This window comes from Emys orbicularis, chromosome 5 (assembly GCF_028017835.1).
Source record: "Emys orbicularis isolate rEmyOrb1 chromosome 5, rEmyOrb1.hap1, whole genome shotgun sequence".
Taxonomy (NCBI): domain Eukaryota; kingdom Metazoa; phylum Chordata; order Testudines; family Emydidae; genus Emys; species Emys orbicularis.
In genome coordinates, this window is record NC_088687.1 from 9508427 (window position 1) to 9652605 (window position 144179).

General features: G+C 46.5%; 2 protein-coding genes across 2 annotated transcripts; both read right to left on the bottom strand.

Annotated features, from left to right (window-relative positions):
• Positions 1-841: 841 nt before the first annotated feature.
• Positions 842-57078, bottom strand: LOC135879199 (transmembrane protease serine 11C-like). The gene is made up of 10 exons (XM_065405106.1): positions 56987-57078; positions 51211-51332; positions 49995-50113; positions 29373-29440; positions 26105-26268; positions 10019-10057; positions 5766-5961; positions 4773-5032; positions 3764-3906; positions 842-1003 (listed from the first exon to the last, which is right to left on the bottom strand). The coding sequence occupies exons 1-10, from the start codon at positions 57076-57078 to the stop codon at positions 842-844; spliced, it is 1365 nt and encodes a 454-aa protein (XP_065261178.1).
• A 16638-nt stretch (positions 57079-73716) lies between these two features.
• Positions 73717-95430, bottom strand: LOC135879333 (transmembrane protease serine 11C-like). The gene is made up of 9 exons (XM_065405288.1): positions 95331-95430; positions 94053-94171; positions 92719-92786; positions 91097-91260; positions 86661-86699; positions 78956-79133; positions 78243-78508; positions 76950-77092; positions 73717-73878 (listed from the first exon to the last, which is right to left on the bottom strand). Exons 1-9 carry the CDS (start codon positions 95428-95430, stop codon positions 73717-73719), a joined length of 1239 nt encoding a protein of 412 aa, XP_065261360.1.
• Positions 95431-144179: the final 48749 nt, after the last annotated feature.

The window sequence follows — 144179 nt, forward strand, 5'->3', positions numbered from 1 at the left end:
TCTCTTGGGAGCTCCAAAACTCCCTCTGAAGTTTCTTCACAGCAGCCATGACCCCTCATCGTAGCCCCTGGCTTCGTCAAGAGAGCTGAAGGTGGCGTCACATCCAAGTTATGTACTCACTGGCACAGCGCTACTTACTGTTGCAGGAGAAGGCAGTGCTACCTGCCTTTGGTTCCAACAGAGTTCTGAGGTCAGCAGTGATGTTGCAGTTTAAGATTAAGTGCAGTGCCCTAGCGCCAGGACCCTGCACTGCCATGCTGTATACTCTAGTTTATCTCTAGTCCTCCTCATTCCATGTTCTGGAGCAGTGGGGGAGGCCAGGCTCTCAGCAACTGGAGGGAAATGCCCTGAGCCTTAATTGCAACCAGTGTCCTGTGATTGGTGAACTGTGCTGATAGGCTCTGAAAGGAGAAACTGTCCAGCCTTGCCTGGCTAGAATAAAAGTGGCTAAGCCTTTGGGCCCCAGTGGAGGAGGAGGAGGGTAGCAAGGCTGGGGGAATCATCAGACCTTGGGACAGGTAACTCTCCTTTCCTGGGGAAAGTACATACACTTTTTAACTAGTAAAATAAATAAATCAGCAGCTTTTTTTCATTTTGATGGGGTGCTTTCCTCTCCTCTAATAGGCCAGAGTGATTCGGAGTTTGGAGAGGAGGCAGGTGATCTCACACATTCAGTGTAAATTCACAAGGGGCTATGGCATCTCCAGCAGCGAAGCTAGCACTTGTTTTGGACAGGAATTGATGTAGGGATATATAGATTAAATGACACCTTGTAGAGTTACAGACAAGTATGACCTGCATACAGCCTGTGTAGCTTAGTCCAGTTGTGACTTCTGCTGCATTAGAGGCCAATTTTTGAGGTGATCCAGTCCCGATAGTAAGTCACTCGTGTGTAGACTCCCGGCTTATTTGGTTTAGCACATTCATCTCCCCAGCTCACTATTCCCACGAGGTACCACATTCCTCTAGAATCTGGACTAACCAGTGGGCCACCAGAGTCACCCTATGAGAGGAGGAAAAAAGAGAAAAAAGAAATTGAGTGTACCAGAAAGGAAAATATAGCTATTTTCACAGGCAATAGGGTATGGAAAGGGACAGCTTCCTTTGATGGAAGATGGGAAGAGAGCATTATTTAAAGGAACACCATCAACCTGGAACTTAGTCACTTTCCAAAAACTAAGGGTACATCTATCCCGCAAATGAAGGTATGATTGCAGCACAGGTAGGCATACCCATGTGAGTTTTAATCTAGCTGGCACGGGTAACAACAGTAGTGAAGATGTGGCGACACCAACTTCAGCATGGGCCAGCAACCAGAGTAGGTATCCGGAGTCCCTGGTGGGCTTGTACTGAGATGGCTAGTCCGCGCCGAAGCCCGTGCCACCACGTCTTCACTACTACTGTTATCCACACTAGCTAGACTAAAGCTACCATGGGCATGTCTCCCCATGCTACACTCACACCTTCATTTGCCGTGCAGATGTGCCCTACAGCACTGATTCTCAACCAGAGGTACGCATACCCCGGGGGGTACTCAGAGGTCTTCCGGGGTTACATCAACTCACTAAATATTTGCCTAATTTTACAGCAGGCTACATAAAAAGCGCTAGCAAAGTCAGTACAAACTAAAATTTCATACAGACAAGGACTTGTTTAACCTGCACTATATAAGATACACTGAAACGTAAGTACAATATTTATATTCCATTTGATTTATTTTATAATTATATGGTAAAAATGAGGAAGTCAGCAATTTGTCAGTAACAGTGTGCTGTGACACTTTTGTATTTTTATGTCTGATTTTGTAAGCAAGTAGTTTTTAAGTGGGGTGAAACTTGAGGGTACACAAGACAAATCAGACTGTTGAAAGGGGTACAGTAGTCTGGAAAGGTTGAGAGCCACTGCCCTACATGATAAGCTGTGGTTCTTTGCCAGCCAAGGAGTCCCCCTGCCAGTTTCTGTGGTTTTACAATCCCATTTCCCAATTATAATTTGTTAAGTTTCTCTCTCAACAGGGGAACCTGACTAAGGACTTGATCTGAAGCCCACTGAAATCAGAGGAAACAGTAAAACAGCTGTACACAAAGTGCTGTCAAACGTGCACAGCAAACGGAACAAGAACAATATTTTCCCCGCAATCCTTTTCCTTCTAAACAATCTTAGGTGTTACTTGTAACTATAGTAGGTCAAAACTAAGTTTTCAGTCAGAACTGTGGTTTTTAAGTTGATGACATTTCTTTAAATGTTAAACACATTAGCCTCTCTCAGATTTTAAATTCAGACACTGTGTAAATAGCATCACACATAAATCAGATTGGTCTGGGAAGTTTACGGGATTTCAGGCAAGTTAGTTCTGGTATAACAGGGAATATATTCCCTTCCCCTCCCCAACTTTACTGAAAGATATAAATGACAGCCCTTTTCTATGTGGAGTAGAATGGGAACACAGGAACTAGGTTATCTGGACTGAAGATATTTAGGCCCCAATCCTGCAAAGACTTTTGCATATAATAATTTCATGCACATTGAATTGAATGGGAATACTCATATGCATAAAGTTAAGCACATGCAGAACTCTTTGCAGGATTGGGGCCATAATGGGGAGCTGTTAAGTATTTAGACTCAACGTTTAGATGAACTTTTCAGAACCTCAATAGAAATGTTTAAAATATTGCCATGGAGACAGTTTTTGTTTGGATATGATCCTGGCAGTCTGCACGTCAAACATTGCAGCATCCCATGTACATCTTGTTGTTTTATAACAATCTTTAATTATTGTTTCAACCAGTTTTCCTGGTCCTGAAGCTGTCTCACTGCTCCGTAATGCCAAAGATCAGCCCTAGCACCTTTTAAAAAAGATAGGTACATTTGCTGCTCTCCAGACCAGAAACTGATTTTAATGAGTGATTGCACATTTTAATAAGCGATTGCTCAGCCACTTCATTCCTAAACTCCTTCAGAATTCTTGAACGGTTACTGTCTGGTCCTGGCTGCCTGCTGCTGTTGAATTTTTTAATGTTTGACACTCAGATGATGCCTCATTTTTATTATCTGGAAAAAAGCAGGTCAGGTATCACTCAGCGTCAAAGCTAGCAGAGAGATAGTACAAAGTAATTTATTCCTTATGGGACAGATTCTCATTTATACTAAGGCCACTTTATTGCACTCTAGCAGTGTAAAAGGGCCTTAAAATAGGCATAACTATAATTCATCTTAACTATGCTGTCATGACTAGCTCCAGCATAACAATTTACTCTCACATTAAGGCCCCTTTATAGAGCAGAGCCTGAATGTAAATGAGAATCAGGCCCACTTCCTAGCAGAAAACAAATCACTTGCCAACAAGAAGTCAATAGCTGCAGGGCGGGGATGGAGGAAGGCTGAGGCAGCAACACAGGGAAGCCAGGAGATGGCAATACTTGTGGGAGCTGATGGGGAGTGACAAACTGTACAGGCCATGATGGTAGATAAAGATGGGGCACAAGCCAACTTTGAATTACAGGGCTCCAGTTCCATCTTGCACTTTTGAATTTTACAAGTACTCTCCTAGTTCTGTTAATATGAGTTTTATGTGCTAAATTGCATGTAAAAACTGTTTTATTTTACAAACCTCTTTGCCAGAGTCTTGGTTGAATCAGAACCCATATAAACAAAGAACCCAGGGAAGGAGCATACACAGTATTAGTTAAGATTTGGGGATCACTATATTTAATCATTTAAAGTCATTTTCCCTACTAGTTCTCAGTATTGAGCTTAGACCTACCTGACAGGCATCTACTCCTCCTTCCAAGTATCCAGCACACAACATCCCAGGTGTGATGACCCCATCGTACACTTCTCTCCTATTGCAAGTGTTTGAGTCTATGAGTTTCACTGTTGCTTCCCGGAGAACATTAGGACTCGGGCCTGAAGGGAAAAAATGACTCTACAAATATAAATCCTTTGCACTAGCTAAGATGTGGAAGGAGCATTTAGCATCTGTTCATGGGTGAGAGTGCTGGGCTGGGCTAAGAAGAAATAGAGCTGCTCCAGCGTATACCACTTTTCATAGATTGAAGTAATATACGGGAGGAGTTGTACATACATTATAATCAACATTACTTTGTAGGAAGGGCTTGAAGGGTTCCGTGGTAAAGAGCTGTGAGTCACTGATTAAGATGGCACACTCTCATATGAGGACATAGGAGCGGTATCACTGAGGTGGGAGAGGAGGCCTACCACAGTCGATTTACTCCTGAGTACAGTACCATACAATGGAGCAGAGGCTAATAATTTCAGCAGGTGACACGGCGCCAAGATGGCTAGTTCTATGGCTAGTTTTGTTCTGACTGTGTGAACTTGAGTAAGACACCTATCTCCAGCTACGTTTGCATCTCTGCTCCACGGGTTATAATACATATCTCACAAAGGTTTTGGGAAACCCCAATCAGGGTCAGCACCCTGTTGTCATATTCACTGTACAAACACGTTGCTAGACAGTGCCTGCCACAAAGAGCTTGCAATCTCAAATGTATGGACAGAAACAGAATGTCAGACTCCTCCCCAGTTTCTGTTTCAGTGGCTGGCAGCTTTGTCTTTTTCCAACCCAACATTAGAGAGCAAGTAAATGCGGAATGTGTTTCTTATAGTTACACAAATCTATGCATTTTTAGCAAGGATTAAACAAGATGTGGCCACACCGCTGCTCTCACTTAAACAGTTAGTTGGACTCATCATTAATGTAAAACGTCAGATTTTTTTTTTTTTTTTTTTTTGCAGATGGAGGCACTCACCATCGTCGCTCAGTGCTCCCCAGCCTGTGATGACAGCGTCAGAATTATATGGGAAAATCTGAGATGGATCTGGCAGACAGACGCGATGTATGGTATTTGTAAAATCAACTCCTTTCGAGAGTTTCACGACAGCTATATCATTGTTGTGTGCTGGATAACGGTACTTTTCATGGACAATAATAGCTTTGACAAAGCGTTTCATTCTTGAAGGTCTTAAAAGAGTTCCAAAGGTAACAGTCCATAGATGTGGGTTATTTGCTCTGGAAAAGATGAAAGAACTTTGTAGATATATTTAAGCCATGGAGATAAAGGTCTCTAGACTTGGTCCAGTGTATGTAGCTCAAAACCTCACCCATACTTCCTTACAAAAGCCTTGGAAGATCTTGGTGGAATGGGGAATTGGGCCTGCACCATCCCATCTGTATTACTCACTGGCCAAATCATAAATGTGGCCAGGTAGCTTCCCAATACACAAAGCGAATTCAGCACACTACAGCAGGTAACCAGAGGTGCTTGCCTTGCCGTTTGCTGACCCTTAATCTATTCCAGTTTTTATATTGCCACACCCTTCAGAAGCAATCAGTCTTCACTGTCTCCTTGACTATTCAAAAAAGGAGTGATGGAACCATCAAATTCTAACCTCTGCTCCAGGGAACACCACACACCACTGTCCATAGAAGGAAAGGGGTAAGGTGACCTAATGGCTCAAAAAACATGTATATTTGGGCCAAGCTGTGATAGCACGAAGTCATTCCTCTTGCTCTACCTGACCTTAGGCAGAGCAGCTTCCTTTGGAGCATCTTTCAGAGCCTTTTCCTCAGGAACTATTTTCTCAAGCTTCAAAAAGAATGGTCACCGCTCTCTGCCTGAAACGCTGCAACTTTACTAGGGCCCTTCCGGGGCTTGGCATTGGTTTTGAATGGAGCACCATTTGATGTGCAGGTCAGTACATACCTCATCTTACTGCAGCCTCTTTCAGAGCTGGGAACTTACTTTCTAAAGCAGTGAGCTGCAGACAGAAGCCACGTGTTGCTGATCAGCGTTGCCCCACAACGGTGGATGTTGTTCTGCCGTAAACTCGCTTGCCACGGCCAATCCCCAAGCTCTGCGGAAGCCAACCCTCCGACTACTCTTTCTGACGTTGATGATGATTTTGATTTTGATGATCTATTCTGTCGTAACCCACAGACTGTCAAAATGGGGAGAGAGAACGTAAGTCATTTCTCAATGTACTAATTGTGCCTCTTGATGCCTCTAGGCACATGTACAAAATGTACCGTAAGATAACATGCAATTAGACCCTGTAATGACATAATGTCAAACTCAAAACAGTCCCTGATATGGAGGCTGTCCACACCCACCCCCTCAAGTAAAAGTCTGAGAGAACAGATGAGGCTTGTGGAGAGCCATGAAGTTCAACAGTCTCAGGCTTAATTGCATGACTAAGGGGAGCAAATTCTAGAGTCAAGAGCCCTCCACCCTGCACCCCGCCTCCAAGGATTGTCGGTTTGAATGTCGCAGCTGGTCTCAGTTGCTGGGATAAGGCGCCTCTCTAAGACAGATGGGACCCACACCATGTAGTATTTTACAGAAAAAGCAGCACCTTGAATTTCAGCCAGACATGACTTGGAAGACAGTGCAACATATGGAGCGTGTATGCAATGCTCTCTCAGTGAAACACTGCTATAGAAACTGGCAGCTGCAATTTGCACCAGCTGAAGTTTCCAAATGGTCCTTGAGTGTAGCCCCAAGTAGAGCACGTTGCACTAATCCAAGCCAGAAGTGACAAAGGCATGGATAACCATAGCAAGGTGTGCATCTGACAAGAAAGGTGACAAGCTCTTTGCCAAGAGGAGACAAAGACAAGATTCTTGGCTTCTGCTACTACCTGGAAATTCAGGAGTAGCTGACGGTCTGTCAGGCATAAGGCCCTCAGCTGCACCTGCTCAGTACTCCTGACACCCTAATGAGCCAGCTAGGCTGCCTGATGGACTGCCCGGCCTGATTGGCTGAGAAAGCCAGAAGGCCGGTTCTTAACCCTAGCAGCAGCAGTAGCTTGCTGGCTGCTTAACACACATGTCCACAGACTCTCTGTCTCCCTGCACTCATCTCTCCAAGCCCTCCTGCTCTGCTCTTCCACAGCTCCAGCCCAGACCCTGACCAGCCTTGCTCCTGCCCTTCCCTGACTCCTGGTAATCTGGTTCCGATCCTCGGCTCCGACTCCTGACTCCAACTCTGCCTCAACCTTTGGCTCTGTCATTCGGATTCTGACTTCAGTTTCAATCCCCAGCTCGGACTCTGACCCTGTTTTGACCCCAGACTCTGGAATTCGGCCTCCAACCACTAGGTCTGACTCCAGCTCTGACTGCCTATGACCTGGTCTCCTGACCGTTTGAGCAGCCCAAATTCTAAAACAGGGGAACTAGGCTGACAAGGGGTCCAGACCAGTGGCTAGTACAGATCCCTCCTGGCCAATCTTTCCCTGCTCCTATTTCTGCTGCGCCCGCAGTTGTTCCCCACTGACCAATGCAGAGTGGGGCTCATTATTAGCCGTCTGACTGGGGAAGCTCTGGCCTGGGCATTCCCACTCCTAGAGAAAGCAAGCCCACTCCTGGGCCAGCTTGAAGACTTCATGCATGCCGTGGCCACGATCTTCGAGCGTAAAGCTGAGACCACCCTTCGGGCGTCACAGCAGCGACCTCAGCACATTGCTAAGTATGCCACAGAGTTGCACTGCTTGGTAGCAGAGACTGAATGGAACGAGGCCGTGCAGTATTATCATTTCTGCTTCAGCCTAAATGATGACATCAAAGATGAGCTCACACGAGTGGACTCCCCACCCATTCTGGATGTCCTGATTGACCTCAGCATAAAGATTGACAGCTGCCTGATGGAACGCAGCCAAGAAAGAAGTTCAAATTCCCAGCTCCTGCCAGTCCTCCTGTCTCCAGCCCATCAACCTTCAGTGCTTTCCCCACAGCCCGAACCCATGCAGCTCAACAGAGAAAATGCAGCATCGAGCATTGGGACTATGCCTGTACTGTGGAAGACCAGGACACTTCGCATTGGGCTGCCCTGCTAAGGTCCACTCTGCACCCTGGTCAGGGAATGCCAAGCCGCAGCCCCCAGGAGGGAGTCTGGGTGGGGGTGGCGCTCTCTGCCTCTTATCGGTACCCAGCATCCGTATCTGTCTGCTGATACGCTGACAATGACCAGGTGTGTACTGACACATCTGCAACTCCCTCTGCAAGCCCGCACCCCTCCATCTCCAACGTCCACCTGGAGGCACTGGTGGATTCTGATGCCTCCGGCAACTTCATGGATCAGGACTTCGTATGAGTACATCAGATCCCCACCCAACGCAAGGACACTCCAGACTTGGTGGAATCTATTGATGGCTCGCTCATTTCATCAGGCCCAGTTACCCCCCAGACCACACCCCTGCAGGTGGTGACTCTTCGGGGTCACCAAGAAACCCTTCAGTTTGGACTTATCTGAGCACCACATTTTCCAGTTGTTCTCAGCATGCCCTGGACACTTCTTATGATCCACGCATTCATTGGCGGGCAGGCACAATACTGTTCGGCTCCCCACATTGCCAACAATTCTGTCCCTGGAATCCAAATATGGGGACCGTAGACTGGGAGCCTTCCTCGAGATTCCGAGTCTGAGCAGGTTAATCCCCAGGGAGTCTTGTTATCCACTGCAGTCCAGTCCACTGCCTCCATGTCACCATTTAAATATAAGGATTTTGCCAATATGTTCGAGAAACAGAATGCAGATGCTCTGCCACTCCATTGCAGCTGTAACTGCCCCATCAACTTTCAGCCCACTCCAATCCCCTTTGTCCGCATCTGCTTCCTTTCGGAGCCAGAACTTCAGGCTCTCCATGACTACCTCCAGGAATATCTACAAATGTGGTTTATCCATCCTTCCATGTCTCCAGCTGGGGCTCCAATTTTCTTTGTGAAGAAAAAAGATGGATCAATAAGGCCTTGTATGGACTATCGGGTGTTAAACAGAGTCACAATTCGCAATCAATGTCCTCTCCCTCTCATTAACGTGCTTTTACAAAAGACTCCGCTCTGCAAAGGTTTTTACTAAGCTGGACCTTCATGGGGCCTATAACTTTGTCCCAAATAGAGAGGGAGATGAGTGGAAGATCAACTTCCAAACGTGGTACAGACACTGAGTGCCTGGTCATGCCATTCGGCCTGTGCAATGCCCCAGAAACAATTCAGTACTTCATAAACAATATCTTCAGAGATGCGTTAGACTGCCATGTAGTCATTTATCTGGACGACATATTCATCTTTTCTGACAATCAGGCTTCTCATGATCAGCATGTCCACGGCATCCTAGACTTTGTCAATGCCATCTATATGCAAAGCCCAAAAAATGCAAGTTTGACCAGGATACAATAGAATTCTTTGGTTACATTATCTCCTCTGAGTGAATAACCAGGGACCCATGCAAGATGGCTGTCACCTCCGACTGTGCTGCACCAAAGGACACCAGTGGGGTCCAATGGTTCCTAGGCTGTGCTAACTTCTACCGGTGATTCATTGAGGGATTTTCCAGCCTAGTTGCTCCTCTGAGCACCCTTCTGTGAAAAGGAGTCCGGTTCACCTGGTCCTTGGAAACCCACGTAGTAGAGAGAGGGGAATGGTGTTTCTACTGGAAGTGGCCAGGTTTCCTGTCCAAGTGCTCACAGCCCATAAAAACCTGGAATATCTTTGAGCAACCTGATACTTCAACCAACAACAGATCCACTGGTCCCTCTTCTTCATCCAGTTTGACTTCATAGTTGCCTATTGCCCAGGAGTCAGAAATGGGAAGGCTGACGCTCTGTCCCATAAGGCTGAGTACCTGGAACAGGTGAGAAGACTCCCTCTGCGATTCTAAAGGCATCCAACTTCATCAATGGCACAGCAGACAACAGTGTAATGGAGTCAGATCAGCTCAGATGCGCCAGACTCTGGAGACTGTGGACGCCTCCTTCAGGCAAGCCCCCCGCAGGGTGGGAGGCTCAGGCGAGCCCCAGGTGGTGTCCCGTTTTCCCTTTGGGAAATATGGTCACCCTAGTAAAACCTGAAGGAATTGGGAAGATGCATCCCCCATGACAGTGCCAGGCTCTGTGTAAAGTGTAAGGTCAACTTCATTCAAGAGAAAAAGAGGAAGCTTTTTAAAGGGCCAGAAAAATAAAACACTCAGGGAATTGCCAACCATGCAGTGTTTTCACTTACAGTCACTGAAGAGGCTTTCAGCTCTCTCTCTCCTCATATCTGAAATAAACAAACAAACAGAGTGAGTTCAGCACAGCCAGGGGGTTTTAACCTATGAATGCAGCTCAAATTAGGCCCAGCCCATAGTAAATGGTGGGGTGGAGCTGAACTGCTACAGAGGAATCACTTGGAGGTGGAATATTTCCTGCTGTGCACCATTATTATATCCCCTGATGGGGTACAGCTTGGTCTCTCTCTAAGCAGCCAGCCATCTCCTATGGACCAGAGCATGGCCTGGGCACTGCAGAAGGCTCCGTATGCTCTCCCCCATCACACTCTGCAGCAGCATAAGGGTCAGACACAATCTGGCCCTGAGACTGTGAGCTCTTCATGGCACGGACCATGGCGCAGCTCCCCAGTGGGTGTAGTTTGTCAGCGTTGGCTCCGACTTCAATGGAGCTAAGACAACCTGCACCACCTGAGGAGCTGCTCCCACAGCTTCTTATTTGGACTGGGAGGTGCCTGGTACACTTTTGGAGGCTGAAAAAAATGAATAAAATTAATACTAATAATTTGGTGTGTCACTGTGTGGCATTGATGGCACTGTTGAAATACCCTCCACCCCCAATTCATTACACCATATCTATGGTGTGATTCAGCACTCACAGAAGTCTGTGTAAAGGTTGTCAGTGACGTTAATGGGCACAGGGTCAGGCCCACAAACATCAATATAGTCCCCTGGCTACAACACCCACTTTCTAACCAGAGCCCCGTTTCTGGTTACTTGCAGGCCAGTGGAAAAACTCACCTGTTCAATAACATTTTGAAGTTGTCCAATGACTCTTGAACAGCAACCAACACCTAGGTATCACCTAATACTTATCCTCATCCACTTCGCTCTCCTCTGCTTTCTCTTCCGTCACCTGGGTATCACCCGATACCTATCCTCATCCACGTCCCTCCCCTCTGCCTTCCCTACTGTCACCTGGGTATCACCCAATACCTATCCTCATCCACGTCCCGCTCCTCTGCCTTCTCTACCGTCACCTGGGTATCACGGGATACCTATCCTCATCCACGTCCCTCTCCTCTGCCTTCTTTACCGTCACCTGGGTATCACCCGATACCTATCCTCATCCACGTCCCGCTCCTCTGCCTTCTCTACCGTCACCTGGGTATCACGTGATACCTATCCTCATCCACGTCCCTCTCCTCTGCCTTCTTTACCGTCACCTGGGTATCACCCGATACCTATCCTCATCCACGTCCCGCTCCTCTGCCTTCTCTACCGTCACCTGGGTATCACGTGATACCTATCCTCATCCACGTCCCTCTCCTCCGCCTTCCCTACCGTCACCTGGGTATCACCCGATACCTATCCTCATCCATGTCCCTCTCCTCTGCCTTCTCTACCGTCACCTGGGTATCACCCGATACCTATCCTCATCCACGTCCCTCTCCTCTGCCTTCTTTACTGTCACCTGGGTATCACCCGACACCTATCCTCATCCACGTCCCTCTCCTCTGCCTTCCCTACCGTCACCTGGGTATCACCCGATACCTATCCTCATCCACGTTCCTTTCCTCTGCCTTCTCAACCATCACCTGGGTATCACCGATACCTATCCTCATCCACGTCCCTCTCCTCTGCCTTCTCTACCATCACTTAGGTATCACCCGATACCCAGGGGTGAAAGTAATTTACAGGACTTACCGGTACTGCCGGAGTCCTGAGGGGGCGTGGCCTCAACCGGAAGAGGCGGGGCCTCTCAATATTTAAAGGCCCTGGGGCACCGGCTGTGGCTGGGAGCCCCAGGGCCTTTAAATCAACCTGGGGCTCCCAGCTGCAGAGGTGGCTGGGAGCCTCCGGGGCTCAGGGGCAAATTAAAGGGCCCGGGGCTCCAGCCGCCGCAGAGCTCCGGGCCCTTTAAATCCCCCCCGCAGCTCCGGCTGCCGGAGCTGCGGGGGGGATTTAAAGGGCCCGGAGCTCCCGCGGCTGCGGGGAGCCCCAAGCCTTGCCGGGCTGGGGCCGGGATTTAAAGGGCCCGGAGCTTCCGCCGCTGTGGGGAGCCCCGAGCCCTTTAAATCCTGGCCCCAGCCCAGCCGCCGGAGCTGCGGGGGAGATTTAAAGGGCTCTGGGCTCCCCGCAGCGGCAGGGAGCTCCGAGCCCTTTAAATCCCGGCCCGGGCGCCGAGCTGCAGGCGGGATTTAAAGGGCTCTGGGCTCCCCGCCGGAGCCCTTTAAATCCCCGCCATGGAAACCGGTGCGGTCCGGCACGGCATACTGGCTCTTGCCGGTATGCCGGACCGGACTGGCTTACTTTCACCTCTGCCGATACCTATCCTCATCCACGTCCCACTCCTCTGCCTTGTCTTCCGTCACCTGGGTATCACCTGATACCGATCCTCACCCACGTCCCTCTCCTCTGCGTTCTCTACCATCACCTGGGTATCAGCCGATACCTATCCTCATCCACGTCCCGCTCCTCTGCCTTCTCCACCGTCACCTGGGTATCACCCGATACCTATCCTCATCTACGTCCCACTCCTCTGCCTTCTCCACCATCACTTAGGTATCACCCGATACCTATCCTCATCCACGTCCTGCTCCTCTGCCTTCTCCACCGTCACCTGGGTATCACCCGATACCTATCCTCATCCACATCCCGCTCCTCTGCCTTCTCCACCGTCACCAGGGTATCACCTGATACCTATCCTCATCCACGTCCCACTCCTCTGCCTTCTCTACCGTCACCTGGGTATCACCCAATACCTATCCTCATCCACTTCCCTCTCCTCTGCCTTCTCTACCGTCACTTAGGTATCAGCCGATACTTATCCTCATCCACGTCCCGCTCCTCTGCCTTCTCTACCGTCACCTGGGTATCAACCGATACCTATCCTCATCCACGTCCCTCTCCTCTGCCTTCTCTTTACCTTACTATATCTGGGTCCTGATCTAAAACCAACAGCAATCAGTGGGGAGCTTTCTACTGAATTAAATCGGCTTTGGATCACACTGCTTGTCTGTTGTGTTAATATCAGTGGCATTCTGCTTGTGGGCTTGACACTCCTTTCTATCTGTTCAGTGAATTCAGTTTGTTTGCATTCAGCAATTACTGTACCTGGGCTAATTAATTTCCTTATATTAAGTTAAAAAAAAAAGTATGTTATGATACAAAAACCAAAACCGTCCTGTCCACACACACGTCTTAACTTCCGTGAGCATTAGCAGAGGGAAGGACAATGTTAAAGGAATAGACTGCTGTCGTTGTGCAGCTGCTGTGTTACTTTGTAGGGATGGGGAAATTATTTATGACTGACTTTAAACCATGATTCACTGTTCTTCATTATAATGAAAGATTATTGGCATAATAAAGGTAGATTCATAGATTCATAGATTCTAGGACTGGAAGGGACCTCGAGAGGTCATCGAGTCCAGTCCCCTGCCCGCATGGCAGGACTAAATACTGTCTAGACCATCCCTGATAGACATTTATCTAACCTACTCTTAAATATCTCCAGAGATGGAGATTCCACAACCTCCCTAGGCAATTTATTCCAGTGTTTAACCACCCTGACAGTTAGGAACTTTTTCCTAATGTCCAACCTAGACCTCCCTTGGATGAATTTTGATCAGTGATCAAGTGGCCAGTTGTGGGCTCCAATCACAGTATAAGTGTTCACTTCCACTCTGAAGGATAAGTCCTTAACTAGGCTCGGAAGGGTTTGATTTTAACGTTACGGATTTTGAGGGATAACATTGATGTTTATTTCCAAAGTATAGTCATTCAAAATGTACTGATTTAAAACACTGACGGCCAGATTTTCAGAAGTGTTCAGTGCCCAGCTGCTCCCACTGAAAACGTTTGATGGGTTACCCAATGAGAAGAATTGGAGCATTCATTTCTTACTGATTTCTAGCCAGATGCAGTGAACAGCAAAAAAGTGCACCTCTTCTCTACAAATGCAAGATATAAGATGTTTTCAGCATTCCCTCTTTGTTAATTTCAAATAGTGACACCGACTTCTTTTTCTTTTCGCCACTCTTGGGATGGAGGGACATCTAACTATTAAAAGCTTAAGTATAAAGCCTGCAATTAATTACCATCACTTACATTAGGTTTCAAAACCAATCAGGGAGACAAAAGAATCAGCCAGTTTGTTCCAGCCAGTGCCAGAAGCAATTCAGTTGGTATGTTTTCACTGATCTGTCTCTCTCATCTGTACTGCTAAGCAGCTGTCTCTCTCTCTCTACTTCCCCTTCTAGCACCTGATAGTTGCCTAGGTTATTTATGTCGGAAGTGGCACATACTGTACCTTATACTGGGCCAAATTCAGCTGTGACTTATACTGTTGCCTTCAGTAGGGCTGCATGGATGTAACTGAAAGGAGAATTTGGCCACTTACATTTTGCCTTCCAGGGAAGGTGTAAAGGTCTATAACAGGGGTAGGCAACCTATGGCACGCATGCCGAAGGCGGCACGCGAGCTGATTTTCAGTGGCACTCACACTGCCCGGGTCCTGGCCACCGGTCCGGGGGGCTCTGCATTTTAATTTAATTTTTAATTAAGCTTCTTAAACATTTTTAAAACCTTATTTACTTTACATACATACAATAGTTTAGTTATATATTATAGACTTATAGAAAGAGACCTTCTAAAAACATTAAAATGTGTTACTGGCACGAGAAACCTTAAATCAGAGTGAATAAATGAAGACTCGGCGCACCACTTCTGAAAGGTTGCCAACCCCTGGTCTATAAGGAACCTAATGTATGTCTGTACAGCTTCATTTTTAGCATGTTTTACAGTATTCCATATAATGTAGGTCTGTGCAGATCATGCAAAGTCACGTCCACCCTCCACTGGGGAAGGCAGCATGATGGGAGGTGCCTGCAAAGTACACGAACGGATGCCCTAAGGTAGGAGTATGACTTTTTTGCGGGGGGCAGCCAGGGATCTGCCAGCTGCACAGTGGCCCGGCCCATGCTCCCTACACTGAGGGCTGGGAGTGAAGGGGCATAGGAAACACTGTAGGAGCTCAACCCTACCAAAGGTCCCTTTAGGACTGGTAAAGGGACTCCTCATGTGAGCAGATCAGCTGGCATCAGGACTGCTTTGAGCCACTAGAGTGTCACAAAGCAGGCTTTGCACTGCAGGGAATTGGGGCTCAGGTCAAAATTTAAAAACTTTTGTTTATAAAGTTAGGTGACAAAGGCCAAGACTTTCCAAACTAGGGGCCTAAAATTAGAGCGTCTGTGAGGATTCAGGAGCCTTAAATACATGGCATAATTTTCACAAGCAATGAGCATGAGCAGCACCCATAAAAAAAATAAAAATCAATGGGAGCTGCTGGGTACTCGGCACTTATTGGTGTGCTTCCACATGGATTTAGGTGTCTTGGCTTTATGAATAATGTGAAAAGTTTGGCCTTAGTTTTTTCCCCTTCTTTGTGTTTTTTTTTTTAAATGTATTTTGAGTGAAGTTAGGGCCCTTGTCATAACTATAAAGGGAAGGGTAACAGCTCTCCTGGGTACAGTACTATAAAATCCCTCCTGGCCAGAGACTCCAAAATCCTTTTACCTGTAAAGGGTTAAGAAGCTCGGGTAACCTGGCTGACACCTGACCCAAAGGACCAATAAGGGGACAAGATACTTTCAAATCTTGGGGGGGGGAAAGGCTTTGGTGTGCTCTTTGTTTAAGGGGTTGTTCGCTCTTGGGACGGAGAGGGACCAGACATCAATCCAGGTTCTCCCCATCTTTCTAAACAAGTCTCTCATATTTCAAACTTGTAAGTAAAAAGCCAGGCAAGGCGTCTTAGTTTTACTTTGTTTTCTCAACTTGTAAATGTACCTTTTACTAGAGTGTTTATCTTTGTTTGCTGTACTTTGAACCTAAGACAGAGGGGGGTCCTCTGAGCTCTTTAAGTTTGATTACCCTGTAAAGTTATTTTCCATACTGATTTTACAGAGATGATTTTTACCTTTTTCTTTAATTAAAAGCCTTCTTTTTAAGAACCTGATTGATTTCTCCTTGTTTTAAGATCCAAGGGGGTTTGGATCTGTATTCACCAGGAGTTGGTGAAAGGAAGGAGGGGGGGAAGGGTCAAATTCTCCTTGTTTTAAGATCCAAGGGGGTTTGGATCTGTATTCACCAGGAGTTGGTGAAAGGAAGGAGGGGGGAAGGGTCAATTTCTCCTTGTTTAAGATCCAAGGAGTTTGGATCTGTATTCACCAGGGAATTGGTGAAAAGTTTCTAAAAGCTTCCCAGGGAAGGGAATGGTGGCAGCGGACCAGAACTAAGCTGGTAGTTAAGCTTAGAAGTCCTCATGCAGGCCCCCACACTTGTACCCTAAAGTTCAAAGTGGGGATACAGCCTTGACAGCCCTAAAAGGAACTGGATGGATAGCCTCACAAAGTGAATCCACAGCATCGTCCATAGCGTGCCTCAGCCCTGCCTCTAAGGGGTGCTTATTTATTCCAGAACCTCATTGGTCAGGCTAGCAATTAGTGCCAACTGTGCTGTTCTGTCCTGTCTTCTTGGGCCAAGGCCAAACCACTGTCTCCTAATATCTCGGGATCGACATGGCTACAACAACACTGTGTACAGTAACTCCTCACTTAAAGTCGTCCCGGTTAACGTTCTTACGTTGCTGATCAATTAGAGAACATGGTCGTTTAAAGTTGCGCAATGCTCCCTTCTAACGTCGTTTGGCAGCCTCCTGCTTTGTCCACGGCTTGCAGGAAGAGCAGCCCGTTGGAGGGAGGTGGTGGGGGCTTGGAACCAGGGTGGATTGGCAGCCCCCCTATCAGCTCCCCGCTTCCCTAAGTTCCCTGTGCGGCAGCCGCCCAGCAGGCTATTAATTGCCGGCAGTTCAGCTGTCCCTCCCCCCACTGCCATGTGCTGCTCCTGCCCTCTGCCTTGGAGCTGCTCCCAGGAGCCTCCTGCTTGCTGGGGGCGGGGTGAGAGGGCAGGGGAAGAGGGGTGCTAATGTCAGGGTGTCCCCCTCCCCCCTGCTCCTGCCCCCCCACTTACCCCATCGCCATAGAGCGGGGTGGGGGGGGGGGACATGACAAGGCTCAGGACGAAGGGAACTTGCTGATCTACTTAAAAAGGCAATGTACTTAGAGTGGGGTCAGCGTACTTAAAGGGGCAATGCGCGTGTCTCTCTCACACTCACAGGGTGTGTGTCTCTGTCTGCCATGCTGTCTCCCCTCCCTCCATTTGTGCTGCCTTGTAGAGTGTGAGGCTACATTAACAACAATGTGTTGTTGAGTGCTCAGCCGAGTGCTAGTTCATCATTTAGCAGTAAGGCATTCCCTGGGACATATCCCACCCTCTGACTTCACCACCTCAACCAAGCTTCACAATCATCATTGCTGTGTACAGTATTAAATTGTTTGTTTAAAACTTATACTGTGTGTGTGTGTGTGTGTATATATATATATATATATATATATTTGTCTGGTGAAAAAAATTTCCCTGGAACCTAACCCCCCCCCCCCCCTTTACATTTATTCTTATGGGGAAATTGGATTCGTTTAACATCATTTTGCTTAAAGTCGCATTTTTCAGGAACATAACTACAACGTTAAGTGAGGAGTTACTGTAGTTATAAGCAACCTATTGACCTGATAGACTCTATAACAATGGATTAACCATTTATTGAAATATCTAATAATCATTAAATCACCCATAATAAGTAGTTTATAATTGCATCTGTTCCAGACTGAGATGTTTTTGGAACAAGTTGATAAATTAAATAGTGATAAGTCACCAGGACTAGATGGTATTCATCCAAGAGTTCTGAAGGAACTCAAATTCTGTACCAGATGACTGGAGGATAGCTAATGTGACATCAATTTAAAAAAAAAAACAACTCCAGAAGCAATCCTGGCAATTACAGGCCTGTAAGCCTAACTTCAGTACCAGGAAAATTGGCTGAAATATAGTAAAGAACAGAATTATCAGACACATAGATGAACATGATTTGCAGGGGGTCAAGAGTCAACTTGGCTTTTGTAAAGGGAAATCATGCCTCATCAATCTATTAGAATTCTCTGAGGGGGTCAACAAGCATGTGGACAAGAGTGATCCAGTGAATATAATGTACTTGGATTTTCAGAAAGTCTGTGACATGTGATTTTTCAGAATGGGGATGTATGTTCTACTTTTCTCCTCCAGGTTGTTGTCACTTGTATCCAAGTGGAAATACGAAGGCCGCCAAATACACTATTTGAGACACAACCCAATGAAGCATTCAGCAAAAATCCAGGTCAGATACTCATCTGCATGGCAATGAAGGAGGCTCCGATCAGGACAAGTGAGAACTTCTATCTCCTAGATGCTGGTCTCTGTGCTTGTAAAGTGTCTAGCAAGTTTTGGATGGTAGATAAATAAATAAAAATAATAATAGATGTCTTCTTATATGAAACCAATTTGTGACTCATGTTGTTCATGGTCAAAACCTCTGGCTCGGGGACGGATGAGAATACGTTCTGCTTACTTTGGTGTGGCGCCAACAATCTTGCAGCTAGTTTCTTTTTTCCAGGCAGAAGCAAATAGCCAACTTTGCACTTGGTAAGGCCTGCAAGCTGGCACAGAGGGGGAAATGGATTGGCAATTGCCTTCATTTTTGGTCCCCTTGCTGGAGGGGGGAGGGGATCAGGCTGTGAATTGCTTCCCCTTCTAATCCTGCTGATTGAGAAAGGGTGGGAGGAAGGGAAAGAAATTAGGTCATGTATGCACCTTCTCTTCTGGTACCAGTTCTGTAAAGGAAGACGAAATTGGGCCATGATTCACATCCCTCTCCACACCAAGTGTCAGTAGAAGAATGAATCTATTCTCTAACTCCACCAGGGTGAGAGGCAAAAGCGGAGTCGACGGGGGAGCGGCGGCCGTTGATCCCGTGCCGCGAGGACGCGAAGTAAGTCAATCTAAGTCGATCTAAGATACGTCGACTTCAGCTACGCTATTCTCGTAGCTGAAGTTGCGTATCTTAGATCGATCCCTCCCCAGTGTAGACCAGGCCTTAGGCACCTATCACTGCTATATCTCAGCACCAGAGTTAGGCCACAAGTTGCATCTTCCCTTCCTGCTGCCTTACTTGTTATCTGGTGAAAATGGGACTTAGGTTGCTTTCTCTTCCAGGAGAACTTGTATTATGAGCTACTGAGGCCTACCTGGAGCCCACAAAAGAATATGGGCTTGACTGGCTTCCAGCTGCCTCTGTAGAAAAAGGCATAGTACCGAGAAGAGACAGGAAGCTTTGGAATATCTCCCAGGAGCTCACAGAAGCAGATGAGAGCTTCCAGACAGCTCTGTATTTTCTACTGTGTCTGGTGTATGAAGACACCATTATCTTTCTGCTGCAGAAATATTAAATACAATTACAAATTATTAAGTATAACTGCAGTATCTTCAGTACATTATCCACCAAAACTAATATATTTCTGCAGATTTCTCTGCAAATACTATTTCCTTTCACGTGTGTAATGATGAGACAAAATGTAGACACTTGGTGTATTCATCCCTTTTTTCAGCTTTGCAAAATTCCTACTTCCCAACTTGCTTGGTGCAAGGTGTTTTTGTTTTAAATGGACTAGTAAAATATCATCAGTCTTCCTAACATATCTGTCTCCACCACTCTGGTATGGGTGGGGATCAAAATGTGGTGCCTGAGCTGGTGAATTTTTACACCAGCTTTGCAAAGCTGCCCTTGATCACGGCTGCAAGGTCACAGATGGTGCACCAGACTCCTAGGTAGTTTGTTCCAGCTGCTCCCCAGCATCACTAGTTTTGAACCAAGTACAAGTTGAGACATGGTGTTGAACAACAAGTTGATTAGATACTAGGAGGAAGGTTTACTCATTCTCCCTATCAGAACCTCCTAATCTGCCATGCAAATGAGTACCTGACCTGGATTTTCAATAGGGTTCAACCAGTTAGTGATGCTTTTTTATATATTATGGCACAAACCCACAGGCTTTTGGTATATGACATACAGTGAAAGCGTCTAGGCTGGCTTTAAGAAGCCATTAAGAATATGCTTAGGAATACCCTTATGTTTTGTAAGGACCACAAGAAACAAGATGGAATGAGGCAGAAGTTGGTACAGTTACCTCATAACCTGGACAAAAGCTTGGTGCCCTCAGAATTTACTTGTCCTTTTTGTTCTAAAGGTTGATGCTGGATAGGGCACTTTGTGTTATGTGTTGTTTGGAACAGAGTTAGGCCTGAACTGCAAACCAGAGATTCTCTGCGGGACTCCCAGACACTCCAGAGTTCAGTTGAAGGATTTCACTTCTGCCTGTTGCAGGGATAATGCCAAAACGTGTCATTTTGGATCGGGGTGCGCACGTTCCAGATCACCCAGCTCCCTACAAAGCACAGGGATACTCAGGTCTGGAGGGCTTGGATAAGTCCATCTGTCACTCTAAAGTAATACTATAAATGTGACCACTGTCAGGATTGTTAGAAGTAGAACTGCTTAAAATCAATTTACTTGCCAAGGCGTGGATCCCAAATGGAATCTCTTATTATTCTTTCCCAGAAAGAGCAGGGTATTGTTTTATGTTTAAATTGTCTTTGTACGGAGTACTAGAACTATGCTGTCAAGCTCAGTGTTTTGAGCATTGGCCTGCTAAACCCAGGGTTGTGAGTTTAATCCTTGAGGGGGCCATGTAGGGATCTGGGGCAAAAATCTGTCTGGGGATTGGTCCTGTTTTGAGCAGGGGGTTGGACTAGATGACCTCCTGAGGTCCCTTCCAACCCTGATATTCTATGATCACTGTTTTACACTCAGATCAGGGTAGACAAGAAAAAGCAACTCAAAGATTATCTGCAGTACTTCTCAGTCCTATAAGTAATCAGATAACTTTATAAAACCTATTCTGAGAAGTCATCTTACTGTAATTGAGTATTTAATGAACAATCTGATTCCATATAACTAGTGAGTTACTGTAAGCAATTATAGTATCTTAACAGTCCTGGCCACGATGCATCTGTCAGTTAGAAAAACAAAGCTTTTCCATCATTTTATCTAATTCCCATCAATTACAAGATTCTGATTACACGCAGCTGATCAGGCAACTACTGTGTTTTCCCCTCTGCCGCTCCTGAAGTGTGAGAACTCCCTATCAAAATTCACAAAGCCAGCACCCTGTGCTCATCTAAAATCCCTCCTTAGAACCTACCTCTGCCTTAAACAGGGCTGGCCTTACCATGAGGCAAACTGAGGTGGCTGCCTCAGGTACCAGACCATGGCGGGGAGGGGGGTGCCACTAGGACCCAGAGTGTAGAAAATTGTGTCTGCTGCGGGTGCCTATATATTCTCTGCTCTAGATGCACAGAGATGGTGGAGTGCTGTGCTGGAGGAAGGAGGGCACAAGAGACATAACCGGCAGGCAGGAGAAAAGGTGAGAGGGAATAACAGAAAGCAGCAGGAGCTGCAGGGAGAGAGAGGAGGAGGAGGAGCCTCTTATGTACCTCTCCAGCACCCCCAGGACCCTGGACTGATTAACACCAGCTTCTCAGGGAGCTTCCTGTTTCCTGCTGCTTCCCTGAACCCACTTGAGGAGAACAGGCAGTCAGCTGAAATAGTAGGAGCCAGTTAGGCCCTTAAGACGCTGATATCTTCCCTCACTCAGACTCTGCTACCAGCCTGCTTATTTGTCCCCTTCAATTGAGTGTTGAGAGCCACTCTAGCTGGCACAGAACAGCAGTCCTAGTGAAAGAAGAAAACGCCCCTCTGGGGCAGCATTCAGAAAAAGAAAGAAAGCAAAGGAAGCTTTTCTATCTAAGCAGGAAGGAGCTCTCCTGAGATACAGACACAAATGTTCACGGTGAGCCTTCCGGCCCCAGTGAGGATGTGAGTGGTGAGGAGATGCCTGATCTTCCAGTTAGTCAGAGTGCAGGTGACCTGGCAGCTACTGCAGCATCCATATCTCCATCTCAAATGGGTGTAACCATGCACATTCCTGAAGAAAAGTGTAGATCAGAGAAGAGTGTGGTGGAGGCGCAAGAAACAGCTGCTGCTGAGTTTAGTTCCTTAAGTCTAGATGATCCAGGACTGTGGACCCACTTGAGCAGTAGCCTGAGGGACTTCCTTGTACTGCATGGGCCACAGCAAGTGAAAAACTTCATGTTCCCCAAAGACAATGAAAATAGAAGTTTCCATCCAACACAGTACTGGCGTGAAATCCCCAATGGTGACAAAGTGGAGAGGCCATGGCTTATATATTCAAAAACCCATAACGCTGCATACTGTTTTTGTTGCAAACTCTTCCAGTCTAATGTTCCAGCCACATTGGGTTCTACAGGAACAAAGGACTGGAAAAATCTGGCATGCCATGAGAAGGCAGCAAATCACCAGAGAGCATTCCATAGGTGGAAACTGCTTGAGATGAGACTAAGGTTAAAGGCCACCATAGATGATCAGCATCAAGAGAAGATTACATTAGAGTCTCATTACTGGCAAAATGTTCTGAAAAGGCTCGTTGCCATTGTGAGAATGCTTGCTACCCAAAACCTAGCACTGCGTGGCACTTCAGATCAGCCGTATGCACCAAACAATAGAAACTTCCTTAAAATTATGGAGTTGATGGCTGCGTTTGATGCTGTACTTCAGGAACATCTAAGAAGAGTCACCACCCAAGAAATGTACACACACCACTGCCTGGGAAAAACAATTCAAAGTGAGATCATACAGTTACTGGCAACAAAAGTCAAACAGAAGATTGTGGCAGCTCTGAAGTCAGCAAGATATTACTCCGTTATTCTAGACTGCACACCTGACATCAGCCATACGGAACAAATGACTTTAATGGTGCGTTTTGTAACAACAGCAGAACCTAGTGAAAATGTCCCTGCAATGGTGACTGTCAGAGAGCATTTTCTAGAATTTATTGACATTGATGATACTACAGGAGCTGGTATGACAAATGTGCTTCTTAAAAAGCTGGAAGATACGGGAATTGCGATAGCTGACATGAGAGGTCAGGGCTACGATAATGGTGCCAACATGAGAGGAAAGAACGGAGGAGTGCAGACACAGATCCCAGAGTTAAACCCTTGAGCTTTTTTTGTCCCATGCAGTTCTCATTCATTGAACTTGGTGGTCAGTGATGCAGCATCAGCTTCTAGTGAGGCTGATGAATTTTTTAATGTAATTCAAAGCATCTATGTATTTTTCTCTGCATCAACCATCGATGGCAAATTGTGAAGCAACATCTGGGAACATCCTTTCTGACACTGAAACCACTGAGTGCCACATGATGGGAAAGTCGAGTGGAGGCGATAAAGTCTATCAAACACCAAATTGGGAAGATAGATGATGCCATAGTTGCCATTATGGAGGATAATGCTATGACAGGAACTGTTCATGGGAGAACAGTGGCAGAGGGAAATGGAATCACCAGAATATACATAACTTCAAATTTCTGTGTGGCTTAGTGTTTTGGCATGAAATACTGTTTGAAATAAATGTAAGCAAGAGACTCCAAGGTGTTGACCTTGATATATCTGGCGCAATGGAACAATTGGACAAAGCAAAGTCATACCTACAGTCTTACTGGTCAGATGAGGGATTTCAAAACATTCTGAAGAGTGCACAGAAGTTGGCAGAGGAACTTCACACCGAAGCTATTTTCCCATCCATTCAAGAATACAAGAGTCACCGAAGAAGACATTTTGATTACGAGGCATGGGATAATCCCATAAGAGACCCCAAACAACAATTCGAAGTGGAATTCTTTAACCAGGTGCTAGATTGTGCAATACAGTCAGTTGAAGAACATTTCATGCAGCTCAAGGAACACAGCAGTATATTTGGGATGTTGTATGATATTCCAAAACTCCTCACAATACCTGAAGAAGACCTACACCAGCAATGCAGGGCACTAGAGACAGTGCTGACACATGATGACATGCGCGATATTGATGTGAGTGATTTAGGTAATGAACTGGAAGCCCTTTCAAGATACATTTCAGCAGGATCAACTCCAAAGGCTGTTCTGGAATATATGTGCACAAATAAGATGACCACCCTCTTTCCAAATGCTTTTGTTGCTCTGCGCATACTTCTAACACTTCCTGTAACAGTTGCCAGTGGAGAACGCAGCTTCTCCAAGCTGAAGTTAATAAAAACACATCTACGCTCCACAATGACACAGGAAAGGCTGGTCGGCCTTGCAACCATCTTAATAGAGCATGAGCTGGCTCAGACTGTGGACCTTCAGGAAACAGTTCAAATCTTTGCAACCAAGAAGGCACGGAAAGCATTACTTTGATTATTCAAACAGATAAAAATGCCAGTGTTTACTATGCAGACAAGAAAAGTTACATTTGCTGTTCAGGCATTTGAAAGTTAAGTGTTACTTAACATTTTTGAACAAGGCATTTTAAGTTGTTAGTTCTCCTTTATTGGGGTAGGTAGCAGAGCAGTACCATGAGAGGAGTAGAACAGGAAGAAGGCAAAATTGAGATCTTTCAAAGTTTTGGCCCAAGCGAGGGGGTGTCATTTGAGCTCCCGCCTCAGGTGCCAAAATGTTGTCGACCGGCCCTGGCCTTAAACCTGCAAATGACTCCTCCCCGCCGTCAGCTAGGGTGGCAGCTGCAACTGCGGAGACCATTGTGACTTCTAATTTATGCAAATCTCTCTCTCTCTCCTGTTACCTCATCCCCTTCCCGCACCATCGGTCGCATGGTTCACCTGCTGCATATGGTTGAAATCCCAGATGGTGAGTTTTCTGGGTCAGGGACTTTTTTTTTTTTTTTTTAAATACACGTTCTGGCACAATGTAGCCCTGATCACTGAATGGGATCTGTCGGCATTGCTGGAATATGAACAGTAATAAATAATAATACAAAGCAGAACTTTTGCTACAAAGCTCATTGGCTGGGGGTGATCTGTCTGATTTTTAAACCAGTGGAGTCTTCCACTTCTCCACATCACAGGTTACAAATGGCTCGTTCCTGAGGAAACACTTGGCATGAGCCAGCTCGCATTTGGGTCTTACTCCATTCCTGCAAGGCAGCCCATACAAGAGCTGAGAGAAGGAAGGAGAGGCAGCTTGCAGTCATCTGTGACTGGGAGAAACCCTGGATCTAGCAAACATGGAGTCTGACCAAATGCTCCTGCAGTCAGCACTGAGCTTGAAATTTCAACATATCTGTCTGGCCTGCACTTATCTGCATCAGATAGTCTAAATACACTGTTATGGGAAACCAGGGTAATACAACGCCCAGGTGTGTATTATATCATCTCAGGGGTGGAGCAAGAGGAAAGCCTGCAATGCTGGAAGGTGCAGGTATTTACTTCTTTCTGTCCAGCTATTTACCCTTGGATAGTTTAAGCCAACCCCCGCCTCCAAAGGAAGAGAGAATGAGGGAAGCTCGCCTGATTCATATGCCAAACAAAGGCGCTAAGTCTGCATGAAAGTTCCCTAACTGGGCAGCTGCACACAGAGGGAGCAAGATGAGGTAGGGAATTAATTCTTAAAGTGACAGTTTGTAACATTTACCGTACCAAAATTATAGTGCTGAAACTTTTAAAATAAATGGAAACATTCACTGTGTTTGGTGGGGGAATGATGGTAAACTCACCAAAAAAAAAACCCAGAAAGGAGGTCAGGAAGGATGTTTTAGAGCCTGACACGTACACGGTGACACAGCTGGAATGTGTTTTCAGATGCTCCCACGGTGTCAAGTTTGTAAGGATAAGGGAAGAAGCAAAGAGCCCTGGAAGCCAACGAGCGCGCTTATTTGTGTTGCTGCCTGCTGCAGTTCAGCAGTACCGACTAGGGCTGTCCATTCCCACAGCTCCCAGCATTGCCCAAGGGGTGAAATTCATCCTCCTTGTGCAGAAAAGGCCAGCGCAAACTATATGGCCCACTGAAGGCCCCCTTAAGCACTACTAAGAAGGCTTAAGGGCACACAGGCTTTATGCTAGCCCTAGGCACAGGGATGACTTTCACCCAGAGTTCCACTGAGAACAGATATACAAAGGAAACAACTCGCATCTACAATGCAAAATAATGTGCATTATACAAAGAGAGGCAAAGCACAAAGAACAAACCAAGAGCAAAACAGAACCATGAGACACTTACCTGAGATGGTAGAAGATGCAAGATCTATTCGCACAGGCCCAGAATATTTATTCAGTTTCTTCTGTAGGACACTATCGATTTTCCCCAGAAATGCTGCTTTATCATCAGTGGCGGAGAAAAGGAACATGAGCACAACCTGTGCCACCACTCCGCCAGTGTCAGGGCTGCAAACCAACAAGACAGTGGTAAGTGACTTATCTGCTTCGCTCTTCCTACACTTCCTGGTTTTTCATTCGCTCCTACAGTGATTTCAGATTAATTTAAGGGATTATGTGGATTGCCATAGGTTGTGTAAAGAGAGAGGGAAGTGCTAAAAAATCTGAGCAGGTGCCAGGACATTGTGACTGAGCAGATTTATGCAAGAAAGCGACACCCGGGGAGAAGCGACACTTCCTATGAATGGGCAGCCAGGCCAACAGTCTCAACGCTGGGTGCCTAGAGCTGGGCACCCAAATAACAGAACTCATTCTGTTCTGGGCACCCAAATAACCTGGTCACCTGCAGCTCCCCTTGATGTCAATGCGTGGCGGCTCAGCAATTCTGAAAACATCAGACAATTAGTGTAGGTGCCAGCAGCCTAAATATGGTATTAGGGGCCTAATTTTAGGCTCCCAGCTTTGAAAGTTTGGGCCCCAGTAACTAACAGATAAAGGAATCTACAGGCCTTAGCAAAGGGGAAACCTGGGGGAAAGGGGAGGAGCTAACTAAAACCATTCTGCCACTCCAGACTTGGATGGAGATAAAGCTGAATTCAGTGTCTCTGCATGGGAATCCTGGAGAGCCGTAGGACTGCAGAAACCACATAGTAATCACTGAAACTCTCCAACAAATCAGGGGTCCACTTTAGTTACAACTGAAAAGCTCCCCCAACTCCCCCAAAGGGGCTTTTCACAACATAACAGTATCATTAAGAAGAAGGGGTGGATAACTGCTTCCACATACAGACATCTCTATAACTTGCAATGACTACTTCAGTGGTCTTTTTAAGACTGGGAAAAGGCAAGGGGAATGAGTTAATGCTAAAGAACCACAGGTTTAATCCAGCCAACATTTAGACATGTAATGTAACTTTAATAACGTCAGTGTGCTGCCAGACTAATACTGTGGCTAGATTTTAGACTGAATAGGATAATTTTGAACTGATATGTACATGATCTTGGTAAGTGTGGAAACTAGCTCACGGAGTGAGGTACTCAAAACTTATTCCCCAGGGTATAAACTCATCACTTCAGAGGATTAGGAAGAAACTCCTCCACATATGAACAATGGTGAAGGCTAAATTCACACCAAAGGATCCCATTGAAAGTAGGAAAGTTATACAAGGACTGAATTTGTTCATTATCATTATTTATTTATCACTTTCTCGGCAGCATCAGTTACTAGCCATTGCCAGAGGCAGAGGATTGAACTATCTACCTCATAGATCTAATCCAGTATGCTCTTTGTGTATATACTTTCCCATGACTGCTGACCAATTAAGAGAGGGTGTGTAAAGAGAATCTCTCCTTTCCACTCAGCCGCTTCTGCCTGCCCAATTCATTAATTGATGACACAACTCACAGTTGGTGACATCAGTTACTTCACATTGGATTCTGTGCATGAATTGTGATGTCATAAGCTTTGTGTTTTACTATCACTGGGGACTCAGACTGCAAGGAGAAGCTGATTGGAAAAGAGAGAGCTTCTGATAATTCTATGATATCTTGGCCATCACGGTGCCTAGCACAATGGGGTCCTGATCCAAGACTAGGGCTCCGAGGTGCTACTTTAATATAAATCAATAATGGACAGAAAAGGGAAATACGTTTTTAAAAAAAAAACGGATGCAAACGGCTTATACAGAATTCACCGAATCAGCCTCATGGTGACAATCCGCAGCAAGCAGAACACTTCTCAAAACCCAAATTGGGTTTTCCTGTTATCTGCTGGTGCTGGACAATGGAGAGACCCATTACTTCATACTGCAGTAGCCACTCAAAAAGCACTAGGCATTTTACAGTCACACGGTCCCTGCCCCAATCTAGACCCCATAGCTATAAATGTCCTCTCCAGCAGGCTGTTTTGTTTAGCATCAGCCTCAGGGTTATCATCATCATCATCATCATCAAGTGATTATCTTCTCTTATCACACGTGTCACATTGCATTTTCCCTCTTCCTGCCTCACCCCCACCCCCACTTCCTGTGCTGCACCGTACGGAAACGATGGTCAATTCCTGCAGGCACACCGAGAGAGGTACAATCAGCTCCTGCTCACGCCCCAGGAAATGTACATTAAAAGATCCAGAGCCAAAGACCTTGAGACAGAAGATGTGTCACCTGTCTTGGTCAGTCATTCGCATTGCTATGATTTATCGTGCACCACAGAGAGGCATGTCACTTCCTGGCCAAATTACAAACGACTGCCCTGCCCCAAAGAACCTACAGGCTAAACAGCTACACTAGTACTGGAGTTCAAAGCGCTGATGCAGTCTCCTGGATCGAGGCCTGAGGCAGAATGGTAACAAAGACTGGAGATATAAGGAGGGATCCATCCACAGCAATACGATTATGAAGTAGCTTTGGTTCGTCTTGGGGGTTTAGAACATATGAGTGAGTGTAATATTGTTACTGTGCGGGCGCCTAGACTTTATGGTGCACTTTAAGGAGAGAACTGAAAATGAAAAATAAAATTCTATATTCTAATGAAGGAATAAAGGCTTGACTCTCTTCCTTTCAGTTTTGGACAGCTCAGTGGTCTGCCTGCAGTATGAGCTAGTGCCTACTACAGACCCCAGCACAACAATGCACCTAGTTTTGGTGTGCAGAAGTTTCACCAATCTTCTCCGTCATCTACAGGCCACAACCAACCAATTCAAATGAGGGTTAGTGGTTAGCAGAGTATGTTCCTGTCTTGTTTAACTGAAGATCAAAAGACCATCATGAACTGCACTTTCAGGATCGACTTTCAGAGGTGTAAGCATTATCCCTCCAATTCCTCCAGCAACTCAGACCGTATGCTTGGAAACTCCAGGACATAGTGATGGTGGACTATCAGCTAGACAGACTGTTCTCCATACTGCCTAAGGCCACAGTCCTGCAGTGAGCTCCGTGTGGCCAGACCTCTGCACCAGCAAGGAGTCCCACTGGAGCCCTCAGCAGGCAACAGCAATCACTGTAGGATTTGGGGGCCCCACGACGGGCTATAGTCTGCACTGGAACAGGATGTTGGGGTGGGGTGAACACTTCATTACATCTTCTCCTGGATTTCCTGGCTGTAATCTTACATACCTCAGTCTGATAACACGTGACCTGATATATTTTTTTCTTAACATGGAACTCTGAAATGTCTTGTCTATCTGTTGAAAGAAAGGAAAAGAAAAAAAACCGTTAAAAATACTCAGTGTAAACGGAGTGTGTGTGTTTACAAGGCACTCTGTTAGAACAATAGCCAGCAACAGGGCTGCTGCCTCCTCATATAATAATTCACAAATTCATAGATTAAAAAACCAGAAGCAAGCATTCCGATCATCTAATCTGCCTTCCCATAAAACACAGGCCACAGGACTTCCCGGAACCAATTCCTGCTTGGACTAGAGCAGATCTTCTAGAAAAACATCCAACCTTGATTTAAAAATCCCCAGTGATTGCAATAGCGTCCCACTGCTCTCCCCTTGCTCTTAGGTACATGCAAGTCTCTCCTACATCAAACACAATCCTCGCAGGCCTTGCCTCCTAAGAACAGTTCGCCATGCAGAGTGCCTTTACAAGGACTGAACTGTGCTTACCTGACCCTTAACATGCAAGTGTGGCAAGGCACCTCCTTCGCTTCGCTGGGCTCAATGCTCCCCCTCGGGACAGGGGGCCTGGAATAAATCAGTCCCACTCCGGAGAGTTTTATTCCTTGCTCGGTTTTTATTTTCCAGTGTGTACCAGGGTAGGCCCAAGCTGTACTCTTCAGCCAAACAAAGAAACAAACTTGGAACACAACAAGGGAATATCTTTCCCTGCTCCTTTTCTGGGGTGTCGTCCTATTACGCTGGCCTCTGGGTACCAGTCCTTAGTTCCACTGTTTCCTCTAAAGGGAGGAGAGCAGCCTTCCCCTGCAGGAGAAGCCTCTTCTCCCTGCTGTAGCTTGTCCCTCACCTCTCCTCCTCTCTCACCACAAGACAGATGTTTTAAAGGTAACAGGCAGCCCTTAGTTAGACTCAGGTGTCCCTAGCTGGCCTGAGGTAACCCCTTCTCAGCTCAGAGGGAAAAAGGCCTTCAGCATTCTAGGGCTAATAGACCTGCCTTCTATTACACACACAAGTGACTGCCCTGAAAGAACAGCCTCTCCAGCTCCCACTGAAATCAGTGGCCAAAGTCCCATTGATTTCAGTCAGACGCCCGCCCCACACACAATGTCTCTGCCTTCCACACCAACCTACTACCCCTTCATTTTTATTGTCAAACACTATTTACATCAGAGGTTTATTTACACTAAAGGAATCAATCCCACAAAATGTGATGTTTGCTGCTGTTTGTCACACACTGCATCCTACATTGAAAGGGGCAGTAGTGTAGGACCAGCCCGAGAGAGAGCGAGCGGGCATCTTACGATGTGGCTGGATACACAGTTTGATCAGCATGAGTTCAGGATCACTGCATTACTCAGAAGTGGCACAGCCATCGGTTAGCTGTGCAGTGCTGTCGTAGCCGTGTTGGTCCCAGGATATCAGGGACACAAAGTGCGTGAGGTAATATTTTTTATTGAACCAACTTCGGCTGGTGAGAGAGACAAGCTTTCGAGCCACACAGAGCCCTCCTTCAGGTCTGGGAAAGGTATGCCCAGCATCACAGCAAAATGCAAGGTGGAACAGATTGTTTAGCATAAGCAGTTAACACATATTTCAAGGGCCCATTTAGGTGAAGTGGCCTGTTACTACCCCTCACGTCATACGGGGGGAAAGGATGGGGGGGGGGGGGTTGATAGTGGGTTATAGATGGTTGTATAAGCCATAAATCCATAAATATAAGCCATAAATCCAGCATCTCAATTCACCTATACAGGTCATCACACAAGTGAGTACCAATAAAGCCTTCATACCACTATGTATTCACCCCATGTATTACAGAAAAACTGCTTTACAAATGCTTCACAGAGTTTTAAAACTGTGTATTATTCAAGATTTTTCATATCTTTTCGCCTTTCAAGCCAGGCTGGCTTGGAACCCCATGTCTAACTGTACAGCCCGCCAAGGGAGAGAAAAAGAACAACGAACAAAAAGAACATTTAAAGGGCTGATACCTTGGAACCTTTCAGATCTGGAAACAAGTGCTGTGCGCCCCACGGAAAAGCTGGGGAACTTTCCTACTCAGGGATATAAAGCTCCTGTTCCTAGCTGAATTGCCATGAGCCATCAGACACTAAATCTGACACTGGTGCAGTCCTGAATATTGCCTGTACTCAGCCAGCATAATTTTGAGATGAAAACTGCACATTTGGGGGAAAGACGAAAAACACTTTCTGGCAGGTTTTTTACTTGTTTTATTTTTTTAGTGGGAGCTGTTTGAAGTTGCTCAGGGGGTCGGAATGTTAAAAGTGGTTCTGTGGGAGCCGGATGAGTGCACAGGTCAGGCAATTGAAGGTGTATGCTAAATGCACTTTACCACATAGCTCTGCAGGTCCTCACCTGGTTCTCACCACAGTTTAGATGGAGGATGGATTTGCATATACAAGGTGCTGCATTTCCTGCAATTCTGCAGCCAGAGATTTTTTCCCCTCACAGAGCCATCCCACTGCGGCAGAATTGGGCCCTATAAACTAAACGTTCACTTTTGACTAATTATGTTTCTTGCCCTTATGGTTGGAAAGAAAACCTTTCACGTGTTAACTGTTTCTGCTAACAGGATCAGCAACGAAACATGCAGCTGAGGTGTTGAGCCAGCTTTGTTGGGTGTAATGGCGCTTTGTAAGCGCTCTAGGGCAGGGCCTCTCTTACTCAGTGTTTGTACAGTGCCCTGCACCATGGAGCTTCAGTGTTGGGTGCAATCTCTTGGTGCCTACGCAACACAAATAATACAGTGACTAATAGTAGTGGGTTGGCTGGATGCTGTCAAGTGTTGCTGGGGTAGGCAGCTAGGAATTTAATACCTCCACAGAATGTCAAATCATCTCTTCCCCTGCCAATGAGAAAAGAGAAAAACATCCCCTCCCTGCTGCCAGAGCCCTCAATCTCCTCTGGGCTGTCCAAATCCTAAATCATCCGAGTACCTCCAATGCCACGACTATCTCCTGTGTAACTATCCAGACCTCCTGGTTCCCACCTAGACCCCTTCTACCATGAATTTATGCACCGTCGTTAGCAAAATCTGCCATCCGCTGTAAACTGAAAACCCAGGGTCAGCACAGAATATATCAAATTGGATATAAATATATAGAGAGAGACCTATCTCATAGAACTGGAAGGGACCTTGAAAGGTCATCAAGTCCAGTCCCCTGCCTTCACTGACAGTTTTTTTTGTTTGTTTTTTTACTACCCCAGATCCCTGAATGGCCCCCTCAAGGATTGAACTCATAACCCTAGGTTTAGCAAGCCAATGCTCAAACCACTGAGCTAACCCTCCTCCCCAATACAATAAATGGTGCAGGGAAAATTGCACGGATTGCATTACTTGCTTTCATATCAGATTCCATAAACCCCTGCATCCTCAGTCGGTCTGAGGTTGATGCAGAATTCAGCAGTGATGTGATGCACAGACGCCTGGGAGCCTTGCTGCAGACGTTAGGTCCAGATCCTCAGCTGGTGTAAATCAATACAGCTCCACTGAAGACAAAGAAACTGTGCTGATTCACGCCAGATGAGGATCGGGTTCAAAGACTTTACACACATCCCCACCCGCCTCAGTGTATATGTCTATAACTATAGAGAACTATAGATGTATAGATATTTTCTCTCAGCTTTTGTGCATCTGTTTGCAAGTCATCCGCTCCCAGCTGGCAGAATCACTGCTAACTGTACTGGGAAAGCCTCATCAGCCTTTCAGAGCACTTCTACATGTCGATATAGCCAGATATGGAGCCTCCTCATTATCCTTTGTTTTCTTGCCTCTGTTTCTGACAGCTTGAACAACTCATTTGACTTTGGGTAGTTTGGACTCGTAACATGCTCAGCTCCACCCTCCACAAGTCCCACGCACACCCCATTCTGGAGCACTATCTGAAAACATCAATCAGGAAATCCGTGTCTTGCCAATATAGACAGATTCGATGATAGGGGATGAATCATTGTTTTGCATCTTACAGAAGAGTCAAACTAGCCCGAATATGAGTCAACCATCAGACAAAAGTCTTTGTTTTCAGACTAAAAGAGGTCAGGGGATCCAGCCAGACATAACAAGGATGTCCTAGTTCCTTTCCCAGTTATGATACTGAACATTTCAAACCTGAGCAATCAGTGTAAGCAAGTAAGCCCAGAACTGGATTTCTGTCTCTCGTTTGTGTAATTCCACACTTGAATGTGAAAGGGCATTTTCCCCTCATACTGAATGTTATCACAAATTTCCCTCCTTTAAGAATTACATCAAGACGTCAGTACTAGTTCTTCTTTCTAATAACTCTGTTAATTCCTCATGGAACACTCCAGAGATGTTAAAGGAAATTCCTAAGGAAGCAAGATCTACTAAAGGATGTGGAAAAAGGCTAGGAACTTTGGGGTGTTTGCCAAAACCCACTGAACTATGTGGGTGAGATTTTCAAAAGCACCCAAATGACTCAGGAGCACAAGTCCTGTTGGCTTCCAAACATTGGCTCCTATATCTCCAACCAGTGCCAGATATATTTCTTCCACATTCGGGTTCGGAAAGTGCTCTTCTTTTATACCCTATTGGTTCCTTTGGCTCTAGAGCTTGTTTTGGGACTTTTTTCCTACTATCACTATAAAATGTAACTAGTCATTTGGTTCAATTGCTTTCTTTATAGCTTTTAAATGGAAAATAATACTAAAATATTAATAATTACTAATAACAAATATTACACATAATAGCTTCCATTTCCCTGTGTACTATACAAGAGAATATACCCATGTAACATAATTTAATAAAAACAAGTTTAAGAGGGTGATATTTTACAAACACATACAAACAAATGGATCCAATTTATAAGGGGGAGAGAAAGGGATCAGAAGAGACGGGAATAAAGGCTCCCATAGTGAGAAGGGTATGTGCTGATGTTGTGCAGTCACCATGGGCTATGGACGGGGCAGGGATCTACAGTGTAGCTGGGCATCGTCATACTGATGACAATCTACCCTCTGTTTAGAAATGATTTCCCCAAGGGCGTGTCTATGCTGTAGCTGGGAGCATGCTTCCCAACTGCTGTGTAGACATGCCCCAAGAGGTTTTATGTCTACGGAAACCTGTTCTTCAGGGACATCACATTTTAAATACCTTATTGCTGACACATGGTTGGCCAACCCCATTGATTGGCTTCCATCTCAGAGAGCAGCTCCAGACATCTCAGCAATGCCTCTTATTTGCCCAGGCATCATACCATGGCTGATGTATCAAAACCTGCTGAGAGGTCTCAGCGTGGAACTGCTCAAGAGCTGTAGCCAGGAGCAGATCATTTGAAGTCTGACAAGTGAGGTCTCCACTCCAAAGCAACGTCTTAAGCCAGGATAGAGTTGGTGGCCTTCTCAATCTCTTTCTCTTTGAGAAGATGGAGGCTGGCTGGTAATGGGAAAGCATTTTGGCATCAGCTGATGGATCCCTGAGCGAGGAAGGACCTCTGCATGCTTTCTGGAAGCAGATACACCCCCTTTACTAATTGAGACACTGGTAATGCCAGCCAGTAATGACTCCACAGCAACATCATTTGCCTTAAGCAAACAAAATGGAAGGAAAGAGGGTGACGGCAACAATTTGTGGGCTTCAGGCAGCCCAGGAATAGAGAACATCCTCAGCAGAACGCAAATAAACACAACTAGTGTAGGATGGTCCATCAGCGGCCTGCATCTCTCCTAACTGAAAGGGCAGGAAAGAGTATTCCTCACTCAGTCTATGCACAAAGGAGATCACAAGCACATCAGAAATCAAATGGAAGGGACTCCCAAAGAAACGAGGCAGGCAGGCATAATCCGATTGTACACTGCCATAAAGAGTTCATCTGGATGGTTCCTTGATGTGTCAGCCGTTGAGGACAAATAACTAATCAAGTATGTTAGTTCCTGAAGAGGGAATTTTACTTCAGGATTTAAACAACCACGATGTTTATCCCTAATGCGACCGATTTGACAGACGCTTTGCTGCATTATAGCTTCATGACAGCAGTAGTAATAGTGGCAGCCACAGTTAAGGTCACCTCCTACTCCCTGTTTTCAGTTGTTCATAACTAACTTTCTAAAACTTTCACCCTGCAGATGAAATTTTCCGGGCCAATGAATGTTTTCACAAATTCTGAGAGAAATGGGTCAGACACTTTGGAGAACAAGGAGAGGGGTTTTTTGTTTTGTTTTGTTTTAACTGCACTTTCCCCATTATAACAACATTTTGCGTTTTGTTTTTTGAACAGCCGAAGCTCCAGAGCAGGTGGAGGTGAGAAGCTGAAGTTTGGAGGGAAATAGCCCTCCAGAGAAGAGTGGTTTTCAGTATCCCTGGGAAGATTCATTTTGATGTGGTCTTGTTAAGAGGGTTTGAAAAATCATAATTCACACATGCACGGTGTTTTGTTTTGATTCTTTCCCCCCTAATTGATTGCATATTTTAAACAACTGCCTCTTGGAATATCAACTATGGAGCGCTTAAGGCTTTTATGAGGGCCAAATTCTGATCTCCGTTATACCAGTGTTAATCCAGAGTCATTCCACTGATTTAATTTTCTTTAAATCAGTGGAATGACTCTGGATTTACAGCTGTGTAACCAAGATAAGATTCCATTTCAATCATACACTCCAGATCTGAAATCCCAATTTATTGGTAATTGCTCTTCATGCCATTTAGCTTATTTACTTTTTCTGTCTTCACTTATACCTGGAAAAAGAACCGGAGTCCTTGTGGCACGTTAGAGACTAACACATTTATTTGAGCATAAGCTTTCGTGGGCTACAGCCCACTGCTTCGAAGCTTATGCTCAAATAAATTTGTTAGTCTCTAAGGTGCCACAAGTACTCCTGTTCTTTTTGCGGATACAGACTAACACGGCTGCTACTCTGAAACTTATACCTGGGTTTCTTGTGCATCTTTTCTAGCCATACGTTGGCAGGAGCTCCTGTATCAAGTTTGTCTGTAACAGAGCCTCAAGTCAGTTCCAAAGAGCTTCTTTCTAGTCTTTCCTCTTCTCAGTACTGACTTGGGACCCTGATCCAGTGAACAGCCCAACGGCTGCACGTGGGGCACCCATTAGCCTGCAGGCAAATGACCTGCTTTTGCCCTTTTTTGCAAAAAGATCCTTCCTGGTACCTTTTTTCCAGGCTTTCTTATATGCTGGGGAATGTTTATTACATCTGGCACCCTGATAAACCAAGGGGGGAAATGAAAAAGCAGCTGGTATGGATGTCATCAGGAAAAGTACTTTCCATTAAAACAAAAAGAAATAGCAAAGACCCGTAAACTAAGGCAAACATTGGGTGTATATTTGCAGCTCTGGAGATATATACTGCTCTAGTTAAAGGAACACCGTCAACTTGAAATCATGTCAATGACAAAAATAATGAATAAGTAGTTTCAGATACCACATTGGATCTGCTAACTCTGGGACCTAAATCATATTTCCCTGGGTTTTGTGACTATTTTTCTCTCCCCTGTTGCTAAGTGAAAGACCTATATAAACACAGGTAACTGAGTAAGGCCCTGATTCGGTACAGCATCTCATCTGAGAGAAGCACCTTAACACATGCTTAACTTTAAACATATGTGTATGTTCCATTGACTTCAATGACACTTAAGCATGTACTTAACTTCAAGCACATATTCAAGTATTTTCCCAAATACTGAATGAACTTAAGACACAAATAAAGAAATGATGCCTTTTGTATGTTACTGTCTTTCTTAGGGTACAGTGTGCATCAAGTCTCTGTAAAACCACAACTTGGTTATTTCCTACAGCTTTATACTGAACGTTGAGTATATTATAAACCTCCAACTCAATAGCTAAATAAATCAGTCATCATCATGCCAACTTCCTCCGTTGTTCAGCCCCATTTCCCGGGAGGCTGAGCTGCAGGGAGACATTTGGTTTTGCTGTTTGGGGTTATAATCCCGGTCTAATGCCATGCTTTGTGCAGGAGTCAGCAGGATACTCCTTTGTCACATTTGAGTAACACATGTAGAGTAGCATTTTCACCTGTAGAGGGAGCCCCCATTGTGACAGAATAGATTGGTAGCCATGTTTGTGGAAAAACAAGGACTATTCAGTTAGCTAAAGTTAGGTCTCCTAAGCAGAGCTTGTCAAAAATGATATGTGTATTTCAGGAAAAAAAGCCCCTCCCCCACCGACAAATTTTGTTGTTGCTGTTGAAATTAGGTGCCAAGAAAAAAGTAGAACTTCTATTTGTTTAATGAAAAAATATAAACTAACACTTGTGGTGTTTTTCCAATGGTAAAATGGAAAAGGGCAAAAGGTAAGAAAGGCTGGAGAAGAAGGGGAAAAAATCCTAAATTGAAAAAAAATGAAGAACCTTTATTTAGAAAAGTAGAAAGTTTTTAGTTTTTCATGATATGCACATATTTTTAAACCCCAAATCTTCAGCAAAACAAAACAAAAAAAGATCATCTTAGTAGGAAAAAAAATCTTTGAATAAACCATTTTGACTGGGTCTACTTCTAAGTCCTCATTTAGGTATCTAAGTAACCTGTGCACCCAGCACCTGTCTAAATAAGGACATGGGAGCCTAACTTTAGGGAACTATATTTAAAAATATTGTCCCATGGAGTTTATGAAACTTGATAAAAATAGGAACATCACATTGCTGGAGACTTGCTAGTGCAAGACCCCCTGCCTAGGACTAACCTTGATGGCCCTTTGAAAGCTTTGGCTAGTGCAGAATGTAGCTACAATACTTGCCTTCCGAGTGAGGCAGATGGAGGAAGCATATTTCCCCAGTGGATCATACCCTGCCCTCACTGCAAATCCATTTCCAGGTAAAGTTCAAAATGTTGGCCACCAACTAGAATGGCTGAAATGACTTAAGCCCGAGTTTTAGAAAAGTGGGTCATATTCAGAAGGGAGTTTAGGTCGGGAGAGACTATGTCTAATTCACACCTTTTCCCAGCCCTTTCAACATGTAAATTTAAACTAACCCAGGCTTGCGGAGACTCACGCCCACTTCCCAATGTGTAATTTACTCCCTCTCACACCATAGCTGGTTTTATAATTTGGCCAACTCAGTCTTGGTCTCACAGGTGTACCTCACCCACTACGGGGAGAGAAGCGAGAGCTGTAGCAGGACAAGCGTTAGCAGGAGGGTACAAACAGGCGTATGGTGAAGTAGGCCTCTGCTTTACTCCACACATCCTTAGACCTCCTTCCTCTGTAAATTATTCTAGTTCAGACTCCTTTGGACTCTCATATACCCTCCTCCCAGTACTAGAGAGCCAGGGTGGGTGAGGTCATATCTTTTACTGGATCAACTTCTGTTGGTGAGAGAGACAAGCTTTTGAGCCACAAAGAGCTCTTCTTCAGCTCTGAGTGCTTTTTCCAGACCTGGAGGAGAGCTCTGTGTGGCTTGAAAGCTTGTCTCTCTCACCAACAGAAGTTGGTCCAATAAAATATATTACCTCATCTACCTTGTGTTTCTAATATCCTGGGACTGACAGGGCTACAACTACATGCTTCCCAATATGTAATTCCCACCACCCTGTACATCACTTCTGAGTTTAGCCCTCCCTCTTCTCCTCTTATCCGCCACCACCACAATTACAGTCACTGGGTGTACTCCATCACCCTGTCCCCAAAGGAAAGCTCATGGAAGCTGGTGCTCCAGGAAGATCTCCGTGGCAAGCTCCCACATGTGGGATCTACTCCTGCTGGATGTATGCCTGAGCCAAAACCTGGGCACAATAAGGCCCAGATCCAGCAAAGCACATGCTTCAGTTTAAGCCTGCAAATGGTTCCACTGACGTCAAAAGAACAACTCACATTCTTAAGCGCTTTGCTGGATCCAGGTCCTTAAAGTACCTTACAAGACACACCTGTTCGTACTAGCTTTTCAGCTAGCTGTTGGCCCTGGAATTCCATGCAGTCAAGTTTTTTCCTGTCTTCTGTTCTTGAAAACCATGGGACTATGTCGGTGATGATTTTAATTCATAAGGTCCTAAAAAGCATGAGTTCCATAAAGCAACGGATTCCTTTTTGTTTGTTTGTTTTACTTAGTTCTCATTGTCATTCAGTTGAATTAGACTTTGCCAGAGTAAGGACTATATAACAAAATTAACAACCACTCCACCATAAGGCCCTATATTTGGGATTGTTAATGGCTCATAATCCATACTATGTAAAGTGCACCCCGATACCAGAATGATGGGTGCCTTATAAATGGATCTAATAAATAGAACTAGTTGTTTAGTCATTGCATTAACTCAGGTGTAAAAATATAATTAGGCAGGCCAAAAAAGAATCTAAAGAGCAATTAGCCAAAGACTTAAAAACTAACAGCAACATTTTTTAAGTACATCAGAAGCAGGAAGCCAGCCAAACAGCCAGAGGGGCCACTTGATGATCGAGGTGCTAAAGGAGCACTCAATGAAGATAAGGTCATTATGGAGAAGCTGAATGAATTATTTGCATCAATCTTTACACCTGAGCCATTCTTTTTAGGTGACAAATCTGAGGAACTGTCCCATATTGAGGTGTCAGTGGAGGAGGTTTGGGAACAAATTGATAAATTAAACAATAAGAAGTCACCAGGACTAGGTGGCACCCAAAAGTACTGAAGGAACTCAAATATGAAATTGGAGGACTACTAACTGTGGTATGTAACCTATCATTTAAATCAGCAACTGTAACAGATGACTGGAGGATAGCTAATGTGACACTAATTTTTTAAAAAGGCTCCAGAGGTGATTCTGGTAATTACAGGCGGATAAGCCTGACTTCAGTACCAGGCAAACTGGTTAAATTATAGTATCAGATACATAGAGGAACAGGATTTGTTGCGGAAGAGTCAACATTGCTTTTGTAAAAGGAACTCATGCCTCAGAGATCTACTAGAATTCTTTGAGAGGATCAACAAGCATGTGGACAAGGGTAATCCAGTGGATATAGTGTACTCGGACTTTCCAAAAACCTTTGACAAGGTCTCTCACCAAAGGCTCTGAAACAAATAAGCAGTCATGGGATAAGAGAGAAAGGCCTCTCATGGATCGGTAACTGGTTAAAAGATAGGAAACAAAGGGTAGGAATAAATGGTCAGTTTTCAGAATGGAGAGGGGTAAATAGTGGTGTCCCCCAGGGGTCTTTACTGGGCCAAATCCTATTCAACATATTCATAAATGATCTGGAAAAAGGGGTAAACAGTGAGGGGGCAAAATTTGCAGATGATGCAAAACTACTCAAGATAGTTAAGTCCAAAGCAGACTGCAAAGAGTTACAAAGAGATCTCACAAAACTGGGTGACTGGGTAAAAAATGCAGATGAAATTCAATGTGGATAAATGCAAAGTAATACACATTGGAAAACATAATCCCAACTATACATGTAAAATGGTGGGATCTAAATTAGCTGTTACCACTCAAGAAAGAGATTTTGGTGTCATTGTGGATAGTTCTCTGAAAACATCGGCTCAATATGCAGCGGCAGTCAAAAAAGCTCACAGAATGTTGGGAATCATTAGGAAAAGGATAGATAATAAGACAGAAAATATTGTATTGCCTCTATATAAATCAATTTTGAATACTGCGTGCAGATGTGGTCACTCCATCTCAAAAAAGATACATTGGAATTGGAAAAGGTACAGAAGAGGGCAACAAAAATGATTAGGGGTATGGAACAGCTTCCATATAAGGAGCGATTAATAAAACTAGAACTTTTTAGTTTGGAAAAGAGACAACTAAGGGGGGACATGATAGAGGTCTATAAAATCATGATTGGTGTGGAGAAAGTAAATAAGGAAGTGTTATTTACTCCTTCTCGTAACACAAGAACTAGGGGTCACCAAATGAAATTAATAGCAGGTTTAAAACAAATAAAAAGAAGTATTTCTTCACACAACACACAGTCAACCAGAGGAAATTGTGAAGGCCAAGACTATAACAGGGTTAAAAAAAGAACTAGATAAGTTCATGGAGGTTAGGTCCATCAATGGCTATTAGCCATGATGGGCCGGGATGGTGTCCCTTGCCTCTGTTTGCCAGAAGCTGGGAATGGGCAACAGGAGATGGATTATTTGATGATTACCTGTTCTTTTCATTCCCTCTGGAGCACCTGGCATTGGCCACTGTCGGAAGACAGGATACTGGACTGGATGGACCATTGGTCTGACCCAGTATGGCCGTTCTTATGTTCTTAAGAATTCTTCCACAGACTCTGCCTCAAAGAATTCTTTCACAAAAATGATGACACCACTCACAATTACCACGTCCCCACTAACAATCATAAGAAAAAAAAAATCTGACTGGATACCATATAGCGGATGAAACCACACTCTTGATCATTACATTGATTGCTTCAGGAAAGAAACTGACCGGAGAATCCTTAAACATCACATCCACCACAATCTCTTCACCACCGAGAGGACAGCCATACAGTCCCTGAAATCTCACCACCAGATAGTGATCAAACCAGCAGACAAAGGGGGTGCCATCATAGTCCTCAACTATTAACAAGACCAGCCGACAATTCCCCGACACCAACTTCTACAGTATAAAGAACTCAAAGAAGACCCCACACCACAGTTTACCCAGGAATTTGAGGATATCATCAAATCTTTCCCCAAACAACTCCAAGAGAAACTCTACAACCTCACCCCCCCATGAATGCACCCCAAGGACCTTCTATATACTTCACAAGATACATAAAAAAGGGAACCCAGGCAGAACCATCATATCTGGCCACAGCACTCTTACTAAAGGAATATCAGGACTCATAAGAACCGTCCTCAAACCACTCACCACACAAAGGGCCAGTTTCCTCCAGGACACAACTGACTTCCTCCATAAACTCTGCAACATTAACAACCTCCCTCAGAACACCATCGTTGCCATCATGGATGTCACTTCTCTATACATCAACATCCCTCACAGTGACAGCATAGCTGCCTGACTCTAATATTTACAAGACAATGGACAACCCTCTGAGATCTACCTGTGACGTTGCACTCTATATGATTTTATGAAAATATGCTAATGAATTTGAATATAATTTAACTGAAATATGCTTCATGCAAAAGGTCTCTTGTAAGGTATCATTACAAAGTTTATAATCTACTGAGTGTGGTCATCCTATTTGTATAAATGTATCACTCTTGTACCTGAAACTAGAAATATGAAATATAACTCCGAGGGCCTATTGTAATTATGCAAAGTGTGGGCCATTAATGGTGGTTTGGAATCTTGATCGCTCCCATCAACCAGGACAATTGACTGTAGATGGCTCTGTTTTACTTGTGAGTATTCCTGTATATGTGTGTGCTGGCAAGTGGGTAATGAAGTCTTACAGTGACATGTGATCATATCACCTGAACTGGAATCCATCTTTAACCTGGTGCTTTTCCATTGAGAAGGAGGGGGTGGGAACCCGGAGAGGGACAAAGGATTCCCGCCTTATGCAAAAGATATATAAGTGGGTGGAACAGATCAAAGTGGGGGAGCCATCATGAGAAATCCCCTAGCTACCACCTGAGCTGGAACAAGGGCTGTACCAGGGGAATGGATTGTGCCCAGACTAGGAAGGCATTCAGTCTGTGAAAGAAACTTATTGAAACATCTCTGAGGGTGAGATTTTATCTGTATTCAGTTTTATTACTGTATTAGGCTTAGATTTGCCTGTTTTATTTTATTTTACTTGGTAATTCACTTTGTTCTGTCTGCTACTACTTGGAACCACTTAAATCCTACTTTCTGTATTTAATAAAATCACTTTTTACTTATTAATTAACCCAGAGTATGTATTAATACCTGGGGGGGGGGGGGCAAACAGCTGTGCATATCTCTCTATCGGTGTTATAGAGGGTGAACAATTTATGAGTTTACCCTGTATAAGCTTTATACAGGGTAAAACGGATTTATTTGGGGTTTGGACCCCATTGGGAGTTGGGCATCTGAGTGTTAAAGACAGGAACACTTCTGTAAGCTCCTTTCAGTTAAGTCTGCAGCTTTGGGGCACGTGGTACAGACCCTGGGTCGGTGTTGGAGCAGACTGGCGTGTCTGGCTCAGCAAGACAGGGTGCTGGAGTCCCAGGCTGGCAGGGAAAGCAGGGGCAGAAGTAGTCTTGGCACATCAGTTGGCAGTTCCCAAGGGGGTTTCTGTGATCCAACCCGTCACACACCCCAAACACATTGCCAGATTCATCCATTTCATCTTCACCCACAACAATTTTACATTCAACAACAAACACTTTGTCCAAGCCTTGGGAACAGCCATGGGTACTAGGATGGCTCCCCAGTATGCCAACCTCTTCACGGGCTGCCTTGAAGAAGAATGTCTGGAAAAACGCACCGCAAAACCAATGATATACTTGAGATAAACTGATGATATTTTCATTCTCTGCACGGATGACAAACTCCCTCATAGATTTCCACAACTTCAGGAACCACCACCCGTCCATTAAACTCTGTGGAGCACTCCCACACTAGCATCAACTTCCTGGACACCACAATCAGCTTCAGCAATGGAACCCTACAGACCACTACACACAAGAAACCCATGGATCACCACACCTACCTTCACAGATCCAGTAACCACCCCAAAGACACCAAGAAATCGGTTACCTACAGCCAGGCACTCAGATACCACAGAACCTGCTCCAAGGAGAGAGGCAGGGACACACACCTTAACACACTCAAAACTGTCAGGAATTGGGGCCGGCAGCAGAGCTAGTCTCCAGACAGCCTCGTCCGTACAGCTGGCCTGCAACAGCTGCCAGATAACCACACAACCTGATTGGCTTCTGAGGCCAGCAGGCTGGTTCTTAAGCCAGCAACAGCAGCCGCTCACTAGCTTCTCAACACTCATGCCCACCAGTGTGCCTACTCCTGCGCTAGCTTATTCCTATCTGGCCCTGCCTTGCACCCAGCCTTGCCTCTGTCCCGTCCCTGCCTTGAACCCTTCCTTGCCTGCTACCCTGCTTGCTCAAGTTCCTGACCTCTGGTTTTGAACCTTGCCTCTGGCTCCTGACTGTGGACTCTGGCTCGACCCCCGGCTCTTATATACAGTTCCTGATTTCTGGTCTTGACCCTGGCTCTGGCAACTGACTACAGCTCTGGCTCCGGCCACTTCACCTGCTGCCTGCTCTGGACACTAAGCTAGACCACCCTCCTCCTGGTGGCTGGCAAAAACTGCCTTCACCAAACAAGGACACGCCACCAGAGAAGTAAATCGATTCAAGGAACAGGCCACCCGAATACCCCAAGAGAACTTGCTAAATACAGAAATAACCTCCCTCCCTCCCGACTGCACACCCCTACTTGTCACCTACCACCTCACACTAGAATCCATACAGAGTATCATCAAACAGCTACAACCCATGCTCAGTGGGGACCCCATCCTGAACGAAATCTTTCCTGAACCTCCTCTTCTGGCCTTCAAACAACGTCCCAGCCTCTCCAAGCTCATTATCAGCAGCAAGCTCCACACAAACCAGGCCACACCAACTCAAAGAGGCACTAGACCCAGCCAGAACAACAGATGCAAAACCTGCAGATATATCTCCACTACTTCAGTGATCAACACCCCCCACAACACACCTTTCCAGATCCATGGGTCCTACACATGCCTATCACAACACAAGGTGTACCTCATCCAATGCACTCAATGCCTCAATAACAACTATGTGGGTGAAACCAGACAATCACTACACTCTCAAATGAACTCACACAGGAAAATGATAAAAGACAAAAACACCCTGTCACCTGTGGGTGAACACTTTTCACACAGCGATCACTCTATATCTGACCTCTCAGTCCTCATCCTCAAAGGAAACCTGCACAACACCTTCAAAAGATGAGCCTGGGCACTTAAATTCATAATTCTGCTAGACACTAAAATCATGGACTGAACAGAGACACCAGATGTATGACTTATTACAACAATCTGTAACCCATTAACCAGCACCCCCTTTTTTCCCATATGACTGCAGAAGTGTCAATAGGCCACTCCACCTTGAATGATCCCTTAGATTAGAATATGTATTAACTACCTATGCTAAACAATCTGTTTCACCTTGTATTTAACTATGCTGCTCGAAGTACCTTTTCCGGACTTGAAGAACTCTGTGTAGCTCAAAAGTTTGTCTCTTTCACCGACAGAAGTTGGTCCAATACAAGATATTATCTCACCCACCTTGTCACAGTTAAACACGTCCCTCTAACCAAGTAGCATGGGTATAAATGAGGACAAAATCTGTCCCACATCATCCTGGTAATCTAATCTGGAACTCCTTTCATATACCCAGTTCCAAGACAGCCACTTCAGTGTAGTTCATTTCAAAACTGACCATTTCCCCCACAATCCATTTTGTAATACTTTCCCATTGACAATAAAAGTTATTTGTATAGCATGCTCTACAATACTTTTCTAATAGCATTTCTAAATTTTAACAATAATTTCCCACTGTTTTTAAGTGCCTTTACAATATTTGGTAGAGAAGAAACTAGATTTGATGCTCTGACAATGTATTATCTGCAAACCCACATTATTTGTCCTGAGACATACTCAGGTATTCTATTTCAAGAGTGATATTCACTGAAGTAAGCCTATCCTAAAGTTCTATACTTAAGGATGTGGTGGATTCTCCACCACTTGAAGTCTTTAATTGAAGATTAGTTGTCTTTGTAAAGAAGATGCTCTTGATCAACCTCAAGTTATGGGCTAGGTTCAAGAGTAACTGGGTGAAATCCCATGGTCTGTGTTTTATAGGAGGTCAGAGTAGATGATCATCATAGTCCCTTCTGGCCTTCATATATATGCATATAGCACCTTGCATCTGAAAGGAGACCTAAAAGTTTTATACATGATGCACTGATCCGTACACCCCCTTGCTGACACGCTGTCAGTGCTGGGATGGGAAGTGGGGCGGAGTTTCAGATTATCATGAAGGAAGACGAGGCAGACTTGCAAACCTGTAGAGACTGAAATTTCTTGGGGAAATCCAGTTCCACCCCCCAGCTCTTGGGGCATATGTGTTGAGATCTGGCTCCTCCACACTTCTCCTTTGGCCGCACAGTTTGTTCCGGAGCCGCGCTGCCGCTGGCACCTCCACAACCACTGCCCACCCAGCCAGGAGCTGGCTAAACACCACACCCCAGTAGGAGAGTCATGGGAGAGGGGTTTAAATTTAATGTGGGGGGGGAGGGCAGGGGTTGGAGGGACGGACCTGGCCAGGCCCACGGCAGAGGAAGAGGAATCTGAAAGTGGGGATTTTCAAGCCATCTCAAAAGGAAAGCCCCACTCCTGCAGCCCTCTCCCTACTTGGGGCCCTGCAGTGCCACTGCTGGAGGTGGAGGTCACCCAGCTAAGCCACCGCGTGGAGAGCTGAGGGACCCCGACCAGGGTGAGGCAAGCTAACCACTACAGATGCGCAGCCCTTCGGTAGCTGGATCAGGGCAGAGCTGAGGCCAGCGCTACGGCTGTGCACCCCCGCTGAGGTTATTATTGAGTGGGAAGGGAAGCTGGCCTCTGGGGGGGGCCTGAGGGAAAACAGATGGATTTGGTGGGGGCAAAGGAAACCGAACTAAAATCTGACATGGGGAAAGGCAGGAACTGTGGGGTTTAGGGGGGTGGGGTGGGGATGCAGAAAAGCCAGCGAAGAAGAAATGGTATCTGAGGAGTCTAGGAGGAGATCAGCTGGGTAGTAAGGGGGCCCACTGTAAAATAAGCTTGTGGGGGGGCATCCAGAAACCATGAACCCTGTCCCTGCTCCTTGGCTCCCTAGATACAGGAGGAGAAGATCTGGTTGAGTGTATTTTAGGGTGGGAAGGGAAGATATCTTATTCAGCTAGCCAGAACAGCACAATCTGAGCTGAGATTGGATCAGGCCCCCAGGCTAACATCTTGCTCTCTCAGCAAGTGCTGAGGGAACTCTAAGGTCCACTCGGGTAAGCAAGCCGGGAAGCAGAAACCTTTCATCATCTACTTCCCCATGTCCTCCAGCTCCCAGCATCGCCCCGGGAATACGTATGCCAGACTTTCCAGTCAGTTGTTGGGTGCTGATTGGTGCACCAAGCTCATCAGCACTCTGGCATGATTTCTGACCTTCCCGTCGGCCTTCGAGGAGACAAGGAAGCAGGAAGCGTTATTCATACTTGCTGTGTCGGTACTCAGCACCGAAGCGGCACTGAGTACAAATGTGTACGCAGCTGCTCCCAGGGAAGGTATTGAAGTCACTATCCCCTGTATTCTACCAGCTCTCTAAACGCAACTCGTCTCTGACCTGCTCTGAGGATGGACGAAGGAAGCCTATTCAGACAAGGATCGGAGCAGGGAGAGACTGTCAGGAGTTGCACAACAGGTGGCTTGAGCGTGTCTGATTGTTAGGGATGATTCACCTTTGCTCACCATGTTTATCATTATGAAACATACTGCATTTATCTACAAAGCATCCCTGTGATTAATGGCAATGTGGAGGCTTATGGCTGTTAAAACACCGAACCCAGAGGGATTCGAGTAAATCCAGATGAATTAGGAAGCAGGAACAACGACAACAAAGGGACAGGACGCTGGGTTTTAACAAACGGGTGAAAACCTTTTGGATCGAAATGCTGAGAAAACTGCCAATTAATAAGAATGCTTTGAATTGTCTGGAGCGGATTGGGCTGAATTAGGAGGAATCTCATGAGTAGAGGAAATGTTTCTCCTAGAACTGCCCCAGAGTAGAGGAACTGCTCCAAATACCACAGACAGCCTTTCTTTCTCTCAGTTACGTCAGCTGGACTTTTGCCATTGGTTTCATTAAGGGGCAGGATTAGATCCAGTAAGAGTCTATCATTATTCATTTATATACTGAGTTGTTTTCTAAATTGCCACGGGCAATTTTAAGAAGGTAGTCTGAATACATTCCATTCATTCTTTTTGGATAGAACATAGGAGGTGAAAAGAAAAAGCAGGGAAGGAGAAATGATACCGTTTTTTGGTTGGGTGGGAGCCAGACAGCAGAGTGGTGGATGTTTTACAATGTTTCTGTGGTAATGGGCACATGGTAAAGGTCCAAGGGAGCTGGGGCGCTCAAGCCACCTGCGGAGAAGTTCACCTCTGGGGCAAGGACAGCTCTTGGGAGAGGAGATCGTAGGAGTGGCTCCAGGAAAGCCGGTGTACTCCTCGGTGTCTTTATTAGAGCAGCACAAACACTGTTCATCCGATAATATAGCTAACAACGAATGCACTGCTCCTCAAATAAAATTAATCCAAGAAATAACATTATTCTTTTAAGTTGTGGAGGATTTTTCCCCTCCACCAAATTCTCTGATTCTCACACATTTGAAAGCCCTGTATTTTTAGGTGTTTACGGTAGCATCTGAAGCCCCAACTAAATTCAAGGCCCCTTGTGCAAGGTGCTGTACAAACACAGAGTAAGAGACAGTTCTCACATTGAAACACTTGCAGTCTCAGGTCACAAGACAGACACAGGGTGGAAGAGGAAATAGATGCATGGAGAAGAGAGAGCAGTGACTCAGCCAAGGTCACACAGCTGAGCTGGTCATTGGCAGAGCCAGGAATACAGCCCAGGACTCTGCCTCCTAAGGCAGGATGCTTTCCCTAGTTGACATGTTGTTGTGACTACGTTGCACAGCCCTCAGTTAAATGATTGAGTAGTGCTGGGAGAGCAGGAAGCGCTGATTGCCCTGGAGAGTGAACAGCTAGGCAAGATCACTAAACAGCAGGTGAGAGAGACAAGCGTCATGTCGTGAGGAATAAAAGACACGAGCACAGTTGCTTGCTTATTGCTGCAGAGGGTTGAACTCTGTAATTATCACCGGCAGGGAAGTGTAATTTCCTTTCTTATTTTCGCTTCAAGGTGCAGTACGTATCTATTTCCATAGCTCCTCTATGAAGGACAACCAGTCAACTTATGCCTGCCCCATGCTGTCAATAGAGTCGTTACCCAATGCAGCATACCAAAGGGACCGCAAAGGGCTGGGTGCTGCTGGGGGCTAGGTGCCCTCAGCTCCCAGCAAAGCCATCGTTGACAGCGAGGGCTCTCGGCACCTTGCAGGACCAGACACTGTAATACATTTTTTTCCCTACAGAGAGAATCATAAACCGCAAATGGGATCAAGATTAGCTGGCTTGCCGACCCAACCAGGGGACTTGTTGAATTACTAAAGGGAGCGTGAAGGAGACAGGAACTCAAGTGTATTTTCACCCCGGTTGCACTAGAGGCCCAGTCCCAGCGATCTCATCGAAATAGATGAGAGAGAGTCAGAGTGGCCAGGGGATTGGCCTTTGCCCAGTCACACAGCAGGTCAGTGGCAGAAGCCAGGTCTACCTGCCGAGTCTGTCGAGGTTCTGAGACTGTTACCGCTCCACCCACAAGCTTTAGCTCGGGCTGTGGCAGCTCACGCTTCTAGCTCTGGACGTCCCTGGTTGAATCCCCAGCGTGTTGGCCAAGTTGGCGGCTATCAGAGATAAGCAAACCCTGACACAGGCCAGCCCTGGAGCTCAGGGGACAGGAGTCGGAGGTTTCTGGTATAACAGCGCATCATTCTGATTTGACGTTAATCACCCCCTGCATGTTCAATGGTCGGTTTACAAAGGGAGGGAAGCAGAGAGAAATCCCGACATACCAGTCTCTCGATCCTTCCGCTCTGGTCTCTAAACTCTCCTGAGGATTGTCTGGCCAGGCCATCGCTGTACTGGACACTAGTGACTTTAAAGTTGCCATTGTAATAGAACAGCCTCTGATCTGAAAGGAAAGAAAAGGAATGGGTAATACTTGCATTACAGCCCATCCAGGGCTGGCTCAGACCACTCCGGGGTCTCCTGGGAAAACATCTGAAGGCCCAAGAGTGGGCAGACCTCCACCTATCCTATCCTATCTCCTAGAACTGGAAGGGACCTTGAAAGGTCATCGAGTCCAGCCCCCTGCCTTCACTAGCAGGACCAAGTACTGATTTTGCCCCAGATCCCTAAGTGGCCCCCTCAAGGATTGAACTCACAACCCTGGGTTTAGCAGGCCAATGCTCAAACCACTGAGCTATCCCTCCCCCCATGAATGAATGAATGCCTTTCAGACGGCCGCGGTGCAAGAGCTGGCCGTGGTGGATAAAAGCTTCCTGTTGAACAGAACAGGGGTGGGGGCTGACCCTGCCATGTGGACCGAGCAGAGCTGTAACAATGCGGGGGAAGATCATCCAGGAGGGTGTCCCCATCAACCTCTCTGCCAACAAGCAGCAGTTCATATTCAACCCCACACAGCACCGGAGCATGGGCAAGAAATATCGAACTGGCACACTGCCCTCCCTCCTGCCCTCCCGGGCTTACCCAAAATTGTGTGTGTTGCAGGGGCGCTTAGGAACCACACTCAAGGATCAGGGTCCCATCGGGCCAGGCGCTGTACAGGCACATAGCAAAGAAGAGCTCACAGTCCGAATGAGATGGACAAGACAGAGAGGCCGGGTGAGAGAGGAAGGGAACAACAGAATGGATAGTTTCTCAGAAAGGTCAGCTGGTCCCTTGGCAAACCAGCGCCACACAGCAGTGATGTGCAGGCATCACAGCAGAGGTGGGTTTAGAGGAAGGATCTGAAAAGAGTACAAGACAGTGGCCTTATGACCGAGAGACCATAGCGACGGTGACACTTGCTACCCCGAGTGGCAGGAGGCAGCATTGAGCAGAGATTGCTGAAGGGGGAAAGAAGCGGGAGATGTCGAAGTTGGCGGTAATTCCCCCCAGATGAGTTTTAATTCTGCTGCTGGAAACACTGGCTCCCAGTAACGTGCAAAGCACCTCAACCTGAAGGAGCTGCACCATACCATGTGCCCAAACACACACAATACTTACCATAGGCCAAAAAATACACCAGGAGGCCGATGGTGATTGCCACCGCCATCGCTACGGCCACGGCGATTAGAGCGCTCTTCCAGGGCTTGAAAAATCTCGGTTTGGTGCCCAACTGGTGAACTCTGAAAAGGAAAGGGGGAAAAACATCCCCCGCCTATTAGTAAATGTACCAATAATCCCCCGCGACCTCCCCGGCCCAAACAAAATGCTGCAGGGCACTGCTGCCACCCCAAACAGTCAAAAAGCCTGAGTCGGGCCTTAAAAATCACGAGATTGGCTTTAAAATCATGAGAGTTTAGGAAAAACAAGTGCTGGGTTCTTTCTATTTGCTTTCTGGGTATTGAGTCTTTAGGGTTCGCCTGGGTCACATTTTCAAACTTCTCTTCACGGTCAAGAGTTCTAAAAACCTACTACCTCCTTTAAATGAAAGCCAAGAGGCTCACATAACTCCAGGAGCAGGAGCGCTAATAAAGACACCAAATATCATGAGACTTGCAATAAAATCACAAGAGTTGGCAGTGAGATAGGTCAAACATAATACCTCTCTTTAAAAAGGGGAACAAAGAGGACCCAAGGTATTATAGACCAATCAGCCTACATTCAACACTGGAAAGATACTGGAACAAATTATGAAACAATCAGTTTGTAAGTACCTAGAGGACCATAGGGTTATAAGGAATAGCCAGCATGGAATTGTCAAGAACAAATTATGCCAACCTAATTTCCTTCTTTGACAGGGTTACTGGCCTACCGAATAGGAGGAAAGCAGTTGACATGATAGATCTTGATTTTAGTAGGGCTTTTGACACAGTCTCACATGGCATTCTCACAAGCAAACTAGTGAAATGTGGGTCTAGATAAAATTATTAGAAGGTGGATGCAAACCTGGTTGAAAGATAGCACTCAAAGTATCAATGGTTTACTATCAAAATGAGAGGATATATCTAGTGGGGCCCTATGGGGTCAGTCCTGGGTCTGGTACTATTCAATATTTTTATTAATGACTTAGATAATTGAGTGGAGAGTATAACTGGTAGTACTCCTGAAAAGGATCTGAGGATTATAGTGGATCACAAATTGAATGCGAGTCAACAATGGGATGCAGTTGCAAAAAAGGCTAATATCATTCTGGGGTGTATTAACAGAAGTGTTGTATGTAAGACATGGGAGGTAATTGTCCTGGTCTACTTGACACTGGTAAGGCCTCAGCTGGAGTACTGTGCCCAGTTCTGGGCACCACAATTTAGGAGAGATGTGGACAAATTGGAGAAAGGCCAGAAAAGAGTAACAAAAATGATCAAAGGTTTAGAAAACCTGACCTATGAGAAAAAGTAAAAAAAAAAACAACAGAGCATGTTTAGACTTGAGTAAAGAAGAGTGTGGGGAGATGATAACCTTCAAATCTGTTAAGGGCTGTTATGAAGAGGACAGTGTATATTTGTTCTCGGTGTCCTCTCAAGTTGGGCCAAAAAGTAATGGGCTTAATCTGCAGCAAAGAAGACTTAGGTTAGATATTAGGAAATACTTTCTAGCTATAAGGGTAGTTAAATTCTGGACAGGCTTCCAAGAGAAGTTGTGGAATCCTCATCATTGGAAGGTTAAGAACAGGTTGGACAAACACCTGTCAGGGATGGTCTAGGTTGACTTGGTCCTGCCTTGGCAGGCTGGACTTGATGACCTCTTGAGGTCCCTTCCAGCCCTACATCTCTATGATTCTATAGTGCAGGGCCCCTCTTGGCCACATTTCTAGTTGTTAAAACAATCTGCATTAGGCCTAGGGATGAAGTCACCTCTCACTGAAGAGCTCCTCCTTACGTTTCCCCATAAGCAATGCAGAATTCAAGATACTGCATCCTCTGAAGATCTGGAGATACCGACCCTCGCTCTGCAGCAGCCTACTTGACCGTCTAGGTGATATCTCAGGCATAAACTGGTCAGAAAATGGGTGAAAGTGGCAAAAGAACATAACTTTCACTAACTCCACAAGAATCAAATCATGGTCCCATTGAAATCACAAGGCATTTTACTTCGATTTCAGTGGGATCAGGATCTGGTCCCAGCTGTGCAAAATGAGTGGAACCTGCACTGGCTTGGTGTTGCCTGGGAGCCACGTTTAGCCCCTTTAATAAGCAGTTTCAAGTCTGATTAGAGTCAATGAGACTTGCACCTGCTGACACCAGGGCTGGCACTGGTCTCAGGAGTGTTTTGGGAAGGGGTGGGGTAAGTTAAAATAGGGTGTGGGGGCACATTATATTCTACAGCCTCATGTCTCTGCCTTTCCTGCTATACACGCACCCCTTCCGCCCCCATCGGCCTGCAATTTACATGCATTTTGATCACCTACTGAATGCCAAAGGAATGCAAGTTACAGTACTTCACCACCTACACCCATTTTTCAGTGCAACGTGTGTAACTAACCCTGCTGTTTACATCACCATGGCATTTGGACCACAGTCTCCCATGGGAGCTATGGATGCATCCATTCACACCAGGCTGCATTCAGAATACAGACCACATTCAATCGTCTCCAAATTGCAATATGCCCATCTAAAAATACATTACAGACTCAAAGACTTCAGATTAAGTACGTATCTAAGTGTCCTTTGCTGGATCAGGGACCTAGATTTGAACTTTCCAAAATTTAGGGGGAGATGGATTGAACTGGGACCTTGGCTCAATTATAGAGAAAGGCACCAGCTGCTAAATTTGAATAGGGATCCCAACTTCCCTAAAGTTGGCAGTGTCTGGTTCAGACCCTGCTTTATAAAAAATACAAACAAACCCAGCTGCGCACGTAGAAACAAGAGCCAATGCTGATTCAACCGTCATTGAAATGCTCCCATGCTGCTTTCGAATGAACAACAGAGTCATTAGCTGTTGTTCTCAGCACCACCAACGCCCTGAAGGTTTTGATTTCTATTTCCTGCCCAGGTTTGCCGCAATGTATTTTCAGTAAGGAATAATGTGATTGCTGTATTAGTGAGATATGGCAGGTGCTGCAACTCCAATAGCTCATGGCTGTTCTTGTTCCAAAACTCGCTTGAATTCACACCTAACGAAAGCTCCTCTGAAGTCCGTGCAGTACAGTGAGCCAGGAAGGTGTTCTGTGCGGGGCACTTAGAAATTTCTTTCATGAGATGAGCCTTCTGAGAAGTCAAGCTAGTGTACTCCCTTGCTTCCCAGATCTACAACGATTTAATTCAGAGATTTGCCCTGTATTTGCAGGATAAGTGATGCAATTATTTTACCTGATCTCCAAATGGCAAGCTTCCTTTCCAATCAGAAGGAGGCTACACACTTTACTCAGGCCTGATCTATGCAGTTTTTGTACTGGCATAACTATTTTGGTTAGGGGGTGTGATTTTTTTTCTTATAACAAAATAGTTACATTGTTACAACCCCTATCATGGACGTAGTTTTATCAATATAAAAAGTCCCTTATACCAGTATTATATATTTCCCGTCTCTTAAAGGAATAAGCTACATCAATATAAGCACCTTTATACCAGTATAACTGCAGTCACAATAGGAGGGTTGTACTGCTTTAAATATACCATAAGATACTATTAAAATATAGGTTTCAGAGTAGCAGCCATGTTAGTCTGTATCCGCAAAAAGAACAGGAGTACTTGTGGCACCTTAGAGACTATCACATTTATTTGTCTCTAGGGTGCCACAAGCACTCCTGTTCTTTTTATTAAAATATACTACACTAGCTTGTGTATAGACAAGCCCCTGCAATGCAGTGTCACACCTAGATGCAAAAAAAACCCCTTGAGTTCTCTGCTTCGAGAAATCACAAATGAAAAACGACTGTGATGTTTTTCTATCCGGTTTCATGCTCTGAGAGGCAGCTCCATGGCCCATCTCATCCTGACTCTGCATTAGGGTGACCAGACAGCAAGTGTGAAAAATCGGGACGGGGGTGAAGGGTAATAGGAGCCGATATAAGAAAAAGCCCCAAATATCGGGACTGTCCCTATAAAATCAGGACATCTGGTCACCCTACTCTGCATTTCATCATCACTTACATGCACAAACTCACCACTGTGCAAGATCGCACTGGGGCTTGGTTTCCACATTGAAATGCAAAGTAGCTGAATAGATGCATATCCTATTACAGACAAAAAGTTGAAAAGGGTGCTGCTACGGTTAGGAAGGACATAGGTCGAACTAGTTCCTTTCCTTTGTATTGGTTTGCAAAGACAATGCCATATTTTGTACAATCTTAAAAAAAAAGTTTCAGTGCATTTAAAGACTAAATCTCACCAACCCAGAGCCAAGATATTTTTTTGTTTCTAGTTTCCAGGGAGAGATTATAACCAGCAGTAAATTTAAAATATGTTAAACTTCATCAACAGTAAAATGTCTTACTAAATTAGACCCCCGACCTTGCAATGCAATGGCATTGCAGGATCAGGACCTTATTCTTTTAACGCCATAATAAACTACTCCCTGGAGATAATAGTTTCATTGTCAATTTCAGTGGGACCACGTGTGGAGTACGGAGCTACTCAGGGAAAGGGTATCACAATCCATCCCTGAGTAATTAGAGTCATACAGGCAAAAAACACAGGATTCATGCCACAGAAGCTTTGCCCTTTAAAAAAAGGCACCTTACGTTGTTCAGCTTGGGGGCAGGAGGGGCAGCTAAGATAGGGGAAATATAAGGGAACAGCCTCAGCCACCATACATTTCTAAATGGAAGCCAAAGCTTTAAGGTCTAGGTAAGTCTGGCTAAGGATTTCCACTTGAATTTGCTTTTCCGGCCCATGATCCAACTCCCACATCAAACCCGGCTCTCCGAGTCATCCCGCCCATGAGCCCCACCCACCCATCAAACCCCAGGATCCCCTCGCATCCAGCCCGTGAACCGCCCCAAACCATAACCCCCCTTTTATCCAGACCAGTGGCTCTCAACCTTTCCAGAATACTGTACCCCTTTCAGAAGTCTGATTTGTCTTGCATACCCCCGAGTTTCACCTCATTGAAAAATGACTTGCTTACAAAATCAGACATAAAAACACAAAAGTGTCACAGCACACTAATACTGAAATTTTTGACTTTCATTTTTACCACATAAAATAAATCAATTTAAATATAAATCTTGTATTTACATTTCAGTGTATAGTATATAGAGCAGTATAAAGTCATTGTGTGTATGACATTTTAGTTTGTATTGACTTCGCTAGTGCTTTTTATGTTGTCCGTTGTAAAACTAGGCAAATATCTACGTGAGTTGATGTATCCCCTGGAAGACCTCTGGTTACCCCCAGGGGTATGCGTACCGCTGGTTGAGAACCACTGAGCCAGGCCATTCCACCATCTTGCACTTTCAATCTGTGACCTTCCAGTTAGTTTCCCCTCCTCCTGCTTCCCCTGCAGTGAATCCCTTCTCCTCTGGGGGTCTGTACATTTCAAAATGGTCCATCATGAGTAGGGTGACCGGATGTCCCAATTTTATAGGCACAGTCCGGATATTCGGCGCTTTGTCTGATATAGGTGCCTATTACCCCCACTCCCCTCCCAATTTTTCACACTTGCTATCTTGTCACCCTAATCATGAGCAGCATTCTGCCTAAGCATCCTCACGGGGAGAGATGGGGAGAGGTTAAGCCACTGGGCTTTGGAATGGGGGAAGAGAGGAGATGACTGGGGGCCTTGCTCCAGGTCCTTCAGGCACATCTTAACGTAAACAAAATATCTCCACAAACAGCATCCCTTGCTACCATTAAGCCCCCAAGTCCAGCTCAGAAGGATTAAACACGTCACCTACCTTTGAAGGTCCCATGGCACACCCCGGTAGGTCTGGTAGCCTCTTTGGGATCGACTGAAGTCTCGAAAGCACCGCGAATGCTGCTGGTACATGCAGTCATCGCATGGCTGGGTGTTGCAGGGAGAATAGGATGGTAAGCGAAGAGTCTTCATTGAGCTGCTTGTGGTGCAACGCTCAGCAGCGTGTGGGTTTATTGCAAAACGCGGGAACTGGCACGCAAATAAAACCTCAAGCAGATGGGAGCATGGAGGCAACAAGGAGACTCCAAGCTGCCGATCAGCACTCAGTTGTGCTTGACATTGACGGGCTCACATGGCAGAGCGGCCACACCAGCTAGGTGAGAAGACTTGTTCTTCACCAGACAGGATTCATAACAGGAAGCTCCTCACATTTCCCTTCGGTATTACTCCCTTTTTGGCAAGCTGGTGTCACCAGGCTGTGACCTAAATGCTAGCACCCTCTAGTGCGAACTCCAGGTCAAGTCCCCGTTCTTGAGCCTGCATCATTGGCTCTCCTACAGCACCCCTCCTAGACGACAAGAGAGAGCAAATAAAGGAATACAAAAACAAATGGCTTCCGCCTGTCCAACTCTCCCCAGCTGCTCACTCCTCCCAGACTCGCTTGGCATCAGGGATCACAACTACGTATGCATCTGGCTGGGTAATTATATGTTAGGCACCTTGTGATTAGCATAATCCCTGCCTTTGGGCCTGCGTAGCTCAGGGCTGCAGCCCTCACACGTGATGTGGGGCAACCTAGAAGGTGTACCAAAGAGTTCTGTCTTTCATTTAGAGGGAGTGTCCATCACTCTCCCTTGCAAAGACAACCTTGAGCCCGATAAAAGCAGACAGGAGCTGACTGCTGGGGTTGAAAGCTTGCCACTGATTTTTCCTAACGATCAGGTAATTCGCACTCCCCCAAGACAGACTTTTGGGGTCTTTGGAAATCACAGTGGTGGGTCCCTGTGTTTTTGGTTCAGTTCGCAGCTGGGTGTGGGCGCTGCTACCCAGGGTTATGCTGATAGCATTAGGCCTGCTGTATGCTTCCCCTGCAACCAGCTAACTGGATGAGGTCAAGCCCACTCCTGTGTTGGCACCTAGTGTGACTTGTCCTCCCATGTAGGGGCAGCATAGTCCAGTGGACTAAGAGTGAGATTTTCAAAAATGCTTATTTCCTGAGAGGAACTTTCAATAGGATTTGGGGGTCTCACTCCCATAGGTGTTTCTGAAACCCTCACCCCAAAGACAGGTTGGAAAGACATTCCAAGTTTGGAGCAGCTCCTACCCATCTTATCTGTTCCAAGTCGAAGGTCAAGATGTACAAAACCTAAGCAAAGGGGCTGACTCCCCTTCTGCAGAAGAACACTGGGAGTCAAAGGGAATCTTTACAAACTGGTATATATATATATATATATACACACACACACACACACACACACACACACACAGTGCCAGCCCCCAGCATTCAAAAATCATGAATCTGGTCCCAAAAAATCATGATTATTTTTAAGCCAATGATGTTTTATTTTTAAAATTCAGTAAAATTCCGAATTTTTTAAATTGATTACTTTCAGGTCACATTTTAAAGCTTTTCTCTGCAAAGATGAGGGCTAGTGAAAGATGAGATTCTCACATCATAACACGATACCACCACCACATAATATCACGATCCCATGAGCGGGCGCTTTAAGAAAAACTCCCAATCTCTCGACCACAAGAAATGGCAACATTGCACACTCACTTGGGCTATGCTCCAGTGGCACAGCTGTAGAATTCTTCCATCAACATAATGCTGTCTACACACGGATTTAGGTCATCTTACCTGTCACTCAGGGGTGGGGATTTTTCACACCCATGAGTGATGTAGCTGGTTTGATCTAATTTTCTAGTGTAATCCAGCGCTTAACTTTAAATGAAAATGGGACTAATTAAACTAGGCGTGTCAAGGATCATCTTACTATGAATCTGTCTACACCTAGGCTATGTCTACACTACATAACTTACAGCGGCGAGCTGTACCGCTGTAGCACTTCTGATGAAGATGCTCTAAACCAATGGGGGAGAGCTCTCCCATCAACTTAACTCCTGCCTCCGTGAGAGGCGGTAGCTATATTGGCGGGAGAAGCTCTGTCTACACCAGCACTGAGGTTGGTATAATTCACGTTGCTTACGGATGTGGATTATTCACACCCCTGAGCAACATCAATTATGAGTAATTTGTAGTGTAGATGTAGACTTGAAACGCTCCAGTGACACAGCTGCAGCGCATCACATTTAGGGCTTGGCGACACTTGCAAGTTAGAGCGCATTAAAGCAGCCCCAGGTGCCCTAACTCATGACCCGTCCACACTGGCAAGGCACATAGAGCGCCTGGATTCTGCAGCTGGGGCGTTCCTGGTAATCCACCTCTACGAGAAGCATAACGCTTGCTGCGCCTCGGCTGAAACGCCCCAGTATCAGTGTGAACGAGGTGTTGCATTACTGCGCTCTGATTGGCCTCTGGAAATGTCCCATAATCCCCTTAAGTCAAGTGGCCACTCTTGTCATTGTTTTGAACTTGGCTGTAGGAATGTGACTATGCCCTTTCAAAGCTCCGTTTCTGACAGCCGGCTGCTTATCTGCTCTGGGACAAAGCAAATCATTACTGTGGAATGTTGCTTGCTGTGAGTGAGAGAGAGAGAGAGAGGTGGGGGGAGGGGGATCTGCTGCTGTCTGAACTTACAAGACAGCATGCTGACATGCTCTCATCCCCCCCACTCATCCACTCTCTCTTTGACAGTGCCCCCCATAAGGCTTTATGGAATATGCTTATGAAAGTATATATGACATAACTAGAATATGTTTTATGCTACGTATGCCATGTAACATCTCTATGTAAAGGTTATGATCTACTGAATACATTCCTCCTATTTGTATGCATGTATCATTTTTGTACTTGAAGTTAGGAATATTGGCTGTCTACTTGCTTGATAGCCTTACTAAAGCATTTGGCCAGCAGATTAAGTGCCCAATCAAGAACCACTTAAGCCAACAATTAACTTGGAGATGCCAATCCACATCAGAGCTTTCCCAGGAATGTGGCTTGGCTGGTAAGAAACTCAGTCATGCAAGGACATGTGACTCGCCCATGTGACTCCAAAACTCCATCTTAGAGCTGAACTTTGCATAGGAGAGAGGAGGGGGTCTCCACCCACAAGAGAAAGTCTATTTAAACCCCTGGGAGACCCCTCCATTTTGTCTTCAGTTGGCTAAAGAGAGAGCCTCTCCTCCCCCAAAGATACCTGAAAGAGACTGGCACAAAGGACAGTAACTACAGGGGGTGTAAGTGATTGCTGGACCCAGACTAGAAGGAGACTAGTCTGTGAAAGGAAGCTTACTGGAACTGATGAGGTTTTAACTGTATTCAGTTTTATTACTGTATTAAGCTTAGATTTGCATGTTTTATTTTATTTTACTTGGTAATTCACTTTGTTCTGTCTGTCACTACTTGGAACCACTTAAATCCTACTTTCTGTATTTAATAAAATCACTTTTTACTTATTAATTAACCCAGAGTATGTATTAATACCTGGGGGGAGCAAACACTGTGCATATCTCTCTATCAGTGTTATAGAGGGCGAACAATTTATGAGTTTACCCTCTATAAGCTTTATGCAGGGTAAAACAGATTTATTTGGGGTTTGGACCCTATTGGGAGTTGGGCATCTGAGTGTTAAAGACAGGAACACTTCTGTGAGCTGCTTTCAGTTAAGTCTGCAGCTTTGGGGCATGTGGTTCAGACCCTGCGTCTGTGTTGGAGCAGATGGGCATGTCTGGCTCAACAAGACAGGGTGCTGGATTCCCAGGCTGGCAGGGAAAGCAGGGGCAGAAGTAGTCTTGGCACATCAGTTGGCAGCTCCAAGGGGGTTTCTGTGATCCAACCCGTCACACTCTCTCCCCCCACATACACACAACACACTCCCTGTCACACTCCACCCCACCCCACCCTATTCCCCATTTGAAAAGCACGTTGCAGCCACTTGCATGCTGGGATAGCTACCACAATGCACTGCTCTCTGTGGCGTTGCAAGAGCTGCTAATGTGGCCACGCCAGTGCGCTTGAATCTGACAGCGTGGACACACAGCAGCGCTTTCCCTACTGCGCTCTCTGAGGGCTTGTTTATCTCACGGCCAGTGGCGTAGCCAGGTTCTAAGTGCAAGGGGAGCAAACATAAAAAAGGCACCCCCCCTTGGCTCCTCCTCTGGCCACGCCCCCCTTGGCTCCTCTTCCAGCCGCTCCGCGCCCCCCCCCCCCGGCTGGCTCCTTCGGCCGCGCCGCACCCCCCCAGCTCCTCCAGCCATGCTGCGCTGCAGACATGCTGCGCCCCCCCTCGGAGGCGCTCGGTCCAGGGGGAGGGGGCCGGGCGCAGTGCGTCCCGGCCTGGCTGAGGACGTTTTTAGGGTGCGGTCGGGGGGGGGGGAGAAGAGGCGAGAAAGTTTCACGCGCCCCCGGGCAGGACTCACCAGCTGCCGAGCGACCTCGGAGGAAGCCATGACACCGCGCTGGGCGGCCGCCGCGGGAGGGGGAGGGGAGAGGTGCGCGGGAAGCTCCAGGCGGTTGGAATGTAACCAGCAGCTAGAGTGTCAGCGCGGGGGTGCGGGGCCAAGCAAACAGGCAGGGAGGGGCGTAGTGCAGGGGGGCGGGGTCACGGGGGCGGCCCGAAGGGCGGGGCCGCGCTATAACCGCTTCGCACCGCTGCCCCAGGACGATCCCCGCATGCGGCGGGCTGGAGTCTCGGACGTGACGTGAGCAGGGAGCGGACAGTCGGTCCCTCCCCCATTCCCCTGCCTGTATAATGGGCCGCAAGCCGCTGACGGGAGATGCTGCTACTGCCGCATTAGCAAGGGGCAGGGAGCGCTCGGCCGCCGAGCCCTGAGCCGCCGCAGGAGGCGGCCGCAGCGATGTTGGGGCCGCGCTGAGCGTGGGGCACGATGCCCGAGGAGCCAGCCCCCCTCTCCTCCGGCCGCGCCCCCCCCCATGGCTCCTCCGGCTGTGCTGCCCCCCCTTGCCTGCAGGAGCCCAGCGCCAGCCCGGCAGGCCAAGCTTCAGAGCGGAGCGTGGGCCCTGCCCATTGGCACCATGGTAACCCCTAACTAAGGCGCCGCTTTTGGAAAATGTGCTGAGGGGAAGCGGCTGCTTCCCCTGCACCCCACCTAGCTACACTACTGCTCACAGCGCTCTACATCTGCAAGTGTAGCCCTGCCCTTACTACAGCAATGGATGGTGCTAAGTACCTGAAAGAGAGAGATTATTGCCAGTCCATTTTACATGGAAAGTGCCCAAATCTTATGATAAGCACTAGCACAAATCTCTTAGGCATTTCTGAAAATTGTATCTCTGTCTCTCTACCTAAGTGACTGAGGCACTTTTTGCAAATTGTATCCTATATTCCCACCTAATTACAGTTTACAATCAGAAAAATCTCTCCCAATGTACCCAAATCAATCCCGTGGCCTGGCGCTTTACTTTTGTATACATCTTAATCCTTTAAATACCCAGATTGCATCAATGAAGACGCTGAGCAAATAGAATAAAATGGAAAATGTTCCTTGACATTTGCATTTGGTGGAGCAAGACCTTTTTGCTGCCCCTTCCCCCCATCACCCCCCTTCCCCCGTATGTTAGTGCAAACCTGGCCAATTTCCAAATACTTCATCTTTCCAAGATGTGGAATAATCTCTCTAAACAGCAACCGCTCTTCAACCAGCACTATGGTGCAGCCACCATGGCCCCCCTATAATATTAACAAAGTCCAAAGTCCGAGGAATCTTTTAAGTGAGACTCTTTACCAGGAAATTCCCAGTCCAGGCACGGAAACAGATGGCCGCAGCGCACCTCTCTGCACTATGCACCAGTGCTCCCTGCAAGTGGTCCAGCGAAACAGGCCACGCAGCACTTACCTCCGGGTGCCGGCTGGCGAGGAGATGGAGGAGCCCTTCTGTCCAACCTACACTCTGCTCTGACCTCTCAACCTGACAGGTGACATCTTCAGCATAGATGTAAGGCTTTGATGGGCTGGATTAGGCTAACGAAGGTGTAACCCTTGTGTCCAGTGAGGTCGGCAGCAACAAGGGCTGGGTTCAATGTCTAGGGGGGTTTTCCAGTCAGCTCTATCTTTAAACGATGCAGAGGGGCAGGTCAGACGGTATCTAGGGCTCGTTAGGCGTCTATAGCACCACGTACAAACACCTGGCCTCACCCAATCTCTTCTTCACTGGGATTTGCCATCCCTTTCCCCTGCTTAACAAATGAGCTTCAGTTTAGGGGGAGCCCCTCAATCAGGGCAGGCAAAGCACAGTTCTACTGCCCTTTACTCGTACACTAAGGATAATCACATTTCATTACCCCATGTCACACTGTCTGGAGTGGCTCACAACCAGGAGTGCCTATGGTCAAAAACAGGGCAGACACCCCAAGCTGGCATAGGCGCCAACTTTCTCCGGCGCCGGTGGGTGCCTGTGCCTGCGCCCCCCGCCCCTTTCCCCGCCCTGACTCCACCCCAGCCCCGCCCCTGGCCCCGCCCCAATTCCAACCCCATCCCCAAAGTCCCCGCCCTAACTCCGCCCCCTCACTGCCCCTATTGGATCCCTTCCCCAAATCCCCGCCCTGGCCCTGCCTCTTCCCCCAGCGCGCCGCATTCCCCCTCTTCCCCCCTCCCTCCCCTGCCCCGCGAATCAGCTGTGTCGCGGCGCAAGCGCTGGGAGGGAGGGGGGAGAAGCAGGACACGGCGGCGCGCTCGTGAAGGAGGCGGAGGTGAGAAGCAGGGGGGCGGGGCAGGGCCACGGGGAGCTGCCGGTGGATGCTGAGCACCCACCAATTTTTTTCCATGGGTGCTCCAGCCCCGGAGCACCCACGGAGTCAGCGCCTATGCAAGCTGGTGGTGTGATCTATAATTAGCTTTCACCAAGCCAGTAACAAATGTGAACTCCTGGATCACTAAACCAGTCTTACCATGGAGTCACAGACAGTCCCCTGAGACTTTTTAGTCTATCTTGCCACCCAGACAAACTGGACTTAGTGATAAATGGTCACTTGCACCAAAGATCACACCACATTCAAGTTGCTTCCAGTCCCAAGAGATCAGTCACTGACCCCAGATCAATTGGTACCCTAGATCTTACACCAAAGACAACACCTGTGGCCAATCCTGAAATAAACCATAAAGATTTCTTAACTAGGAAAAAGAAATGAGAGTTATTTACCGATTAAAGCAAGCAAACATATACACACCCATGAGTTACCATCTACATCCTAAGAGTGACAGAGTTGTAGTGATTTGTCAATTCAAAGGGTCTTTCAGGGTGGACCCAGGAAACAGCCCCTGGGGATCTCTGGCTTCAGTTTAGAATCTCTGACCCTTCGGCGTTCAAAGCCAAAAAGATGGAAATTTTTCCTGTGACTGTTTTATTTCCTTCATTCAGCTTCCAAGCCCACAGGACAAGCTTCCTGGCATGTAATATTGCCCAGATGCGGCTAGGGCCATTAACCATTCCTGTGTATTGCGATGAGCCTTGATGGCCCATCTGATTTTGATAGTCCTTCTGGATGGGCGGGGGGTGGGGATGATTCCTGTGCCTGAATTCATAAATTCAGGGCAAACATTTTCAAAGTTATAAAGCGAAAGTTACATATTTTCTTACAGCACGGAATACAGACACTGCCAGTACAATCAATGCAGGCAGCAACTGACAAGCATTTCATAGAGGCTAAACACTGAACACATTCTTATAAGACAAATAATATCTGTTGTGAACAAAACTAACATACAGGTGACCTGGCTCCAGCGCCGAGGATGTCAGTTCTTAGCTAATGCCTGCAGCCTGGGAACAAGCTGACATCTGGCCTGCCAGCACCATATCCTGCTTTCAAACCCCAAAACAACCAAAATCAATCACTTTGGCAAAGCAGTTCCATTTAGGGTGACCAGACGTCCCGATGTTATAGGGACTGTCACGATATTCATGGCTAAGGCTACGTTTTAGTCACAGGTATTTTCAGTAAAAGTCATGGACAGTAAACAAAAATTCACGGCTCCGTGGCCTGTCCATGATCCCAAGCCCCTCTGCAGGCCCTCATACTGACACTTTGGAATCAGACTTGAGACCATGTGACAACATAAAAGGGTCCATGGCATTTTTTTTTTTGCCAAGGTAACAGATTTAACTCTCGTGTCCTGTTGTTGTTTATTTGCATGCTGGCAGCACATCCAAGATCAGGATCCCATTGTGCCAGGTGCTGTACAAACACAGAGCAAAGACAGTCCCTGCCCTGTTCTAAATTGTTGTGGGCCTTTAACCTGCATTTCACCCCAGGAGTGGCAGCATTTCAGGAGTGGTGGCACAATCTCTGTGTATGGGAGCTTGTCAGAAACCAGAATCTCCGCTCCAAGGCAAATTCCAACATTTTAAAAAAAATTGTTCTGAATCGGAATGAAAAGGTCGAGGTTTCTAAATTTCCCATGGGATGGAAAATTCCAAAACTTTAATTCAGGACCATCAAAACATTTTGTTTCAGTAAGATAAAACTGTCACTTTACTAAGGTAAGAAAGTGTCATTTCAACATTATGGTGATTCATTTTGTTTTGATGTTCATATAAATATTATATTTTAATGTTTATATCCAAAGATATTAACATTAATATATGGCGTTTAAAGGGAATTAATCAAAACGATAATGCTGAAAAGAAACACTTTTGACAGATGTTGATGTTATTTAAATGAACCAAGTTGGAATAACTCGTTTAGCCTTTTCCCACCGAAAATGGCCAAATTGACGCCTTCCTGCAAAACATTTCAATTTTGCCAAACTGCAGTTTTCTATGAAAACTGTTCTGGTCCCATTTTCCCAACCAGATCTCTGGTGCAGACCAGGCCAGATGCAGAAGTTGGCACAAGATGATGCAAATTATACTGCTCCGTAACCCCAGGCCTCTGCCTCTCTGGTGAGCTCTCCCGCTCGGGAGGGCAGGTGGTGTACCCTCCGTTGGGGTTTCTGTCATTGAGGGGGCATAGAGGAGGCGTTAGGCTGCAATCGGCGCTCCTGACCAGTCCAAGCAGTTGAGAAGGTGAGCTGAATCATATTGCCCTGCATTTTGGGGAGGGTATTTTGCCCCTACAGGGCTGCCTGGGGAAGGGGAAGTTGAAGCTGTTTTCTGGTACTATCTACTGGCAGATCTGGTGCATTGCAAGCCTCATGCCTGGATACTAGCCTGGATCTGGGCGTTGGTGTAAGTGTAGACGTGCCATTAGCTTCAGCTCTTGTGAGAATCCAAACAGCAAAGAGATGAAAAATCTTCCAGTCAGCAGTTTTTATTGCCCTCCTCCAGCATTCCAATCAATGGGAGGAAGCCTCCTGCATGTACTTCTCCATGGGTGGATGGGGCAATCAACAAAGCTTTTGTCCTACAATGGCCCACTTACTTTTAATAGTCCTTCTGGATGGGCGGGGAAAGCCACTCTTCCTGTCTTGAGTTCACAAGTCAGGACAGGCACTCTTACAATTATAAAACAAACCTATGTTTTACCTTGTAGCCTGGAATACAGAAGTTATATGAGAGATTAATTCAGGCAGCACCTCACAAGCATTTCATATAAGAATGTCTTTAGCAGTTAGATTGTAAGACTAATACCTATTTTGAACAAAGCTAACATGCTGGTGAGCTGGTCTGGTTTCCAGCTATGAATTTTTCTTGGCTAACGCCTATGGCCTTGGCCAGCACTGGCCATTGGGTTACCAAGTACAAATCCCCAGCATGCCGGAATATATTACATAATAGGACAAGACTGAACTTCTTGAAAGTCAGAGCCAGGCCTGTCAGTCTGGGTTACTGCACGAGGAGAGCAGACGCAGCCCATTTTTGAAATAACCAGCTCCTGAGATGCTGATGTTCTTTGTCTGCATAGAAACAGCTTATGAATTGATTAATAACACTTTGAAATCTTTACTCAGTGATTTGCCCCGACTGTATTTTTCAAATGGTTGTGTAATATTTGAGTCTGCTGGCAAGTTGAGGGGAGCCATCAAAATTTCGGGAAAGCTACATTCAACTACCCAAGAGAATCTTTCCTGAGCTCAAGCATTCCAATTCAAACCAGTCAAAAGAAACTCCACCCTCAGAGTTGCCCCAGCAAGGTACAAAGTTACAAGCACAAGAAAAGGAGAGCACCCTCAGTGGTTGATCAGACCTTTAGGTCTTGATATACTTACCTAACTACTGAGCCATAACAAGGGATGCATTAAAACAATCAAACCAAGTGTTTCTTAAGCCGCCGTGTCTCTGACTTATGGCTCTTCATTGCATGTGGTCAATGTGTAGGTACTGAGCTTTGGGAAAAGTGCTCTGTGCACTTTGCCTTTCCATACAGTAATTGGGGGCATTCCTAGAAAAGAATGCAAGATGGGGAATCGGGCGCTGCCTGTAGTGTTTTTGCTGGATCTTGTCTCTGCTGATGCTCTGGGAACTTCTCAAGTGGACATTGGCACTTCAAACTCAGACACCTCCTGTGCTTCCAAACGACTAGTTAGCATGTGATCCATAGGAGTCTTCATACATCCCACCTTTACTTCTAGTGAGACTACGGCTGGACCAGGCGTGCTGTATTGTTCTTGCTGGATCTCTGCGGATGCTCTTTGAATAGGCCAGTTTTTCTCCACCACTGTTAGGTGCTACGGAGCAAATCTGATGAGCTCTAGAACTTTTCATTCACAAAGGGCCCTGTCTTCCCTGTGTGAGACTGGCTTGCGCAAGGGACTGGACACCCAGTACTAATTTTTCCTTCTGCAGAAGTGAGCGGCAGGGTTTGCTCCCCTGCGTAAGCGGCAGCAGCTTCAGCCCTCCAAAATCAACAGATCTGAGAGGGATCTGCCAAAGGTGTAAACTACTCTGCACAGAGACGATATGTCACTGCACTGCCTCCCAGCTGCTCCTCCAATGCTATCACGATGCCGGCGGCTCTCCAAACTGCTGCCTGCACTTGGACCCCACATTGTGGGGGAAGTAAGCCCAGAACACCAACACATGCTGGGCTGCCCCATGGACCTGGGGGAAGAGAGAATCAAGCCGAGCACAAGCCTCATGGGTGTTGGAGCAAAGCTGTACCGATAGACGATGCATAGGCATAAGTGAAGGAAGTAATCACAATGAACCTGCAGGCCTGTATCCTGTAAGATATTGGCTTAAGCAGTTAGCATAAGGCTTTGAGGCCTGTGAATTTTGGCACAGTTAAATGGCCCGCTGGTTTTGGGGAACTGGGAAACGTGTGTTGAAGGGGGAAGTGTAGCTCAGGTACCACGAGAATACTGAACTGATACCAGGTTTTGGCTATTTTAGGACAGGAACATCCACAGCTTTCTGGCCACAAGAGTGCCATGGCAACGAATTGACATATATGGTAAACTGAGCTCATTAATATACTACCCTATGGGATAAGCGCACCCAAACATTAGTAGGGTGAGGCAATACAAATAAGGAAAGGGGATGAAACCCCTACTAAATAGGCGTTAGACCTAATGGTGTCATCAGCATAACACATCATAAAAGCTGTACCCCAGCCTGTGTGTTTGGGGGAAAGACAGAGATGGAGGTACTTGACAGCCACGGGCGATGGTGATGGCTAACGTTCCAGGTTGTTCTGCCAGGGATGGTGAGAGTATATGGCTGTTCAAAGGTACACGCTGCATTAGCTCTGTCTACCTTGCAGGGTTAGAGTGTTGGTGCAGGGTTTTCCTATGTGCGAGTGTTGCATCTTGGGGTTCCCACCTGAATAGTAATTTTAATAATACTGGGCCTGATCTTGGGCCAAGACCTATCAAACCTCAAAGTGTTAACTAGGAATTCTTAAGTAATCAATATAAAGAATACATAATCTGTGGATCAGGCAACACGTTCCCCAACCGAACCACATCACCTGGGGTCAGCTGTCCATCCCTCACATAAGCACGGGAAAATAGAGTTTGGTGCAAACTCTTAGAGCTCCACAGGGGTATAGTGAGGTCTTGTATCCAAAACTAACTGCTGTGGAGACCTGTAAACAGTGGAGCTGGGCAAAATCTTTCAAACAAAACTTTTTTTTGAGGCGGGGGGAGGAGGCACACACAAAAATGCAGATTTGGAGACACCAAAATGTTTCACAACTTTGTGTCAGTTTCACTCTGTCAGTTTAACCCTCTTCCCCCCCACACACCACCCCAAAAAATTCCCCCCAAAAAAACAATCGAAATGTTTCATTTTTCAAAAAGAAATATTTGGGGGGGTTTTGGTCTGAAAGGACTTTGTTTCAAAATTTCTTTTAATTTTATTGTTAAAAAACATTTTTAAAATGTAAAAAAGTTCAAACCCAAAGCAAACTATTTGCTTTATCCCCAAACCACTTTTTCCAACTTTTTGCAATTGCCAGAGAATGTACGGCCCTCGGCCGACCTTTCCAAACCTGGGTGCCTAAAGTGAGTTTCCCGCATCCATATTTTGGCATCAGATCTTTGCAGGTCAGGTCACTTCCAAGTAGCTGGCTAGAAGACCTGAGTTTAGGAGCCTAGCTCTGGACAGCCAGGTTTGAGAAATTTGTGCATCTAAGGCTTGGTCCACACTGGGGCGGGGGATCGATCTAGGAAACGCAACTTCAGCTACGAGAATAGCGTAGCTGAAGTCGACGTTTCCTAGATTGAACTAAGTTTACTTACTGCGGGTCCACGCGGCGCAGGCAAGCTCCCCTGTCGACAGCGTTTCCTCCTCTCGGCGAGCAGGAGTTCCTCAGTCGACGGGGGAGCGCTTCTGGGATCGATTTATCGCGTCCAGATGAGACGCGATAAATCGATCCCAGAAGATCGATCTCTACCCGCTGAATCAGGCGGGTAGTGTGGACCTAGCCTAAGTGAGGGAGTGACTTTGCCCTCTAGTGGCCAGCATGGTAGCTGCAGAAGTTGTCTTTTACTCCTGCTGTCTTTGGAGCTGTTGTTTGTGCACAAAGCTATCAGCTACAGCTTGTCCCGAACAGCTGAATCTAACTAGGGTCTAGGGGCAGGGCCAGCGCAACCCATTAGGCGACCTAGGCGGTCGCCTAGGGCATTCCGATTTGGGGGGCGGTGACCGCGGCAGTATTTCCGCGGCGGGACCTTCCGCCGCCTCTGTGGGGGGGCGGCATTTCGGGGCGGGACCTTCCGCCGCCTAGGGCGGCGGAAAAGCTGGCGGCGCTCCTGTCTAGGGGCACTGTAGGGCTGGCTTTGGCTGCAATTATCAAAGGAGCCTAAGGAAGCTAGCAGCCCATCCTAATTCCCACTGGTGTCAAGGGGGTTGCCCATGTGAGTAAGGCTATCACAGCCTGTCCCCCTGCGAGTTAGAGACGTTTGAAGTCAGAGAAAATTGAAAGGCCTGATGCTCATTTAAATGAGCCTTAAAAGAGAGAGTAGCTGCAACTTACATCCACTCTAAGGCCCCCGTATGCTACCAGAGCAGTGCAGAGCAGCGTTCGCAGGACATTTCTAAAGCACCTAAGGGACTTAGGAGCCTAATTTCCATCTTTGAAAGTGACTTAGGCACTCAGGAGCCCATGTCAATGGGAATGAGGCTCCTAACTCACTTAGGTTCTTTTGAAAATGTTACCTTTAGTGTCAATGAGAGTCAGGCCCAAAGAGCGCAGGCCACAAGACTGGGGAAATAATGATATACAATTAGTATAAACGGTTCTGAAACATATGACAGTCCCTAGGATCCAGTTTCTTCTTATAAACCAGGAAAGACAATCACACTATGACCATTGTTAAAAATCCATTTTAATAACATTACATATGAAATTTACATTGATTTTGACACCACTCCTCTTTTCCACCATGGATCATATCAAAAGCTATTTGCCGTTCCATCTTTAGTTCTGACCTGGATTCCCTTTTTCTGACAATGTGTTCTAGGACAGACACTGACCCTGGCTTCAAAAACAGGCAAGAACTTATCAGCTAGAGAGACATAGGAGGCAAACAATCCAACTGTTAACCCAGCTAGTCAGTAAGGCCCTGAATTTTATGGACATGTTGCCTCCTTGGACTGCTTTGGTTTTCCGCACTTTCTCACAGGGAAAATTTCTGAAAAAACTAAAATGCTTCCTTTCCTCCAAAAACCGGATTGCATACAAGGGCCCTGATCCTGCAAAGACTTACTCACTTGCTCAAAGTTATGCTCTGTGACTAGTCCCATCGACTTCAATAGGGCTACTCACAATCACAGCGTTAAGCATGCGCTTACGAGAGTCTTTACAGGATTGAGCTGATAGAATCTGATCCCGGTAACATTCCATCCAAGGGAGTAGGATTAAACCCACTGCTCTCACTGTAGGATAGGGACCGGTCATTAAGACGACCGATTTTGGGTGCTTCAGTCTTTTGGTGCCCATCTCGAGAGGACTCGGCTTTCGCAGGCCCTACTGACTTCAACTGGAGTCGTGGGTGCACAGCACTAATGAAAATTAGGCCCTAGGGGGTCTCAGCTTGGGCACCCTGTTAGTGGCACCTTTTGCAAATGTTGGCTGTAACCTTTTCAGCCTTGTATCTGACCTTCTAGAATGGTTTCCAATTCAACCTTTTATTAGATATGAAATATTAGGGCCTGGTTTTTAAAGGGTCTCAACCCAGCCTCTGATTTTGCACCAACAATCAACAGCAGGTGCAAAATTATGGAGGTAAATTAGCCCATTTAGACAGCCGGTTACCTGATTTCTGGGCACAATCAGCACTAAGGCCTAAGACAGCCTAAGGGAGTTAGGTATGTCATTGACATTCAGTGGGATTTGGGTGCCCAACTCCTTTAGACCCCTTGGAAATCTCAGCCCAAAGTACTTTGCCAACTAGTTCACACTCACTTGCATGGGGGGGTCTCTACACGTAGATTCACAAATTAGATCGCCTTCCTAGAAAGATGACTTATCACCAGAAGAATCAGATTTGCCCTTTGTATCTCGCAGTCAAGTGCCCTGTATTATGCAGTACGTTTGTGAAGCTACGTTCTGCTACAGTGATTATTATGATCGCTGGGCTGAACATAAGGAGGCTCCCTCAGAGATGCTGGTTTTCATGTACTGCATAAAACAGAGCCCTGAAAAACAGCAGACCCTCTTACTGGGGCTCAAGGGCATGAGACACATCAACCTAGAAATGCATTGAAGTGCCAGTGGTAAGAGCAGGTAGGAGGTTTACTGGTGATGATTGTGCGCGGTGATGGGTTCATTGACCCCAGATCTTCCAAGGATTGGCATGAGGCTGAAGGCGGTGTTTTTTGTCTGGTGTATGAGGTAGCTGTGGCTGGTAGCACTGGACTGGATGCAGCTGTCTGCAACCCGGCATTTCCTCTGTTGATTTCTCTCTCCTCTGGCGTGTATTGGTGACGGCTGGATGTGGGACGTCATTGATCTAGCAACTTGTTGGCGATCTAGCGAGTGACAGGGCTGCTCAGCTCCCCAGGGGGCAGAGTTAAGGTGAGGCACGGGGGAAGCTATGGGGATTCACTGGATGCCCAGTGCAGGGCACGTGTGCTTGACACACCTGCACATGGCTCTGCTCCACAGTAGTGAGAAGTAGAGTATTGGGGTTTTTTTTAAAGGCACAGGAGAAATGGCTATTTGGAATGAGGAGTGGAAGGACTGGCCTGTATCCCGATTGGTGCCCAGCAAAGGGATACAGACTCTACTTGGCTTCCTGATGGGAGGGAGGGAGGAGAGACTAAGGGGTTATTTAGACTGTGAGCGCTTTGGGGCAGGGACTGTCTTCTATTCTTGGCTGGGTCTTAGGCACTACTGTAATGTACATGATCAGTAAGTGCGGTCTCCTGGGTCAAAGCTCCTCCCCCAGGAAGTTCAGCCATGTTGGAGGTGGGTGTTCCTCTCTTTTGGGGTTTCTCATTGCTGGAGGGTAGCTCTAAATGTTAATTACACACTGGCCAAGGATTTCTGTGTGTGGCGTGACCCAGTTCACAAGTGGCCTCCCTGGGCCATCCGTTGAGTACTGCCATCCGTTGAGTACTGCCAGTAGAAAGTACTCAGTGACGTGGCCCCATGTCGTGCTGCAGGAGAAGACAGCGCTACCTGCCTTTGGTTCTGACATGGTTCTGATGCCAGTAGTGATGGTACAGTTTATAGTCAAGTGCCGTGGCCTACTGCTAATGCCCTGTGCTGCCATGGAGTAAACTTTGGTTGATTTCCACCGCTGTGGTGGGGTAATGCAGGAGGCCAGGCACTCGGCAACTGGAGGGAAATGCTGGGGCTCAATTACAGCCTGTCCAGGTGACTGACGAGTTGCGTGGATGGGCTCCAACCAGGGGGACGTTCTGCTCAGCCTGGAAAACGGTGGCCAAGACATCTGATCCCAGCGGGAAGTGAGTAGCACAGAGGGTGGAAAGCAGGGTTATTCTCAGTCCTGGGCTGAGGATGCAGAATAACCTGCCTTTCCTGGAAGCAGTAAATGCACTTTCCTAAGTGGTAAATCAGTCAGTAGTTTGTGCTCCTGGTGCAAATTAGAATGAGTCTGTTCCTCTCCTCTGACAGGCCAGAGCAATTCAGTTCAGAGACGAGTCCCTGAGCGGTAGGAATATCCCCACAAGCTAAGCCGGCGCTTGCTTTGGACAGTAAACAGAGCATAGACTGGTAAAGAGTGTTTTGAAGTTCCTGGCTTGTATACCCAGCCTGTGCAGTTTAACCCACTTGTGACACCTTCAGATGCCAGTTTTTGCGGCGATCCAATCCCGATAGTAAGTCACTCGAGTGTAGACGCCCGGTTTATTTGGTTTAGCACATTCGTCTCCCCAGCTCACTATTCCAACAAGGTACCAGATTCCTCTACGATCTTCAGTGACCAGGGGGCCACCGGAGTCACCCTACAGGGGAGAGAAAGGTGGAATTCAGCAGGCAGGAATTGAGAGCAAAGCAGGGGGATTTATTTCAATATTAAAGCAAATATTAAAGCTAATTGTTCAAATTCGTTTACTATGTAAGTAACATCACACGTGAGAATAAGATCACAGGCTACTGGTAGGTGGGTAAGTTATTTCTGGTATTCCAGAAGGACTTTTTCTACCAACTTCGCTGACAGAAGCTGCATCTTGCCCTCTCAGTATATGCAAGGTGGGCAGAGGAGCTCTATATTCTTCCGTCCTCTGGCGGGAGACTTACCCTAATAGTGTTGTGTGATTTTATCTTTACACAACAATAAATGAAGAAGCTACACAGGCATGCTGGGGCCCGAATAATTATGTATATTGAATTAGGATGACCAGATGTCCCGATTTTATAGGGACAGTCCCGATTTTGGGGTCTTTTTCTTATATAGGCTCCTATTACCCCCCACCTCTGTCCCGATTTTTCACACTTGCTGTCTGGTCATCCTAATATTGAATACACACAACGTGCAAGCCTTGGCTACCTATACACACGGCTGCTCTGGTCGGGCTCTGTGGCTTCTAAATCATGTAATACAGTGAGCACCACTAGAGGGCTCACAAACTATTTTAAGGGATATTACCCGATTCCTAGCCACTAACACGTGCCTTTTAGGAGTCCGTTAAAATCCCAGCTTTGAAATAGACCAACATTTTCAAATCTAGCCACACAGAGTTAGTCTCCTACATTAGGCACCGAAACGGAAGAGACCCGTGTTTCAGAAGTGCTAAGCACCCACAGCTCCTTAATGTAGCAAACCGGATGGTCTCGTGCTCTCTGTGAATCCATCGACTTTTACTTAGATGCCTAAATACAGATTTAGGGCCAATATTTTCAAAACTAGCAGCCTCAATTCAAGCTCCTGTATCCTTACTGAAGTAGTTAAATAGGTGGCGTGATTTTCAGACGTTCCTAGCACGCAGCAGCTGCTCTTGACTTCAGTAGGGGCTGTTAGGTACTCAGCACTTTTGAACATCAAACCAATTACTTAGGTGTCTAAATAAGGCTTTAGGAACCTAAACATAGGCACCGAGGTTTGAAAATCCTGACCTTATGGCCCATCCACTCCTCATTAGTTTCCCCATCTGTAAAACAGGTGCAATAACTCATACGAACCTCGCCTACAGGAGCACTGTGATGCTTCAATGAATGTTTACAAGCCCTTTGACGATTAAACAGGGTAAATATTTTTGTAATTATCATAATTATCCAAAGTGAATCCATTTAGGATAAACGAACTAAGTCATCTCAAACCAGTCAGCTAGCCTGAGGAAATTCACTGCTGCAGAAGGTCTTAGAAGGTCAAATACTGTAGCTGGAATTATCAAAGGACTGGGGAATTCTATACCCAGCAATGACATCTGTTGCCATGCATGCTTTAATAAAGGTAAACTACTCCCACACCCCAAATTGATCACCTGCGGGGGGACAGGAATTAATTAATTGGTTCCCAATATAATAGTGGTCAGATCAGCCAACCTTATATCATGGGCTAGCCCCAGGGTCAGCTAGTGAACGTCGGTATTTATTCATGTACACCTCTACCTCGATATAACGCTGTCCTCGGGAGCCAAAAAATCTTACCGCGTTATAGGTGAAACCGCGTTATATCGAACTTGCTTTGATCCACCGGAGTGCGCAGCCCCCTCCCCTGCCCACCCCCCGAAGCACTGCTTTACCGCGTTATATCCGAATTCGTGTTATATCGGGTCACGTTATATCGAGGTAGAGGTGTAATTACAAACTTAAAGTACGTGTTTTATATCGCAAGTTCTTTATGGTTTGGCCCATATCGTTAAATGTGTTTCTCTAGCGCCTGGCAAAATGGGGCCCCGATCTTAACTGGAACCACTGTCAGCCCAGTACTAAAACCGGAGGGTGGGATTTTCAAATGCACTCAGCCCTGGCTCTGCTCCTGCTGGAGCCAGTGGTGATATTCTCATTGACTCCAGGGGCGCAGAGCTACGCCAGCACTAAATGCATTTGAAAATCCCGCTCTAAGCTGCGTGCCAGGGCAGCCAGTGCTAACAGCTGCAGCCAGCCCAGAGTGCACTGCACTGCAAACTGGAACGGGCAGGGGACGATGATCCGCAATGTTCCTGAGTCCCACCGGACAACAGGGACTCCGTTGTCGATTGTGAGAAAGGCATTAAACAGCCTCCATAGAAATCAACCTTCACTGCGTTTATTGAGAAGATGGTCAACGTCATTGTGTGTCCACCTCAAACATACGTTGGTGAAACCTTTATACCATACCACACCCTCATGTATATACTCTCTCTCCTACACACACATATACACACACACACACACACACACACACGGCCAAAGCCTCACCTGCTGTAAGTCAGCCTAGGACTGCTGAAGTCAACGGAATTATGCTAATTTATACCATCCGAAAATCAGTTCTGTCATTGCAGTTGTTCAGGGTACATGCCCCATGTTCACTATTGCAAACCCCCACCCCAGGGGCGTGCGCAGGAATTTAAATTTGACCCCTTTTGGGGGGGCATAGAAGTTCGCTGCCCACCCCCGGCCTGATCTTCCCTCCCTCCACCCTGCCCTAGCCCCGGCCAGAGCTCGATCTTCCCTACCTCCGCGGCCCCGGGGCTGGAGAAGTTCTATGCCCCCAATGATTACGGGGGGACGTGGGGGGGGGCGTGCCCCTGCTTGTCCCCTCTTGCGCACATCCCCTGCCCCACCCCCTTATAGTCTCCTATTTCTTTCTTAGAGTCATCCCTGGATTTTTACAATCTCCAAAAATAGCAATCTGCTATCATGGGTCTCTTTGGCGCAGCCATAACTAATCTGCTCTGAAGTTATGGATCGTAATAGACTACCCCTTCCCTCCCCAGCTCTCAGTAGAGCTCAAGGCTCTGTAAATCAGAACCCTGAGCCGGACGCAGGTGTAGCCTGTTAAAATGTGTATGGTCAGAGACCACCAGGAGCAGGGAAGTATCTGTCAGCAGTTCTCACGCTGATCAGTTCTTGGCATTGCGATTAGACCTACCTGGCAGGCATCTATTTTCCCCTCCAAGTATCCAGCACACACCATCCCAGGCGTGATGGCCCCATTGTACACTTCTGGTCTATTGCAAATGTCCGTGCCTATGATCTTCACTTCCCCTCGCCGAAGATTATTAATGCTTGGACCTAAAAGGGAAAGAGAGGATTTAGAATTTACAAGGCCTGGGAAGAGCAGGAGGAACCAGACCATCACAAACACTCAGCTTCCATTTCAGCACCTAAAGGAAGTGGCCAGGTTGACACTTTGGGAAGAGAACAGTTTATCCTCCTTCAGCCTCTCACTTGCTCCAAACCCAGCTGCCATTCAGCCTCGTCCTTCCCAAAGTGTGCCTTAATCCAAGTCCCCCACCCCATTCATTTTTCGACTTCACTCCTCTAACATAATGAGCACAGGGATTTCTGGTGCCGAGGTCCCAGTGTGCACTGTGGGGAGTTAATACAGGTCTGTGAGATCAGAAAGCCCCAATCAGAATATGGCTTTGGACAATCCATGATCACAGCGAGAGTCTAATATAGGTATAGGCTCCAATTCAACAATGCTCTTAAGCACATTTAGCTTTAAGTCCCATTGGTGTCTTAAAGTGAAGCATGTGCTCATGTACTTTGCTAAATTGGCACCTGAATTAGGACCAAATAGCAGTTAGGTGAAGAGAACTTCTAGGGCAAGTTTAAAGGTTCTGGAAGCTAGATTACACCAAGCTGATGCCAGATGTAAAAACAAAGGCAATGGTACAGAAAGGAAACTGGTGACTGAATGCATGAACGAAATCTGCTTAGCCTTGGTAATGGCAGAAACAGCAACGAGTGACTCTTTTCTTGTCCTGGCACTAGTGGCTTGCAGTTCTGCCATGTCCCAGACCACCACTGGAAAGCCAGAAAATGCCGAATACAATGAACTGAGCCAACCTGTATATAACACGCAGATGCTCAGCCTGGTAATAGATTTGAAGGTCGGAAGGGACCGTTCTGATCACCTGGCCTGACCTCCTGTAAAACTTCACCCAGTGACTCGTGCAGTGGAAGGAATTATTCTTCGCTACTACATAAGCGAACCCAACAGCTGCTGGTCGAGCTGGGACGTCTCATTTAGAAAGATAGCCAATCCCGATTTAGAACCTGTGTGTCAGAATGAATGTCCCACTTCCTTTGGTAAGCTGTGCCCATGACTAATTAGCCCCCAGACTAATCAGATAAGAAACTACGTTCAATTGCATAACGAACTGAAAATGAACTAAATATGTAACGTCATGGGAGGGCTCTTTGAGGAGACACTCACCTTGATTCTGTAAAGCGCCCCATCCCGTGACGAAGCAGGTAGTGTCATGTGGGAAGACGTAAAATTCTTCGGGGAGACAGACCATGCGTATGTCGCTGGTAAATTCCACGGGGGAGGAGAGCTGCACAACAGCGATGTCATAATCGTGGTTTGGAATGGTATTAGTGTATTTTTCATGAATGATTATGTTGCGGACAGATCTTCTGCTTTTTGGAGGTCTTATAACAGTCCCAAAGCTAGCCGTCCACCTAAGGGGATTCAGTTGTCTGAAAGAGATACAAGATTAGATCACAGGCATGCATAGACAATTTTTCAAAGAGCTCAGCTCCCAGTTAGGCACCCAAATGCCGGGCTACATGTGTTGGGAAGCACAGAGCATGGCTAGAACACTGCTGTGCTCCAGCAATCCCCTGAGGGATGTTGCCAGCTGGTATAAGTTAGAACAGCCCCAAGGTTGCTCTAACTTGCACTGGTGGCTGAACTGACACCCAGCAGCCCGAGGGTTGGGCGGAATTGAAAGGTAGAGTACAGCCATCTTTGACTTCCACCACCTCTCAGGTCTCTCCCCAAGTACAGCTCAGCCAAACTGGAGGATCAGAACCCAGATACATTTAGGGGTTCTGTTTTGGTTCCAAAGGTCACAGAATTCCAGGTTGGTGTCTGTACGGGCACACAGTCTTTTACAGCATCCTCTCCCCAAGCTGGGATCTTACCCTCTAAAGCAGTGAGCTGCAGTGACAAGCCACGTGTTACTGATCAGCGTTGCGCCGCAGCGATGGATACCGCTCAGCTGAAGACTAGCTTGCCATGGCCACTCGCCATCCTGGGCAGACACGCCTCCGGTTATTCTGTCCGTGTAGGAAGGTGATTTACTTCCTCGTATCCCACAACCTATCAAAGAAAGGACCGACTTAGCTGGACTGCTCCCCAGGAAAGAAAGAGAAGCTTTTGTTTGGTGTATGTTCCCAGCATGCTGAACACAAATGGCTGCTTGCATTTTGTTAGAACATGGCTGTCATCAAATGAACAGCATTCAGATAAACAGATGTGACACCACAGCTGCATTGATGATCAACCACAGTCACACAAGGTGAGACTTCACACACACACACACACACACACACACACACACACACACACACACACACACACACAAAATTAGGCACACAGAAGACATACATAGCCAAGTATAATGATAACAAAAACCAGACAGTCTTAAAATAAGAATGAACCAAAATATATTATATTTATAATTATGCCATTTAAATAACCACCCCTTGTATCTAAACATATTAATCCTTCCATCTAGCTGCATAAAGAAAAACACAGTTATTATTATAAATAATGAGAAGATCTCTTAAAGAATAGTAAAAACATTTAAAAACTAAAAACATATCTAAATCATAACCCAGAAGTAAAACACAATTGCAGGTAGGACTAAGCTAAACTCCATCTATTACTGCCATTACCTGTAAAGTCAACATTTGTCTGGAGGATGTAATAAATATGGATTTTCGTAGAGATCTATTAAAGTATATTTTGTACAACAGATTGTGTTGGGTCTAGAACTGAGCAAATAATCGATTTTTAGGTTTGGGGACTGAACTAAAATATCCACGTCGATGAGAAAGAAAACCAAATTTTGTTCAAAATTTTTCGTCAACTCAAAAGACGTGTTTGAAGTGATAACAGACTTGAAATGTTTTGGTCGATTCAAAACTTTTTTTTTTTTTTTTTAGTTTTTGTTTCAATTTAAGCAGCTTGGTGTTTTGTTTTGTTGTTGGTGGTGGTTTTGGTTTTTTTGGGGGGGAAGGGGTCTGACAAAAGTGGGAATTTTCTGAAATATTTTGATGATTCCTATGCATGCCTCAGTTTCTCTCTGTGCTTTGCATTGCTACCGAATGGCTACACAAGAGTGCTCTTGGGGCAAAGCAGGAGACAAAGTGTTGTGTCATGTAACAGTCTGGGGTGGAATGAGTGGGTCGGTAAAGGACTGGCTGAAACCGATCCATATCAATGGCGGGTCCGCAAAGATAACAGAAGCCCCAAGAACTGAGCAATTGACACTTATCCAAGGGCAGATACCTGGCAGGTGGAACGTGTGAACTCAGCATTGGCCTGCAGGAACTGGACCCTGGACAGAAACGCGTCAGGGAGCTGAGATAAGGGTTGGCAGCTCTCACTCGGGACTGACAGAGAGAGATGGCAAGCCAGGAGGACTTCTTGGCAGCTTTGCTGGGTGGAAAGCTGGCTTGGCCAAAATGGACTATGTCTATTTCTCCGTGCTAACCTAAGGACTTCCCACTGCTGTGTTCTAGGTGACTAATAAATCCTACTCGGTTTTGAAAAGGCTGCCTGGGGTCACTGCAAATGTTTGCTGAAGTGCACTGGTCCCTGAAGAGTGTGAAAGTCTCAGCCCAGGCATCTATCTCAGCTGGTCTTTTTTTTTTCCCTCTCTCTCTCTGTTTAACAGATTCACTTTTATTTATAAAAATGGTAAACTTGTACTAATTTTCTGCCTGATGAAATTATTCCGGAGTTTTAGATCACTGCTGAGGCACAGCAGATAAAACTCTGAAAATTTAGTTACGAAATTTTTTTGCAAGTCAAGTTTATCAGTACTGTACGTTGTTCAGCAGCCTTCAGTCATCAATAAACGTTAATCTTCCAGGTCCTTCATTCCTCATCCACCGCCTGTATCTCTTCCATCGAGGGTCCATGGCCATCTTCTTCTTTAGCTCTTCCTCTTGTTCTTGCTTGTAGACCTCATAGTTCTCTCTTATCCATAGCTGCCGTTCCAGAAAAGTCTTTCTCTGATGATCTTCCAGACTGTCAAACTGAGACTGCGACATTTTCATGTATCTGTGTATGATATACAGCTTCTCTTCCTCACCATATTCTCGCCCTTTAATATTAACACAATAAATCCACCAACAATACCAACCTATATACTTGCATAAGTAAAAAGGAGCTAAGAGGCTTTCTTGCTAGGCAGAGCTCTCGGTGTGAGGCAGAGGGGTGGAGCCCAGAGATTCAGTCTTTGAGGTGTTGAGGCCATGTGGCCAATCCATGTGGGTCTGGCACATGGACAGGTTTCCTCCCAAGGGCTATTTAAAAGCTAGGCCGTAGCACAGATCCTGTGCACAGGAGTTCACTCTTTTTGAATATTTTCTTAATTGCCCAAATTTGAATTTGAAACGCCATTTCAAGATGAAAAGTCGGAACAAAACAACATTCTGAAATGAAACATTTCTTTGAATTTTTTCCATTGTTTTCTCAGCCACAACTATTTGTTGACCCAAATTCACAAATAATTTGGGAGCACAGGGAGAAAAAAAAGGGGGCATTTTTGGATCAAAAAAAAAATCTATCAGTCGAAAAACTTTTGCCCAGCTCTAGTCAGGTCACGTTTAGCGTAAAATTCAGGGGTTATAAGAGCACGCCTTTGTAAAATGAACAGGAATGTTTCCATTATGGTTTTTTAAATGGAAATAGTTTAACAAGAGTTCTTTTGCAGTGTCTGCAACCTCAATACTGCAGGGTTGTGCTAGTGCAGGATAGCCAGATGGTGGAATGGACTAGAACCCAATTCTAAAAAAAAGAGTGACACTGACTAGTCTATCTTCATTGCCTAAGCTTAGCAAAATGCAAAAAGCAATGTAAATTAGATGCTTAATATTCTAATAACTGATGTAAAGATTACGTCTAAGTGCATGACTCGGCCTTCTGTACTCCTGAAGTACTAGCTAACTCTGCACGTGTTTCACTAGTGAACTCTATGCCAACTGCAGAGTCACATACTGCTCAGCGGGAATGAAGTCAGGCCCCAGAATAAGCCATTGCGCACATGCATTGTCCCTTTAAACTTCTGCTGTACTGAGGCAACAGAAGGCTCTTACACCATATTGTGTAGCCAGAGGCAACCCTAGGCAGAGACACTTTCAACTACCTCAGCAACAGTCTCAGTACAGTATGAGGATGGTGCCACAGCTCCATCAGCCAGTGGTTCAGACCTGAACCCCCCATCTCCAAGTACCACAATAGGTCTGCCTTGCCGAGAGACACCGGGGTCCAAAGAATGGGGCACTGAACTAGACAAGCATTCAGGTGACCTGGGTTTTAGTCCCATCTCTGCCAATTACCTATTGTATGACCTAAGTCACTTTACCTGTTTCCTCTCTCTCCTTGTGTCGATCGTAAGCTCTTTGGGACAAAGACCTGTCTCTTACTCTGTGCTTGTACAGCACCCCACACAATGGGGCCCTGATCTCAGCTAGAGCCTTTAGCCACTGCTGCAATACACACAACAACAGGGGTCTGGGTGATCCCAAAATAAAAGCTATGACCTCAGCCTTGTCTCTGTGACCTGTGTAAAGGCCTGGGAGATGGTCATTGGCTTTCTCTTCCTCTCCAGTGAAGCTATATTTGGTCCCACATCCTCAATGTCTAAGTATCCCCCCTGAACATCATCTTCCACATGGTCCCCCAGACCTCAGTCAGGTACGGTATGCTGCGGTCAGTGCCCGGGGTGGAGCACTGACATAGCCAGAGCACGCATCAACACCGGTTATGGGAAAGCTGCCAGCCCAGGCTGAACTGGGGTGGCTGGGGCAAAGGTTGGTCACTCTGTCCTCGGAGTCACAGCACAAGGCTTGACTGAGCGTCTACGCGGCACTAGCATCAGGACTGATGCATTGTCAGTCCAGGGTGAGCACAAAGACCAGAGAGCTCTGGCTGAAAGAAGACATGGAGGCCTACCGCTGTCCCCTGCTGTTGCTGGGGGGTGCCCGTCGGCCACCGTGAGCAGGAATGGGTCTGGAGCAATCGGAGGCTTCAGTCAGTTGCTTCTGGAGGCTGGTGAGAAGTGGGACGCTCAGCGCTTTGCTGGCAGTAATTACACAACCAGGGAGGAGCTGTGTCAAGCACCAACAGGGTATGCACGGCAGCAAGCATGAGCAGTGTAGAGCCAGCAAGCAGTGTATATACAGACACTCATGGCTGGATCGGTATAAGTGCTCAGTACCCAGCGGCTCTCATTGGAAGCAGAGCTCTTATCAGCATCCAGCTGGACTCAGAACTGTGGGCAACTCCTCCTACAGGGAGGAGACCAGCAGGGACTCCAGGCTCTCCCTCCATCCATGATGACATTTGTGAACAAATCTCAGAGCTGTCTGGTCCTTTTGGAGGCAGCCGTATCTGCTCAGGAGAGGTGCAGTCCAATCTGCATTTGAAACTAGAGCTGGCCGGGGATTTTTCAGTGAAACTTCTTTTCCTTTGGAAAATCCGGATTTGTCAAAACCAGAACGTTCATCAGGATGTCGTCTCAGGTCCAGGATGGAATTTCTATGGGTGAGTGAGAGACATGAACCCCATCACCACCCCAGAATAGCCAGAGGCGTGGTGTTTAGAGCCAGGAATGGCAGAAGCTCCCTAAAAGTGTGTGTGGGGGGGCACTGGCATCCAAACTGTGGCCCTGCCTTGCCCCTTCCCCGAGGCCCCGCCCCCACACTGCTCCTTCCCCCAAGGCTCCGCCCCCACGCTGCCCCACCCCCCACTCACTCCTCTCTGCCTCCTCCCACCCATTGCTCACCCTTACGACCGGTAAAAAGTGGGAGGACTATGTCCTCTCACTTTTAAAAGTGATGGGGCCATGGCCACCTGGCCGCCCCATTCTGGCACCCCCGGTTAGGGCAGTCAGCTGGGATGTGGGTGACTCATATTCTAGCCTGTGCTCTGCCAGATATAGATCAGGGTCTTGAACCCACATCCCAAGTGAGTGCCTGGACCACCAGGCTGTGGGCTCTCCTAGGCTCTCCTTTGTTTCTGAAAAGGTTCAAGAGGCCTTGGTTTCATCCCAATGCAGAACAGGAAATCCCACACCATTTTCATGGGATGGGAAAACCGTTTCTCACTCAGCTCTACGTGGAACAGCTCTCGAAGTCAGAATATAAAACCTGTCCATGCCGCACAGAGCCAAACACAGCCGGGCGGACGCCAAGACTCCAAGGATACAGCAGCGAGGAGCTGAACATTCTCAGTACCTCTGGGGTGCTGCTGTCATCAGTCTCAGTCAGCACTAACATGCAAGTCCCAAGGGCTGGGAATGCCCATTTGGTGGACTGACACAGCTGGCACCTATTGTCAAACCACTAAACAAGGCAGAGTTGTTGTGGGGAGCAAGGTGGACGTGCATCTACTGCAGCCAGTTGTAGCTACTCAGTTGAGCTCCTTCACGACCAGAGTTGGAGAGGAACCAGCAGCTGGAGCAATAGGGGACTCCTCCATTCCACCTCATTCCAGCAGTGGTAGGATAGCCACTTTGAAAGCTCTCACCTTGGTCACATACAGCAGCACAGTATGGCAGCGAGATAGCCGGGGAGAGGCATGTTCTCCAAAGGCTAACCGCTGCAAGAGAGAGATCCCTGTGGGCAGGCAGGTAGGTCCATGCCTCTCAGGTATGACTGTGGGTGTCATTTCTGCAACTCAGTGTTCATGGGGGCACCTCACCAGCAGGTGGCCCTCGCCTCCACATATTTGTACGAGCAAAACGAAAATACCTTCCCCCCCCCCCCCCCCCCCAACAAACAAGTTGAGTGTCAGGCTTCCAGCACAGAGGAACGTTTTCCCCAGGCAGCAGCAGGGAGGAGGGATGAATCAAGCAATCAAAGCAGCAGACCAAGGGACTCTCCCACCTGTCAGTGGGATGGGTGGGGAGTTACAACCCGTCACAGCTCGTACATACCATATCGGTTAGCTAGCTTAAGGACAACTCGGGACCAGGACCTGCATCCCAGCACGTACATGAGACACGGTGCTGCGAATGGGAGCTGTCTGCAGGCACTGTGTCCTGAAAACCTGTAGGACAGGTACGTCCCTTCCTTTCCATTACTGCAGCGTCCCTGCGCTAGTAACGATGCACAATGGAGAATAAAAACTGGTATAAAACTGCAAAAAAGTGACACAGTCAAGTCCATGAATCGTGAACAGCTGGGAACTACTTCAACCATAGTTACTGAAATTGCAACACCCCACCTAACTACTGCATCATTTCCAAAGAGATGCACCAATAGTCTAACTACAATGCTGAATAATAATATGGCAAAAAGACAATCAAGCCCAAAGACTATGGGCTTGATGCAAAGTCAGTGGAAGTCTTTCCGTTGACTTCAGTGAGTTTTAGACCAGGCCCTACTGATGCAATGTACATTGCCTACTAGGGATTCCTGCAAATAAATCCTTCACTTCTTGAGTCACCAGGTACAAATAATATCAATTACATCTGTCGCCAGAAGAAAATCAATCTCCCTGTCCCTCATGTGATTATTAATGGCTAGAATGTGCTTGGATCCTGTTTTTAAACACTACAGACCTACGGCTGGGAGGCACTGAAAATATATGCTAGGGAATAATTTTGGCTTCTGTTTAGAGGGGCCAGCAGAGATCAGGGCCCCATTGTGCTAGGCCCTATACAAACACAGATAGAGTTCCCGCCCCACAGACCTTAGGGTCTAAATAGACAAGGTAGACACAGACTGAGAGACAAGGGGTATTATTATTATTAGACACTTTCTGTAGGAAATCGAGGTCCAGAGAGATTAAGGAAAAGACTTACAGACTTACTCTCACACTTAACGTTAAGCATGGGGTCAGCCCGTTGAGTGGATGCTGGGGAAGCCCTACAGTCAGAGGTTGGGAGGAGCAAAGGGTCATCTCTCCAGCACCCTCTCTAAGGCCCAGGAGGAGAGGAAAGGAGCTAACCAGTACTCTGGCATGAAGGCCACCCCCTAGCACTTCTAAACGACCAGGAGAAAGAGCAGCAGTGGCAGCCGGGAGGAGCAGCAAGGACCGAGAAGGCTTCCTGACTCTTCCACGTGTCCAAGAGGCAAGAAGCAGGACACTTGCTCTCTTTCATCAGCACTAAAGTCACCTCCCCCCCTCTTAGAGAGACCTCTCTGGAGCCCACGGCCACCAGGAGATGCAAGCTAGTCACCAGCGGGGGCGGGGGGGGGAAGCTTGTCCCTACTTCTTCCTAAACAACACACGTCACCTCCGTTTCAGCCACAGGGGATAAGTCCCCATGTAGACAATGCCTAGGTACGTATATGGCCCCCACATCACCCCACTGTCCAAGCACCCAGTCCTATGAGCCCTGCAGCGCCAACCCAGCTACAAGAAAGTGAGCTGATTTCTCTTCTGCCTCATGCACCCTCAACAGAATTGTTACCTGCATTTCAGCTGCGTGATCCCCTTTCTGGGTGCCAGGCTGACCTGCAGATTTTATAGCACGGTCAGTCAGAAGAATCACCTTTCTGCTTGTAGACTGAGCACACCTCATGTAGAAGTCACTGAAACCCAGAAAGCATGGAACCCCACAATGGCATGTCCCCCAAGGACCATTAATAAACTGCTTGTACTTACAGTTGTTGAAAAGCTTTTCTCCATTTTCCTTCTTCATCTCTGAAATGAAACACACAGCAGACAGTCAGAACAGCTCACACTTCCTGTCTCAGTTGGTCAGGGTGGATTTCCTTAAAGTCCTTGTGGGACATAAGTGATGATTGTTTTGGGGTGGTGCCGGGGGTATTGTAATAGGAGACAGATGAACATGCCTTACTATTTGGGGAGATTTCGCAGTTAGTAAGTCTATTTGGGACTTGATTGGGCTACTGTGGGGTCCCCCAAGTACGAGCCCTCAGATAGTCACTTGGCTTCAAACCAGTCTTGGATGGAGTGTCTGTAAGTGCTGGTCTAAAGTAACCCTGTAAATGCAACCAACTGCTAACATGCTGTTAGGATGTGCATGGTATAAAACCCTAAATGGATTAGTTTAGACAAGATAAGGCTGGAAGTCACGGACATCACCATTTGCTGGATCCAAGTTGTAATCAGCTACTGTTCTTTCTTATAGAAAGTTTACATGACAATCTAATGAACGGACACCCCTATTTGCTCTCCCTCATAATACTAGAGCAACAGGGCAATCAATTACATTACAGGTGGCAAATTTAAAACTGATACAAGGATTCCCCCACCACACACACACACAAATAATGCACAATTAATCTATGGAACTCATTGCCACATGATACCACTGAATCCAGGAGTTTAGCAGGATTCCTAAGGGGGTTAGAGCCATTTATATGGATAATGAGATCATGCACAGGGTTTATTAGATAGGAAAGATATATAACGGACATAATCTCCTCTGATTCAAGGGATTAACTAAGTACTAACTGCCTGGCATACGGGGAAATTTCCCATAAAGGCAGATTATTCCATAATGCTCTGTTACAGTCATTCTTCCTCTGGAGCACCTGGTATTAGACACTATTGGAAATACGATACTGGGCTAGATGGACCCCTGACCTGATCCAGTGCAGCAATTCCTGTGTTCCTACAAGTTACACAATATGGCTAGCGTAATTATCCTGACATCGTTGCTTATGTTGAGGCCAGGATAACCAAGAAAAGCAACTGAAAGATAGCCACTGTACTTCACAGCTATAAAGATGATCAGATTATGTCTCAGTGTTCCAATTTAAAAAGTAACCATTGCCTGTAATTGGATCATTAAAAAAAACAAAACTATCTGGTTGCATGCAACGTATCAGCACAATTAGTTATTTAAGCACCTTTGCCAACACCTCACCTGCTCAGTATAAAAGGAGCATAATTCTCACTGTAAGCAATCAGACGCCCATATGGGAGCGTTACTGTCCAGGGAGATGGAGAACTACACTCCAACTCATTGGGGGGCAAATCTCACTTGCTGGTGAAAGGCACCAGCTTCTCTGCTCCACATGCAAAAGCTTCTTCTCTTCCAAGGAGGGCCATGATGAAACCATGTTAACTGGGTCCGACTCCATTCCTTGGAGGCATTCCATCCATTACAACAGAACGGCGGCTGGCTGTCATCTCGGCCTGGGAAGACCCCGAGATCCAGCAAGCATGGAGTCTGACCCAGTGCTCCTTCACTGTCATGGTTACTCCTGATGCTTCCACATACCCATATGGCCTGTACCTATCTGCAAGGGATAGTCTAAAATAGTGTGGTGATGAAGTGGGGTAGGTGTCTCCAGCCCATTAGGGATTCAAGTGTTCTTCTAAAACCCTGGATTCCTGTTACCGGGAGACATGCTTAGATGTGTAGTGCATTATCACAGGATGGAGGGATTGGGTGGCTCCATGCATGGGGCTGGGAGTACATGGAATGGCAGCACTTCATGATGGCACAGGTATTTACCTCTTCTTTCCACCCAAGAATTCACCCTGAACAGGGGGCGGTTCCTTCCCCAAAGGAAGAGAGAATAAATAAAGTTCAGCCCGATTCACACGCTAAGACAAGAGCCTAATGTATTGCATGGAAGTGCCTCAGTCTACAGCAGTGGTTCCCAAACTGGGGTTCGTGAACCCCTGGGGTTCGCAAAATGTTACAGGGGGTTCTCGGGAAAAAATTCTCTAATGGTGGTCAGAGCCGTCCCTAGGGATCCTGGGCAGCATGGGGCCAGCAGCCCGGAGCCGCTGGACTTCCAAGAGCTAAGCAGATCAAAGCAAACATAGCTATCACACTGAGGAGATTTAAACTTCAAGACTCCTTATAAGAAATGGAAAGGGAGGTGGATATTTTTTGCTATTTTTAAAATTAAATAGGCAGCTAGTATTGTTTTTAAAATTATTATGAACAATTTTAAGCTTTGTTGTAATGTGCGTTGTTTGCCTGGACTGCTCAAGACCTGAATGCTGGTGTAGGAGGAACTCTTTGAGTTGGCTTCTTAAATGCCTTCATGCTGTTTCACATCTGATACTCCTTGATGAAACATAGGAGCCTTGTCTTATAACAGGCTTATTCAAAGTGATACAAGCTACGAAAGTGAGATCTTGGAAGAGTGTTGCCGTTTTCATAATGTAATAAAAATACTGTAATGATAACTAATAATTAATAATAAATAGTATGTAATAAGCATGTCATAAAAACAAATTTTATATTTCCAAGATCACTGCTTTTATAATTTATACTCAGGTAAAGGAGAAAATCCCTGGAAATATTCATTTTTAGGAGGGGGTTCGCGAGACTTGACATTTTAGTGAAAGGGGTTCACAGGTTGTTAAAGTTTGGGAACCACTGCTCTACAGCAACACAAAAGAGGGAGCAAAAAGAGTGGGAAACAGAGATCCTTAAAGTGACAGATCTGTAACATTTGATCTGTCAAAATTATAACACCGTTACTTCTAAAACCAATGGAAAAACTTGCTTTACAATATGTATCTGCCTTAAGAATATATCCTGCAAAGTATTTTAAAAACCACTTCTCCGATTAATCCTATTTTACAGCTTTTCCCTAAAATAACGGAATCTCCTTAGAGAGTACAAAATGACTACACCAGGCTGATGAGCAGAATGGTTCAACTGCATCATTTGCTGCAGTCTAATGCTAAGCGATCAATCCGACGTCCACTGGGGAATATTACTGTCTCTTGAGAGCAAGAACTAGGCTACAAAACTCATTGAGTAGGGGACTGTCAATAAAGCAGGTGGGGAATTTATTGATGAAATATTTATAGATGAAAAATGCCAGTTTGTCAAAAACAAAACTTTGTGGAACAGGGGCAGTTCTGGCGACTCTCCCAACGTGAACATTTTTTGAAAAAAGTTTCAAAATTGTCAAAAGGTTTGTTTCAACATTTTCTAAAATGAAAAAATTCTGGTTTTCAGGTTCAGAATAAGCGTTCCAAAAAGTAAACTAATTAGACTAAAAGAAAGGGGAGAGTGGGAGCTCAAAACTGAAACCAAATATTTCAACTGACCCAAATCCAACCCTTTTTGTTTGTTTGCAAAAATCTGAGATTGATTCTTCATCCTGATTCAAGATAGGAAAATGTTTTGAACTCTCAAAAATATTCATGAGATGAGAAACGTTTCTTGCCCAGTTCTGTCGTATGATAACAGTGAGGACAGAAAAACAGGGGAGGGATAGCTCAGTGGTTTGAGCATTGGTCTGCTAAACCCAGGGTTGTGAGTTCAATCCTTGAGGGGGCCACTTAGGGATCTGGGGCAAAATTAGTACTTGGTCCTGCTAGTGAAGGCAGGGGGCTGGACTCGATGACCTTTCAAGGTCCCTTCCAGTTCTAGGAGATAGGATATCTCCATTAATTTATTTTATTTTTTATTTAGGGGCCCTTTTGTGGACTGCTGCCAGTTTTGCATATTTTTAATAGTGTGACGGCTTTATATTTGGGCACCTGACCACAGAGTGGAGAAGTGACCTTTTATTCATTTGTGTCCACACCAAAATTCATTTTTCTCTGTGGCAGGCTGGGAAGGGAGAAGGCGGAAGGACACAAAAGCAATCTTCATTCAATATGGAGTTGGATTCTGGGGCTAACTGTGGGGAGAAACAAGTCCAGAAGGGAGGCTGCAAAGCAGGAGACATAAGGTGAACCAACAGGAACGCTCTTCGCACCATTGGTTTAGAAAATTTGAAAGCAGAAGCAAAATGCTCTGAAAACAAAGGAGCCTGGAGACAGAGCTTTTGCTGGTGTAAATCAGTGTAGACCAACTTACTTCAACGGGGTCACACTGATTTATGTCTGCTTAGAATCGGGCCCACTGACTTCAGTGGCACTAGGTAAATTTGTATCAGCTGGGGATCTGGCTCACGTTTGTATCCTTGTTCTAGCTTTATAGTACCCTTCCAAGGTGTCAGCTGACGAGGGTGGCAGGGCTGTTTTGGGAAGAGGGAAGAAGCAAACAGCAGGGACTCACATCAGCGCTATAAAACAAATCACATTGCACAGAGGAAAGGGAGGCCTGAGCAGCAAAATCAAGGAGAAAAGGGAAAGCTCAAGAAACTTGCCTGAGAATTTAAAAGTTGAGGGGTCAATTTCCAAGTGCCCTGTGTTTGTCTGCAGCCGCCTAAGCAAAATGCTCTCGATTCTTTCCGAGAGAGCCACTCTGTTATCGTTTGAGGCGAATTCAAACATCAGCACAAGCTCTACCACCACTCCTCTGGCATCTGGGCTGCAAACCAACATGACATTAAAGACAGAGGTGAGTGAGCGTGTTTGCTACTTGTCCTCTCTTTCTACGTGGCTTTAGTTTTCATTAGGTCCTCTGGGCCTTACCTGGGGACAGACTCACAATAGAAGACAGGGGATGGGAAGGATCTAAGCAGCTAGCAGGGGATTTTGACAGAGCTCATCCTGTCAGAGTGATCGGGGAGGTCAGTGGGAATCTCGCCGAGAGCAAAGAAAAAGCCGGGGGCAAAGGATGATGTTAAGGAGAGCAACGTCCCAACTCCAGCCTGACGATGGTAGTGAGGGTGAGCTCAGTGCACGACCATGTGGATCATGGTCACAAGAGGACATATGGCCATTGGAACCATGGGCATGAAGTTCTTCTGGTTACTGCGACAACAGCTCTCATTTAGGCACCTGAATTAAGTGTGTTGAAGGATGGAGCGTCCACCACCTCCCTTGCAGCCTAAATTCACCCTTTCCTAATTTCACCCGCTGCTCCACAGCACTCAGTGGTTCCTCTCCTTCTTTAGTGATCGTGCCCTGGATATGGTCCCAGACTTTCATCGTCACTGAGTGAAGGTGCCACCAGACTCCTTGTTGTTTCCATGTATTTAACTATTTCCTTCTCTCCTTGAAGCCAATCCCCCTCCAGCAACTTTACCACTTCTCTAGCTCAGCACCGAACCCCCTCTCAATTGTCAGTATCTTTCTGGTAACGAAGCGCCTGGACCGGGACATGCTATTCCCCCGGCATTCACACCAGCGCCGCATAGTGTAGTCCGTGCTATACAGGAGCCGTAGTCTGCAGCCTGCCTATCCCATGATGCTGCCTCTGGGTAGGTTATTCAAAACTGCATGGGCTTTCCTTATTTTTGCACTGCTCTATCACATTGCATGCACCACTCCACTTATGAGCATCTGGTATAAGGTTCACTGAATCCACTCCGGGGACATCGAGATGAGAAAGATCCTGTTACTCTGGGCCACTTTGCAGAGCAATCTGGAGACCTTGAACTGGGTCAGGTCCCACTAGAGCTCTCTGCTCCTCTTGGGTCAAGCGGATACCTTAAGTGCTCAATCTTGGCTTCTTGGGGGGTCAATGACCATAAAGACACTGTTGTGGGAAAGACAGAGGCACTGGGCCTTCCTCTGACTCCCCCTGCCCTGCACCCTGTGCAGACACTTATACCAGCTCAGCACGGCAGCATTTTGCACAGGTGTAAGTGACTGCAGAACGGGCAAGGGGCAGCCATACCCCCAGCTACTGCAAGCCCTGCAGGTGGAATAGCCTCCAGGCTGGCATCTTGATTCTGAAACGTCCTGGTTGATGACGACAGCGTGCATTCCCCCTGCCCTCATGCTGCCTGGCCGCCCCAGACTGGGAGAAAGGTTCATCCGAGCTAACCTCAAGCAGGAAACAGACCTGCTAAGGAAGAAAGCGGCATTTCATTTTACATACCTCAGCTTGACGACATGGGACCTGATGTACTTCTTATTTAAAATGGAGGCTCGAAATGTATTGGTCACCTGTTAAAAGGATAGAAAATGTTTGTGAAACAACACAATTGGGTGTAACAGCAGCACACTCTCAGCTAAGGCATTCTGTTCGGAGAGCATCCAGAATACAAGACTACAGTGGTCAGGCTCCTAACTCTATCAAAGCCCATAGATGAATGTCCTTCATCCGACCCAGGTCTTGATTTCAAAGAACCATCCAACTGGCATGGCGCAGTCACGGCCCATTCATAGGGTTGAAACCGTTCACTGTACTCAGTTTGACCTTGTACTAACACATCACAGAGTGCAAGGGAGAGCAAATGCATTGTTCCCATCAATCAGGGTCCCCCGCCCAAGCGTGTTAGTGAGTTAGGGGCAGCTGCCCTGAGCTATGAATTATGGGATTTCTGCTCAACAGGAGAGCTTCCACTCGTTGCTTCTGTTCCCATATTCTCAGCCGTGTGCCCACCTCAGCAGCTGTGGAGAACTGCAGCCTGTGCTGTGTTTGGCTAATTGGCTAGCATTGCACGCCTCCCTGGCTGCTGGCTCTGAGACTCAATAGTGAGACACTGATCGGGACTGCACTGTCTAAGCATTCACACAGCACCAGCGTCGGGCTTGAGCCAAAACTCAGTGAAGCCAGTGGAAAGAGTCACATTGATTTCAATGGGCTTTGGACCAGGCCCTCAGTTCCCAAAGTGCTGTTCCAGCATGTCCCAGACTTGCTGTAAATGAGGTGGCAGTAGCTGTTGTGAGAATACACACATTAAAGATCGTGAGGCGCTTAAATACTACTGAGATGAGGCCAGAGAAAGGCCTCAGACAGATAGAGTGCAGTCCTTTCTATTGGATTATCTTAGCCTGCTTTCAGAGGGGTAGCCGTGTTAGTCTGTATCAGCAAAAACAACGAGGAGTCCTTGTGGCACCTTAGAGACTAACAAATTTATTTGGGCATAAGCTTTCGTGGGCTAAAACCCACTTCACCGGATGCATAGAGTGGAAAATACAGTAAGTGGTATATATATGAAAAGATGGGAGTTGCCTTGCCAAGTGGGGGGTCAGTGCTAATGAGGCCAATTCAATTAAGGTGGAAGTGACCTATTCTCAACAGTTGATTACTTTTGTAGTGCTAATGACCCCCCACTTGGTAAGGCAACTCCCATCTTTTCGTATATATACCGCTTACTGTATTTTTCACTCCATGCATCTGATGAAGTGGGTTTTAGAAAGCATCTCATTCTGGTTTCCAGTCAGTTAGCCCAGGACTTTCAGGGAGAAAGAAAAGTTCTGATTTACCAGCATCTGGATGCTTGTGCTCAGGTCTCTGAACTCTTTTGAGGTGTGCTTGTCAAACTCACGGTTGTACTGGACATTAGTGATTTTAAAGGTCCCATTGTAAAAGTACATATCCTGATCTAGAGAGGGAGAGAGAAGGAAAGGTCAATGCCTAGGTTACCATTTGGAGATGGGTAGCGTGGCAGAACTCGGGAGCAGATGTCATGGCTCCCAAAACAGGAATCTGGGTTTCTGGTTCTAATCTCACTTATTCCATGTCAATGGCGTTACATGGACTAGATCTGCAGCTGAGCTCTGCTCAGTGCTGTGGGCAAAGGTGGCTCTAAGCCACCTTCAGCTCCTCTGATCCTTGGGCAGCCAGAGACTCACTTTTCTCTTCAGTGTTAACCTGAAGGAGCCTTTAAGATGCTCTAAGCTAGACCAGCTGCAATAGAGCCCTTAGGGACCACTCTGCCAGCCAGGGATTGGCAGCGTACAGGGCACACCAGCCACATGCCTGTTCCGTCCCAGCACAAGCCTTCCCCTCTGCTCCATGCCCTGCCCTGGCATGTCCCTATCCCCAAGAGGGAGCAGTACAGGCAGCATAGTGCTGGCTACACCACCTTGGACTTCCCTGCGCAAGGATTGGGCCACACAGGGGTAAAGTGGAGGATTAAACCCAGGATATTGCATCCGAGCCTACATTTATTTACAACTCTGAAGCAGAGACAGCAGAAGGCACCGTGCATCACAGAACCAGAGCTACAGAATGACTTGAGGCTTTCACAGCCAGCTCTATCCGCCGCCCTCTACAGGATGGACCATGTACGAAGTTTATGAATTTGCAATCTCCTTTCAGCTAAGAGTGGCTTCTTTAGCTGAAGCAGTAGGGGCTTGTGCTTTTGGATCCAGACATCCTAGGTTCAGTCCTTGAAGACAACCCAGCCAGGGACATCATTACATAAAGCACTAAAACGGGAACATAATCCTCCAGTGGCTGGATGCTAGTAGATCTCGGACTTACTGTGATAACTGTCCATCGACCGCTCTACCTGGACCCCAGCACAGGAGACAGAAATCGAATGGACAGAAACTTTAAATCCCTGCTAGAGACAAATGGCTGGTTTTTAATAGGTGTTTTTAGGAAACTGTTAATTACACCCTTAACATGGGACTAAAAGGTCCTAAGTAGACTCACACCCTAGGGTGAATTCCATCCTTTGTACATCACATAAAGATCACAACAGTAAACTCCCAGCACGTACAATTCACCCATGATAGCAAGACTGTCGCACTTACCAAAGAGCAAAAAATATACAAGCAGACCGATGACTAGTGCCATAAAGAGCACGACGGCCAGAACAATAAGGGCTAACTTCCATGGTTCCAGAAGCTTCATTCTTGTGTCCAACTGGGTCAGCCTAAGAAGGGGGAGGAGGGGAAATAAATCAGACTTTGTAATAACTATAATAATGATCCCCTGAGCCAGATTGTCTGCGCAGCTCCATTGACTTCAATGGAGTTACGCTGCTTTATCTGAGCTGGAGATCCGGACAGTTACCTTCACAAACACCCCCTCCTGATGGAATAGCAACGACACTATGCTTAGCCAGGAGGACGGCTCCATGGGTGCATTGAGCATTTCTGCACTCAGAGGAGGAATAAAAGAGGCGCCAGGTGTACATACTGTACCTCTCCTTTCAGGAGCTTTCTAGCTGACACGCGCTCTGTAAGGCATTTACTCTGAACCCAAAGGGCAGACAGGAAATGCTCATTTCCTAAATCGAGTCTCTATTTTAGTCATTTAAAAAACAAACCAATATGCTTTTGGGTGGTTTCCCAGCATGTGTCACAATCACCATGTTCTTCGATCACTCTCTGTTTATGTCCAATCCAGTGCTGTGGACACACCATCATCCACGCTGAAGTGAATATCAGGAAGTCCTGGATGCAGCAGAATACTTTCAGCTAAACTCAGCTAAACCAGGGAGCTCATTCCCATCACGGGAACTTGCTGGTCTCGCTGTTAGACATTACAGGAGGTGCACAGAGAGCAAAATAATTCCCTTCTATACCCTAGGGCTTGGAGAGAATCCAGGCTCTGGAGGTACAATCCATGGAGAATGCTGAACACAACTCACTCTGTCTCTACAGAGACGCCAGCCACAGACACTGCTAAAGTAAGGGCCAGATTGTACCTGGTGCACAAGAGATAAGGAAGATACAAGGAGCCTCACTTCCCTTGCTCAGGGGCCAAACCAAACTGCATTCCCTTCTAGTTCCCTCAGGGGAGCAAATCAGCCTAAAAGGGGACACAGAGCCTATAGGGCCACCCGCCAATCAGCAGACATGGCCTGCTGCAGCGCGAGGAGCACCCTGGAAGGAGTGTAGCCATGAACACGCACTCCCTCTCTGAGTACAGCACACGTCGCCACACTCTGAACCACTCTGCAAGCTGCTGTGAATGGCATCTCACTCTGGCATCTCGAGTGGGTGGACCTTGAGCTGTGGGGAGAGCTGATAAAAGTACCACCAGTACTATTTTATTTCCCATTTTAGCCCCCTTTTCCCTTGTGGGGGAAGAGTCAAAATGACTGGGAGGAGGGGGGGAAATTCTAGGAAAACCTAGAGAAAGCACTAAAATATCCAATAAAATCAGTCACCTCAAAGATGTTTGGTTAAACAACAAAATATGTCTGCATATATTATTATTGAATATTTGGACTGCAGTAGTTCCTACGATCCCCAATCATAGATGAGGATCCCATTGTGCTAGGCACAAACACAGAAGAAATATGATCCCTGCCCCCAAAGAGCTTACAACCTAAGTAAAAGGCAACTTTCCTCACACATCCCCCAGTTCTAGGGACAGAACTAGACTGTCATTCAGCGAGAGGTTCAACAACTGCAGATAAAGCAACACCCTGACTTTTGCCCCCTCCCTGGGTGAAATAGTTAGGGAATACCTTGTCAGAGAGCACTGAAGTTCTGGGAATAGAGACAAGACCTAGAATACATATTTAAAATCATGCCATAAATTAAAGCAACAGGCTCAGAAAGAAAAAAGAAAAAGAAGAAAGATTCCCACTCCACACTGTCAAAGGCTTTCTCTGCATCCAAAGACTTCCAGAGACAAAGAGTCCATTGCACAGAGCAATCATCTATTATTTATTACTTAGCGCCTTCCCATGTCAAACTCAGTTTGATCAGGTGACAAAAGAGGTTTCAAGAGTGAAGCTACGACCTTGGAAAGTATTTGGACATCTAGATTAAGAAAGAAAATCTGGGACAATAGGACCACACACTGTATTTGAGATTCTTATCAGGTTTTAAAATGAGGGTGATATTGGCCAGATTGGAAAATAATAGGAGGGTCCCAGTGTCAAAATATTGCAAATATACAATAAACCCATCCCTCAATCCTGCAATTATGCGGGTGAATTGCTGTGCGCATATGGAGCCCCATTGACTTCAATGGTGCAGCAGGTGACAGTCTGCCTGCATGCTATCAGTTGCAGGGTTAAATTCACTAAGGCCTTTGAAATTTCATCCCCCTGCAAGCTCATGAAGTCCAGGAGGATAACATCCTACCTTAAGGGGAAAATAGTAGAAAATAGTAGAAATCTTACACTGAACTGGCCATCTATCTAGCAAAAGTGCTTATCTGGTCCCCATCACTGTAATATCTGAGCTCCGCACCATTTTTAATATATTTATCCTCAATACCCTGTGAAGTAGGGCAGTGCTATTATCTCTGTTGTACAGATGGGGAACTGAGGGACAGAGAGTCTAAGAGACTTGGCCAAGGTTACATGGAAGTTTGTGGCAGAGGAGATAACAGAACCTGTCTTCTAAGTCCCAGCTACCATCCTAACTCCTGGGCCTTCCTTGCTCCCCACTCCCTTCCCCATTCTTCAGGAACCTGACTTGCAATTCCTTGATTCCCCCCCCCCCCCGTTTCAAAAAGCTTTACCTCTGACTCCCTTTACTGGTTTGGGAATCTGACTGGCTACCTCTGTGGCTGTTTTCTACATTACTATCCTTTATGGGATTCATTTCCTTAGAGAATCTAAATGGATGCTCTGGATACGCTGAATGCTGAAACAGAGAATAACCCACCATTGGCTTCTCTCTCATCCCCTGCTGCGTGGCTTGGTCCATCATTACATTAATAACAGTCTGGCCTGAGATTAAAGTATTACTGGTGGTAGCTGATGAGACATATTCTACTAAGGAGCTAGTTTGGAAAGTGAACCAGGGAAACTGAACCAAGTAAATGAAGTGAAGTTGGATTCCTCAGTGTGTAACAACCTCCACATAACAATCAGCAAAAGGTCTGCAACCAAACCTCTCAGCAGACTCCAGCATAGCCTCTTGGGTGGGGGTATTTGAAGTAGATGAGATTCTGGGCTACAATTAAAATCCCCACCCACCAGGATGCGTTTTCTTGCATGAACAAAGGAAGGGAGAGGACTCTGCTAAAAATAAAACCTGGGATCAGGATTACCTGGGTGCATAAATATTATAGAAGATTAATTCTTCTCCTTATATCATTGTCATTATTATTCTACCTCCCTTATCACTGAAAGTTGGCTTATCTGTTAAGCTATAGGTCCAGATTCTGTACTGCAAGGAGATATGCTTGGTGTGGTGCGGGGATGAAGAAAGTAACCCCTCGCTGACTCTTATGACATATTTGTGCCAGTCATATCAGTGTAACTTGGAGCAGCTTAGGGGCTGCTCTAATTTACATCAACTGGCCCTGGTTTCTAGGGGACCATATGCTCTTTGTGTTGAAGGTGGATGCCGAGACCAGCTCCACTCAGTCCCTGCACAATTTAGTATGCCCAAGAGTGTTCAGATAGCTGAGGGATAGCTACTGGCACATATTGCCTCTTAATCATGACTAGAATGTGCTTTCTTTTACATTCTGTGACAGTGAGTTTAATCCCAAGACACCCATTTAATTACAGGAGCAAGTACTCGTTTAACAATCTGAAGTAATGAACCTGTCCCAAAGCCAAATAACAAGGCTGAAGAGGAGTCAGTTGTGTAAAAGGGCAAGGTAAAGAATTAGGCAAACTTCCTAGTGTAACAGGAATTGTTCCTTGAAATACTACAGCCCAAACTATTGAAACGTATGCTGCAATACAAAATCAATCAGTATAGCAAAGTCCGGGGTACGTCAGATGTCCTATACCAGGGGTCGGCAACCTTTCAGAAGTGGTGTGCCAAGTCTTCATTTATTCACTCTAATTTAAGGTTTCGCGTGCCAGTAATACTTTTAACGTTTTTAGAAGGACTCTTTCTATAAGTCTATAATAGATAACTAAACTATTGTTGTATGTAAAGTAAATAAGGTTTTAAAAATGTTTTAAAAGCTTCATTTAAAATTAAATGATAAATGCAGAGCCCCCCGGACCGGTGGCCAGGACCCGGGCAGTGGGAGTGCCACTGAAAATCAGCACGCGTGCCATAGGTTGCCTACCCCTGTCCTATACAATATGCTGGGCATAAATTTAAATTTAGCACCAAATCAGAAACCAGGCGAGAAATAGCCATGGAAACCAGGCAGCGGGAGGGGGACACTGGAGTAGGATAAACCTGACCTGAAAAATCTCTCTGTGGCCCCAGTCATAGTAGTACCTGACCTCTTCACAAACTTTAATGTATTTATTCTCACAACACCGCTGTGAGGCAGGGCACTGCTATTATCCCCATTGTACAGACGGGGAACTGAGGCAGAGATAGACTAAGTGACTTGACTAAGGTCACACAGAAAAATCTGTGGCAGAACTAGGAATCAAACCTGGTTCCCATGCTAGTCCCCAAACCACTGGATCAAACTTGTGATTGGCCACATCTGGGGGAGATTTCCAAAAGGCTTGTGCTACTAAATTCTTTAGGTGCTTTTGAAAATCTAACCCCTAGGTCTCTGATGACTACCTTTAGGTACCTAAATGTGTCACCAGGTGCCCAGCATTTGTGAAAATAAGGTCACTTGTTTAGAGGTCTAGAGATGGGTCAAGGAACATAACTGTAGGCCCCTGCTTTTGAAAGTTGTAGTCCATGTCCTTATCGCCTCAATGCTGGTCTTCTCCATACTGCTCTGCCACTCAGCACTTCATGATAGCTCAACCCACGACTGCCTGCCTGTTGGGTAGGGTAGGTGACAGAGAACATTATGCTTGCATTGCCAATTTCACAGGCTGCCAACTCACTCCGAGATACAAAGCCCTCCTTGGGGTAGGACCTAGATAGTCCAAAGACTATTCCCTGCCACCTTCAGCAGGAATCCTTCTGTCCCCAAGGACAAACTCGCAGGAGATGCCAACGGCAGCAGGGCCTCATCCAGGGCCTTTCCTCCCTGCAGAAATCTACCTTATCCTAAACTGCTCCTGGCTGCTTTTGCAGTCCGATTTAAAGTCCATTGAAGCCAAAGAGGAAAACTCCCACTCATCAGTGTCTTGGGACACAGCACAAAACGCCTGTCTTGGCTCAAGCTTTTTGCAAAAAAATAAGTGATGGAATGTCTCCAGCAATTACTATTCTAATTTTACAACAAAACTTTGTTCCCACATAAAGCAAAGTCAATGTGTCTGGATATCTTCGTCTGGCAATTTCAAACACAACCATGTATGTCCTGAGAGGCAATCATCAGATTATTCAAAAAGAGTGCACAATTAGTCTCCTGGCTGGTAATCCCCTGACTCCGATCCATGCCGGGAAAGTAGTTTGGTCACTGATGGGAGAGGTTGGGGGGAAGTGTTGCATTCCCTTGAGCTAAGTGAGGTGAAGGGAACCCAGTTACCAAGATTAGGGGCAATGTATAAATGCGTGAAGTAATCCTCTCTGTTTAGATTTTATTCTTTCATTCCAGTTTAAGGCAGCTGTTGCCACTGGATTTTCTTATGCAGTGAGTATTGTGCAGTCAGACGTACCAGTAAGATGTGTAACGTGCTTGATTTCATAAAGTAATTTGAATGCAAGCGTAACACAGCATGGATAATTAAATCCAATTTCTGCATGCTTTGTTTCAGCTCTGTGCAAAAACACCCAACCCATGAGCCAATCTCCTTGACTGTTCTCTGCAGCAGCTATATCACAGTAGCACCCACAAGTCCCCGCAACTGGGATCAGGGCCCCATTGTGGTAGGTACTGTGTAAGTACATAGCAAGAGACAGTCCCAGCCCCGAAGACCTTACCATCAAAATAAGTGAAAAACTAATATAGGGTGGGAGAAATGTCGCCATCCCCTGTTCACAGATGGAGGAACTGACACAGAGGTAGTGGCTTGCCAAAGCCACAGTGGGTTTTGTGGCAGAACCAGGAACTGAATCAGTGGGGGAAGAGAATCCACAAGGAGCCTCCATCACTTAGGTCCCACCACGCAAGGGCTGGACGATCACAAGCCAGGCACTCCTTGGAGCACAGGGTCTGCTCCCACTTAGCAAACCCCAGGACTGCAGCCTCCTCCAAGGGATCAGGGAGAGACTGGGAAGGGATGAGAAGGTGGGATATTGGCTATATCCCACTGCACCTGCCAGCCAAGCTGGCCAGCCATAAAGAATGTCACATGCTGCACTGTCCTAGGGGGAGGAGTTCTGGAATAGGGTGTGGTGGGTCCGTATGGCTCCCTAGTGCCCATCAGCTAGAATGCAGCCTACAGCCTTACAGCCTGCAATCACAGGGGTTGAGAATTCACTGGTAACTGATATGCCAAAAAGTTATTACAATAGCACACAGAACTCCAGTCAAAATCGGGGCCCTGTCGTGCTAAGCACTGCATAAACATAGGTTTCAAAGTAGCAGCCGTGTTAGTCTGTATCCGCAAAAAGAACAGGAGTACTTGTGGCACCTTAGAGACTAACAAATTTATTTCAGCATAAGCTTTCGTGGGCTACAGCTCACTTCTTCAGATGAATAGAGTGAAACACACAGACAGAAGATATTTATACATATAAACATATAAACATTTTTGTATAAACATAGGGGACAATAAAGTCCCTGCCCAAAGACGCTTACAGTCTAAGATGAGTGACAGCAGAAGGTTGCGGGATGGAGGGATTTAGGCCTATAGCTACACCATAGTTTTACATCTGTACACACACACACACGTTTGCATTCATTAGACACAGCAGAGTAGGTGCTAACTCTCCCCACGCGCTCCTCAGTGCAACCATCACAGACTGGCTGATGTCTTAAAAGCTCCCCAGCTGAGGTGGGCCACGTGAGAGGAGCATAGAGGGGTACAGACCTTGCAGATGCATTCCGGCAGGCTGTCCCTTGCATGCGGGGCGGCGAGGCAGGCGGCATGGAAGGTGCTCGTGTGAGAAGCTGACAAACAGGTGGATGAGGCTAGCAGCGCGGCACCATACGAAAGCAAAAGGAGGGGCTGAGTGGTGAAGGTGAAGACAAGCATCTCAAACTGGAGGCGGCCAAACAGGGAGAGCCAGTAGAGGGATTCAAGGATGGGAGCAGTATGATCATCAGAACAGCCAGAAAGGAGGATGAATCTAGCAGCGGGGTTTGAATGGACTAGAGAAGGGCAAGGTGGGTGCTGAAGGCCCGGAGTGAGGGAGCTGGATGAGAGAGAAAGAAAGAAAGAAAGAAAGAAAGAAAGAGCGCTCTCGGGGAAAGGCCAGGTCTGAGAAAGGCCATGGAGGAGGTAGCAGTGAGATTTGGACACACCCTGTACGTGTGAGGCAAGCGAGAGAAGAGATGGAGATGACTCACATTTTAATCCTTCTATAGGAAGGCTTGTCTGAAGCTACTGCAGGCCCCTGGCGGACGTCCCCGCCCTCTCCTCTGGAACAGCCAGGTCAGTGGTGTGCTGCTGGCGCAAAGCGATGATACTCTGGGGGGCAGATGGGTGGAAATAACGCCAGACCAAGATCCCCACCCACGCAAGGCAACAATCACTGCACACGGGAGGCAAAATATTGCGGCTAGCCTACATGGGCCACCAACGTATTATGCTCTTGGGGGCACTGCACTGGAGGGGGTAGGGTTTCTGCCAGGCAGGAACGGTTACCCCCACGACATAGATGTATACTGGTGACAAGGGCCGTGCAGATTCTCTGCCTGAGAGACAGCAGTTCTGCTCCGGCACTGGGCAGTTCCAGCTTTACTGAGCCTCACCAACTCCCTAACAGATTAGCTCTGTTTACCAAGCACCAGCTCTGCTTCCAAATGTCAACCCGGGTCTTTCCCTCTCTGGCATCATCACTTGGAATGAAGATTCCGCCAGCTAGATTATTTCCTCAGTGACGCTTGCACAATCCCTTTGTTTCACGTAATTTCCTCAACAACACTGGCTCAACCTCATTAGTCTTGGTGGGATTGCGCAGGTGTTGATGAGTACATAATATGAAGGCTGGACAGGTTTAGTTGAGGGCATGATCTGAGGACACCACAAGGCCACGTGGACCTTCACCCCATGCAAACCCCATTTATATCCTGTGGGATGTCTTCTTCAGGGAAGAACCAGTGGCCTGCTACCTCCCTCCAACCTGCTGGACACAAGGACCTCTCTTCCATCCCATGTCTTTCAGGAGGTCCAGGCCTTCAGCACTAAAATCCTGGAAAGCCTGTGCAAGCCTTTTGCATGTGCCGTTCCCCAATCCACCCATGCAATCATGGTAACTGCATGCACAAATGAAGTGCACAACAGCATATGCATTTTTGCTTGAGCAGGTGCACATGTGAGTTTTAAAGAGAGATGCACTATCTTCAGGAGAAGAATTTTTTCGGAAAGTCTCATCTGAGTGGGATTGAGAGGTTTAAACAAGGACCGGGTTCCGAATAAAAGACCACCAAACCACTAGAGTCAACAGAGGCTGCAGTTCTCGAGTTTTACAGATACACTGAGATTTGCCCTTCACCTATTTGCAGATGTGGGGACAGAGGGCTCTCCTGCTTGCTTTCCAAATGGCAAACTTCCTTCCCCACCAGAGAGAGTCCGCCCACTTCATTGAGATGCAGCCTCACAGCAAGCTGGGAAAACTTGAGCTCTCAGCCCCTCCGCTCAGAATGATCAAGCCTGGAAAACGAGAATGCAGCTCTCTGGCAGTGCTAGAGCACCTCTCCTCCCTGCTCATTTTGCATAATGTACAAACTTCATTATGTAATAAGTTTTAGCTGCTGCTCAAAATAAGTGCAGGAGAAGCGCGAGCCTCCCACGCTCTCGCCTCCTCCCCTCCTAGTGCAAGTTTAACAGATTTGCAAGGGGAAGGAGATGCTTGGGGGAGTAGGGAAATGAAGTAGATTGAAAGGGATTCAGAAGTAGAGGTGAGAAATACTCCTCCCATCTACTCCCCTTTCACAATGAAAATCTCGGCTGCATTACAGTAAACGGTGTGGTGAGAGAACCCCAAGACTTATCCTCCTTTTCACAGGAAAGAGTCAATTTCACCAACTGTCTCAACTTTTTGAAAAAGCTTTTCTCATTTTTAGAATGAACTTCTGGTTTAAAATGACTTTAAGTTTAGAAATTTAAGCTAATTAGAATAACTTTTTTTAAGTGGTTGAAAACAAAAAATTTTTTGATTGACCTGAACTGCATTTTTTTTTATTTGATTTTTTGTTCAAACACATTTTCAGTGTTTCCACTTTTTGTCCTGATCCAGGATGGGGGAAAGCTTTTGAAGTCTTGAAAATTCATAGGATGGGAAACAGTTTCCCACCTAGCTCTAATCTGCAATCTACCTGAAGTCACCCAGTGAGAAGACACTCATGAAAAAGGACTCAAAAAACAATGCCTTATGCTTCTCTGAGAGAAACTTCTCTCCAACAGTCTGGGTATTTCCCACCTCTACCTGAGAGGCCTCGTGCTAAGGGGAGTGGAAAGTTGAAACTGAAATACACCAATGCCTTGGAGCTATTCATAGTTTTGCTTTTGCTTCTTCAAAAGCTTCATTTGCTCCCACTTCACAAATTTTTCTTGAGAATGGGCCGGTTGACGTTGATAGAGTTGAAGTTAACGTTGTGTAATCGTACATAGGCTTGGTTGAAAGTGACCCAATGGAATGCTTTTCTGTTGGGCAATACCAATTTGTCCCAATCTGCACATTCTCCAGGAGTGCATCAATTGCAACAAAAGCCATTTGAAAAAAATGGGACGTTTTGAAGTACTATATTAGTAGTTATAATGTAATATAAAAAGTCAGAATGTAAACAAAACATTTCTATTGAACCGAAATCAATTTTTTCCAAAGCTGTTTTGTAGGAAGTTAGTTCGTTGGGGTTTGCTCCAATTCAGAACCAGAACAAATTTTGAAACAGAGAATCTGCCTCACAACAAAAATTCCAGTTGCCGTACAGCTGTATAATTTAACATCGCCAAAGAAAGACCTCAGCTCTGAAACATTTTGGCGGGGGGTGTGCAGATCAATGTTCTGTGTTTTGAAGGAACGCATCCCCTCTGCAGGGATGCTAGTTCCCAAATAAGCGACTTGATTTGGGGAGGAGACAGTCTTTCCTTTCTTTAGCTCCAAAACCACATTTTTTGCATGGTGTCTGCACCCTTTGAGGGTTCCACCCTGCTCCACTGTCATCTTCCCAGCTGTTAATATGAACGCAACCCAAAGAGGAAACTATTTAATCCTCATGACAACCTACTCCATTGCTCTCTGAAATGCTGCTGAGACACTGGCTACACCAAATGGGAACAATTCATAACTAAACATTATTTATATTGCAGTAGCACCTTGACGCCCCAGGACTCCATGGTGCTAGTACTGTACAAGCAGAACAAAAAGACAATCTCTGCCCTACGAAGCTTATGGTCTAAGAAGCCCGTTGTGCATGCTCTCCCAGCTAAGACTGTTTGGAGTCTGACTCTAAAGGCACTTCCCACTTGCGTGGGACAGGGCAAAGGATGGCGCAGGGCACCGTACTCCGCAGGGGCAGCTCTATGTATTTTGCCGCCCCAAGCACGGCAGTCAGGCGGCCTGTGGGAGGTTCGCTGGTAACGCGGATTCAGCGGCATGCCTGCGAGAGGTCCACCGGTCCCGCGCCGTTGGCGTACCCACTGCCGAATTGCCGCCAAAGCCGCGGGACCGGCGGACCTCTCGCAGGCATGCCACCGAAGGCAGCCTGACTGCCGCCCTCACGGCGACCGGCAGGCCGCCCCCCGCGGCTTGCCGTCCCAGGCAGACGCTTGGAGCGCTGGTGCCTGGAGCCACCCCTGGTACTCCGATCCAAAATAAGCTGACAACAAATTCAGGCTCATTTCCTTCAGTCACAATTAGCTACAATCAGGGCTGGCTCCAGGCACCAGCCGAGCAAGCTCATGCTTGGGGTGGCAGATTCTACGGGGCGGCATTCCGTCCAATCTTAGGGCGGCACGGCCATTTTGTTTTGTTTTGTTTTTTTGGTTCGCCGATCCGGCCGCCCTGTAGGGGGCGGCGGCGCGGAGATGGGGAGCGCCCTGCTGGGAGCGGGCTGCACGCTCCGTCTGCCCCAGCCGGTGCCAGGTCTGCAGCAAGCCCGGCAGGGCAGCCCGCGTCCTTCCCTCCCCACCGACCGGAGCGGCGCGGAGCCCTCCCGGCAGGCGGCGCGGCGGTCGGGGCTGCGTAGCGAGCGCCCAGCTGAAGCCCTGGCCACCACCCTTCTCTCTCCCCCCGCTCCCTCCCCCTTTCCCCCGCTAGCTGGGGCACGTCTGCAGTGCAGGGAGTCCCCCTGCACCCGCGCTCCAGCCGCCCCGCAGGTTGTTTTTTTTGCTTTGCCGTTCTGGCCGCCCCAATTTTTTTTTTGCGCGCTTGGGGCGGCAAAAAAGCCAGAGCCGGCCCTGGCTATAATGGTAGAGAGGTCCCTTTGTCCTTTACAGTGACTGGAAGGCATCCTATTGTTTCTCTCTCCCTGGCTAAGATTTCCAAAGCTACATCAGCTTGTCAGTTTTACAATAGGAAATGTATATTCTGCCAGTGATCGCCGCCACTATATCCAGTTCTGCTCGTTTTCAGAGTCTTCATGTTTTTGTTAGCCTGACACAGAGCACTGACTACCATGCATTCTGCATTACATGCTGTTCTGGCATAGCTTTGTGCTGGCCATGGGGGCTGCATCGTTCCTGAGGGGAGTTCCTCTGCAGTCGTATAGATAGCCTGGTGATTCACGCCCGTAGGCGTCAATGACTTCTCCATGCATTTTTCTCTTTGTGCATGAGAGGGGATGTGCTGCCCAGCTCTGGCACTCCAGCTTGTTGAAGAAACACTGCTCCAGCTGATGAGATGTTCTCAAGCAATAGAAACTTGGATTCCTCCAGATGGATGAGGCACTCTGGGCCATGGTGACCTGGGTGTCTCCTTTGCCTGTAGACTGGCCCATGTGGCAAGTGGGCAGAAGAGCATCCCCTAAGAGAAGAGCATTTTCCTTGGTTGACTTGAACACCAAAGCTACCTCTGCAACTCCCTCCAGGGTCATTTCCTTTCCACGAGCCTCTCCCCTTATGTCCAGGCAGGACCAATGTGTCACTTCCTGAGATACCCAGGGTTGTGAGGCCCCTCGCTACCACCTGCCCTTAGCATGAGAAACCTGGCCTGGGCCTGCCAGAGGTCAGCTCCATGACTCCACCAGCCACAGGCAACACAAGCACTCCCCTGTAGGCCTTTTAGGCCCTGTTGTCTCTCGACAGGTTAGCAATAGGCACGCTCCAGCCCATGAGCCCTCCGAGCATCTCCCTGGAGCGTGCAGATCCGAGTGTCCAGTGGACCAGCACTGTTCACAGATTGGCTGCTCCCAAAGAAACAGTACACCCCAGCTTACCAGTTCCACCTCAGATCACCGCTCTGCTTAACAGCCAGCACTGAGACATGTTTACAGTGAATGAAGAATACGTTTATTTCACAAAGACTAGACAGTCAAGTGAGAGGAAGTAGAAGTGTTGGAAACAAATGGTTACATAGAAAACACAATCATAAGATACATTCTAGAGCCTAAAACATAATGAACAACATACTCGAGTCTTTTAGAGCACTGCTTACCCAACATCTTTGCACCATGTTACAGCCAGGCCTGCAGTGACCTGGCTTTCAGGAGACAAGCACGCAGGCAGCTTGCCACCTTGGTGAAGGATTCAGTGTTTCCTTGCACACCAAGATATACCAGAGCAATCCTTTGTCTTTACTCATCAACAGGACTCCCTGTGCTATGTGAATTGCCTCTCTTGTGGATTTTGCAATCTTTCATTCTGCCCCAGCTCAGTATGCGAATAGGCCTACATTGTAAGGCCTGCAAGACACAACACACATATGACCAGACAGAGAGACAGGTGTCTGTTACCTCCTGCCTGAAAGGAACATGTTCCACTCCAAGACCTTAGGAACATAGTTTTCAGTAAAGACACAACTCCTGTAGAACAAGCATAAAATTAAAGAATTAAAGTTAGTGTAAGTTTCGTTAAGGAAATAGATGTGTGCTGTAAAGAAAGGTGCTAACTAGCAAGTAGAAGGAAGACCTTGAAAATAATGAGTTTTAAGGCCAAAAGAACTGAAGTAGGGAAGACGTCTGGTTCAAAAAAAATAACTAAATGGAAAGTTTCTTAAAAGAAGGCCTCTGACTGACAGGGGTGACTGCAGATGGTTTTCAATAAGACAAAACGGAATCTCTCTTAAAAGGACCCAACATCGCCCTTCCCACCCCACAGCCCAGTGTTATCTCCTCTGTGAGCCTAGGGGCAACCAAAAAGCTGCTGGCCAGCAGGAAGGAGGGGAAGAAAGAAGGAGGAAAGGCCTATCTGGATTAAGACTGGAAATAAGGGTGAACTGTCTCCGATTCGTTTTTAGCTGAAGTCAGTAATTGGCAAGGACATCACTGGTTTGTTATAGGGCATACAAAGTAAACTCTTAAAGGGTTCGTTGCTAATCCCGGCCTGACCATGTTGGAGCCAACCAATATGGGTCTGAGCATCCTTGGGCTTAGCCCATTTGTAAGTACACCCCTATCCCGATATAACGCGACCCGATAGAACACGAATTTGGATATAACGCGGTAAAGCAGTGCTCCGGGGGGGGGGCTACGCGCTCCGGTGGATCAAAGCAAGTTCGATATAACACGGTTTCACCTATAACGCGGTAAGATTTTTTGGCTCCCGAGGACAGCGTTATATTGGGGTAGAGGTGTATCTTGATCAAATGCTTATAAGCGTTTTATCACTGTTTGGATATACAGTATGCCCTCACTATAGCACCCTTCACAATAACGAACCTTCAGATATAACGAAGTGGGTCCTTGGATCCCACCTCAAGCCCTGCCAGACCTGTGGCTACAGCGGGGGCAGGAGGAGCTGTCACGCCTCCCGACCCCCCCAAACCTCCTCACTATAATGAACAAATGGCTTGGATTCTAAGAGGTTCGTTATAGCAAGGGTGTACTGTAGTAAATTGCTTATTAGTTAGGCTCTAGGCATCTTTACAGCAACTGTGTAAATACCATTTGGCCTTTGGATTTAATAAAGGAATTTATGGTTAAATTAGTATTTGGTGCTTTCCCATATTAATAATTTCAAATAATAATTCCAACATTTTGGCAACCCACGTGGGACCCCAGACATTAATTTCAGTTGCTCTGAACCCCCAGGGTGAAGGGGGAGTGACTGACCTCTGGGGCCAGTATAGAATTCTCTCCTAAAGAGAAATTCAGTAACATAAGGGGACTAGAGGGAGGTACTTTGGATACCCATATAAAAGAATGTTTGGCAGAGGACGGCAGATATCCACTGAATACCATAAATGAATTCCTGGCAGAGCGCCGCAAAGATCAGTTGAATGATGTAAATAGATACATTATTGGCAGAACACGGCCACTGACATTTTAAAAGCAAATGCCCCGTGGGCGCCCACGGAGACAAATACCAATACTGCCTTCTTAAACAATCCCAAGGTAAAGAAAACACAGAAGGTTACTGCATTACAGGGATTGTACTTGGTGGTTAAGTCTTTCCAGGCTAAGTGCACCATCTTGAAGAATGAGTGCAAAAAAGCACAAAAATAAGCTCAGTGCCTCCGAGAGAAATCAGCAGATGAAGGGGTTGCTTTGGGAGATAAATGATTGAAGGAAAGAGTGCGGAGTTAAAAGGAGCATTTGTGCACATTACCACAGTGCAGAGGGAATTAAACAGTAGGCGGTTATGGAAATGTTAAAGAGTGAACGTGTTGTAAGAGGAGAATGCTTGGTTTGATAATAAAACCCAGTTATGGCAGTACAACTCGGTACAGTCACACCAGGTGGAACCCTGGTAGTGAAACAACGGGGACTGGTTGTGGCTACCACCACCCAGGGATGCTGGAACTCGGGGTGCAGCAGCAACCCCTGGCTTGAAGTGGTTTCCATCATGTACAGGGTTTACAGTTTTGTTCAATGGCTTTCAGCATCCCCACTATAAAAATTGTTCCAACGCCATTGCTACCACCAGGGGCGGTTCCAGGCACCAGCGCACCAAGTGCGTGCCTGGGGCGGCAAGCTGCGGGGGGCGGCCTGCCGGTCGCCGTGAGGGCGGCAGTCAGGCTGCCTTCGGCAGCGTGCCTGCGGGAGGTCCACCGGTCCCGCGGTTTAGGCGGCAATTCGGTGGCGGGTACGCCGAAGGCGTGGGACCAGTGGACCTCCCGCAGGCATGCCGCCGAATCCGCGTTACCAGCGGACCTCCCGCAGGCATGCCGCCGAAAGCAGCCTGACTGCTGTGCTTGGGGCTGCAAAATACATAGAGCCACCCCTGGCTACCACTACTATGTTTTTGTCCCCAGGTGCCTTTACAGCCTTTCTGAGGGAAAATGGGCCCTTTTCCCAAAGGAATGGTCTGTAAATAATCAATTGTAAAGAACTTCTGCAGGCAGAGAGACAATCTGATTTGAATCAGTTGACTATAGATGATTTAGTCAAAATCACTAACAGGAAATAAGGGGTTTCCACTGGAACTTGACTGCCTCTGAATGTACAAGAAGGGAATGTAATCCGGGTACAGTTGTGTACAAATAACACTGGTCTACAATTTTTGAGAAGTCGTCTGCTTCAGAGATAAAATGTGCTATTTATTATGTATTTTGATGTGCTGAATTCAAATATGACAATTAAAACAACTGATTGGCTACTGTTTCTAAGATATTTAAGTTTTTACATTTTATGTCTATGTATATTGTGTAGATAGTAGAGTTTTAATCATAAATTGTAAACCTAGGTCTTTTCATGTGTTTATGGTTGCTTTACATGATAATATTTCACCTGTCCTGTTTATGTAACACTTTAAAAATCAGCAAAAGGGTTATATAAATAAAATTTATTATGAAACAAAAGGCAAAAAACTATTATGTACATAGTTTAGTCCTATTCAGTGTCTACTCGGCGCTTCTTGGCTTGTCTCTTGTATTCATTAAATGGAGCATCTCTTGTCACTGTCCAGCAATAGTCTGCAAGCATTGATGGGCTCCATTTGCCCTGATAGCGTTTCTTCATTGTTGCAATGTCCTGGTGAAATCGCTCGCCGTGCTCGTCGCTCACTGCTCCGCAGTTCGGTGGAAAAAAATCTAGATGAGAGTGCAAAAAATTTATCTTTCGTGACATGTTGCAACCAAGGCTTTTGTATGCCTTGAGGAGGTTTTCCACCAACAACCTGTAGTTGTCTGCCTTGTTGTTTCCGAGAAAATTTATTGCCACTAACCGGAAGGTTTTCCATGCCGTCTTTTCCTTGCCACGCAGTGCATGGTCAAATGCATCATCTCGAAGAAGTTCACGAATCTGAGGACCAACAAAGACACCTTCCTTTATCTTAGCTTCACTTAACCTTGGAAATTTTCCACGGAGGTACTTGAAAGCTGCTTGTGTTTTGTCAATGGCCTTGACAAAGTTCTTCATCAGACCCAGCTTGATGTGTAAGGGTGGTAACAAAAACTTCCTTGATTCAACAAGTGGTGGATGCTGAACACTTTTCCTCCCAGGCTCCAATGACTGTCGGAGTGGCCAATCTTTCTTGATGTAGTAGGAATCTCTTGTACGACTATCCCATTCGCAGAGAAAACAGCAGTACTTTGTGTATCCAGTCTGCAGACCAAGCAAGAGAGCAACAACTTTCAAATCGCCACAAAGCTGCCACTGATGTTGGTCATAGTTTATGCACCTCAAAAGTTGTTATATGTTGTCATAGGTTTCCTTCATATGGACTGCATGACCAACTGGAATTGATGGCAAAACATTGCCATTATGCAGTAAAACAGCTTTAAGACTCGTCTTCGATGAATCAATGAACAGTCTCCACTCATCTGGATCGTGAACGATGTTGAGGGCTGCCATCACACCATCGATGTTGTTGCAGGCTACAAGATCACCTTCCATGAAGAAGAATGGGATAAGATCCTTTTGACGGTCACGGAACATGGAAACCCTAACATCACCTGCCAGGAGATTCCACTGCTGTAGTCTGGAGCCCAACAGCTCTGCCTTACTCTTGGGTAGTTCCAAATCCCTGACAAGGTCATTCAGTTCACCTTGTGTTATGAGGTGTGGTTCAGAGGAGGAGGATGGGAGAAAATGTGGATCCTGTGACATTGATGGTTCAGGACCAGAAGTTTCATCCTCTTCCTCTTCCTCGTCTGACTCAAGTGAGAATGATTCTGGTGCATTATGAACCGGCAGTCCTTCTCCGTGGGGTACTGGGCGTATAGCTGATGGAACGTTTGGATAATGCACAGTCCACTTTTTCTTCTTTGACACACCTTTCCCAACTGGAGGCACCATGCAGAAGTAACAATTGCTGGTATGATCTGTTGGCTCTCTCCAAATCATTGGCACTGCAAAAGGTATAGATTTCCTTTTCCTGTTCAACCACTGGCGAAGATTTGTTGCACAAGTGTTGCAGCATATGTGTGGGGCCCACCTCTTGTCCTGATCTCCAATTTTGCAGCCAAAATAAAGGTGATAGACTTTCTTAACCATAGTGGTTATACTGCGCTTTTGTGATGCAAAAGTCACTTCACCACAAACATAGCAGAAGTTATCTGCACTGTTCACACAAGTACGAGGCATCTCTGCTCACTTTGGCTAAACAGAAATGTGTCCCTTTGCAAAATCAAACACTGACAAATAAGAGAGCACGACACTGTATGATTTCTAGAGCTGATATAGGGCAATTTGTTCAGCAGAGTGATGTAAGTTTCGTTATGATTGCATCATCCATGACTTCTAGGAATAACATGATGCAATTCATATCACGTATGACGCAATACCAGCTTCAGATTGCATCATTCATTGTTTTGCCTAAAAAGCAAGTACTGTCCAAACCCAGTCATAGATTTATTCATAGATCCAGTCAAAGATGTATTTTAGTCATTTCTGGTTTAAATTGAGATCCCTTCCCTTTATAACTCACTTATCCTCCGCCATTCCCAAGTCAAGGGTCGTATACACTGACCCCAGGGCCGGCTCTGGCTTTTTTGCCGCCCCAGGCAAAAAAGCCTCCGGCCGCCCCCCCAGCACTAGAATACATTTTTTCAGGGCACCTCCTGGTTTGTAAAACCTTTATTTTAAAATGAATTTTCTTTTTACAAATGGCACTAAAAATCTATTTGAATCTTTCATTCAAAGGTGCAAAACCGAACGCCACTTTTTGCCCGATCCAGGAAGCTTTGCTATTTACCATTGAACTCTTTGGGTACCTCCATTCTTTTATAAAGTCCAATATCTTGTTAAAGAAACACCAAAGGAGGTAGGCGTGGCTGTGGCAGGGCAGCCAGAATGGGGAGAAACTCTGGATCCTTTTTCAGTAATAAAATAGCAGCTATAAGCTACAGGAGAAGAATGAAAACATTAAAAAGACAGGGCACCTCTGGGGCAATCGCTGGGAGGAGGTGCCCAAGAGAAGCAGTGTTAGGAACGCTGTGCTTTGAGGTGGCTCTGAGTAATCCGACTGTCACTTTAATGAGGGTACAGGCAAACGCTGTAAGCACCAAACAAACAGTTACACTTCATATGAAAATGGATACGGCTAATACAATGCTATAGCAAATCAAAAGTGGAAGTTCAACTATGGAAGGAATGTGCATTTCCCCATGTAATACGCAGTAAAAGAAATGTAAACAAAACACGCTACTTAATTAAAACCCTGTAAAGGCTCCATAGAGGAGCCACAATACGGTGTTTTGTTGTTGTTTTTTCAGATTGCTTTGTGCTTTGGAAGCAGAAACCAACCCAGCACCAAGAAAGATCAGTATATATATAATTTAAAAAAAACCAAAAAAAACAAAAAAAAACTGTGCTCAGCCATTAAAAGTATTATCCAAAAGTTATGATTAACTGTGGTGTACAATAAATATTAGGAAGTAAAAAAATCTATATGGGTGGTGTGCAAAAGAATAATTGTATTGAAACTCTATAAAAGATTGAAATGTCCTAGATTGAAAGAAAAAAACAACTCACAGTTTACGGTTAAATCTATTAAGAAAATGTTGTGCAAGAGGTAGATGATATTCTGGTGCACACTGCTGAGGGACAAGCCATTTAAAAGTACTGGAAGCCCTATTTAAGATTTTGATGGAAGCTGGATTGAAGCTAAACCTGAAAGAAAGGCCCATGTAGTGCAGTAGGAGGTTTCCGTCCTCCTGGGACTAATCCTGCAATCCGGCACACAAGCTCCAGACAACACAACAGGTTAAAGTGATTTTGGAGTTGCCCCTCCCTGCTTCAGGAACAGCACTGACTGGGCACGACAGGGATTTCATCCCTGATTGCTCAGTCACTGCTACACCCTAGAAAAAGGTACAGTGGGAACGGACCCCCCCCAGCATATCCAGGCAGCGGGTAATTTAAACAAAGACTTTAGCCCAAGCGCCAGGCCCTAGCACTCCAAATTATACAAAACCGTTTGGACTGTTTGTAGCAACCAGGGACACACTTGGCCATTTCAGCTGCGGTAAGTCACCCAGGGCTATCATGACAGAAAAAAAATCTAGTGCTTGTGCTTCCAGGATCCCGAATGGAGTTAAAAAGCAGGATAGCCCCCGTGAAAAACCTGTATCGGCTGCGTGGTGGGCCCTGACACATTTCAGATCTCTGGTGGGGGTGGAACGCATACAACTGTAAAGGTGGTACAAGGTCTAGTCTGAGATTAACACAGAGCACCAAAGAGCAGTCTGCCCTGTTAAACAACCCTCACCTTTGCCAGCGGGACTGTCCTCTACACGAGTATCTTGGAGAAAGTCCCTCTAGCCCTTTTATCTCCAGGGCAGTATGTAATTAAAATTCTGAAGGGCTACCCCCCGAGGATCTGACAGTATATGTTGTTGGGCCAGCCTATCACCAAAGAGGGACCCCAGTCACAGGATTTGTGGCTTGGGCTCCCTCAGCTCGGGCTGAACCTGTGTAGGACAGGCTGGGTACACACTCAGCTCAGCGCACTGACTTGGCTGCTGTACAACGGCATTATCACTCTGTAATAAAGGACAAGCACTGGCTGGTGTGATATGTTCAAACTCTCCGTGGGTCCGTGATGCCATGACAACATGCCTGCTTCGGTGGAGTATGAATATATTTTGCAGTGCAGATCACAAGCCTTTATGCTATCAAGCCCTTTGGCCCAATGTATGGAAACTAGCAACTAAACTAGGTAACTCAATGGTACATGTGGTTAAAGTAAAAGCTCATTCCAGACATGGGGAAGTGAGCAAGGAAAACAACAGATTAATGATGCCGTTAACCCCAGAAAACCCCCCATATCTGGCACCAAGGTGGGGAGGCCCCTATTTTATAATGCAAATAGCCAGCACTGCAGTTTATCTTGTCCGAGTAGAAGCAGGATCTAAAAGCCGGGCTCAATGGCTACATGCTATCAAGTTAAAAGTATTTGAATGCTCCCACCCAGGGAGCACCAGAAATTGTGTTTGATTTTTAGGCTTTTGGCAGCGTATCGAGAAGCTGTGTCATCATGCAAGTCTACCGCTGCGGTGCCTGGTGAATGAAACTCAATAAACTGCAGAAATAATCTGAGTTTGGGAATACAAGGAACCCTCTGTCATTGAAGTAACAGCCTGAAGCCCAAGTCAGTGGTGTGAAATAAACATTGCCACTGGATATCGCGTACCATTCTGCAAGTGGCCTACGAACAAGCAAAAACGTGAATTGTGTCTACCAGAGCTTGGCCAAATGGCAAAATGATAAAGGACTATTGGAAAGACTTGTTGATAAAAATGCAGAAGCAGGGCCGGCTTTAGGAAGTGCGGGGCCCAATTCGAACATTTTCGGCGGGGCCCCGGCAGGGATGACTAAAAAAAAACTATGTTAAAAAAAGCCTTTCATTTCTTAGCAACCTGTTCCCTATAAAAAGTTCTGATTTAAGGGATGTGCCACAGTATGTATTTTTTGTACCAATAGGGTTACCATACATCCGTATTTTCCCGGGAGGAATTTTTTAAATTTTAAAAATTCCTCCCGGACGGCGATTTAAGAACCAAAAAGCCTGACATGTCCGGGAAAATATGGATGTATGGTAACCCTACCTAAAGTTCTTTTTTTAAAAGATGGGCCTGAACTAGAAATGAGCTCCGTTTCACATGTGTGGGTCCCAGCTGCTCCCTGCCCCCCTCATTGAAGCAGGTGTGCAGGGTTACTGCCCTGGGAACTGCAGGGCACCAGTGGACCTGGGGATGGCTGGAGGCAGGGCAGGGGCTGACTGGAGGTAGGGGCTGGCTGGAGACAAGGGGGTGTGGGGCTGGCTGGCTTCAGGCTGGGCCGCAGGGGGGGTGCGGCAGGGGTTGGCAGGGCTGGAGACAGAGGAGTGCGGGACTGGCTGGCTTCAGGCAGGGGGGTGCAGCAGGGGTTGGCTGGAGACAGGGCAGGGGGTGCGGGGCTGGCTGCAGGCAGGGCAGGGGGTGCGGGGCTGGTGCAGACAGGAGGGGTGTGGGGCTGGCTGGCTTCGGTCAGGGCCGCAGTGGGGTGCGGCAGGGGCTGGCTGTGGGCAGGGGGTGCGGCAGGGGCTGGCTGTGGGCAGGGGGTGGTGCGGGCAGGGGGTGCGGCAGGGACTGGCTGCGGGCAGGGGGTGCGGCAGGGGCTGGCTGTGGGCAGGGGGTGGTGCGGGCAGGGGGTGCGGCAGGGGCTGGCTGTGGGCAGGGGGTGGTGCGGGCAGGGGGTGCGGCAGGGGCTGGCTGTGGGCAGGGCAGGGGGTGCGGGGCTGGCTGGAGACAGGGGCTGGCTGCGGGCAGGGCAGAGGGTGCGGGGCTGGTGTGAGCAGAGGGTGCGGGTACAGCCCACCCTGTACGGTAAGTGCCCCCTCCTCCTCCCTCGCCCACCAGGGTAGCAGCAGCAGCCCAGGGCTTGGGGGCGATTTAAAGGGCCCAGGGCTCCCTTGCTTCCACCGCCCCAGCCCTTCCAATAGCCGCGGGAGCCCTGGGAAAGCGGCGGGGCTCCAGCGTCTATTTAACGGGCCAGGGCGGTAGAAGCAACGGGAGCCCCGGACTTTTTAAATAGCCCCCAGAGCCCTGCAGCCCCACCCCAGGGCTCCAGCAGGGGGGCTCTGGTGTCAATTTAAAGGGCCTGGGGCTCCAGCCCCTGCTGGGAGCCCCAGGCCCTCTAAATTGCCCCCTGGGGAAGCTGGGCCACCCCGGTACGCTGTACCGGGGCTTGGGCGCGGGGCCCTCTTAGGGGCGGGGCCCGATTCAGGGGAATTGGTTGAATTGGCCTAAAGCCGGCCCTGTGCAGAAGTAACGGCAGCCGAATCAAGTCAAAGGCAAAACTGACAGAGTCAAAGCTGGGGAGGGATAGCTCAGTGGTTTGAGCATTGGCTTACTAAACCCAGGGTTGTGAGTTCAATCCTTGAGGGGGCCATTTGGGGATTTAGTTGATTATGGTCCTGCTTTGAGCAAGGGGTTGGACTAGATGACCTCCTGAGGTCCCTTCCAACCCTGATATTCTATGATTCTATCCTCCAGGAATATAGCAGGGTGGTTTGGAGCCAGAGCAGTAGTATGAAAACAAGTGGATATGAAGACCCTTTGGGAACACAACCAAGCATTCCAACACAAACTGGCTGCCGACGTATTAAGCCCAATGAATGAGCAAGGCAAAGCATTCATTACTTAAGAATTTGGGAATGTATCAGCTTTTGAATGGCTATGTGATCTAGTTCATCTGTTGAAGGAAGTACGCGTAGAGTGAATGCAATAGTTAACCAAACCGATAAAGATCATCAAAGCAGGGCATTTGCCAGGGCCATAGCAGGTTCTGTGTCTGGAGAGGATGCACTAGACAGAATCAAAGCCATTCTCACGGATACAGAACAAGGTAAATTGCTCTTTTATCGCCACAAAGGAATTAAAAACTTGGTATGGCAAAGATCATATTAATTAGTGTAAAACAAAAAAACCTCACAGGGGGTTAATTGTGACAAGGATACAGGACTCCTTATCCCACTCACGCAATCCATCCCAGTCATTGCAAAACACCCGGTCATTCAAAGCATGGTAAAAGTACAACCAGTACTCCGGAGTACTGGAAGACACTGCAACACATAAGGTTTGAAAAAAGTTTGTTTCTCCTCCTGTTGCAAAATAATGAAAAAGGTATGGAAAGCCCTAAACTTGTCCTGTTGTTTGCACCGAGGAGACACCCACATGTGTGAATGTAATAGCTTGCAGCCAAAGTTGCTGGCATGTGGGTTCACTCTCGGGGAGCCATCTCCAAACTGCACAGTTGAGATAGTGGGGAGCTGGTGAAGTAAAAACCCCTCATGCTGGAAATAGTAAATATTGTGTGATGGCTAGAAATAATCATTTGCGGTGTGGATCCAAAGATTGCTATTTTGATTGGCCGATATTTTGTTTCACACCAAAGTTTACTGCGGTGATAAATGGAAAAACTTTGCATCCCACACCCATTTTTCGTAATGTAACTGAATTACAGGCTGAATTCAGATGACAGGTGAATGCCTTAAAAGCAGTACCCAAGTTTGGGCATCCTGCTCTTCCCTTGAGCCTGGGTCTTAAAAGCTTAATAGCCAGGAACAGGGAATTTAGGAATTAACTAGCCCCTCCTGGTGGGAATAAGTGTACAAAGTGGGATAACATCCATAGTGCGGATTGTCATTCAAAGCTTTGGTAGTTATCAATGTCATTGTGGTAATGATCATTTTAATTGTGTACTGTCAAGTTAATTAATTGTACAAGATATTGCAAAATCATAGATGTTTGAAATGCTTAATATAGTAAAACCCTCATAGTATGTAGAGTTTTAAGGTGAGGAATGTAGGATAAGTATAAAATGAAAGAATGAGGGCTTGTCTACACAGGCACGTTAAAATCTGCACCACTGCAATGGATACAGCGGTGTAAATTTAGTGGGTCTGGTGAAGTCATGATAAGTCAATGGCAGAGCGCTCTCCCATCGATTTCAGTACTCTGCCTCGCTGAGAGGCGGAAGGTAAGTCGGTGGGAGAGCATCTCCTGTAGACATTGAACGATATAGACACCACGTTAGGTTGATGTAAGCTACATCGAAGGAGTCCCTGGGTCACAGCCGCCCAAAGGTTTTGGGGGGCCCAGGGCAAAATCTGAAACTGAGCCGCCCCCCCCCCAACCCCCCATTCTTTCAAAAAAATTATTACAGAGATGAAAGTGTTTAGGAAGAATAAAATGTACATAGAGACCTGATCGAGGAACAGCCACAATATAAATCAATACACTTTTGATATTATATTCGTTGTAGAGCTCTACTTTCGAAAGACAGGACAAAGGAGATGAAGTGGCTTGCTGATCTACAATATGAACCAAGAATAAATCACCAAGTTGGACAGGCTAATTTGAAAAGAAAAAACCCAGCACTTCTTCTCAAAGAAGGTGGGGTGTGATTAAAGGTGGTTGAGAAATTATTTCTCAAGAATTTTTTTTGCAGGTTTTTGACAACCCCCCTCCAAAAAATTTACTGAAAGTTTCCATTTTAACCAGAAAAGCGAGTCACTTGCTGTCCAAAAAAAAAGTTTCCATGGAAAGTTTCCAATCAGCCCTACTGCTAATACTGGTCCTGGGGCCGTACTCTGCAAATACTTGTACGCTGAGTAACTTTGGGTTCATGCGGCCTACTTGTGTGAGTAAAGTTACTCACAAGCATGTTTAGGGGCTCAGGTCCTCAAGTCAGTTAACAGTGATTTACAACTCTTCTTCTTTTCTATTGAACTGGGACCTTTCTGTAAGGGGACATTTCTTTCACTTTGTCATTTCATCTTTTTCTTTCCGCTTTTAAACCAAGACACTTCCTACGTGCTGCTTTGATATCAATTTGGTTTTTAAATTCTCGATCCTCATTGTGAGGTTTCATTCTTGCATTTTCCATGCACAACAAGCAAAACAAATACTTTCAGTCTGGGTAACTTATTTGAAGTTAAGGAAAACAAGCAAAGAACAAATGTAATCTCAGATAAGAGAGGTTGATGTAGATACTGGAACAGTGTGTACTCTCTCTCTCTCCTCACATGCCTTTCAAGATTTCCAATTGTTGCTGCAACCAAAGCAGATCCACGCCAGTGGTGGCAGGACTAGTGTAAACAACTTAACCCCATTACAGTATGGTGATTAAAACACTGGCCCTTTCACTGGCATTTGCTCCACTGCTGGTTCTGGTGGAAGTTCCCTGACCAGTGCTAGTACCAATGGGGTATCATATAGTCCAGGCCACATGCGTCACTCTAACAGTCATCATGAATAGACTCACAACACTGCCCTTAGCAAGAATGCTGGTCAGGAACTGGATTTTCCATTTCATGGGAAATTCCACTATCTCAAAGTTTTGTTTTCGTTCCAAATCTCAGAACAAAACATCAAATTTCAAAAACAAAGTTTGGGAAAAAAATTAATTTGGAGTCAATCAAAATGTTTCATTTTGATCAAAACCAAGAAGTTGGTTTAATTTCTCTTTTTTATTTCATTTTGGGTTTATTATTTTAGGTTTGCAATATACAAATGTAATAGAAAATAAAATAGAAATATCTAATAAGATCGTTATTGAAAATTGTTTAATTTTGTTCAAACAAAATGTCATTGAAACAGACACATTCTTGTGGATTTTGACACATTTGTATTTGCCAGTGGGAAAAACTTTTTGACCAGCCCTAGATGCAGGGAGTCTCCTTAAATTTAAAAAGTATAGCGCACAATCATTGTACCTCCCCTTCTTTCACACAGCGATCTACCCGGACACTTATGGTAGTCCTACCATGGATTTACACACACACACACACACACACACACACACACACACACACACACACTTCACTATGCAAGGAGAACCAGGCATTCAGAGCTGTGCTGCAGAGATCCTCGTGGAAGACAATGGGGTTTTGTTTGTGTGCAGGAAGTTGCGCACGCACTTCTCCTGGCAGGATGGGAATCTGATTATGGAGCGGTGTAGCAGTCTGTGTTTAAACACACACAGAGTACACACACACATACACAGTACACACACCGTGTGTTCCTACAAAAGGCATATGTTCTCTTCATATCTCATATGAATCTGCTGGCCTGGGTGGTACAGTGTGTAATCTGCAGCATATGTCCCGTGCAGTTTAGCAGTACAGGTCAATGGACCACTGGCTCTGTAAGCTTAGAAGCTGGAGCAGCAAAGCCAGCAGACCGTGACCATTTCATCACATGCATCCACCTTATAAATTCTGTTAGTGCCACGACCCCACTTAAAGCCCAGACTCCTGGGTGCTGCCCAGGCGTTGCTAGACCCACAGTATCAGTTCAGGACACTTGGGTGATACACCAGTAGGGGTGGCATGTCTGGTAAACCCCAGACTGGTCTGGCTGCTAAACAAAGAGTGAGACAGCAGGGTACGGGGGGCGGGGAGGTGTATTCCTAGCTTTGCGGCAACCTCCTTGTGTGACCCTGGCAACCTCTTGAGTGACTGGGAAATCCTTAGTTAAAAGGTGCTACAGAAGCAGTTGCTTAGCGACCATAGAAATAATTATCTTAGAGTTCAAGGTGTCACAGGGCCGTTCTTAAAGAATGGAAGAGACAATTACACTTCATGAAAGGGCCACACAAAGCAAACAGTGCATGTGCGCTTTTCTGTGCTCCGTTCTGATACGTGTCTCCCCACACCTTCTATGTCCCACAACGACAGCAGACACCACACCCCAGCACTCTGCTGTGAAATACTCAACACACAGGAACAAGGCACCAAGCCCCAATGGACACAACCTCACATTTTCCACTGGTTTCCTCCCTTGACAAGCCAGTTGCAACAATATCTTGCCTCTTCCCAACTGACTCTCACGCGCTCCATACTGAGAGCACAAGATTTACATCTGTCTACTTACGTTCCACAAACATTGCCTTCCCTTAACAACTATTCCCCGCTCCACCCGTCTAACAATGCTTCAAGTGCTGTTATATCAATTTAGATGCAATAAAGCTGTTAACATAACCCAGTCACTGTCCAACTTTAAACAGTGTTAAACAAGGTCCAGGACTGGGCATACAGAGACCTCACCCTGCTCAACACTATGGCAAACCCACCAGTAAACATCCTTTTAACCTTTTGTTCAGGATAAAGAAAAGAAGGGAAAACAGTTACAGCATTGGAAATGTAAAGTGTTAAGTCAGGCTTTCATTTTAACATCTCTTGTTCCCTTGCCCTTTAGGTGGAGAGCGTTTTAGAAGGAAAACCCCCTTGTTTGACCATCTCTAGACAGAGTCAAAGATGGTAATAATTGTCCTTTGGGAGAGAAGAGAAGTTAGTTGAGCTGGACTGGAGCTGCTGCTGTTGTTAAAGTCCCATCCCGTTTTATCCCAGGTCGTATCTGGGACTCAGCTGAAGCCAGGAAAGTAGGAATTGTCATCTGGGTCCTGCTCTCTGGCCTGGCCAGGACATCTCTCAGGACCAGGATGAGAAAGTCCCGGGGTCCCAGGATATGATGGGGGCGGCAGCCGTGATGATGAAGTTCTCTCCAGTAGCCAATTTTTCTCCCCAAAGTCTCTTTCTTTAAGAGCCCACTGATCTGGGCTTCCCCCTGCCCTTCTCCTTCTTGCCTGGTTACCCAGCTGGCCTCTGCAGTGATGGGGATAGCAGGGACTAGGAGAGCACGGCAGTACTGAGTCCTCTCCCAAGGCCCTCCCCCAAACACACACAGAAGCACCTCAAGAGGAAGAGGAAACTCTGCATTTGCACCAGTGCAGTCCTGCCCCGGGATGCTGAGGACAGGTCAGCGGGGGCGGAGAGGTAGGGTCCTGTGGAGCCAGCAACATAGTGAAATGGCTGGTCTCCCCTCCTCTATCACCCTCCAAACATCGCTTCTCAGGGATGTGCAAGAGAGGAGGAACTGGCACGAACCACCAGTTCTCAACCCTGGAAGACAGTTAAATCTCAGGAAACACCTAGCCAGCACGGCCCCCTGGATCACGGCATGGCTGCAGATTGCTGCGCTATGGACCTGCACCTGTCCTGAGCTACCAGCCACCAACAGTCAGAGAGGGAACGCTGCACGTACCTCTGGGTGCTGGCTGAGGAGCCCTTCTGTTCTGTCCAGGCTACGTGCCACTCGGAGCTTCACCATCCAATGTGCAGCACCTCTGCACAGATTTGAGGTTTTATGGGCTGGATTAGGATTTTTGAAAGGGGAGTCACAGGCAAGTTAGAGAAAACAAGTCCAACGAGTCTTGGTGACAGAGGCTTTACCCAGTAATGCAGTTTCAAGGGAGTAATCGTAACAATAACAGTACACTTAGTGCACTGTCTTTCATCCAGGAATCCCAGTGCCTTTTGCAAGTAATTAATTACTCCTTACAACACCCTTCAATCACAAAAGCCTTGAGAGTTGTGCAAGGAAGAAAAATTAATCTCCTTCTGCCAGCTAAGTAAAGACAAGTGAGACAATAATGGGCAGTACCTAGGCAGGAGACCTACAAAAATCTGCAGAGCGCTGCAGAAATACTGTTGAAGATTCACAGCCAGATCCTTAGCTGGGGTAAATCAGTGTCATGCCATTAACTCGAATGGACAGCTATGCCAGTTCACACCAGGTGAGAATCTGGCCCATTGACTTGAGTGGAACTATGTTGATTTACACTAACTGAGGGCCTGTCTCTAAAGGTATGGCTAGACTAGGCCATGTCTACACTACCACTTATGTGAGCAAAACTTATGTCACTTAGGGGTGTGAAAACACACACCTTGAGCAACAAAATTTGCCAGCATAAGTGGTAGCGTGCACAATGCTGTTGGTGGGGGAGCTTCTCGTACCAACACAGCTACCAGTGCTGGTTGGGGTGGTTTAATTTGTTTTGATGGGAGAACTCTTTCCCACCGGCGCATGAGAGAACTGACAGCCATGCAGCTGCATCGGTACAGCTGTGCCACTGTACGCTCTATAGCCGGAAATTCATGGTCCTCTTCGAAACTTGAGTTAATTGATTGCCAATTAGCTCAATTTAACTAATATGATGGCAAATTCTGGATTAGAAATGCCACAAATGTAGGTGCCCTGAAAAAATGTATTCTAGTAAGTCAATCGCTTGTGTGATGTAACAAACATTTGCAACGTGTCTAGACTAGCATTCATAGTGGTGTTAGTTCTGTTGAGTTAACTGCCCGTCAATTAAGTCAAGTTAAAACAAAAGCACAAAAATGAGTCTTGGCCAGTTTCTCTCAGCCTTTTCAGGTCGGAGACCCCTTACTCAAAACCAAAAAACGTTCATGAACTCTTTACATTTTTTAACTCTTCTATAAAAAAAAGTATCCATGATAATGATCAGCCTATATAATTAACAAATGTGTGTTTTGAGAGGCTGACAGAATACTTGACCTTGAGGGGTAAAGATGTGTGCAGAGCAGGGGAGCAAGATTTTCTTTGCTTTAGACTGTAATAAAGTTTTCAATGCCTTGTGACTCGCCCCCGCCCAATTGCCTTGTGATCCCCCGGTTGAGAAACCCCAGTCTAGACAAACGAAGAGTAGGAGGAGCTCTTCCCTTTGAGTGAGTTCTGAATCAGTACCTAACTGTGCTGTTAGGGGGCGCTGTGTTGCCAGAATGACAATGTTTGGTGGAATGTTAAGCACACTTTGGGTAACTGAATTCAGTCTAAAATTCCCCCTGTGGTTTCAACTGGACCCAGTGTTCTTCATGTTATATCAAACTTCTGTACACTGCTCAACAGTCACCACACTCCACTCCAGCAGAGGCGGCACTTCGGTCATGGTAAAGCGACACCTGTTCTATATCAGGGTCTGATTCGCCTCTTGCTTCCATCGTTTGTACATTGCTGTTATTCCTGTGTCATAGTGGAGTTACTCCTGCAGGGAGACTCAGGTCTGCTATGTGGAAGTTAGTTTGTAAACTTCTGAGAGATTTTTCTGGATGAGTTTTGGCTGGCTATGCCGTATGTAAATCATGATTGTTAACCTGGAAAGCAAGGGCCTCTCAGGTACATCAGTGGTTGCAGAACAGAGACTAAGGAAGCATAGTTATCGTTTGGGAATGATAGGTTGTGTAATTAAACTTTAGAATCATGGGGTTAGAAACAGTGCTTAATTTGTAATGGAAGAGTTACTGGGGCTCAAGCAATTAGGTCCTAGAGCTCAAGTAATATTTTTTTTACATTCATAACTGATGCAGCAAGCCCAGATGTGCTGGGGCTATGAACTGCCAAGTCTAGAGGTGCAGTGGGGTGCAGCCGTGGCATAACTTAAGTACCAGTTAGAAGGGACCGCCAGGGTCATCTAATCTAACTGCCTGCCAAGATGCAGGATTTATTGTGTCTAAACCATCCAAGACAGGTAGCTCTGTCCAGCCTTCTTTTGAAAACCTCCAGTGAAGGAGCTTCCACAACCTCCTTAGGCAGTCTGTCCCATTGGCTTCCTGTTCTTACAGTTAGGAAGTTTTTTCCTGAGATTTAATCTAAATCTGCTGTGTTGTAGTTTGAACCCACTGCCCCTTGTCCTGCCCTCTGTGGCAAGAGAGAGCAACTTTTCTCTCTCTTTTTTTATGGCAGCCTTTCAAATATTTGAAGACAGCTAACATGTCCCCTGCTTAATCTCCTCTTTTCCAAACTAAACATACCCAGTTCCTTCAGCCTTTGCTCATATGACTTGCATTCCATCTCTGTGATCTTCTTTGTCACTTGCCTCTGGATCCTTTCCTTTCTGAAAGGCAATGCATCACCTAACACCAGTTGATTGGAGCACCTTGAAAGGGAAAAGAGAGCTTTGTCATGTGTGGTGTATTGAAAACTGTTAAAATTGTAAAAAGTCACTTTAAATTCTATAAAAAGAACAGGAGTACTTGTGGCACCTTAGAGACTAACAAATTTATTAGAGCATAAGCTTTCGTGGGCTACAGCCCACTTCTTCGGGTGCATATAGAGTGAAACATATATTGAGGAGATATATATACACACATACAGAGAGCATGAACAGGTGGGAGTTGTCTTACCAACTCTGAGAGGCCAATTAAGTAAGAGAAAAAAAACTTTTGAAGTGATAATCAAGATAGCTCAGTACAGTATTAGACAGTTTGATACTCCCCTTTCTCACACTTCTTATCAAACTGTCTGTACTGAGCTATCTTGATTATCACTTCAAAAGTTTTTTTTCTCTTACTTAATTGGCCTCTCAGAGTTGGTAAGACAACTCCCACCTGTTCATGCTCTCTGTATGTGTGTATATATATCTCCTCAATATATGTTTCACTCTATATGCACCCGAAGAAGTGGGCTGTAGCCCACGAAAGCTTATGCTCTAATAAATTTGTTAGTCTCTAAGGTGCCACAAGTACTCCTGTTCTTTTTGCGGATACAGACTAACACGGCTGCTACTCTGAAACCTTTAAATTCTATGGGGTTTTCCTGGTCCTGCTTGCAGTTAAGGGGGCTCTGTAGGGAAGCACGTGATCTGGGTCTTTTGGAGCTAGAACTGTCTAGGGGTTTGGACAACTACTAGTACAGTAGAGCCCTGACCTTGGTTGGATGCTACTCTTATACAAATAATGATTAACAACAAATCAGGAGGCCTTTACTTAGTTTTACTAATTTCCGCCCAAATTAAGTCAATGGGAGTTTGCTTGAGTAAAGAATGAGTAAAAATTACCTGAGAACCTGAGAATCTGGAACAATAAATACATACCTATTATCCCTCTGGGCCAGGTCCCCAGCATGTGCCAACTGGCATGGCTCCATTGACACCAGCTATTAGTTTGTATTACAATAGCACCCATTGCATGTAGTCTGTAGAATGGAGGTAAAGATCAATTATACCACTGGTGTCGCAGTAGATCCCAGTTAGGATTCATCTACACAGGGACAAGGCTCAACCAAGTCTCCTCGTGTTATTAAATTACATAGTGCCCTGAGGGTGCCACTGTTTGTGTTCCAAGTTCTCTCATATAAAGCCAAAGGACAATGAAGCCAAACTGAATGGTCCCGTCTGGGATGAGCTGCAAATGGAACTCTTCATCATATATATCTATTGAGGAGGGCTCTTCTTTCTGGGGCGATACTGAGCAAGCAGTACCAAGCACCACAAACCACAGGAGAACTTGGATCTGCTGCAAGTGCTGCACCCGAATCTCCTCTCATTTAAACCAGCATTAACCCCAATGGCCCCCATGGAGTTTCTCCTGATTTACCCCCGCATAAGTGAGGAGAGACTCTGGCAGGCTAGGTGGCTATATATCCTGATCCTCATCTGCCCTGCACCTCAGGAGGTCCGATGGCAGGGCAGAGCGAGGGTAGGACTCCACCATTCTGATTGGGCAGCTTTCTACCCCTACATCACATCCTGTGTGCAGCCCTTTACCCCTGTAAGGCAGGGAGCCATCTTGTGCTGACAGAGTAAGTGTAGCTCGTGCTGTTATCCAGGTCGGTATTCATTACACGCTTAGTAGTATTTGCCTATCAGTTTGTGTGGTGGTTGGCACAGCAGATGGGCGGGTGGAAAGCTAGTAGGCACTTGTTACACTCAGAGCCGGGGGGTGCCAGTTCCCACACACTTCATTGGTATGTTGGCAAAAAGCAGGAGAAGCAGCTGCTGGAGGAATTATGACAAATTCACCCCCCCAACTCCCACCCCACTGGCAAAGCACTGGATTTGCGGCTCCCCAGAGCTAAGCTGAGCTGGAAGCCTACATTCCCCCAGGGTGTGCACAGCCTGGCTTCACACACTCTTCCTCCACCCCCGAGTGCGGCCGGCAGTGTGGAGGCAGGGAGCTGCATCCCTCAAAGGGGTGTAGCAATGGGCATGCTCCTTTTGTGTGCCAGGCAGCTCCAAGAGGGACTCCCCAAGGCAGTACTCCTCTCTGAGCTCCCCCATCTTCATAATGAAGGAAAATAAAACTTTCAGAAGGTATTTCAAACTTCATACTTCAAGTTGATCTCTGACTATTTCAGACCAGGATGATACCTTTAGTGAGGGGCAGATTAGCCTACATCTGCCTACTGTGGGGCTCTTATACCTTCTTCTGAAGCATCTGGTTCTAGTCAACATCAGAGACAGGACACTGAACTGGATGGACATTGGGTCTGGTCCAGTCTGACAATTCCCATGTTCCTGAAACATGCTATAAAACAAGACACTATGGCTTCTGTGTAGAACTGCTCACCATTTAAATACCCAGACTAAGGGCTAGAAGCATGACCGTGAGAGCAAGAGTGTCTCTTGATCTATACACGTACAAAAAGGATTAAGGGGTTGAGGCATTCCCTTCTCCCTTGCATGTTACAATGTATAATGTCACTGTAGCTCAATTTGAGAGCTACATGCCCCAACAAGGTAAACGTTGCCCTGAAACGTCTGTCAGCACAACGAACCATTTACATTCAACCCTCTTTACAAACAGTAGCTCACAGATTCCATAAATGTCCTAAGAATTATTTTAGTGCATCTTTCTTCTGTGATGTCCTTGGGTCTTTGCTGCGAAGATCTGCATATTCCTCCAAATCAAGATTTTTTTAAAAAAATAGGAGCTTAAAATTAGGCCTCTAGGCTAGGATTTAAAAAAGGGTTCCTAAAATGAGGTTCCTAAAAAAGTAGGCTGATTTTCAAAAGTGCATGCAATGGAAGCTACTGTGTGCTCATCACGTTGGAAAATCAACCCAGCAAGGACCAGATCTGCACAGGTATTTGGGTGCCCAAAGATTCAGATAGCTGCCCAGCAGGATTCTCAAAAATGCCTAAGCAGGTTCACTCCATGGGAGTTGGGTGCCTAACCCACTTAGGTGCTTTTCAAAAGCCCATTAAGCACCTCTCTCTGCATCTTTAGGTGTCTAAATACCCTTGAAAATCTGACCCTGAATGTGTGGCGCACCAGGAGATTGCATGTAAGTTCCTGGAAGTTCAGCATTATGCACCATACATGATCACTTACTCCTGGCAATTATCCTTCCAACTTTAATGGAGCAGATGGGTCAATTTTCCAAAGATAAAATTAGTATCTCATACGGGTCCAGTATAATCAGCTCATAGAAAGAAATGTGTGCTGGTACGTGCCCTGTATTTCAGCTCTCCTCTCTATCCTCTTGAGGCTACGTTCTGTTGCAGATTGCCAGTGGATTAGCAGCTGGGGTTATTTTGCTAATCATTCGTCTAACTCAAGGCAAAGGTGCCTGGAATCTGAGATAGAAACGAAACCCCCGAAAAGGCACCTAAGTTGAAATACATAAATGTTAACAGCTTAACCTCACTCTTTGAACATTAGAATATACCTGTCAAATTCACTAATAAGAAAACTACTGACAACAAATGACAGTATACAATTAACTCAGTTCACAGTCAACTCTAACCCTAATTACTCAAGTCGTACTTTAATATTATTGCAACCGCATAATCCCTGGAGAAAATACAGGCTGAAGCATGGAAGCAAAGATCTGGCAAAGAGTTTCAAAAAGTCTCCATGTACTCAGGGGCCACATCCTCAGCCCCTTTGCACCATTCAACGGGGATTTAAAGTCATCCCCTCACAGCTTCTTCTTTCTCTCACCCACTTGGGGCCTTGCCTACATGGGAAATGGATATAATGCAAGCATTCTTATTTCAGTTTAACCTAACCCTGTTCCCACGCGGCTTAAACTAAACCAAACCAAAACAACAACAACAAAAAAGCCATTTTAAACCCAAAGAAAAGTGTCAACACAAGAGTTTGTGCCATTTGGCTGTATCAGTTTAAATTCACACCTTAAGTTATACTCGTGCAATTTCCCATGTCGACAAGGCATGTTGGGTCAGCTACCTCCACCTAATTACTGTCTTCACAGTCAAGAAGCAGCAATTGTACTTTAGCACTTGCTAAGCTGGTTGAGTTAAAGCCTTAACAGGTGAAATAAACTCCATGCAATCGTGGTTTCATGAGGTCGAAAGGTACTTTGTAGGATACAGTGCCAGCATGCACCCAAAGCAGCAGAACGTTACACTGCTGAGCAGGTATTATATGCACTTTGGTACCGCAGCACGAACCACAGACGTATAAGGAGCTTGTCTGCCAACTACGGTCTGCCAGACTGAAATACAAGCATCAACCGCACATATAGCGGGCACGGAACAGAGAAACATGACAATCAAACTACTGCATGGGAGAACACACGGTGTGACAGATCACACAGCAAAACCAGCAACAACCTAAATCACGAGGCTTAGCATTGGGCACAGCACCAGCTGGTGTTCTTGGGGCCATGGCTTACCCCAGGGAACCCTGTTCATTCTGGCACACCCGGCTTTCTGGGCTGAGGTGCCGTTTCAGAGAAGCAGCAGCAGCATTTTCTTTGCTCAGCCCACCGTGGGTCTGACACATGCCCACACCACTCAGCCAGCACCTGGGAGCAGATCACCATGGAGAAGATCCCCAGCTGGCCTCCAGACCTCAGAAACAGCTCCCTTCTCTGCCACCTCGGGATCTTTCTGATGGATCGTCCTCTGGGATCGTGGCTGCCTGAAATAGGTTTAACATCCTTTGCTAAATATTATTCCTCTGTGTAGTGCAACAACCCAGTTCACGCCCCTGCCTTTATTGGCCTGGTTAAAAATCCAAACGTGCCACTGTTCTGAAAAGGGTACCAGACTGGTGATGCCTGAGTACTAATGCAGCCATCTATATGTTTATACTGTTGTATCAGGGTAGATATGAGTGACAAGACACTTGTCTATTGCATGATCCAACCCCTACACCCATCCCCAATACCTAAGGCCCTTTTTAAAAAAAACAAACAAAAAAACCCCAATTTTCCCTGAAAGATTCCCAGGTTTTTAAAAAGCCATTGGGGGGGGAGGGGGGGGGGGAAGGGGGTTACTGATTTTCACCCAAATTTGGGAAGTGCTGGAACTCATTGGACCCAGCTCTGGAAGGAGAGATGGCAGCTCATTCCCCCCTCCCCCCCTTGCAGAGTCACCTCCAGATGGCGCAGGGCAACTGTGCAGAGGAAGGTAACTTCTAGCTCAGAGGTGAGCAAAGTACGGCCCGCGGGACCCTCCTGCCCAGCCCCTGAGCTCCTGGCCCGGGAGGCTCGCACCCGGCCCCTCCCCCGCAGCCTCAGCTTCCTCGCTCTGCCACCGGCGCAGTGCTCTGGGCGGCCGGGCTGCGAGCTCCTGGGGCAGCGCAGCTGCAGAGCCGTGGCCTGACCCACATACAACATGATGGGGGCTAATTTAGCTACAACGAATCAGGAAAAAGATCTTGGAGTCATCGTGGATAGTTCTCTGAAGATGTCCGTGCAGTGTGCAGGGGCAGTCAAAAAAGCAAACAGGATGTTAGGGATCATTAAAAAGGGGATAGAGAATAAGACGGAGAATATATTATTGCCCTTCTATAAATCGATGGTACGCCCTCATCTCGAATACTGCATACAGATGTGGTCTCCTCATCTAAAAAAAGATATACTGGCACTGGAAAAGGTTCAGAAAAGGGCCACTAAAATGATTAGGGGTTTGGAATGGGTCCCATATGAGGAGAGATTAAAGAGGCTAGGACTCTTCAGCTTGGAAAAGAGGAGACTAAGGGGGAATATGATAGAGGTATATAAAATCATGAGTGATGTGGAGAAAGTGGATAAGGAAAAGTTATTTACTTATTCCCATAATACAAGAACTAGGGGTCACCAAATGAAATTAATAGGCAGCAGGTTTAAAACAAATTCAAGGAAGTTCTTCTTCACGCAGCGCACAGTCAACTTGTGGAACTCCTTACCTGAGGAGGTTGTGAAGGCTAGGACTATAACAGCGTTTAAAAGAGAACTGGATAAATTCATGGAGGTTAAGTCCATTAATGGCTATTAGCCAGGATGGGTAAGGAATGGTGTCCCTAGCCTCTGTCTGTCAGAGGGTGGAGATGGATGGCAGGAGAGAGATCACTTGATCATTACCTGTTAGGTTCACTCCCTCTGGGGCACCTGGCATTGGCCACTGTCGGTAGACAGGATACTGGGCTAGATGGACCTTTGGTCTGACCCGGTACGGCCGTTCTTATGTTCTTATGACCCGGTCTCTGTGCTGCGCAGTGCGTGGCTGGCTCCAGCCGGGCGGCACAGTTGTAGCACCGCCAGCCACCGGTGCTCCAGGCAGTGCGGTAAGGGGGCAGGGAGGGTTGGATAGAGGGCAGGGGAGTTCGGGGTGGTGGTCAGGGGGCAGGGGTGTGGATAGGGGGTGGGCCGGTCAGAGGGCAGGGAACAGGGGTGTTGAATGGGGGTAGGGGTCCCAGGGGAGGCCAGTCAGGAATGAGGGGGGCGGTTGGATGGGGCGGTGGGGGGCAGTCAGGGGCAGGGGTTCGGAGGCCGTCAGGGGACAGAGAACGGGGGGGTTGGATGGGGTAGGGGTCCCGGGGGGGGCCGTCAAGGGGCAAGCAGGGGGCGGGTCAGATAGGGGGTGGGGGCAGGGGCCGGGGCGGGGCCACGCCTGGCTGTTTGGGGAGGCGCAGCCTCTCCTAACCGGTCCTCCATACAATTTCAGAAACCCGATGTGGCCCTCAGGCCAAAAAGTTTGCCCGCCCCTGATCTAGCTGGTTGCTGCTGCGCTGCAGGGAAGGAGTGAGATAGTCAAGACCCCGACTACTGTAGCAAGAGGCCCACAGCGAATAGAAAGCTCCCTCAGCTGCTACATTATAAGCCCCAGGCACCCCTCCCCCACCACCACCCACTGCCCTTTGTTTTCCATTTTTACCCATTTCCTCCCATTATAAAATGTTGGATAAACACTGATAAATTCCCTGGAAATGAAGAGTCTTACCCACACTTAGCAAGTGCTCTTCATTTGTCAGCGACCGTGGTGGGGAGAGCACCAGTGACCCCAGCAGAGCATCCACTCACTATCCGGGCCAAAAGGAACAAAGGTAGAAATGTTCTCTGACCTTGTGTGAAGCAACCGAGTCAAAGTGACCTATGAGGGATGCAATGGAAGCAGAATGGTGCAAATAACTGATTTTTTGGTTTGCTGGCCAGATGGAAAAAAATTCCATTGCAGGTTGAACAAAAGGGTTTGTTTGGCCCCAAAATCTTTAATTTGAAATTTAATTAAAGAAAATAAAACACTGACGTAAGTGTCTAAATGAAAAGTCACTCTGAACTGAAAACTTGAGACATATTTCAGATAGAAAAAGCCCCCAAATATTTGAAAGTCTAAATGCTTTGGAAAGTTCAACATGACTTTAATAAATGTTTCAGTCCATCTGAATCTGCATTTGCAGCTAAAAAAGTTTCCGCTTAAAAGTTTTGTCCCGCTCTTGCTGGAAGAGAGGAGGGAGGCCTGAGAGGAGCAGGACACGCGGCCGCTAATCCCCAAGAGCTGCATTTGCTACACAAAGACAGTGGAACAGAGAGCACGCACGGGACGTTTTACAGCAAAACCATTCACTTCCCAAGCATGAGAAATTGACAGGGACACCAGCAAGCCGTTATATCTGTTCCCACTCCAGGAGGAAAAAAATCCCCTCCCCCACAACCTGTTCTGATTCCATACACTGTAAGGTGTGATGCACTGACAGTAAGTTTATTGCCCTCTGTGCGCATAGCCCTATTGTGCTGTTAATAAAGTACAGACTGTTCAGAAATAGATGCATCTTTATTGTAAGCAATGCCATTACAGAGCTAGTGCTGGCAAACAGGATTTTCATACTGCCAGAAAACATTCATCCAGCCAGATTTACTAGCGCATTTTCTGTGTGCAAACAATGGGTGTGACCATCTCCTTTCCAAAATGGGCCACTAGCACAAACATCAATATGTCATGGCCAGGTTGGGGATACTCACAAAGACACAGCAAGGTCAATCCAAGCCCCAAAGCGGGAGCTAACAGCTATCCAGCTCACTACTGAGGGTGACTCAGAGCACATAGAGTAGATACCCACTTAACCCCACCCAGCAGAGGCAACAGAAGCTGGTAGAGTCAGGACCAAACCTGCAAAGAGCAATGCCCAGGTTAGAGTTCCAGTTTAGCTGGAACCCAGGTTTTCTATTCTGATGCAGCTACACCAGTGCGAACTCCCAGTGCAGGGCAAGTAGGTGGTAGCCATGGCAAGCTGCGCCAGTGCAAGCCAGTATGACAGGGCTGCAGAGTTCCCACTCTGGGGATTGTTCTGCTGTCACTATGCTAGTGCCAGTTCGACCCCATATTGACAGGCCCTGAGAAATCCTCCCCATCTCACATTGCTCAGAGTGGGTCGTTCTATTTTAATATGAAACGACCCGCATCACAAATTCATATCCCACTAAGGGTATGTCTACAGAGCAGCGGCTGGCCTAGGCTAGTGGGCTTGGGCTGCAGGACTATTTCATTGCTGTGTAGACTGCTGGGCTCGGGCTGGAGCCCGGCCTCTCGGACTCTGTAGGGTGGGAGGGTCCCAGAGCCCGGAAGTCTACACAGCCTGAGCCCGAGTCAGCTGGACAGGCCAGCCGCAGGTTTTTCTTTGCTGTGTAGACATACCCACTGGTAGGTAGCAACCCACGTCATCTAAGCAGCCATTGGATTCCATTCAGGATAGCCTCATTGGGTCAGGCACTGTACAAACATATATAGGAAGGGTTTCTGTCCCAGTGAGTTTATACTCTAGTGACTATAACAGGTGTCCACTTTACATGAACCCCCCCATAAATGTAGGCTCCAATCCTGCACGCACGCCACCTTTAAACACACGAGGGGTCCCACTTCAGACAATGGAGCCTTGTCACTTTTCCCCAGCTGAGGATCCAGCCCACAGAGCCGGCAGTCACTCTGTACAAGGGTTATGTGATTCTCCCCATCCTGTACTGTGCTGAATCAGGGTGGGGGTGTTGTCTTGGGCCTTGTCTGCATACAGAAATTGCAGCGGTTTAAGTAAGCATGGGAACGTCGTTAAAATGGTGCAATCCCCTCTGCGGGCAAACTGATCAGTTTACAACTGGTTTGAGTAATTAGGCTTCTGCCTGTACACTTACAGACATGAACTGAAATAAGCCAGGTTTACACTGAATTAAAGAATACCCAGGGGGCTTTGTTCTGGTTATCTAAATTGGTTTAAAAAAAAAAACACACACACACACACACACACACACACACACACACACACACACACACAGTTAGTGCCAGTCCCTGTGTAGACCAGGCCTTAGAGCAGGAGTGCAGTTGTCAGCAGAAGACATATTGATGGCTGTTGATTTGTGGACATAGGTGCTAGAACGAGGGGTGCTGCCGCACCCCCTGGCTTGAAGTGGTTTCCATCTTATACATGGTTTACAGTTTGGTTCAATAGCTCTCAGCACCCCCAGTATAAAAAAAATGTCCAGCACCCCTGCTTGTGTGTTGGTTTCCTCTCCTTCAAGAATACATTGTTTTGGTTTGTTAACTGTGTAGCTGAATCACTCACATTGCTTATCCTGCTGATCAGCCTCTCTCACAGAGGATAATCCTAAACAAGATCCATCCTGCAGAGTTGCTGTGAGATAATTGTATAGATTGGAAACTTCTGATGCTCTGTCATCCTTCCCTAAATGAGAGATTAATGTTACATGGAACTGCCCGGACTTGCAAACTCCTGAAAACTAGTGAAGAAAGCTAAAACATTAGCAATCTGTTACGGTATTGGTGTGTCATCATAACAATATGACAACTGCTAGTGACCTTCAGAAGACCTGGTGACTCAAAAGTCTCTGCCACCCCTAGACATCTTAGCCAACAGAATTACAATATGTAGGCGGCTACAATAAATAGTACTGTTACATGGTAACCTTTTCTGGGTTTCCAATGGCCTGATTCTTTATTGTCAAAGCCATAGTTGGGGAGTAAGACTACTATTCATAACTACAGCAAAGTCAATTGTCTGTGTTAAAGGAACCACCTATCTCACAGAATCAGAAACTGAGAGAGAGGAACAGCTCCACAGCTGATGTGCAATAACTTCATTGTAGTCAGTGGAGCTACATGATGCTGATTAACACCAGCTGAGAATCCAGGTGCATAAAGCGATGCATGTGCAAAAGTGTTTGCAAGATCAAGACCCACGTACTGTTAAATCACAAAGGTAACAACTGGAAGAAAGAAAAAAAGAAAAGGAGAGAGAAGTGTATCTTTCCTTATAATCTGCTTCAATACAGTGATCTCAAGAGTTGTTTGTAACATTATCAGATAATTTAAGTCTCCAGAGAGAAATGCAGTTTTTAAGCTCACACTGTCCCTAGTACTCTGAAAATACACTAAAATGCAGGAGGATAGAGATGTTTTCTAGATGAATTTAATGAATCAATTCATTTCTATTGTGAAATACGAGAAAAATGACACAAGAAATGTGATACAAGGAAATCAGACCATTGGGCTTTGCTGATAAGTCATTCCAGCTTCACTTCAGTGACTTACTGTCTTACACGAGCCATACAATTGAATAATATATTTTGAACGTATTGCTATCCTATTGTTCCTGGGAACACCCTTTATGTAACTTCATCATTTTGTGTTTCATGTGATTGCTTTGCTTATTATGTACATTGGGTGTTGTCTCTTCCAGTGTATTACTCATGTGCCAAAACAGACACATTTCATTTGCTGATGAAAAAACATCTTGTTTCAGGTGGCTGAACAGGGTGTGGCTGTTTTTACTAATGGATGTTAAAGAAAGAGGTAGTCGCAACTCCATAGCTATAGTTACAACCTGCTTCCCTTATGAAGCCATAGTTGAGCCCCTCTGTAACAAGTCTGAAAGCTAGTTTGGCCTGAAAATTAGCAGAAGAATTCTGAAAGGAAAATTGATATTCCATGTTTAAAGAAAATTCATCAAATTGTTTCCAATTTACCAACTTAAGTTGTTCATGAATTAGAGAGAATCAAATACAAACTCTAGGGTGATTTTTAACTGCTGCATCAGTCTTGCCATGTCTTTAAATCTCTTTAAACTCATTCACCAGCTACATTTGAGGTTGTGATTAAGCAAAGCTGTGTTATTTGCTGTTGATCCTTTGAGGGCTCCAACCCAGATCCTCAAAAGGGATGAAATCAATGGGAGTTAAGTGCCTACATACTTTTGAGGATGTGGGCCTCACTCCTGACTTCACTGGGAATGGTGTTGGGCACTATTGTTGTGGTTCTCCGCTGCCTGATCTAGTCAGTTACAGCTGTACAACAGGGCCATTCTGTGGGGTACTGTTTTACACCCACTTTGTTTGGGTGTAAGTGACTATATGAGGTGGCAGAGAATCAGGCCCAGCATGTTTTTGTGAGTATGACACTTTCCAGGAGCCGGTTCCAGTTAAGAAAGAACATACGGGTCTCTCTAGAGCTGATTACAGAGACCTTTTATCTCAGCCACAGGGACCTGTAGGAACATGGATCCAGTTCTAACTCTGTAGGTTGATGATGGAGAGACAGTAGCCTGGCCAACTGCAATTCCATTAGAAAGAGACAATGTGGGGGAGGCAACATCTTTTATTGGACCAACTTCTGTTGGTGAAAGGGAAGCTTTGAGCTCACACAGCACTCTTCTTTGGGAGATATTATCTCATTCACCTTGTTTCTTTAGTGTCCTAAGACCAACACGGCTACTACAACTCTGCAATTCAATTAGAAGGCAGCCTGTGACCATTCTTGAAACCCCCCCAAAAAAGGAGAAACGTCCTGATGCTTTCAGATTTTTAGGGTTAGAGCTCAGTGGCGCTATAGTTTTTCTATTCACTTTGGATACAATTAAACAAGTATTTTGTGACACTGAGATTTAAGGCTCACAACTGTGTGTGTGTTTGTGTTTTTAAGGCCCCAGGTTGTGGGATCGAGTGATTACATCAGAACCTCAGCTTCATTTTTTTTTAAAAAAGTGAACATTTGTTCAAGCCCACATGGTTACAGAGAAGAGCTCAAAAGTGTGATCAGAACACAACTGAAAAGGAACCCAATGTTTATTTTTTAAATCAAGAGTTTTAAGCTAATCTCATGGTTTGAGGGGGCTGATTTCATGACTGAGCATTGGGGTTTGGTGATACTACTATCCTTTTGAAAGGCACCTACAATAGTGCTTGATTTCCATGCACACTCCTAACTCCCTTAGGCTCCTTTGTAAAACCCAGCCAAGGCCTTCAATATGGCTGCCTTGCAAAGCGCGTAACATTTCTGCATGTCCCTAATGAAACGGCATTATATCTCAAAATTCCAAACAGGTCCATCTCACTAACTTCCCTCAGGCAACCTCCCTGTTAGCTCTCAGCCCATGGGCTGTGATTAGTTACTGTGCTAATTAGTGCCTTAGAAACACTAATGATTAGAGTAGTGTGGATAACACCTCCATCCAGTAGGCAGTTTCCAAGAGAAGAAATAATAACATTTGAGAAGTGAGTGGGTTTTCGCTCTGAGAAAAAGCTGATGACAAGTATATTATAGGGCCAGATCTACAGTTTTTGTACTGGTATAGCTGTTTGGGTTAGGGCACGTGTTTCAGCAGGATAGTTGTGTGTCTATAAAGGTGCATTATAGTGGGATAGTTTATTTCCCCTCTCACTCATACAGGGATAAGCCATGTTTATAGGGGTAGAACTATAGGGAGAGTGGTCAGGGGCGGCTCTAGCTTTTTTGCCGCCCCAAACACAGCAGACAGGCTGCCTTCGGGGGCGTGCCTGCGGGAGGTCCCCGGTCTTGTGGATTCGGCGTACCCGCTGCCGAATTGCCGCGGAATCCGCGGACCTCCCGCAGGCAAGCCGCCGAAGGCAGCCTGACTGCCACCCTCGCAGGGACCGGCAGGGCGCCCCCCGCAGCTTGCCGCCCCAGGCACGCGCTTGGAGCGCTGGTGCCTGGAGCCGCCGCTGAGAGCTGTACTGCTTTAACTATATGCTAAAGCCATGGAACTTCTGTGTTTAGACAAGACCTAGGATGACCCCACTTAGTGACCTGCTGATAGTAAGGTGACGAAAGGGCACTTTGTGCAAGCAATACATTGACATGTTTTCCCATAACAATTTCAAAGCATCTGGGGAAATGTGCATGTTGCTTTCAAGCCATTAGCTAGGGCACCATTATTCCTGGTTTTAAGTTAATCATCCAGGGACCCCTTCTCACATGATGTCCCAGGGTGGGATGACCTATATAGCAACTGCTGGGAGGGGTGTGGGGGAGACGGGCAGGGAAGTTACCTTGCTGGTTACTGTGTATGTCTGTAAAGTGCTAGATTCTTAAGCAATAATGACCTCCCTCATTTTTATCACACACTTCCTACTATCTCTCTTTATTTCCTCATTCTTCACTGAGCAAGCCAGCGCTGAGTGTATTTGCCAGGAAATCATTCACCTCTGCACCACTTCCCATTCAGAGAAGTGCTTCAACATGGGCTTTGGTCTTCTTGGCCTCAATTGGCATTAAGCACATGCTTAAATGCTTCCCTGAATCAGGCCTCTGCCATGTAGCAGAGAAGTCGATGGGTCTCTTCCCAGGATATTTCAGTGCTGGTTTTGAACACTGATAACATGAAAATATTCTGTCTGCAAAGTTCTGAGTGTATGTTCAGCTACTACCCACACCCCCCATGACACAGCCGTTGCCGGAGCATGCTGGTATCCATTCCCCTTCCTCTCACCCATGGGCTCTACTTGGCTGATGCCCTCAGAGCTCTCCAGACACCCACAGCAAAGATGGTGGTCTCCTTCCCAACCTGCCACTCCATCCAGTCTGACTCCTTCATATCCTGCAAGGTGCTGAGCATTTTGGCCCCGACTAAGCACGTGCTTAACTTTAAGCACGAGTGGTGCCACTGAAGTCAAGCATGGGAAAAGTGCTCTCCTGGACGGTGGCCAGAGCGCTTTGAACATTGCAAAATTGCACTCTCGCTCACTTGCCTGGCTCTGTGATCCCGACTTAACAAAAGCACGTGCCTCGTATCTTCCAGCATTTCCAACATGTGGCACCTGGCAGGAGCACCTGGGGGTTCTGACAGGCATAGGAATTGTTCTCTATCACTTCGGCTCTCCATTTTAAAAGGGTCAAGTCTCTAGCCCTTACGGCTGTAAAAACATGAACAGAATTCAACTGGTGCACTGATGTCTGCTTGAGTTTGCAGAGAGATAAACAGCAGTTCTTCCAAGAGGTGCAACCTGCCCCCTTCATCTCGGAGGGTGCTAACTCACTTCACGTTGACATTTAAGGAATCATTGGCATCTACTTCACTGCTCCAAGAAAGGTAAGGATCAAGTTGGTCTGAGCAGTTAGCCATTATTGGAGGTCTTCAGGGTTGTTGTTTCTGTTATGAACAATCAATGACTAATCAGGCATATTGTTGGTGTAATCTTATTTACAAAAGAGACACAATCCTGCTTCCCGGAACACAGTAAACAGTTTCCTCGCTCAGAAATCCCCAAAGCTTCCAGTCTAACAACCTCTGTGCCCAAGGAGCTCGGTCTTGATGCTTCCCTGGGAATCACCCCCACAACTACAGCTGTGCTGATGGTTCAGTTAAATGGCAGTTCGGGGGGGGGGGGGGAAGAGGGAGAAAAGAGAGGGGGAGAAATTGGTTCAGGTTGAACCAAAACTGAATTGTTCTGCAAATCAGAAGAGTCAGCAAAGTTTGGCTGAGGTATTTATTGAAACAAAAGGAAGTGAAGAGCTAGACTCACAAAAAGGGAGAGGCTTGAGTGGGTGCCACCCTTAGTCCAGTGGCTAGAGCACTCCCTGGAGATGTGGGAGACCCCAGTTCAGTTCCCCACTTTGGAGCAGGGACTGGAACTCCCAGGTGAGTTTCCCTAATTCCAGACTATGGGGCAGTCTCGGTCCCTCTTGAAGCTGTTCCACTTTGTATCATCATTGGGCCAGAAAAATAGAACAATTCTCTAGCCCAGGGGTGGGCAAACTTTTTGGCCAGAGGGCCACATCGGGGAATAGAAATTGTATGGCGGGCCATGATTGCTGACAAAATTGGGGTTGGGGTATGGGAGGGGGTGAGGGCTCTGGTTGGGGGTGTGGGCTCTGGGGTGGGGGTGGGGATGAGGAGTTCAGGGTGTAGGAGGATGCTCCAGGCTGGGATCGAGGGGTTTGGAGAGTGGGAGGGGGGGATCAGGGCTGGGGTAGGGGGTTGAGGCGTGGGGAGAGGCTCAGGGGTGCAGGCTCTGATCAGAGCTTACCTCAAGCAGCTCCCAGAAGTAGTGGTATGTCCCTTCTCCAGCTCCTACACATGGAGCGGCCCCCGACCCCAGCTGGAGCGCCAGAGCGGGGCAAGCCCCAGACCCTGCTCCCCAGCAGGAGCTCGCGGGTCAGCTTAAAACAGCTCACAGGCTGTAGTTTGCCCATCCCTGCTCTAGCCTAATGGTTCAGGTGCTAATGGGAGAAGCAAGGGAACACCTGGGATCCAGTCCCTGCTCCAGAGCAGAGATTCAAAGGTGGGTCTCCCAGGTGATGTCCCTAACCACTGAGCTAAAGGCTGTAAGTGAGGTTGCACCAACACTAGTTGTGACTAGTGCCTAAACCTCCCCCCCCTTGTGAATCCAGCCCCCCCAAAATAAAATGTAATGTCAAGATATCGGGGGGGGTGTCTCGCATTTCTGAAATTCTTGTTTTAGCCAAAACAATTTGCCAAAGCCATGGTCTGATCGGTCATTCAGGGCATATCTACACAGCAATGAAAAACCCACAGCTGGCCCATGCCAGCCAACTCAGGCTCACGGCTTGTGGGACTGTTTCGGGTGGTGTAGACCTCTGGGCTAGGCTGGAGCCTGGGTTCTAAGACCTTGCAGGGTGGGGTGTCTATTTGCTCTGTAGACATACCGCGAGTCTGTTGCTTGGCTAGTCCCCCCATTGCCTGCAGCTGCTCTTACTACTGGAAAGGTGCTTAATTGCTCCTTCTGTTATGTCTGAAGTAGTGCTTGGCACCCATTGGCTTTAATGAGGTCTGTCTTTGGATCCAAGATTCACCTGATGGCATGGATGGAAGATGGCATGGATGGAAGGGAGTGCAAATGGCTGCCAATGCTGGACAGCTATCCTCACCCACAACTGACCGTTGTCTCATCTCCTCTCCTCACCCTTTCCTCAGCAAGGTGAATGAGAAACTGGCAGAAAGCTTTTTCCAACTGCACCTGACCTCCTCTAACCGCCTGACCCTTTCCCAGGGAGGACAGAAACAAGTACCTGGAACAGACCCGGGCTGGTTGTGCTAGTAGACAATCTCCTCAACTTCCAATGAGCACACTTCCAGACTCAGGCCATGTCTACACTTACAGTTCAGGTCAACATAGACTTGCACACCCAAGAGCTCTGTAGCTATTAATAGGTACTATGTGTTCAGTTACTATGTGTTAAGGCTGATTCCCCACTCTGGCACTTCGAATGCAGAAGGTGGGCGGCCCGCAAGGATTCTAAAAATTAATACTGGCCACTCCAGGCTTGTATTAAACTCCCAAGGTTACAGCTTCTCTCTGACCTTGGATTGGTAAATGCTGCCACCACCCAAGTGAAGAACCCCTTTGAGAGCCCAGGAAGGCACACTTGGGAATTCCTTCCTGTGGGGTACCCTCAAGCGCTTTTAACCCCCTCCGGGGAAGAGCTGAGGAAGCTGATTTCCTTTGTTTTTCTATTGCCACCAGCTAATTTAAACATGTGCACAAACCTCTTAGACAAAAAAAATCCAGTTCTGTTCTTAAAAAGGTAAATTTTATTAATAAAAAAATAAAAATACATTTGGGAACTCAAATCTATTGCTAGATTTAAAAAAAAACTACAAGGATTAAGCACCAAGAATAGCTTTCTTGAGGTTCAGCTTAAAGGTTATAAGCAAAACAAAAGCACTTGGGGTTAGCACAGAGGAATCCATAAGCCATAAAGAAATAAAAGGAATAAACCTAATGGACTCTTCCTAGACATTTCCTGATCTACTTACATATCTGGGGTTTTAAATGAGTAGTTTCTAGGTATGATACTGATGATTTTTCATACCTGGCCCAAGCTTATTACAGCATAAGAACATAAGAACGGCCATACTGGGTCAGACTAATGGTCCATCTAGCCCAGTATCCTGTCTACTGACAGTGGCCAACGCCAGGTGCCCCAGAGGGAATGAACCTAACAGGTAATGATCAAGTGATCTCTCTTCTGCCATCCATCTCCACCCTCTGGCAAACAGAGGCTAGGGACACCATTCCTTACCCATCCTGGCTAATAGCCATTAATGGACTTCACCACCATGAATTTATCCAGTTCTCTTTTAAACGCTGTTATAGTCCTAGCCTTCACAACCTCCTCAAGCAAGGAGTTCCACAAGTTGACTGTGCGCTGCGTGAAGAAGAACTTCCTTTTATTTGTTTTAAACCTGCTGCCCATTAATTTCATTTGGTGGCCCCTAGTTATTGTATTATGGGAATAAGTAAATAACTTTTCCTAATCTACTTTCTCTACATCACTCATGATTTTATACACCTCTATCATATCCCCCCTTAGTCTCCTCTTTTCCAAGCTGAAAAGTCCTAGCCTCTTTAATGTCTCCTCATATGGGACCCGTTCCAAACCCCTAATCATTTTAGTTGCCCTTCTCTGAACCTTTTCTAGTGCCAGTATATCTTTTTTGAGATGAGGAGACCACATCTGTACGCAGTATTCAAGATGTGGGCGTACCATCGATTTATATAAGGGCAATAATATATTCTCCATCTTATTTTCTATCCCCTTTTTAATGATTCCTAACATCTTGTTTGCTTTTTTGACCGCCTCTGCACACTGCGTGGATGTCTTCAGAGAACTATCCACGATGACTCCAAGATCTTTTTCCTGATTTGTTGTAGCTA

Bases quoted from the DNA above. Each gene is read 5' to 3' on its own strand.
- LOC135879199 (XM_065405106.1), bottom strand. From the start codon at position 57,078: ATGTACCAGCAGCATTCGCGGTGCTTTCGAGACTTCAGTCGATCCCAA. The intron at 29,441-49,994 runs GTATGTCGGGAT...TTCTTTCAACAG, and splicing joins GCGGAAGGATCGAGAGACTG to ATAGACAAGACATTTCAGAG. The intron at 5,033-5,765 runs GTAAGTTCCCAG...CATCTTTTCCAG, and splicing joins GCAGCTCACTGCTTTAGAAA to AGCAAATAACCCACATCTAT.
- LOC135879333 (XM_065405288.1), bottom strand. From the start codon at position 95,430: ATGAAGCTTCTGGAACCATGGAAGTTAGCCCTTATTGTTCTGGCCGTC. The intron at 94,172-95,330 runs GTAAGTGCGACA...CTCCCTCTCTAG, and splicing joins TGTATATTTTTTGCTCTTTG to ATCAGGATATGTACTTTTAC. The intron at 86,700-91,096 runs GCAAGTTTCTTG...GTTTCATTTCAG, and splicing joins CTCAACTTTTAAATTCTCAG to AGATGAAGAAGGAAAATGGA.